The sequence below is a fragment of the Chlamydotis macqueenii genome, chromosome 2 (genome assembly GCF_036417535.1).
Source record: "Chlamydotis macqueenii isolate bChlMac1 chromosome 2, bChlMac1.mat, whole genome shotgun sequence".
Classification (NCBI taxonomy): Eukaryota; Metazoa; Chordata; class Aves; order Otidiformes; family Otididae; genus Chlamydotis; species Chlamydotis macqueenii.
The window spans coordinates 136,820,653-136,964,831 of record NC_141557.1 but is presented as its reverse complement, the minus strand read 5'-3'; the positions used below and the strand labels follow the sequence as shown (position 1 = coordinate 136,964,831).

General features: G+C 39.6%; 4 protein-coding genes across 6 annotated transcripts; 2 read left to right on the top strand and 2 right to left on the bottom strand.

Annotated features, from left to right (window-relative positions):
- The first annotated feature begins 33,968 nt into the window (after positions 1 to 33,968).
- CALB1 (calbindin 1) lies at positions 33,969 to 52,449 on the top strand. The gene is made up of 11 exons (XM_086742471.1): positions 33,969 to 34,072; positions 34,349 to 34,425; positions 39,027 to 39,101; positions 43,974 to 44,057; positions 44,146 to 44,202; positions 46,968 to 47,045; positions 49,502 to 49,557; positions 49,653 to 49,692; positions 49,783 to 49,836; positions 49,961 to 50,032; positions 50,449 to 52,449. The coding sequence occupies exons 1-11, from the start codon at positions 33,991 to 33,993 to the stop codon at positions 50,560 to 50,562; spliced, it is 789 nt and encodes a 262-aa protein (XP_086598597.1). The 5' UTR covers positions 33,969 to 33,990; the 3' UTR covers positions 50,563 to 52,449.
- A 7,120-nt stretch (positions 52,450 to 59,569) lies between these two features.
- Positions 59,570 to 75,486, bottom strand: DECR1 (2,4-dienoyl-CoA reductase 1). Its single transcript, XM_086742470.1, has 10 exons — positions 75,342 to 75,486; positions 72,000 to 72,202; positions 70,988 to 71,045; positions 70,756 to 70,842; positions 67,217 to 67,364; positions 63,934 to 64,033; positions 62,562 to 62,634; positions 60,235 to 60,381; positions 59,857 to 59,919; positions 59,570 to 59,760 (listed from the first exon to the last, which is right to left on the bottom strand). Exons 1-10 carry the CDS (start codon positions 75,414 to 75,416, stop codon positions 59,701 to 59,703), a joined length of 1,014 nt encoding a protein of 337 aa, XP_086598596.1. The 5' UTR covers positions 75,417 to 75,486; the 3' UTR covers positions 59,570 to 59,700.
- A 6,571-nt stretch (positions 75,487 to 82,057) lies between these two features.
- Positions 82,058 to 107,304, top strand: NBN (nibrin). 2 transcript variants are annotated; one of them, XM_086740999.1, is made up of 16 exons: positions 82,058 to 82,263; positions 83,680 to 83,789; positions 84,935 to 85,080; positions 86,430 to 86,589; positions 87,652 to 87,755; positions 93,375 to 93,492; positions 93,785 to 93,975; positions 95,067 to 95,167; positions 96,143 to 96,284; positions 96,745 to 97,002; positions 97,285 to 97,762; positions 99,827 to 99,898; positions 101,363 to 101,518; positions 102,553 to 102,666; positions 103,691 to 103,740; positions 107,020 to 107,304. In XM_086740999.1, exons 1-16 carry the CDS (start codon positions 82,233 to 82,235, stop codon positions 107,048 to 107,050), a joined length of 2,262 nt encoding a protein of 753 aa, XP_086597125.1. In that variant the 5' UTR covers positions 82,058 to 82,232; the 3' UTR covers positions 107,051 to 107,304. The 2 variants fall into 2 exon arrangements, with proteins under 2 accessions (XP_086597125.1, XP_086597124.1); XM_086740998.1 differs by having other exon boundaries at positions 83,680 to 83,813.
- An 8,063-nt stretch (positions 107,305 to 115,367) lies between these two features.
- On the bottom strand, positions 115,368 to 132,601 carry OSGIN2 (oxidative stress induced growth inhibitor family member 2). Of its 2 annotated transcripts, none has more exons than XM_086740995.1 (6): positions 132,376 to 132,601; positions 129,163 to 129,317; positions 124,216 to 124,352; positions 122,052 to 122,243; positions 120,590 to 120,681; positions 115,368 to 118,582 (listed from the first exon to the last, which is right to left on the bottom strand). In XM_086740995.1, exons 1-6 carry the CDS (start codon positions 132,417 to 132,419, stop codon positions 117,535 to 117,537), a joined length of 1,668 nt encoding a protein of 555 aa, XP_086597121.1. In that variant the 5' UTR covers positions 132,420 to 132,601; the 3' UTR covers positions 115,368 to 117,534. The 2 variants fall into 2 exon arrangements, with proteins under 2 accessions (XP_086597121.1, XP_086597122.1); XM_086740996.1 differs by lacking the exon at positions 132,376 to 132,601 and adding an exon at positions 131,414 to 131,640.
- Positions 132,602 to 144,179: the final 11,578 nt, after the last annotated feature.

The window sequence follows — 144,179 nt, the reverse complement described above, 5'->3', positions numbered from 1 at the left end:
GCAAGAGTGATTTCCCTTTTTTTTTTTTTTTTGGAAAGCTGCAGAGAATGATGAGGTTTCTCTGTATCATACAAAGAACTGAGCAGAAACTTTCAAATTAGCTCTAAATGAGATAGTAAAACAGTTTACCTCCTTTAGGAGATAAATCAATTAGTGCCACAAATGCATTCATAATGCTGCTGGGATTCAAGTTTATATCTTTTTAATTTGGTTTTGGATCTAGGATTTCCATTCTGTCTTTTCCTGTCACTGTAATAGCTGTGTGCCTTACCAATAATATTACATCTATCCATAATACTGCAAATAGAAAAGACAAAATCATCTCCTGTGCTTTGCAGAGGGTAGATTTAGGATGAGGCATTTAGGAACCTAGTTTTAAGTGACATTTCTAGATTTGTGTGTTAATGGCTGCCACAAGAGAACATGGAAAACCAAAGCTGAAAGTTTGCAAAGCTGGCTTCCTGTGCAGCCATTACACAGCTATGAACTCAAACATCCCAACAGGTCCCATATCCCCAAACGTGTGCCATGCTCTCAGGCAAGCTGTCTTCAAGGCAGCTCCATGTGCAGGAGGTTTTGGGGAGGCAGATCACTGCCCCAGATACCATGGACATAGCTGTTGGCTTCACTGGGAGTTGTATAGGTAGGTGCTTTTAAATTAATTGCCTGTGTGAATGACCTGCAGGCTGCTCCCAGTGCCTAGTGAAGACAGAGATACAGTTTCCAGACTTAAGACTCTATTCCCACACAATATAGGTTCATGGAAAATAAAAGAGGAACCCACTGGAAGTAAACACCTTGGTTCAGGAAATAGCTGAGTCTCAAATTTCAGAAAGCTGAAGAGATCTTGGAAGACATATGACAAGTCTTTCCCTTCTGTATACTTTTCCCAGCATCAGTTATCATCAGAGAAGAATGATGGGTTACATACATCTCCAGTGTGACTCAAATTTTGGTATTGTCTGCAGATTTCTTTTCCAAATACAAGGTGGAGGAACCTAGAGTCTGGTAGTGATCAGACCTGGGTTTTGGCAGCTTTATCCTAGCTGGTATCTGGAGAGTAGTCTATAAGAATATTATCTGTATGTCTTTTACAGATGGGTAGTAAAGGATAGGGTGGTGCCTAAAGTAGCTGCATATGAGATGTTCAGTAAATACAAAATACAGAGGTGGAGTTAAGCAATTAGAAGTCATCAAAGACTGATGCTTAATGATCCAAGCTCCCTGCTGTCCATGGCTGTCATCCCTGGACCTCCTGCACCATTCACGAAGAGATCCAGTTGCCACAACACACTGGTCTAACATGGGTGTCCCAACTGCCCCTCTTCATAGACTTCATAAAACTCAGAGTCTGTCAGCTTGGAGAGTGAAGATTAATTGTTCATCATTTTCTTGAACTTGGATGCCTCTTAAATGAGTAAGCTGAATGAAACCATGTCAGTTTTCTAGCTAGCAATTTTACCCAGATACATTTATCTATCTTTGTAGTCTCTCCTGAAGTCCTACCATATCTATTTTAAGTATCTTCATCCCATATACATCATATAAGAGAAAATTTAAGGGCTATAGTGAAGGTTAAAGGCATTTAGGTACTAAGAGTATCCTGCCAAGAGAAGCTGGTAAGAACCCAAGAGACATTGATCTTTTTATACATTGAGTCTCTTGCAAATTCAGTTTATTGACTTAACAATTGATGCAGTATGCAATAGGGATTTTCCTGTTACAAGTTTTATTTAGAACTGGCAGATTCCAGCAAAGCCTATTTTGGCTTAATTCTGTTTATACTGATGTAACATTGAAAAATCTGTTGAGATGCTCAGTTGATCTCTGTGTTCCATAATAGCTTCATTTCACACTGGAGTTTGATGGTAGTAACACCAAATCTCATCCAGATAAGAACCTTTACAGAAAGAGGGTGTGGGTTTGCATTCAAACCTTAGGGCTTGGTCTATAACACAGAGAAATATTTATAACCTTGCAAGTTTGGGATGTAACCAGACCCACACTATTTCTGTACCTGGAGGACCAGACTTCACCATAGTACTGCGGTGTGGTTGCTTCTAGCACGTTTGTTGTAAACACAGAACCCAAAACCAAACTTACTGCATGAAGGCAAGCATCTGAGACATGGAGTACAGTTGTTAAAGACTCATCTCTAGTGGTGAGTGAAATGCTTCAGTTGGGGCTTATGCAAAAAAGATAATTTGTGCATATCCTATTGAAGTTCTTTAACAGGACTGAAGGTGAAGACACACTGCATTTCCACAAATCATGTAGAATTCTGCAAGAGTTTTGAATGCTTTATATGCTCCTGATCAGCTTTGAGCTCTGCAGGTTGAAATAAAGCAAAGAACAGAGGATAAAAACACACAACAGAAGAATTAGTCTTGCTACTGTGCTTGTTTATTGTTTGGAGAAAGAATTTGAAAAGATAATCACATTCCTCTTAGCCGTGAATGACTCACTTTTTGTCAAAGAACAGCAGTTTTGAGCCATTTTCAACAGCTGATGTCAGCTTTATCTTGATAAATCAGGAAGCATGAAGAGACATAAATTCAAGCTCTCCAGTGAGCAACACCAGGCAAAGAATGTCACCCACATCTCCCAGCTCTGTCATACTCTGTAATAATACGCAAATGTGGGCGATAACAGTGTTTGTATATGAAGTGAAAGAGATGGATTTTAGGCTGCTTTAAAGGAAATGCTTTCATCACTGACTTCTGCTAGAGTCACTAATATTGATTGAGGAAGGGACTTGGACTATGTGAACATGGGATTAACAGTGACTTGTAGGAATAACTTCCTAAGAAAAGTGACACTTTTTCTTTTTCTCTTTGCAATGATTTAGGGTTGCCCAATGTTTGGTGTTGTATCACTTAGATGTAGTTTACCGGTCTGGCAGAGTTATTCAGAGCACAAAGTTGAGATACTTTGTGGAAATGGCCAAGTGGCCAAAGTTTTTAACTTAAGCTAAGCCTACACTGAAGGACAAAGGTGACCTTCAGTAAATACCCTCTCCACAGAGGGGGACACAGGGCACTAGATTTTCTTCTGGTAAGAGGCCCCTGACACCAAGCACAGCAGCAACCAGGGTGCATGAGGACCTGAATCAGAGCAGGTACTTGCTCCCTCAGTCACTGGCAAGAGGCAGACCCCATTTCAGGGCAATGCAGACTATGTGACATCCAGCTCAGTGACAGCCTGGACTGCCATGAACAACGCAGTTGCTTTGTTTTGACCTTCCTGATTGCTGTCTGTCCTGACTGTCTAGGGAGCTCCATGACTACATATGGAGCCCCGCTGCTGCATGGCCATGGTAAGCTCTCCAATTCCTACTAAACACTTATATTAAACAGCTGTAGAGGGCAGCCTGAATCCAGCTCCCATTTCTCTTCATTGCATAAAGAAACCAGGTCTGGCGGTGCTGAATATCAGGCACTCTGCCCTTGAATCCAAATACCACATGGACACCTAAGTCTTCAATACATCTCAGTAAAGCTCCTAATCTACCTCTTCTGGAAAGCCCTGGGCTAACTGTGGATCCCACAGATAAGTGGATCACTGCTGCTATGGTAGTCTGGTCTCTAGTTCTTTCTGGCTTGGGTCTTTCTATTGAAACTGCCAACAAAAGAACTAATTATAACTTCAGACATTTCTGTGCTGAGACACTCTCCATCAGGAAAGAAATGGGGAGTGTTTAACACTGCTTTCCAGACAACTTCTAGGAGATAGAAATGTCTGATTGTGGCCAATCTGGGTCAGGCTTAATTCATTTAATCTAAAAGAAAAGCATTCACAGTCCTAATTACAAGGCTCAGACTACATGAAAATCCGGTCCATTTTACACCAGCAGGATTGTCTGGAGCCTTACAAAAGTGCAAAGAAGGGAGAAAGGTTTGAAGATCAAGGTAAAAGCAGAGGTCACATGTACAAAGAAATACAGGAGGGATATAATCTAAAAAAACCTCACCAACATAATTCTCTTCAGTTTTTTATATTTTCAATAACTCTTATTCATTTATTAAAGCTGAAAATACATTGAAAAGCTATTCTTCCTATATGAGGAGAGAAATACAAGATTAGAGGCAATTATGATTATCTCCTCTTTCCTTATCTCCAGGAAAACATTGGATTTACCATACTGTATGTATCAGTTCTTGTTTATAAGAGAGATTTCACGCTGTCCATATCGTCATTTTATCAGGGTCAATAAGGGCATGAGCCAATTTGATTTGCTGTCCTCCTTGGACAGGTTTTGCTCTCCAGGTCCAACAGCACAGTCCTTGCTGTCTACAAGCTTCAACTTCCCCTAAATGAGTTCAGCTGCACAGCAGTTTTGTGAGACAGAAAATCATCCCATACAGACTTGGAAAACTCTACTTGAAATCTCAGGATTTCAGGCTGGAAGTCTTAAAATTATTTAAACTCAAAAGACAGAGGAAATCCTTTGCTTTAACCTTCACCCAAAAGCATTCACCATACTCTAGGCAACTTACTTCATCCTTTTTGGTAAGTAAACAGGTTAGAAAGCAAGACCCACAGATATAGTATCCGAAGAGCTCCTTGAAGAAGATGCATTATGTTGGTAAAGAATAGGACCTCAAAATAATTCCCTCCTTGACATTCCTACTTCGGAAAAAAAAAACAAAACAACATCGCACATAGCACTCGGGGATCAGAATCAAAGATTTTCTCATATTAAATAAAATTGTAATGTAATGCCTCTCCTCCACCCTTCCCAAATTCCATGATTCTGGTGATGGTGCTAAGATAAACTTTGGATATTACTCTATGCCTGCAGTTTACATAACTGCTCTGTAAATACTGCAGCTGTTTTTTCCCCTGAAAAGAGACATCAGGGTAGGGAAACAAAATGCAAACACATCAGTTCCCTGTACATAAACCTTTAAAACTTTCTTAGTGGTGCAGTGGGAAACTTCGTGTTAGAAGGTGAGATGGAAGTCAATCTTAGCTGTGAAGATTGAAAGGAATCAGGGAGTTACCTTTTCCAACAGCTGCTGGACTCCCCAAATCCTACATCAAGAAGGGAGCATAAATAACTTGGTACTCAACCTTCCTATCTCATTGTGTTGATTTACTTTCAGGAACTAACAATTATTTTACACTGGGTGAATGCATGCACCTTGTGGAAGGTTATAGTATTTCACTCACAAGTCCCTTAATCAGACATTGCATTCCTCAGCGTATTGCCTCACCCTGCCTCCCATCCTGATTGTATGTGAAAAAAAATGTGAAAAAATGCTTGAGAAAAAAAGCTGGAGCCAGAAATAAAGGGAGTTTAAGTTTGTATTTTTTCCCATTGATACTGTGTCTAAACCAGACATCCCTTTTAGCATAAGATCCCTGCTGAAAAGAGAGGCAAGAAAGTGGGCAAGGGGTAGAGATCTAGTTACACCAGTCAGATGCATAAATTCATGTTCTGTGCTTCTAGACACATGTAATTTGTTGAATCGGCTCTTATTCTATTATTCCAAAATTGTCTCAATCACCTTGTGATTTATCTCTTAATAAGAAGAATTTAGAAAGTCATGTATCATTTACACTCTGTGATTGTACATGAGATCCTAAACATAACTCCCACTGCAGGCATAATTTCCAGTCACCTCCAATCCTTCTCTTTCTTCCCTTGGTACTGCCTGCCCATGATACACCTTGGTTTATCTACGTCAGTGTCTGTATTCTGAACATTTGACCCCTTTGCAATGCCACGCTAACTTTCTAAACTTTCAGAAAGAGCTTCAGTACTCAGCCAGCTCCAGTGCAAGAGGCTTAGATGAGATGCTACTTGATTTCTTTAAGTATGTATTATGATAAAATAACTTTATGAAAGCCTCATCCAGGCAATGCTCCCAGCAAGCAGGTGCTGAAACTTCATGCTGAAATTGATGTTCGCCCCCTTTTCCGGAAGAACTTCATGCTACAGAGATTTCTCTTCTATCTAGCTCCACTATACCATACCCTTCTTCCAGGAAACACCTGACTGCTTCTTCAGCAGGGTTCGCTGAGAAAATGAACTCAGGGAGTGCGTCTTCCCATGTGAGGGGAAGAAGGGTCAAAGCTAGGGTCTGGCTATGTTGCTTAACACCTTGCGTTTGGCATGCTGCCCAGGATCAAGGTCTACCTGTACTAATAACAGTGTGGAAAACTCCTGAAGAGGAGGGTAGCCTCCCACGCACTCCTCGATCTCTGTGGGTCACACAGATGACCCAACAGATGGGCTGATCAGGCAGACCTGATGGAAAATGAGGTAATGTAAAACAAACAAGTTATGGCATGCTTGCTGATTCAGCAAAGCCAGATGTTCCTGCACCTTCATCCCCTTTCTGCCCTCCTACTCACCCCCTCTGATATCAGCCTTTGCCTTTTTTCTGCCCTAAAGGAATCCTTCCACTTTCCTCTTATGTTCTGGATCACAGCCCCCATGTTTCACCTTCATGTGCCCTCTGGCCAGCTGAGTTTAACACCCATAAAGCCCTCTACAAAACCATTACCAGTGATAAACTCAGTGCTTCAAGCACTCTTCCCAAAATCAAACCACTATTTCTTTGGCAATAGGAACACAGTTTATTACACTAGGAGCAGAGCACCCGTCACTTAAAGCTTTGCCACTCATCCTCTCATAGAGACTGAGGGATACCTCACCCTCCAGCCAGCTACATTTACACTAGCGTTGTACATTTTCTCCATTACTGAACAGCCTGTGGCCATGACGCTAAACTTCCTTAGCCTCCAAGACAAATTGTGCATTGGCAACAGTACCTAGCTTGCACTAGCCCCCACATTGCTTGGGAATTGTATGGAAGAGCGCCAGCTAGCCTGGGCTGCGCTGGGGACAGTTTTAACAGTATGGCATAGTAGATAATAAAATTTTACTCTCCGGTGACGTTCTCTGGCACTGTTTGACAGTGAAGACATCCCAGGGAGCCCTGTTAGCCTCTGGCTGATGGAGGAACCATTCCTTACAGGTCCATGGAGAGGATGTGTGGCTGGAGTGTGACTCTTCTAGCTGTAGAACTGGGAATTCTTCCTTTTGTGGTCAAACTCTTCCTACTTTCCTGTCTCTCTCCTCCAAGGGACTGTCTATGTGGAGAGGAAATCTGGATTCAAACAGCTAGATTCGAAAACTTTTCAATCATAATTATCCATCAGAACAGGAGGAATATTTGTCCTGTTACTTCATGTCTGCTGCTGAGCAATTCTTCTCCATGGTCCCATGAGGAGTTCATGAATGTAAGAATGAAGAAAGAAAGGTGATTCTTGCAAGGAAGCCAGCTGCACATTCATACAGTGAAGGTATGTGTTTCCCTGCTAATGTTCCCATACAAATGGGCCATGTCAGACTTACACGGTGAATTTGAAAAGGTGTATATTTCAAACCATGAGTTCACTGCCTTGCCAGAAGTTTGATTAAAAAAAAAACTCATGCACTGCTCCCTCCCACTACACACTTGTGGGGTTCTCATGCCTGTAAATATCTGTTTCTATTAACCTGTCACAAAGACGACAATTCATCACACCATCCCACAGTCAGGCAGCAGAAAATTCTGCAGAGCTGAAGATGCAAGACTCTCAATCCTCCAAGAAACTGTTCATATTTTGAAGTGAATTTAAGACTCATTAAAAAATGGTGGAGACGATCAGCATCTTGCACTTAACCTCTGAAGATGAACATCAGGGTCAGTTCCCTGTATAGACAGACCCACCAATTCCTGTCAACCCTGGTGCAGAAAGAGCCACCTCTGAGCTAAGAGGTTTGGTTACAGCTCTGGGACCCAGCTGAGGATGTCAGATTTGGGGCCAGCTATGGACTTGGAGTTTGTAATCATAGAACATAGAATAGTCTGGGTTGGAAGGGACCTTTAAAGGTCATCGAGTCCAACCCCTCTGCAAGGAGCAGGGACAGCTTCAACCAGATCAGGTTGCTCAGAGCCCCATCCAACCAGGCCTTGAATGTATCCAGGGGGGGGACATCTGCCGTCTCTCTGGGCAGCCTGTTCCAGTGTTTCGCTTCTGTGAAATGTTCATCTCCATTCACATGGAAATTAACATCTCACAGAAGCCAAAATCCAAGCATCATCTTGTGCCAGTTTTAAGAATTTCAAACAAGAACTGGGTGTGAACCACTCATTGAGGGACAAAAGGTTTACTATATACATATCTATATGTTTCAAGGGGAATAAAAATGTAGGTTGATTCTGCTTGTCTGACCTCCATCCCTCTCCTGCCTCCCTTGAATTTCTCACATGGTGGTTTTGAAGAAGAAAATTGTTGTCAGTCCTTAGAGGACTGCACCAGCTTGTACAAGGCAGACATACAGTTTTCCGGAGCACTACACTTGCTCCAGCTCCTTCTCTGCAACAAAATTGCTAATGGACTCACTGCTTATCCAGTTACAGAGCTCCAGAAGGAAAGCTGGGGAGGTGTTTACGACTCCAAAGGCTCATAAAGGAGAATGGTAAAATTATTCCTGCTGACTGCGCAGCAGGGAATTGAGAATACAACTAGCTCTAATACTACTGTCCAGACAATACATGCTTCCAAGTTAAAGAGCAAACTACCTAATTGCAGCAATACACACGTCCAAGATAAAGTATAATATCCCTTACAGAGGATTTTCCGGTGCCTTGTGCACTCAGCAATAAGCAATTTGCATGTGGTCATAATTTGCTGTATTGCCTTTTTAAGCAGTATGTCGGTGTTTTAACAGCTTTTGCTCTACTTCATGATGTTTTCTTTACTGTCCTAATTCTACCTTTTTTTTTTTGAGGGGTGAAGAGGTCTTATGCTTCTTAAAGTCCCTAAATTTTTAACTTTTCTGATATCAGATCAAGCTTGAGACATGAACTTCTGAATGCCACTTCCCTGCCTGAGGGTTTTGCAGATCAGCTGAGATAACCATAGCAGTCATTTTGCTTGTAAAATACAGGAGCCCATTTCTCATATTGAGCAATATTCCTGACTTAGACTGCTTATGTTTTCTTGAAGGAAGACAAAAACAGTAGTAGAGTGGAAGTGAAAACCACTCCCATTGTACAATACTTCTAAAGACTGGAGATCATTATTTTAAAATCATGTCGAATTGATTAACGTTTCGTACCAATGCAGCTGCTGCAATGTGAAAAAAAAATCACCATATTTTTCAAACTTTTCTGGAGGTAAACAAAATTAATCACATTCTGAGGCAGCAAATTTTATTTAATGCTCTAAACTGACTAACACATATTTGTCACACCTCAAGATCGGCACTAAACAGGATTCAGTAGGATACCCAGGAGTCTTTGACTGGCATTTTGCTCATAATCAGTTCCTTGCAATTAAGAAAACATCCTACTCCTACAAAGAAGGTAAAAATCCAGTTGTTCTGTCCATCGTATCATTTGTGTCCATTAAGTAGTCCTTCAAACTGTTCCTCATGGAAGAGGTGATTCTGTACAGCATTTTGCCACTCTTTGGTCCTTTAATAGCCCAGACGGTAGCTAGGAGCATGGGAGTACTTCTGTTGGGGAGGGAGTGAAAAGAGATGCTTATCATTTTCCTTAAATCTTTTTCTTCTTTTTTTTTTTAAATATATCCAGTAGCTTTGCAGTCAGCACTGAGATCTTCCACTTTGATGTTGCATTAATGTTTCCAAGGTCATGCTGACAATGAGTTCAGTGGCCAGAGGATATGTATCTGCATGACTACTTCCATTGAAGGAAAACTGTTTGCAGTGTGATTAACGAACTGTAGTGTATTGTACATGTATGCATTGTGTATATCTATATATATTGATTTAAAGAACCACTCCTGCTGCACATGGCATCTGAAACAGAGCTCAGGGTCTTCATACTCAGCACTCGGCCAGCTGAAGGAATAGCTCTTCGTCCAGAGCAGAGAGGTGACGCACATGAAACCTCCCGAAAAGACCCATTTACACAATGTTAGCTATCAAATGAGGAGATATGAATAAAGGATTTTTGCGTTTCTCAGAGCCTTTTTAAGAGCATTCGGGACTCTGGACTAACTGCCTCAGTTTCCGCCAATAACTTGGGTAAAACCTCCAAGCCCCAAACTCCAGGTCATACAAGAGTACCTCAAGGGCTCCCCTCAGCATGGCTTTGTCTTGTATCAAAGTTTCTCATTCATCAGCAATATGCCTCAACATTTTTGCTCTAGGAAAATCATGTATTTTCATGGATTCAGGATGTATAAAAGATTTGGGGTTTCTTCTGATATCACAGAAGGGTGTTTGGATATGGTAAATTAACTTCTCTTTCTAGTCCTCTGTTGCCTGATAAAGCCTGGGGTAAAAATACATAATATACGCTGCTGACACTTGACAGCTGTCACTGATCATTGAATCATTTCCCGGTTTCACTTGAAGTTATGTGTAAAGGATGAACCAAACCCAGCTGTTACTGAATTACTTGCAAGTAAAAAGAAAATCTGTGAGGTAGTGATTGACACAATAGCAGATGTAAAGGTTGCAGTGTACTTCTTACCTGCCTTTTTTATCTCAGCCTTTGAGATGATTCTCCTCATTCAGCAAAGAATAATGCAAAAGTTACAAAGGACTGGAAAAGATCTCCTGGCCACTGAGTCCTGCCCCCTTCAGGCATTGTGCCACATGAACTCTTTTCTGCCCTGCTGAGATCTGCACCTGTTCTACTATACTGCAGTCAGACGTCAGGCACCATCTCACAGAGCCACCGTCTCTCCCTCACAATACGGTAAATGCCAGGTTTAAAGTTCCTGAGGACAGAAAGACAATTTCCCAGTAGACTAAGAAATTACAGGAGCATTACGCATAAGCTACTCAAAAGCAACAATTCATCACGCTGATAAAGAAACCCAGCACATTTATTTATCCTCAAAAGAAAAGTGGCAAATATTAGGTCAAACATAAAGAGGATCTGCAGGAAGGAGTAAGTGTATTAATGAGGCCAGTGACAGCCTGATACCCAGAGCAGGAGAAAACGAGGGGAGGCGGCAGCACCGTTGGAAGGAAGGATTATATTTCCTTATCTGAATAAGATGGTGAATTCGATGTGCATCTCCTTACTGGAGAAACTGCAGAAGACCACTGTGCTGGATCTGCTGTCCTCTGGAATAGCACCAGCTGGTCTGGACCTAAAAGAGCTCTTCCACCTGACTTCTGCCAAGTGTCCTACTCCAAGTGTGCAGTCAAAACACATGTAGGCTCCAACCATCGCAGGTAGGCAATGGAAAATTTTGACTCTCCATTCAAATTTCAGAGGAAATTTGTTTGCAGATCTGCTCAGCCAAATGTGTCAAAAGTCTTCTGAGGTTTCTGATAATTAAACCTATGCACTGAAAATGACCTGGAGATGTTCATAGACGTGCAGTTAAAGCAAGGCCTTTCACACAGTTTCGAGGGGGCTGGGGGCTGCTCAGGGCTGGGGGTGTTGTGGGCTCCCCACTGCAGTAGCGTGGCAGGGAGACGGGGAGAAGAGTAGCCGAGGCAACCCCAGCCCCAGGCATTGGGCACCTCCCTGGGGACAAGGATGGCCACAGGATAATATGTCCTCCAGAGACATTCAGGAAGTTACCACAAGACCAAAGGGGTTTGTGGTCTCAGCCTTCACCGTCCCCACACAGCAGGAAATCCTTTGGATGAGAGGAGATGAGGTGGAAAGCATCACTCGGTGAACTCTACTAGCAAGTCCTGCTTTCTCAGCATCTTCACACAGCTGAACCACTAAGGAGCAGCAGCCAGATCAGAAAAGCTCCCTGAGGACCCGAGACAGGCAAAGAGACCTTCACAGAGCTGCTCTTTGCAGAGCTAAGCTGAGGAGAGGATGGGGTGGAGTGATGCAAGATACTCAGCAGTGAAGAGGAAGGATGCTAAATGGCTTAATTACAACATCATTTCCTCTCAACTCGCAGATGCTATCAATATTTGTGCATGTGTGATATGCTTCTCTAGTTCCCTCCAATTATGTCCATTTTTTATGCCTTAATAAACAGATTTCCTACAACCAGAGGGACCTAGCAGGGGGCTGATCTGCCTGCACAGGGCACCGCTCCGCAAGTCGAGGCTGGACCTTGCTCAGTCACTTGTGAAGAGCAGTCCTAGATACACTGAACCTGACCCTTTTAGCTGCTATTAATTACCTGGCAATGAGCTTACAATTGTCTTGGTATATTTACCTTGGCCAAGTTTGTTTCCGGACACCCCTGTAAGCTCTGGTAATTGAGTATTCAAAAAAGTATCGAAGACACTAAGTGATTCTGCTGTGGAGCTGCTCCAATCCTTTTTCTCTGCTTTTAGACCAGCAGTAGCAAAACTAAGATTTGTTACAAAGGTAGTAGGAGTTTTAGCAGCCAATCTTACCAAATCCTTTAAGGAACGACAGAGTGGCAAAACATGATTGAATGGCCCAATTATTCTCAGCATAGTATCATCAATTGGCAATATAGAAGGCAAATGCTATAAGTTCCTCATGTAAGAAAATCATTCAGTCCTCTGGCATGAATACTCACATTTTAGAGATGACCAGAATTATGATGTAGGCATCTCTTTTACCATCTCTGCAGTGTAGATACCAATTCACAAAGCTTTTTCTTGCAAAATAACAGTGGCAAAAAAAAAAGCGCAATTTTGAAACTAGCCCTTGGTCTAGGAGAAATTTGACTTTTGGATATAAATAGCAGCAACACCTGCCTAACCTAAATGCTCATTTTACTTTAAACTAGTTTAATTTAAGCAATAGAAGTTACACTTACTTTTAATGGGCAGCAGCTGTTCATTAAATTTATAATGACATTTAGATACCCTGGTGATAGACATTCAGAAATATCATATACATAGAGACAGAAATTCATTAGTAGCATTACTGAGATGGCTTGGAAGTGAAATGAACTTGAAAAGAGATACTTGTTTCAGCTCCATTGGCAGTTTGAAAACCCATTCTGTTTTCTAAGGCATATAAGTGCCCTGCAGAGTGGTACTAACCAGAGACCATCTTACAGAAAGTCTGAAGAATTTTCCTTGCAAAGAAGGACACACATTCTTAGGATTTTTCTACTAAATGATCATGGTACTACTACCACTGAAATTATATTGATTTCACTTTCAATTAAATACAGCTATACAGAGATATACAAATATAGTATAGAGATGTATATTATTTCCACAAAGGAAGTAGTGGGTGCATTGCAGTTCACGCACACAACAGTAGATGCATGGCAGAGGAGCTCTTCATTTCTAACGGGCCCTGGCTGTGTCCTTCTGATGCCAGATGGAATATATTTATCAACTTCAGTAGACAAAAGGTTTGACACACGTATTAGGGATTAACACAGAAAATAATTACAGAACTCTAGTAACAGAATAGCCTTATTCTTTTATTATTATGAATCCTACATTCAGTCTCTTGGCCCATTAATTGCAGAGTAATATCCATCTACAGTTTCTTCACTTGGGTGTTTTCCTTACATCAAATCCACTTCTCTTTTCTAAACGAAGTATTACTGGAATCCACCTGTACTGTCTGGACCATCTGCACATATAAGTAACACACTTCACAGCCTGGAGAACTCAACATGGTCAGGGCTAAAAATGTTATTTCTGCTTGCATGTCACCAGCATTAATAAGGTAGCCAGGGTCTACCAACGTTGCTGAGTTAAGAACCCCACTGCATTTCAAGTACTCTGCAGTGATGCCTTTGCAACCTTTTCTACTTCAGTGAGATTGCTAGATGTTATCCTTTGCATTTCATTAAGCAAGTCTGTTGATTAAATGAAGAAAAGGACTAGAACATGATTGGATTAGAAGAAAACATGTAAAGTGACACACACAAGAATGAGCAGCAGCTTTGCTAGCTTGGTTCAGCAAGGGTAGAAGCAATACACTGCCATTCCCTTTAACAGATACGGTGCTGGTGATGCAGCCTACATCTGCATGATCTAATAGCATGGATCAGTAGCATGAAAGAGTCTGAGAATCCAACATCCAGCACCCATCCCAGAACAGCTCTAGTCCAGTCCCATGGACTGAATACCGGTTTGTGGCTGCAGTGCATTAGCTCTGCTACCAGAGAGCATTTCCCACTTTAGTTTCAAGCACAAGGAAACCAGTGCATGTCTTCAAAAACTGCTCCATAATGGGAACCAAAGCACAGTAAGTGTGAGTAGGGAAATTTGCTTCAAAACACACTTCTGACCCAAAATAAAGCATTAAAGTAGATAAAACCATATAAAGCAGATTTGTTATGCATAGAAGAGAAGCTTCACACTGGAACTGCTCAGAGGACTGCATTTGAATAGCTCTGATGAATTAGAAGCATCACACCCTCACACAGTTCCCTCTGTGCATCTCTCATTTTTCTCTGTTGAATAAGTCCTAGTGTGGCAGGAAACTCATTAGCAAATTCTTTGCTGAAAGTAATGCTTATGTAAGTTGAAGACAAGCATATTATCAGAAGAATGTTTTGATTGATTTGCTGTTCATTAACTGTACACCTTGGTGACTGTATAGACAACCATAAAAAATTATACACAGCTGTATTTTTTGAGAATCTAGTGTTCTAACAAATGTTCAGTATTCGTTTACATCAGATCCTCAGTTTCTGCAGCACACACATGGAGGATCACAGGAGGACTGGCGATCTGAGGTCCCAGAGGGCTTCTTCCAAGAAAGCTATCATTGTGGAGCCATAAAAAGTCTTCCTGCTGTTAAAACATGGCCAGGGTTCTTTGTCGTGTATCCCATGAATCAAATCTAGAGAATATATACCAGCTCTTCCACAGAGAACTTACGATAATTACTGTTTCCAGGAGGTCAACTGGGGAGTTTACTATGATGCACCTTAATCTGGATCATGCTTGCTTAGCATCCAATATCACTACAAATTCAAAACTTTGACCCTACTCCCTTTAATGGCACACATCTTTTGGTGACTTTTGTCAGAATACCTAGCTAGTTTGACTACTAAACTGGAGAAATCTTTATTTTCACCAGATTAATGGATGGGGCTTATTGCAAGAAAAGAAGCAGCAGCTGAGTAGCTTTGCATTTTTTCTCAGGGAAGAGTTTAAACAAGTGATTTCTTTCTGTACTGTACCTGCATGCTACTCCATTTTAAGGGTATTGTGATGATGAAGACATCATCAATGTTCTGACTACATATACGAGCTACAGGTGCTGTATCACTCACAGTAAAAATAGCTGCACTAGTAACAACGCTGTGCCAAGCTGGTAATAGGTAGTTACATTTGGCTAACACCACCTACTAGAGTATTCTTCGTGTATTGTCCTAAGAATGACCTTTTCATTCATTTATTGTTTCTAAGGGGAAAATGAAAGAGTCCCTGTGTACTGTATGTGTTTCTAGATTTCTAAAGAGCTTTCTGATACTTAGGAAAAGAGCACTTCTACAAATACAAGTGGGCACATTCTCATTTTCTCTTCAGTTTGCCACCTGCTTAATTTTGCAGTAGGCTTGCACAGAATACGATGTTCTTTTCACTTGGTTTCAGCTCAGCCTGGTCTGCTCAAAAACCTGCTCACAAGTTTCACTCAGCGGCTGAACAAAGATTGACCGGGGTGACTTGCCAGTTAATAATGGCAAGATTAAAAGAAAATGGCTCTTCCTCCCAGAGATCTCCTCATTTTGCCAGTCTAGAACATCAGGTAAGTGGGAGGTGCAGTGGTCTGCTATCACTGCTTGTATTCCTGTTTCTGCTGGAGCAGAGAGGGTGGTGAGTACTGACCAGCAAAAAGACATCAGAAACACAGCGTGGTGTTAAGAGCTCCTGCTCATTAAGGGGAACAAAAAGACATATTTCAGGGTAACAGCACAACATCTGCCAAAAATCTGCACAGAGCAGTTATAAACACAAATGAGTACTCTGTGCGCACACGCAGGTAATGGCAAACTTCAATCAAATAACTTGAGTAGGTAGCTTTCCAATACCTCCCTGGCTTTCATCTTGAGGCACAATGATGTGCACAAATCAAGTAGCTCAATAGCATTACCCTATGGAAATGTGTCCCCAGAGTCCAATGTTCCCTTTTCCTTCTCCAGTACCCCCGGAATGACTCCTGTTAAAACCACAGCTTGTTACAGAGATAAAAAGAGCTTGAGGAGTCTTGTCCTTCAATCTTCACCAATTAAGAAGGAAGAAATCTGAAGGCATGATGCACGGAGAAACTCAACAGGAAACTCTTGGAGCTCTGTAAAACATTTCTTCCTACCTTGCTGTTAAATCAAATTAAATATTTGTTTCAGCTCTTTCTCTATATATAGACAAGATTTTAATATCCTCAGTTTTGAACTGTGGTAATCAATACTAACGGGGGTTAGATACACAAAGGATCTTAGACAGCTGCCCTCCAGCCCTCTGATTTACGGCCCCAGGGAGGGAGCCTGCCTGACTTATGCAGGCTGGAAATAGTGCAGCATTTCTGAAAGAGCTACGCAAAAACTGGTACTCCAGGGGAAAGCCACCTCCGTTAGCAAGGTGGAGAAGCCCTGGAAAAAGTGTCTTAAGAGTCTCACTTAACAGTGTCTATTGTGACTGTTAGCCCAAAATCTTTTCCCATACAGGTGAGCCCTGAGGTCTGCAGGGAAATGGAAGTGGCCTTTCAGGCATTGACGTTGTACCAGGCAATCTTCTTCTGACTCTAGGTGTTACATTGGGCACAGAGTACTGCCGAGCTGGTGCCACAATATTCCTGAATCTTGCTCTGAGTTTGTTTCTCTCCTGAACTGATTATGAAACCGGCCTTTCATTCAAAGCTCTGATGGGGATCTGCTTCCCCTGTTGATGTCTGCAGCTATTTGAGATGTAGGGATCTGCAGTTAGCTCCTGCTTTTTTCCTAATGGGGTTCAACTCTGAGCATGAGAGGGCTCTGTCTATGCATCTATAGGCTCCTTTGTGGGCTGCAAAAAAGGCATCTCCTCCCTGCCGTGAAAGCCATTCATTTCTGCATGGAAGAGAGGGACAAATACCTTGTCTGGTTAGTGGTTGAGGATGCTCATCTGAGAGAAAAGACACCTGAGTGCTACTGACTATGTGGTTTATATCAAGTAATTTCCAATAAAAGACTAGCATAGGTAATCTGAGGAGTATATTTTTATAACTGTTTAGGAATTAAAATAAGTTGCCGAAAGGGTTTCACATTTAGTAGCTACTGCAAATGAAACCATTTTGTCTCAGCAGGGCCATGTCAGTGCGGCACTCCACACTGGCTGCTGTAGCTTGCCTGGCTTCCGCGGCCCCAGCCAGAGCAGCAGAAATGGTTCAGGTTTCTCCATATGGCGCTGAACTGTGCAGCACTGACACGTCCATTACTTCTGCATAAAGGGGACTTCCTCTGAAGAGTTTTGTTTCCCACCTCAGCCGTCTCACTGACACTAATAAAGTCCTGCCAGCTGACATCCTATGCCCTTACAATTAAAAGTAGGTCTGCTTCAGCAGGACCGGGACCCAAATGCAGAGTCTTTTTCTTCTAAGCAAATACTACAGGAATAGTCAGGAGCTTTTTGACTCTGCAGCCTGCAGTCAGAAAAGTAACTCCATTACTTTAAATGCATAAAATAATTTCCAGAAGAATGTAGTGCAGTTTTCCAGCAGTCTCAAGAACGATTAGGGAGCACACAGTTTTGAAAACAGCCCAATGCGTTTTCAAATCAGGTTTCTTGTAGACTTCAATAATATAGCCAGACTTAGTACGTCATGGAAAAACAAGACAGACTTTAGCAAAAAAAAAGCCTTGTCATCCCTTCCAATTTTCCCACTACATTTCTTTATTCCATTTAAAAGAGATTGACCTTTTTTCTTTTCTATTAGTCTTCTATTCTTACCATATTGCACAACTGAAAGATCTGACATCCTTAGCTTCTAAGGTATTCATTTTCACCAAACTACTCTGAGGAAGAAAATTCATGAGTGGGAAACTGAAGCGCCAGGGCTCCGAAGAGCTCCCAGACCCATTCAAGGAGTCAGTTCAGCGAGCACTGAGCCCAGACCTCCTAAGTTTAACAGCAGGACCTCAGTCATTCAATCATCCTTCCTTTCAATAACACCATTTTACCTGTCCAGAGATCACTTTCACAGGATAAAACTTTTTAATCATAAAAATAATTATATTCAGTATATGTTAATTCATAACAAGAAACCAGAATATTTTTACTGAATTATATTCATTCTGTATCAGACATTTAATACCACAGCTATGACTCCTTATTCCATAAAACAGGTGTATATTCATTTGAACAAATGCAAATAAGGACCATTGATTCCTTTAACCTCTTTAATTCATTAGTCAGGCAGATTAGTTTTTTAGATAAAGTCAAAGGGAAAAAATACACCCAAGGTGAATTTTGAAACAACTGTGTCAAATTGAAACTGATCCTGGAGCGATCCTTATCTCCAAACTACGGGATATTTGTTGCATTGAACGTCAGAAGGATAAAATCAGTCTAAAGTCTCATGTTAGCGATTGGCAGCCACTTAAGAGCACTGCACCTGAGAACAGGCTTTACTTTATTGACCATAAAAGTAAACAATGTGTCTTATCATTCTACTACTTAGGCAGCAAAATAATTTGAGATGGTAAATGTATAAGTTTTCCAGTCTATAAGTACACAATTTTTAATGGGTTAGTACTTTACTTAAAAACAGTCCTCAGCACAGACCTTGTAAAACCCAGCCTTTGCACCAGTAAATATTCTGGCCATGTATTCTGACCTTTGCTTCCAGAATTGTGAGCTGGCCAAAAGGCAGGGACACGAGGTTCTTACAATCCCAGCCAAAATTTTCAAAGTGCTCGGTCTGACGAGGACCACCCCAGGCCCAAGGTCTTTATCACACAGCCCCTAAAGGCTGGCTCTTTGGCACCATGATGGGACACTTCAAAGCATTTCTTCTCGGAATATGTATGGCTCCTTTTACAATATAAAGAAGACTTTTGAAGGGGCCCTTCCAACCCTAACCATTCTATGATTCTATGATTCTGTGAAATAAGCCTGCAAAATTTGGCAAGGATTGTTGTAACACAAAGAGAGCCAGACACCTGATTCCAGAAAAAGGGAAGCTCCCACACCCTGGTCTTTACCCACTAACTTGTGTGAAGTATTCACTGGGGTGTGGGAGCTGTGATTACATCCTCCTGCTCTGTCCACAAGGATTTGAATCCATGGTGCCTCACACTTTTCAGAGGAGGAAAGCTCTCACTTTTAGGTTATCACATATTCTTGTAGGGGGAGAAGGAAGAAGAAAGTCTACTTGCAATTTTTCCTCTTGGAGCCACTGATTTTATATATGATGATTAAACATTAATTGGCCAGAAGATAAGCATTACTCTCTAGATGCTCCTTTGGGCAAGGGGACACCTGTGTTTTGGTCCTGCCTTCTGTTACTACCTGAACAGCAGTGGAGCAGAGACAGAAAAGCAGGTCTCTCTTATCCTGCTCCCTCCTCCTGCTCAGGTGAGTGCCCAGCCGCTGCAAAGATGCTCCTTTGCTGCTTCGCTCCTTCTCTCTGGCCAAAGGAACACGCAGCTACACAATGCAGTGTCAAACGACTGTAAGGGGAAGACAGAGGAGACTCCTAGGCTGCGGTACCCCACCACCTGCTGCTAGAGCACTCACCCCTGCAACGGAGTACATGGGTAGAAAGGAGAGGGCGAACCGGCTCTGACTGCTTTTGGTGATGCAGGAAGAGCACAGAGAGAGGTATAAAACCTGAAGTAAGTTAGCTGCTCTAGCAAGGTCCACAGCAATGGGAGTTCACTGGAGTCCAGAGCAACTGGAGTTCTTCTGGGAATTGTTCTCCTCTCCCCACTAAAGAAAGAGAGATTTGAGGGAGATGGAAATAAGGGAGAGCAGCATCTGGGGCTGTGCTAGCAGGTTTCCTGAGCCTGAGACAAGCAGCCCTGGGATCTGAGATCTGGCATGCAGCAGAAGGGCTGACAGCCTGAGGAGAAGCAGGCTCAGGGCAGAGGACCTGTATGCCTCAACTTGATGGTTGACTTATGGTCCACCCTACACATGAAGAAAAACATTGCTTTTCTTCCTTGAGTATTTAGCCCTAAACCACCCATGAAAATGGTAAAATATTCCTTGAAAAATTTACCTATGCTCTTTCTAATCTCAAACATGAGTCATAGACCCAAGTGACTTCTAGCTTCGTTGGTTATGTAGAAGAAATGAAAGACAATAGATTCTGGTGGATAACAAAAATTTGTCACATCAATGGCATATCTGGATGTCACCTCACAAGCCCTGGCAACAAGGTTATGAGAAGCCAGAACCAGCATGGAAAGAGCTCTAGTGTCCTTCACCAGATGCAGAGCACCAGCAAGAAGCTCACTGAAAAAAATAGCAAATTAATTTAACCCTGTATTAAGCACATATACTGGAATTATTTCTATCTACTATGTAAATAATGAACTTTATGTCATGTATCATAGAAGACTGATTAATCCTTTCCTCCATTTTAAATTATCCAAGTGTACTAAGTATGAAATACTGTCTTGGACTGCTTTAAGAGATACCTTTGGAAACACTGGGACAAATAAGCACACCACGACCATCCATACAAATGTGTTTCAGCCCTTACTCAAAACCCTCTGGAGAAAACATGATTCTTTCCTACCAGGTCAGAGTCTTGCCCTGCAAGAAACATTTGTGCTGACACATGTGAAACAAATTTCTGGCTTTCTAAGCTCTGTTAACCCACCAATTTTGTAGGCATAATTTACCACAGGTGCCAAAATCTTGAATACTGATTCTACAGGTCTTGAATTAGTAAATGCCAGGAAATTACAAATAATAGCAGCTAACATAGAAGTGATTCTCACTTATCTCTATTTCTGAATTCCCTTCCTTTATTAGATTATTATCTTTGCTCTGCAGAAGCAGTGCTTCCCTCTCAAATCCACTCTTTTTTTTAGCATAAGTGCATATAAGAAACTGGCCAACCCATTTACAAGCGGGTTACTTACTAATCCAACAGCAAGTGTGGACTACCACGCAATAAACAAATTCAAGTTTCAAGCCATTAACACAAATATACAGCTTTAAGTCAGAGATCTCCTGGCACTGCTCATCACAACAAAGAGGCGGCAATAAGGTGGCTTTTCTTCCTCCCTGATCTGGGTGTTCACCATTTTCCCAGCCTTTTCTACTTCTCCTAGTGGCATTAGAGCTGCTGAAGAGTTTGTCTAATTACTGAGAGTCGTTTACTCACCTAACCCACCCACCTTGGCCCACAGAGGTGCCATGGCCGTTATCAAACTGACTCTTCTCAGCCCGTGGATCTCCCCGAGCTGGGGATCATCCAGCAGCCAGTTAAGCTGGTTTTAGGGCTGCTTTGTGTGGATGATGCAGACCCAAGCTGGGGGAGAGTTAGGGCCGTGGTATCTGGGACTCCTTCCAGCAGTGTGAGATTTCTTGGGCATGGCGACCTGGTACTGGCAACAAGGTGCCTTACTGAGGCAAGGCTGCGGGAGCTGGTCAAACCAGGGTATTTTCTACTAAAAGCTTAAGGGACCTCTCTCTTTATCCTCTTCCTAATTAAGAGCTTAGGCAGAAAAAACCAGGGATTTATTAATTTTCTTCTTTTCTAACAGTCACAGAAACTGACATATTTCAAGGTTTTTGTTGCTTTTTTGTTTTTATAAACTCAAAAAAAAAAATCTAAGGCCTCCTTCCAAATCTAGAATTTTCTGAATCATATACAAATGTTTGCTTAGAAAAGGACCTGAGTCCAAAGTGGGATGAAAACAAAAACAGGAAAAGCTGATAATGGTGACTGTAGCAGAGGTACCTCTCCCCAGCTAGCACTCCCTGACAGCTGAGAGCATTGCATGAGCAGTGATGTAACTCACATTCTTATGAACGCCACGTACTTAAAGGCATTAGAAAGACTTCAGCATTGTCAGGGAGAGCTGCTAAAATGATTGCACCAAATTCCTTTTCACGGTTCCAAATACTTTTATTTGCCAATGTAAAATGCTTGTAAGTGACCGCTCCCTAACTGCTTTGTCTCTGCTTTAAAGCAATTGACTGTGTAAAAACCTTGAATGCTAACAAGGAAAGGAATAAGAAATTTTACCTGGTGAGGATAACACCTTCTAACAAAAATAGAAACCTATATTTAGGTTTTGTTACTTCATGCCTGGTTAATCTGGAGAGCATGTCCGGGAGAGCAACTGGTGTTAACCAGTCCGACAGTGTGATGCCCGCAGCAATGCAAACTTCTTAATCTTAAGTTTAAAATAGATCTTCACCAGTAATTAAAGTTAACTATATCTGATCCAGCTAGTATTACCTTAGACTATTCGCTTCACTTCATGTACTCTCTTTTGGGGCTGGGAAGATTTGACCCTAATTTGATACAATTTTTTAAACATTAAGTAGTCTGCATTGAATTGTAGAGACAGGGAATTTGTAGACTTTCCAAACTAATAGCTTGAGCTCAGTGGAGTTAAATGAAATATCAAACACCTAAATTCGAACACCCTTCAGGCCCCGTTATGTGCATGTTTTAGTGGCCCTTGCAGTTGAAATCATAAATTAGCTATGGCCCCTGTCAAAAAAATGTTTCATTCCACTTAGGAGGTTTAGGAAGAAGTCCACCTTCTTCTAGCTTGAGTTACAGTACACACCATAAAAGGTCCTAAAACTGATGATGATGGTAATCTTTTCTGCCTGCAGGGAAAAGCCTTCATGAAGTGATAGTGAATATCAGCAGTTTCCATTGCTTTAATAGGATTTGTGTGCACTTGAGTTTTGGAAAGTCTTACAGTATACTCACAGGTGCCTAGATATAGACTTCAGAGCCTGATATGAAACCCTAAATTGGAGTGTATCAGGCAATCTGGCAAAGCAATACACATTATTCTTTCGACAGACTTTCCTACTCCTAGGTGAAAGAAAGACCCATGTGAAAAACTGAGCTGCTAAGTGTCACATTTTTACCTGTTTTCTAGTATTTGTTAATAATTTTGGTTCAAAGCACAAAAAATCACATTGGGCATTCATTCAGCTTACATTATTAATAAATTTACCCAACCTCAAGAGACCTTCAAAGATTTCCATATCACAACATCAGGACTCAGAAGCCCAGAACTTTTCCTCTCTAAGAAGTTTCAAACACCAAAGAAATGAGGTTTTTAGTTCGCCTGAATTGAGGCAGAAAATGTAGCTCATCCAGAATCAGTCTTAAGATATTTCCTTAATGTTTATTATTGTTTATTATATAAACAAGTTTGGCCCCCCTTTCTATAAATAAACTTTTACAAATGAAGCTCCACACTCTTTAGTTTTTCTCATGATAGAAGACATGCTCTCAGGAGCATCCCTCCTCTCTGAGATGGGAAGATGCAAACATCACTTGGTCCTTTCAGCTCCTGCTAACAGCAGCCCAGCCAGATCCTCCCCAGCAGAAGACACAAGTGGCCATGTTCACAGCTTGCCACACACACACACACCAGGTGGTATGGGTGTGCAACACCAGCAAGCAGACCAGTTTGATCAAATGAATCCATCATTCTGCCTCCCAAAAGCATGTGTTTCCTTTTCCACATACATACTTTTGCAACCGTTTGACAGGGGAAGGATGAATAAGATCCCAGGAGCTAAAGGCCTAGGTCCATTACAGCCATATTAGTTAATATAAAAGGCTCTTTCTCAAGATTTGAAGACCTTCATACAACATTCAAGACTGCCTGCAGACCCCTCCCAGACTGAAGTAGCTCTTCCCTATGCTCTGCACTAAGTCTAAGTGCAAAAATCCTACTTAAACTTAGGCTATCTGCTCCCCCAAGGGGGTTACCTCTGGTGGGATTTCCTGGGCCATGTCTTCCACATGCAAGTCCCAGATACTTTCTGGTTGTCAACATTTTAGGAGCATGCTGTTGCTGTGTGCTTGTGCCTTCTCGTCTTTTAAATACATGGAAAGAGGAGATCATGCATCATCATTACTGGTGATCTCCCCTTGAAGAAGCCACCATTAAGAAAGCTTCCGCTGACTTTGTTGCCTAAAGAATCCAGCCTGCCCACTATGCCATCCTGTGAAATCAAAGCCTCCTCCCACTTTCTTTAATGGTATCTGCTTTGTACATTAGTTTTAAGAACAGATGACCTTGAAGATTTATGGGTACCATATGGAAAGAATATATGAGTCCTGTGTAAGAAACTCGAGAAGTCCTTTGTACTACGGCTTTTATACCAACATGCAAAGCACCAACAAGGCAGACATACACATGTTAATTGTCGCTCTGAGTTAAAAGAAGCCACGCCCTGTCATTCAGGGAAGAAATGCAGCTTGCAATATTTGATAATACCTCTTCAGGTTACTTGAAGCAATAATTACAAAAGATTAAAGATTAATCCTGCTCCATAAACTTGGCTTGTCAGTGGAAAATATACAGTGAAGAAGACTGTTGTAAATCTTCAGAAAAGTGCTGGAAAGGCTTGCTGAAGTTAGAAACTTTTCTCAAAGATGAAGACTCTAAGTGTTTCAAAATCTTAAGAGCAGTCCTGCAAAACATAATTCCTAATTTCTCCACTTCTCTGTACCCTAAGTAATACTACAGAGGAGAGGGGAAGAGTCAGCCCAAAAGGCATTTAGGATATTCTTGAAATGTGCAATTTTGAAGGGAAAATCTGAATGAGACTGCTCTGAAGTATGTGGTGTGCCCACAGAGCAAGTTTTTGGTTAGCCAAGCATAAGCTCCAGAGGGCAACTGCAGGCCTTGCATGAAGCTCAGTGCCAGCACAGACATTTACTTTCTGGCATGTCTGTCCTTCAGTCTGCAGAGTGACTTCAAGAGGAGTTCCTGAACCTCTGGCTGTCCCAGAATGGGAGTAGTTTGTCTTTGTACATATGGCTGAAGAAATTCACCCCCACACAAGTGGAGGGAGAAGGCTGATCTCTTCCTGGGGCCTCCTTCAGGTCTAACATGGATTTGGCCAGATTGCAGCGCTGCTGACGTTAAGCTCACATTTTACTATTTCTCAGTCAGTTTATTCAGTTCTTTGTGGCTTTCTGGGAGATTTTCCTCTGCACATTCTGGCCACAGATTCACATATTGTTTCAGGGTGCAGAGGACCTCATTTTGAGGGGACAGTTTTCATCAGCCTTCCCTGCTTCTCCATGGCACAAAGCCAAGTTCTTCCTTGCCCTCCTCCAGGTTGTGGAAGGAACATGATGAGAAGCAGAGGGACCAACATGTCAAAATAGCCATTCTGAAACAGAGCGACTGAACACAGCCAACGAGGCATGGCTGAAAAGTTGTGGGAAACCTCTGCCTATTATTCTCATTCCCAGCAGATCTGGGGTAGGTTCACTGCAGACAAACTGGCACCTGGGAGCCAGCCCAGGCACCTGAAATACGTGGTATTTCCATGCTCCAGGTGAAGAGCCCTACTGCACCTAATGGTGGGTCATGAGGAAAACCTGTCCAAAAATCCTTCTGGTGGGACTGTAGAAGACAAGAGGCTTTCTGGGAGTGTCCCTATGCTTCTTGCACAAACGGGTGAGGGATGAGAAACCTAGAGCTGAGGTCAGTGTTGTGTTGCAATGAGGTGAGGGTGAGAGAAAAACACCTGGGCAAGTAAGTTTGTGCCCTGACAGGACAGAGGTCATCTGAAGTATTCATGACATGTTTTTCCTGAATGGTTGAGTGCAAAACCTGATCAGTTGGTATGTCTGCAACATGTGCTTTTTCATGTCATTGTTTTGCTTAGTTTGTAGCTATTTAAGTACAGGATGAACTTTTCCTGATTTCTGTTGCTTACATCTAGTCAAACTAGCAGCCCCCTGGGTAGCCACATCAAGTCCTTAGTTAAGGAGAGAAAGCAAGCTCCCCAAAATCTTTTTCATGGCAGGTACTAAATACTCTCAGTCATGGATAAGAAATAACGCAGCAGGTTGGACAGCTCAGCCCTTGCATTTCTGCTCCCTCCCACAGCACCAGTATTGCACGAGGCACGGTGAGAACAGCCCTGTAATCCAGGTCGACCTCAATCAAGATGTAACAAAGAACTTTGTGAGTTTGGAAAGAGGGCTGTGAGGCTAAAGTTGTAAACTGATAACAGGTTGAACACATTGCACTGTTGTGTCGTGAAAGCCTAACGTTTAGCTTCTGTTTGCTTTAACTCACTAACATTTTCCATTCTCTGGCTGTTGTAAATGTCACTTCTTTCCATGATCACGAGGCCAGGCCCTGATCTTTGCTCAGAAAAGGGTCCAGCTCTTGTATCAAAACTGCTCATCACAATTTTACTGCAAACCTTGGACAATTTTCATAAGTGGTTATGTTATGAATTGTTGGAAGGAAAGCTTCTAATCTTGAACACTAGTGCTGGCAGGTAGGATGGATTGAACTTTGCAATAAAACAAAATAAATGCTTTTTAATGTATCATTTACAAGCTTCCAAGAAGCCACTGTGCCTATCAGATGCTGAAATCATTTCCAGGAGCTACTTAGAGGTAGCTGTCAATTCTCTTCAGAAGTTACATGCCTTGGAGAATTAATAAAAAGATTCCTTACTAAATTTCTCTTTTCTGATCTTGAACTCATCTGCAAAGAAAATTATTTAATTTTTTAAAGAACATTAAACTTCTTTTTTATATAGATCAGAGGGATGGAAAATACTGTTAGCAAGTTTGCCTTCCCAATGTAATGTTCTATTTTCTTGATAAAATCACATATTTTTTTTTAATCTATGGATAAGAAAGGAGATAAGCTGATGGAAATGTGACAAGTAAAAAAATAAATAGAACAATGCATCACTCTATGTAAAAAGAGCTCATATCATTTGGGAGATAAATAACATATGGAAGAGTTATTCTCCCTTTGATATGCAAGACTACCAGCCGCTGATCTTCAGTGAGAAGCTGAATAAGGAACTGAATAACTTGCAAAAGAATGGACCTTACAGCTGAAATACAGTTGTTGGCATTTTGCACGGAAAAAGTAAATAGAGTTTCATGCCTGCTTCCGTAGACTTCCAGTCGCAGTCACCATTGATCACAGAGATTTCTGTTCACACCAAGAACTCACATTGCTGTACAGCAGCATGCGGTGACTGAGTTCTCTATTACACGGGCACTTACGTCATTTTTGCTGAGCTAGTTTTGAGTTCAGCAGAGTTGAAAGATGAACTTGTTCACCGTATAATATTGTTTGCTTTATTTATTGTTTTTTCCATATTACACTTTGAGACTCTCACCATGTAATTTTACAGCTTTGAAGCTGTATGGGTTGACCTATAACTGTAATAAAAGAATTTGGAATGAGATAACACAAGTTTTTCCATTATTTACAAAAGGTTGAGGCTACTTATTAAACACCTTCATATTCCGTAACTTTGCTAAAAGGAATACTTCTTCAAGCAGCCTTTATGCTACAGTAGACCCTTGCAGCACACAGATTGGACAGGATAGGGCTGTGCTCTGAGCTCAAACAAGAAAAACTTCCAGTTTAAATTTTTAATTCAACCTTTCTGAAGAACACTGTATTTCCTAGTTACAAATTAACAGTATGTTTTCACCCTGCGTAACTCCTCTAGGACACAGGTTGTGTTTCTGGTGATTCAGGCTCTTCTTAAAGAGGATTAGTTTCAGTTAAGGGGAAGTATGGAGAAGACAGGGGAGCATTTTGCTTCCATTCTGTTCACAGGGGATTGACCCGTAGTACTGCTTCACTTGGATCCCATCACATCTAACATGCTCCTAAACTGCACCCCCAAGTTTTGGTGACACAGTCAGCTTTTTTTCTCCAAGCAGAAAATGCCCCATGGATGTTCCTGGGCTGCAGAGCAGGCATGCCACAGGGTGCACCCTGCAGCCCTGGTCCCCTACTCACTCATACCTGTGGGTGTATTCTGGAGTTTCCCTTCAGCTGCCAGCTCAAGTTTTCCTTTCCAAAAAAAAAAACAAAGTCAGTGCTCAGGAAGTGAGGACTCTGGGAAGAGGAGCCACTGACACACTGACACGCGCCCGCGCTCCTCCTATTGTGGAGCTAACACTCAGCCAAAGCATGTGTAAGCCAGCCACAGTCTGAGTGGGTAGGGTAAAGCAAAAGTGTCCTAAATACTCAAAAAGAGCTCTAAAATCCTCTGAAGAAACAGACAATCCTCCTAAATCAGGATGCTAAATTTCCAGCAGTCTCCCACTAAGCTGTCTCACAAGATGGGTCTCTGAAAGCTTCAGTGACCAACCACCACCACCACCAGTAGCACTAGCAACCCAGTTAACTGCTTACTAGACTATTAAACAGTGCTGAATTTGCTTGGAATTACATGCAAATATACATTATCCAAACAACAAAAAGATAATAAAAACCTGCTCATATAGCAACATAAGCCACTAAAAATCCCAGTGAAATTCACTGTAAATGAAGAAAAGGACAAACACTAGTTTTTATAAACATTGGATCAGACTCTCAGGGAAAGCACTGGGTCCAGCCAGCTGCAGACCATCCCCACTCAGTCCACACCATGCAGAGAGCTCAAGGCAACAGCCAAGATTTCCTCATGCCAGAAGTAGCTTCTGCAGTAACATTAACTTCACAGTGCCTCACACCCCACGAACGCGAAGGTATTACGGGATCACGGCAGGTAGGCGAGAGGAGATGCTTTCTCCTGGCATGAGTTAGGACATCCCCAAGCTATTTTCTCCTGGTATGTCATCCCGGAGACTCTTCTAAATCTCATAGCTAGGCAGATATTTGCCTGCAAACTACAAGAAAAACCACCGTTAAGCATTATCTTGGAAAAGATGGAGCTAAATACAAGAATGCTGCATGGTTTCACTTTCTGTTTTCTTGTTTTCCTAATTGGTCTATAGCATTGCAGAACATCAAACAGATCCCGTCGACCTCAGGTACTATTCCTGGTGGCAGTGATATATCAACACCCCAGTACAGCCTTTCATCTGTCTGTAGCACTAACATGTTGTTGGATTCCTTCAAACAAAAAAAAAGTGATTCCCCCACACCTGGAGCTACAGACTGTCACACTCCCTGCTCTTGGAAATTGCTGGGCCTGAGGGAGGTGCAAGGCCAGCGCCACCCCCGAAGCCTGGGCTGGGCATCCGTGTGGTCCTTGAAGGAAGGGAGCTTGAACGTGAAGAATGAAATGCTTTGATGGATTCAAGGATCTTACAGGGTAGGAAGACATGGAAAAACAAGGTTGCAAGGACTTTGGGCCTTCCAATACCAAGGAATCTGTTGTTGAGCATTGCCTTGTCATCAGCACACTGCTCCTTGGAAAGCTACGGACGAGACTGTAAGGGTATAAAATAGGTAAAAAGGCGATTAATTAGGCCATGGCTTCACTTGTCAGAAGATTAAGGCTTGGGATGTGCTGTAATCTGAATTTACAAGTGGCTCACCAATTTGCAGCTTATATTAAAATACATTTCATGCCGTTAAAATTATTTTGGACAATTCTTTCTGGTGCATGAAAAGTGTATTTCTATGTAATGCCATCTTTGAAAAAAAGTGAAGGCCCACGTAAATCACTATTTACATAATGTATTTCCTGTGCAAATAGTGGTTTACCATAATGACTACATAAGTCTAGGACAGCTTAAGATAGAGCATGCACTTCAATGCTGCGTTTTCTTTTTCATTTTTAAAGAATATGGAATGAAATGAGATAAGGAAAAAATAAGCAATAAATTATTCTGTCGTATTATCCAAATATTTCGAAAAGACATATTCCTCCACCACGGCCAGCCATGCTTGCTGGCAGTTGCACACAACTTGAAGCTGCCTCCTAGAGCCCAGGGCTACCTCTGCAAATTCTGCCACAGCCCAAACCAGGTACTAACGCTGTTCCTGTTTTTAAAACCTTATACCCCTTCCAGTTATGATGTTTCTCAGATACATGTTTTAATGTAGGAGTGTATAAAAGTGTAAGACAGACTTTTTCCATGTAATACAATGATTAAAAGGTTATAATTAAAATCTAGGGAATTGCTTATTTCAAAATGCTTCTTACTGGTTCTCTACAGGAAGGCAGGACCGTAGCGAGGAATAACAGCCAAGGATCAGAATTTCCTTCTACATCTTTCAAGACTGACTGTGCTGCAAATAATCACTAAGCGTCAAATGGGAAAGAAGAAGTTGGTAAGTCAGGCCACACCTCAGGATCAGACATGAATTTGTCCTTTCAGTAGAGAGGTGACACAATGATCCCTGCCTTTGACATATCTTCTGATGGTGGACCGAGACTAACTGAGTAAATAACTTCTATTGTCTCTGTAGACCATTTGTGTTGTTCATGTTTCTCATTTTAAAGTTCTTACATTTGAGTCCCATTTGGTCTCTGCTCATCAAAATCCAAGTTTGTAATGCTTTAGAAGATGTTTTGATGCTTTCTGGATGAGAATTACTTATCTTGTTATTTCTTGCTTTTATTTGGGGGATATTTTAGGTTAGATTGCTATTGTAACTGGCTTATTCGATTTCCACACGTCTTGAGAAACCCTTGGGATATTACAGCTAGACATGCTTCAGAGGGTGAAGACAGAAGTCCGGTAGTTAGAACTAGGAAGTCTCAGAAAACCCACGTACAAAAAAATTACTAATGAAAAGCATTTGAAGAAAAGCTATGAACAACAAGTGTTTTCAAATAAAATCATAGTCACTTAGATTCTGGGTCAAGTTCCCAGCTGGCTTCTGTGTAGCATTTCTGACTTCTGCCAGACATGGATCTAGCTCATTATTTGTAAGGAGAACTTCAAGTAGCTCTAGTTAAAATGAATGACAAGGTTTAGGCTTCCCAGTGAAGTAATTCATTAATCAATGGGTATATATGCATATCACCATACACATAATTTCTGAAAATATGAAGAACTTTGTCCTTGAATAAAACCCTCTAGAGTCACTGGAAAAATTTGCATGGACTTCATTGGGTTATGGATCACATCCTGTATATATCTGCATTTTAAAATCTTTTCCAGTGCTTCCTCTTTCAATGGAAATTAATAGCTTCTTGGAATCGAAAGGACCAGTTTCTGATTTAGTTTTGCATAAGAAGCAGAGTCCAATGGGATTAAATATGAATTGTGGCTTGGTAATTCATTAATCATGAAAATATGGTGTGCAGTTAGTTATATAAGTGATTATTTTTGCATGGAAATATCTGCTACTTTTATGCCCATGCAGGATCACTTCAACTGCAGCAATGGGAACATACAAACCCATTCACCTCGATATACTGTTTTACAAAGAATGCACAAAGATACATAAATGCTCTGTAGACAATACTGATTTTGTAAATGTTAGCATAATGAGAGGTCAGCGTGTTCAAGTATCTTGCCTGCACATGATTATACCTGTTCCTGGGGGGGAGAAGCAGCATATTTTTAAAGTTTCTGAGAGACTTTTTTCAAACCCTCCTAGCCACATATGACCTATGTAAAATACTTTATTCTGAGAACTTTTGAAAATGTAAACATTACAGCTCCTGTTCATTTAAAAGTCTGAGCAGCCAGATAAGCAAGGTTGGGCTGGCCCCAAACAATGTTGAATTCTTCTCTCCCATTCAGGTGCAGACTTCTGGGTCAGGGAAAAGTAACAAGCACAGGATTTGGTGTGCCATTAGAAAATGATACGCAGCAAGGAGCAAATCAACATAAGATGCAAGTCTGCTGGACTGTTGAAACAGGTTCAGTGCTCAGTTTCCATTCATGCAGGCTTGCTGGAAGCTGAAATTCTGCACTGAACGGAGTAATTCAATATGCTTGGCAAATATAAGAAGTTGCCTCCCTGGCACAGATCTTTTCTATCTAAAAATGATGGAAATACCAGTTCCACTTTTGTCTCTTTCCAGTGCCCTTGCGTCACTGGCACCTTGTTGTCTTTTACAAGTACAAAAGATAATCCCAGACTCAAGTTCCTGTGCTTCCACTTGTCAAGGCCAGAGCTCTGCCATGTCCTTGCTCCTGGTAAAAAATACCCCATGAATCCTCTCTTTTATTGTCATCTTTGCTACTTTTTGGAAATGCATTAGTTTCAGATTTTTATTTTCAAAACAAGATGTAGGCAGATTACAGAAGTCTCAGGATCTCGTTACCACTGAAGTCTAATACTGTGAGAAAGCTGTGCCTGAAAAACAGTTTCTAGATGGGAAACTGACCCAGCCATGATTTTTTTTTACATGGCGAAACACAAAAGCTGGTTGTCAGGAAATATTTAAAATTTCTTCAATCCTTTTACAAGTATATAGTGGTATTTGTGGCTGCAGAACTATTCTGAACATTTTTCACTAATACTTATTTTGACCTGAAGGGATTAATCATCAGATTCTTTTGGTTTTCACCTTAGCTACTGCTTTGTTCAGCAGCTCACAGAACACAGACCGATGTGATGTATCTCCTGAAGAACTCACAGTCAAACAGCAGCAACAGAACGAGAGAAAGCTGCACATAACAGGTGGAGAAACAGGAGAATGGAAAGATGGAGGGAATCAAGTATAAGGTCTCATGATTACTTAATCGCTATGCCCACATCTTCTTCCATAATGCATACAAGATTTCAGCCACCCAATCTACTGAAATCCCTCCCAGGACAAGTCAGCCTTTAACTAAGCATCCACCTCTCATCCTGCTGGGTTATCCATCTCCCTTGGCATTTTGCTGTCTTCTGTTCTGCATTATCCCATCGGTTTTTTATCCTCATGCTATATGTAAGTCTTAACATACTATTGTCCTACCGTTGTTCATGTCAATCACTTAACACATGGAGATTCCCGGATTTCCCAGCTGTTCTCATCCCCCATCCTTACTATACTACCTACTGTATTTGGCAATGTTCTGTCAGCTGATCACCTTGGCCATCAAGCCATGCTAACTCAACGTAGCATCTGAGGGATATCGTGAGAAGGAAAAAGGCAGTTTCAGTGCTTCAGAGTACCCAGGTAACCCTAATGACTAAAGTGAGTTATCCCAAAAGGGACTTATTATTACCAGTACAACACCACGTTACCCTGTGACAAAAGGAGGATCTTTGGTAAGCTGCTGTATCCCCACCCACCAACCCACTGCTATAGGAGAGCAAGTCTCCAAAGCTGGTCTACCAAAAAACATTCTTGCCCAGTCAGAAGTGACTGTGGTAGTGTCCCTGACACCTCCGTACTGGGAAAGAAAAAAAAAGCTTACTAAGGAAATCTTTCATATTTACCTGTTGAGGTGAAATTACCTGCTAGGGCAGTATGTTTAAATTTACCATGCCTGTTCCCATGCTATCTCCATATGGATATCTCACTATCCCGTGACATCTCCGTGGGAATGTCGATTTAAAGGGTTCCAGCACTTTGAAGATTAAGTCTGTGTGGAGCTATGTGTAGGTCTGGTTTGGAGATGGAGCAGTAAAAAATGGCGTAACCAAAACTGGTTCCTTGCACCCGACATGGTGTCCCATATGGCTTTTTTTTTTGTACCAGGACTCCCTGCAGTGCTATCAGCCATGCTCTGACATCCAGGAGTTATTCCCAGATGGAAACCCGATGGCTACACGGGGAGGCTGTGCTCGCCCTCTGTCCCCCACGTCTCATGGGCATGCTCTCCCACAGCGAGGGACCCGCAGTAACTCCTAGGTCACCAAGTGCTGCTCCCTCAGCTCGGGGGCCGGCACCAGCAGACCCCTCACTCCGACCCACGCTTAAGGGCGCCCGTCCGCGGAGCTCTCTGCCCCTGCGGGCCGGGCCGGCAGCTGCCAGGCTGCCGCCGACGGGAGACCCTGGCCCCCCTCCCGCCCTGCGCAGGGCGGGGAGGCCGTGCCGGGGCCCGCGGAGAGGGAGGGCAGCGCTGGGGGGAGTGGCCCGGCCGGGACGGCCCCATAAATAGCCCTCGGCGGGGCGGCGGCGGGAGGAGCCGTCGGAACCGTCGCCGCCGCCGTTGCCGTCGTCGCGCCGGCCGCGGGCAGAATCAGGACCGCGGACAGCGCCCCCCCCGCCCCCGGCTCCAAACCCGCCGCGCCCCCCGCACCCCCCGCGCCATGACGGCGGAGGCCCACCTGCAGGGCGTGGAGATCTCGGCCGCCCAGTTCTTCGAGATCTGGCACCACTACGACTCCGACGGTGACTCTTTCCCCCCTCCTCCCCACCCCCGGGGCGGCGGGGGCGTGGGGGGCTGAAGGGGAGTGGGACAGACCCGCGGGAGGCTGGGTCGGGGTGGGGGGGGAATCCCACCGCTCCCCGCCCTGGAGCTGTCGAGGGTTAGGGTCGGTGCCGGGGGAGGCGAGGAGCCCCCAGTCGTGGGGGGAGCAGACGGGCCGGAGACGTCCTTGCCAGTGCTGAGGAGCAGAGAGAGTTTGGAGGGAGCGGTGGCTGCAACCGTAACTCTTTCTGTTGTAGGCAATGGGTACATGGATGGGAAGGAGCTACAAAACTTCATCCAGGAGCTGCAGCAGGCGCGGAAGAAGGCAGGCTTGGTAGGTTTAACGTTTCGCCCCTCTTTTCCATCTTCTCCGGGAAAAAGGAGTTTTCCTGAGCAAACTCCGGTGCCCCGGTTCCTTCTGTTCCCTGTTGCTGTCAGACGGTTGATGCACTCGGCTCACCAGGCAAAGGGAGGTAGCTTGGTTTAGAAATCAGTGGGTTGCAAATGAAATAAATAATCTGCTTTGGAAAGGTGAGGCTGGGGTCCGTCTCCCTGGAGAGCAGATCCTGCTCACATCTTGGCAGGCTATGAGCTGGTGCTTCTTACAGTGCGTAAAAAGAAAAGTAAAGAAATGCATGTATGTTATCTTTTGGTCTTGGATGGGACCTTATCCCATTGCAATTAATCTTACCGGAGCCAGATATGTACTGATACTAAAAAAAACCAAACAAACAAACAAAAAAACCACCACCAAAAAAAAAACCCCTCACCTCAAGTTAGTTGGATTCTTGTTTTAATTTCTTACCTAATGGGCAGCACAGGCTGAAATGCATTTCTGCCCCTTGGTGGTCAGCAAATAGATCTGCAGATGACTGCTAACCACTTCTTGCCCTGCACTGGTTTTATATGCCAGGACTATGAGTACCAAATCCCAGTAGTTTAAATTGTTCAGAGAGACAGCAAAGGTTTTGACAATGCTGTCAAAACAATCCTGTGCATGAGTTAATAAAGCACTAATTATAAATTTCCCCCAAACTAAACCCACATGGGAAAAAAAAACAGAGAAAGACAGGAAAAAAAAAGAAAGAAATTCCATGTAAGGATCTGAGTTAAAATAGAAGTGAACCTTTTTAAGACATAAATTGCCTGTAAAATAATTGGTTTCTAACACAGGCCACCTAGCATCAGACTCAAATACATAACTTAATGAAATCAGTTTAAATCCATCTATGCTAAAAGACTTCTGAAGTAACAGAAAATAAAATTACAATTTATCTGGATGGCATGTGTGCATGGGAGAAGTGGATTTAATACCTCACGTAAGAATACCTCCAAACTGAGCAATAGCTTTCCAGTTACTAACTTTGCTTTAAAAGTTGCTGTGTAATTTAGAAGTAAATGAAAAAAAAAACCCAACCCAATATGCATCTTACTTTATTTTGTGTATCTTCTTATTAATTGTATGAGTGTAAACTTCATGCATCTGAAAATCTGTCTCCCAGTAATGCCTCTAATGTTACTGCACTCCATGTACCAGTTAATTCTTCTTACAGCCATTTGTGTAGCCACTAATTTTCATGAGTGTGAGTTTAAACTAAAACTAAAATACCAACCAACTCAAAAAAAAACCAGAAAATTTGGAAAAGGATGTGGTTTTTAGAGAGAAAAAGTCTATTATTTTTTTCCACTGGAAAGATTAAACACAACTTGATTACCTTTCAAGTATTGCAACACAACAAATCTCTCTTCTGTACTGAAGTGCAGGAAACTTAAATATGTCTATTAGAAAGAAAATATTAAAGCCTGTGTATATTTAGTAATGATGGCATTCTTAACAGAAATGCTGATCTATTATTCAGTAGTTTAAAAATTCATTAGAAGCTCAAGGAAAAATATATTTATCATTTTAAGATCAGATTCTTTTCTCTCTCCAAGCAGGTGTGCCTCCCTTCAGAGCCTGCTCAGAGTAACACAGAAAAGCCTCACAGGATTATTCTTATCTGCTATAAATTTCATAATTATGAATTTTTTAAAATAACCTCTGCCTGTATCTCAGACTATATTTTAAAAATGCTCAGGTGTTTAATTAAGTTTTCCTTGCCCATTTCTCTGATTCAAACCTGTTCTTTGAAGTGTGCTGCTGAAAAGAGCAGTCCGCAGTAGCAACTTCAAATGTGGTACCTGGTCTATTGGCTCTGCCTTTGGTAGATGCTACCTTCATCGCAGGAGTCTTTTTCTGGAGTATGGATATATGTCATCTTAGGTTTCAAATCTAAGCTGATTCTTGGATTTGAAGGCTCATTTGCCAAACAAGCATCTCATTAGTTCGTGTCTTGTCTCACGGGATACTAATTCAGTAGCTTCGAATTTCTATTCTTTTGCCAGAAGGGACACATTGAGAAAGTAGTGTAGGTTATATGTCATTTCCTTGGCTGTCCTTCCTTTAACACCCCAAAGCTTCTTTGTCATCATTAACTTCTGCATTTCAGGTCACTCTCCTGCTCACTATTTTTGAAATATTCAATTATGCATTCTTCATAGCTGGGTTTTACATCAGTCATGCCATATGCATTGAAGAATCACACTGATTCTGTCATTGAATAGGATGGTTTAACATTTCCCAGTATTCTGCCCAACTACAGAACGGTTCTAATTATGTTCTAATTCTAATCCTTTTATTAATCCACTCAGTAAGCCCATACTTTTGCAGTTTCTTTTTCTCAAACAGAGCAGTAGCACGCAGCCTGATTCATGCTGGCCCCGAAGGCTGGGTGTGTACTTGCAGGTTTTAGGGCTCAGGGTTTTCTTTGGTAATGCTACTTCTTTGTGCTTCATGCACTATGGTACATAGTGAATTGATCTGAAATCGTTCAAGCACCTTGAAAGAAATACCTCTCTTTTAAAGATAAAAGCTATGTAAGTGTATAAGCATAGCTTCCATTTATCGTGCCCCACATTTATGCGATACCTTCTCTATTTAAGTATGCCAGGTGCCAAAAGAAACTGTGGGGTATGAGTGACTAACGCAGAGGCTGATAAAGGGTCGACAGGTGGATCTCGGCTGGGTTATTCCACATCTGTTTCTCACTTCCTCTGCATATATAGGCAATGACAATATTGCTGGATGGAAATAAGTTATTTAATAGATATGTGTGAATGCAGTCACGTAAGTGTTTCTGTAGTGCCATCTATCCTTACATTTTCAAATCATAGTGAAAAAAAACTATATTTTTCTACAGCTCCACGTGGTTGGATAAGTGTCTTTTAAGTTTTAAAGGGGGAGACTGAGGTGTGAAGGGCTAGTTTCTTAATTTCAAACATTGAGCACTGTGTCTGTGTCAAGTTTAGGACTAGACTTGGTTAAATTTAGGAAAGTTTTTTTTGATGAAAACATTTATTTGAGTAACATCACTCAAATAACTCATCAAGCAGCTCAAGAGCAGCTGAAGTGAACACCAATTTAAAAAAAACACCTTTCTGAATAATATACTAGAGGACGAGCATCCTCTTTTGTTTAACCTGTAATCGGCTGTGCCTCCTTCAATGGCTGGACACTGTCTGGCACTGCAGAGCTGCTATGAGGAAGATTATTAAAATATTTAACCAGGACTAATTAAAATCCAGGTGTCTAAATTCTCCGTTCTATCTGCTAAGCAAATTTGTCCCCACTTTGGGATCATTAGATGAAAGGTGACATTGAAGTGCATTGTATTAATAACCACATCTCTAATTAAAGCCATGGCAAATTACTAACCTGCCATGGATGACTTTGACAGAAATAGGATACTAGGCCATGATTGTATCAGCTACAAGGAACTGACATTTTAGTTCGCTTTGGCAGCTGAAATTTGGAACAAACTACAATGGACTTTGTACAGCTGAGATTCCCTGTGTCTCCACTAAGAGAATCACTTAGGCCCTATGTGATCAGATCTACTATAGCAACTAAAACTTTAATTTCCAAAGACTGCTGTTTCTTAATCTATAACTATAGAATTGTCCATTATTTTTATATAACCCTGATTCTTGCTGCTTGGTTTTACTAGCTCACACCTATAAGAAATACACAAAAAGTTAGAAGTTCAGTCAGTATTGGAGGTTGATGGCAGCTCATATCAAGTAAGGCAAGTCAAGTTGAAGTGTGAAATAAAACATTTCTATATTCACCCCAAGGCTGGCACCTTTGCTGTAGCCTAGAGGGAGGATAGCCTTTAGAGAACAGTTGGATAGCAGGGACCATAATTTATATGAAGAACAATTACGCTGACTTTACTCTGTCGGATTTAAAGTACTGCTCAAAGTTTTCTCCCTCCTAAAATAGCCTCTCTACATTTCAGCAGTGACATTTTGACTCTGTTTTTATTATAAGCAAATACTAAACAATGAAAAATATTATATCATGATGAGTTCTTTCAGGGCTAAAATAGCATCCATTGTTCAGGAAAAGTCAAGTCAAAGATGTGGAAAGGCTCTTTTGGTGTTCAGATGTATTATACTGAAATGTTCCTTATTTTGAAAGATTTTGTACTGCCTGCAAGTTACTAATTTAAAAATGAAAACTGAGAAAATTGACTAGTAATTGCGTATGAACTTCACTGTCATCTTCTTAAACAAAGGGGCTGTTATACACATCTTCCAACACATCTGTCTTTATAATTTTTTCATTCTGTAAACTAAAATAGGAGTTCTAAGTATTTAGATGCCAATCATTCACACTGACTATAATATAATTCCTTAGGAAGTAAAAGTTATCACAGTGACATTACTCATGATTAAAAAATACTCAGTTTCATTTAAACTTGAGGAATCTAGCTACAGTAAGTGTGAGTATTTCATTAAATGTAGTATGTTATTTGGCAAATAATAGAAAATTCAAGTAAGTTTACATGTTTTTCTGTATCTTAAAGTAATCATTCTGTCATCGTAATTTTGTAGGATTTAACACCTGAAATGAAAGCTTTTGTGGACCAATATGGGAAGACTGCTGATGGAAAAATAGGAATAGTTGAGGTAAGATGGTTACTTTATAAAAAAAAGACTGACATGTTTATTTGTAGAAAATACATTTAGCACAGAACAATGAGAACATAATATGTAAATATTTTCAATTACACAGAAAATTTCTTCCTCTGTCTTAATATCTTTAGTATTTTTTTCACTAGTGAATTTTTTTCATTAACAAAAAATAAGATATTCCTTACCCCTCTCCAGACACTTCACTACACTTCATTTAACTTTGCATGCTTTATTCCGTACAAATAAGCATCAACAGCAATTTAGTTTCCCTGCAAAACAGACAAGAGCTTTATTTTAGAAACTGAAATTGTGAAAAGTAATGTGATTTATTTCTACCTACGATTTTGAACTAATGGTCTGTCACCACTCCTGTAGTGAAGATAACAGACAAGTGAACGCAATTGGGCAATCATTGTATGGAGTCTATTCTAAAAAAAATACATATATGGTAAGAGATGTTGAATTTAAAAAAATTAATAGTATTGTGATCCAGCTTGTGAAAGATAGGATTTCTTATGAATTCCTTTCTTGAACTTTAACAGAACTTCAGGCAGAAAATTCCCCTATTCCTTACTACCATGTTCTGAAGAGGTCAGAGATAACCAACCCCTTCTACACATACAGTTGCTCAACAGTTGTTTAATTCAGATAGCTTGCTAGGAAGAGGGGAACCATTGTGTTTTCCTCACTTTCATCGTACAGTGCTGCAAGTCAAAAAGGAGAGTTCGCTGAGTTATAGCCTGAGAAGTCACTTTTTCAAGCCTAAATATACGACTCATTTATGTCACTCTGAGTGCAATGAGACTGCAGTTTTATTATTAAATGCTATTATATATTTTTTTTTCTGATAATAAGAAATCTGACCTAGAGAGCTAATTAAGAAACAGCTGGAAATAAGCCAGGCCTGCAAAATTCCTACAGTAACCAACTTTGGGTCAGTATATAATTTTGATATAGAGGACTGAATAGAATCTGTAAAAGTCAATAGGAAGTATAATTGGTGATATAACAGATTGTTTCAGGGTATCTTTTCTCCTCTGTCATGTGTCTGAATTGCATATACCTGTTTAAATGCATATGTAATTATGATGAAATTACCATGGAAAATATGAACAGTTTGTTTCACTTGCACCTATAACTGATTTTTTTAAAAATGCATCTTTTGACAATACTTAGCATTGATCAAATAGTTCTGCATCTAAAAAGAATTAAGTTTTTATTTGGACTAACAAATTGTTTGGTTTTGGAATAACAAATGCTTATTCATTTGGTATTGAAGAATCCTATTTAATTTAGTATTTTTGAACATGTATAACAGTAAGCATTGTATGCAAGAAGAATGTGTAGACAGTGCCTGAAAAAGACTGTGTTTCTTTACTTAGGAAAGATAACTGAAAGTTTTGCCATTCAAATTCTAATTTTGATTCTGCAATTGACTTGATGGGTAAAGATGAGCAAATCTGGTAAGGCCCAATACTGTGCGGTGCGGTGATCACCACCCCATGGAAGCAATAGTGACAGTACTCAGGTCAGTGACTGAAGGGACTTTCTCCCTTAATGTAGCAGTTTCCTAACCCAATAGCTATATTTTATTTCACTGACATCAGCATGAAGCTTGATTTGGAAAGTGCTGATGGGACTCAGATGAAATGTGTTGTACGTGCAGAGCAGTACGGCACTAAAGTTGATATTTGGACTTGATTCTTCTTCCTTATAAATAAAAATGTCCAGCAATTCCAGACTGCTACATTTACTTGGTACATCAAATAGTTTTTTTTTTAAAAAAAAAAAAAGTGTACGAATGTTGTTTAAAAAGAAATTATGTAAATCCATTCGGACTCCCAGCCATCATAATGAATACCCCAGCACCTGATAGTAAATGTCCTAGCAAATAATGAGTTTTCAGGAAAGGTCTGTTGACTGAGATAAAGAGGAGGCCTGAATGGCTTCGCAGAGGAAGGAGTGGATTTTGAGCTCAGATTAATTGTTGATTCTGTGTTTGCAAGCACACTGCAGTCAGTTCACTAGCTTTTATCCAGTGCCCTCCGGCTAAAGGAAGAGCCTGTCTTGTCCACTTGCTTTTCTTTCACCTTTTGTACTCATTCAGACCAATGCTTTCACCAAAAGGTGGATGTGAAACCCAAGGTTTCGAAAGTCACAACTGTGGTAATTCCACATTCATATTATTTGAAGCTTACTGCTGCCATAAAAATAACTACTTATTAGCCTAAAATATTCTTTGTACTCTGTGTTGATTTTGTTTACTGGCAGTGGGGCCTACAGTGGCAGCTTCTGTAAGAAACTGCTGCAAGTTTCCCCTTTGTCCAGTGGACTCATCTGGGCCTAGGGCAGATCCGCCATTTTCTATTATAGGATTTTTAAAAGCTAATTCACTGTATTAGGTGAAATAAATTTTAAATAGCATTAAATATAAACTGAATTTACCTAGAGAATGATTTCTAGAAAATAGTTCAGATATTGCTTTGAGTACTGAGAGTATTTTTCCTGCTAGGTAACCTGCAAAGACTCAGCCTGCAGCTGAGCAGAGAGGAATCAAGCCAGTCTCAGGCTTTGTGGTTATTTACTCTGTTACTCAGAATGCAGAAATCACTGACATTCTCCACAAAAGCAGCAGAGCTCACAGAAATGCTCACTAAACTGCTATTGCTGCCATACGTGAACTTGTAGTGGTCTGCACTCTCATTCAAACACAAAGACATTGTCATTAGGAACAGCACCAGGTTTCCATCTTTCCCCGCTGTAGTGGTGTAACTGAGACTGGGAAGTCGAGCCAGTTTCCATACGATCTCCTCATCCCTGAGTAATGTAGAGTTTCCACCAAAAGCAATTTAATGCTATTGTTTGATGCATGAGCTTGGAGAACTGGACTTCCCTTTAGCTATATTGTTTCTATTACGAAAACACAAAAAATACTGGTTTTGGCAGAAGCCTGAGCTCACGCTGGATATTGAGCTACTACATCTTTGTAACCTAAAAGCTTGTGTTTTCCCCTGAGACTTACAAAGGGTGAGAGGTATAGCTTAAAATAAGGTAATTTTCTTCCAGAGGTAATATATTCTGTACCTCAGATACAGTTTGGTACTGTTTGTAAGCTGTTAATGGTTCTTTGGAAAGTTACTATTTTACCTTTACCCTTGCCCCTTGTACTATTTTACGGTGCCCAAAATTCACTTTAGTTAGCTATAGAGGTCCCACAAATGACAGCTTATTTATAATTTCCACACATGTAAACCCTTCTTCGTTGTCATAATCAGTCCCTTCCCCCAAACTCTGCTTATTATTATAATCAGTTTTCCCATTCAGCATTTGTTGTTGAGTCAGAATGTTGATTTAGTCTAAAAATCAAAGCTTCCCTGTCATCAGAGAAATAAAGAAATTTTTCCATAAATCAGTACCAACACATTTAGTTCCTGTGTACATATGAACAAGTACGTACTCACACATGTATATGCTATTTATAATGGAGCAGGTTTTGAAAGCTGCTGATAAAAACACATGGTTTAAGTTGATTGGGTTTGGTGTTCAGCCATTTAGCAAAAGCACTCAGGACTCTCTGATGGGTCTGACAGTCTGTCATCAGCTGCTCCATTTCTGTAAGGAGAGTGCTCTGATGTCTCTTTTCGGTTGTACCAACAAGAATACAAGTGATTCCTTGCACAGATAATTTTAGAGAAATGAGAGATCTGTCTCCGTACCCTTGTTGTGCCTGTGGGGTGAGAGGGAGAGCTGAACTCAGCTACGGCACCACTGAAACCCAATAAAAAAGCCTGAGCAGTTAGGCAATAGTACTGAAATAGACAGAGCAAGGGATTTGAGGCTGTGAAATTAATGCAGAAAAACAAAAATTTGAATAAAAATTTTAAGATGGGGCTCCAGGAAGTCTGCAGATGTCATTTTTCATCAAAGAATGCAGCTAAGAAAGATTTGTCTATTTTGTCTTCCTAGTAAGCACAGCTGGTCTATTCTTCAAGTAAAAAGTTTTCTTTAATCAAAACACATTTCATACATTCTGGGGACAGAAAAAAAATATTGGGCTTTTGTTAAAAACAAATCATGATTCTACATTAAATTATACAGCATACTCTCTATCTCCTACATTTGTCACTTGCCAAAATTGAGTTATAGTAAATGAACATTTTCAATAATCAGTACAATAATGTCTGATTTTTTAAAAGCCTTTTGCAGCTCAGAGGCATTGGAAGAACCACCCCTGATTTTGCAGGGCTAAAAGCCCTTTTGATTTCTTTCTGGTATTTATAGCTCTTCTTGAACACATCTCTGTGCCTGACAAATGATCACTGGTTGCCATTCCCTTACCCTCCCCGCTTTCTTTTTTCCTCCTGGCTTTTACGTATATTTTTCTATCTACCTTACACATGTGTTCTTCATGTCAGTATACCTCTCTCCTCTTCCTCAGTATCTGTGAGTAGTCTGTTTTCCTCATTTTCTTAATTCATGGTCCTTCACACTTACCCTCTAAACATCCTTGCATTATGCTTTTCCTTCATGCCAGTTCCAAGGTTTTCACCACAGATCCTCAGTCTGCATGGATGAAATTTTTCCCTTCTTTCCCCAGCTACCCCTTTGGTAAAGTGCTGTCTCACTCCCTTCTCTCAGACCTCAGTTCTGTCTGACCTTGATGAATATGGCAAAGCTGCAAGCCAGAAGCCTTTCAGAGGCATCTTCCAAACATTTCTGTAATATGATGAAGCTTCCCATGGAGCCACAATAGGGCAGTATCAGCACAAATTTCTTACTCTATAAAAAAAAATTATCATGATCTTTTACAGGCTCAGCTAGCCTAATGAAGAATCAAAATTTAATCTTTCTTAAATTCTGTTACAGCTTGCTCAGATATTACCAACTGAAGAGAATTTCCTGTTGTTCTTCAGGTGCCAGCAGCTAAAGTCAAGTGAAGACTTCATGCAGGTACAGTATGAAAAGTTGCCTTTTCTAAAATCATACAGGACCTCCTTGCCATAAATACATCATTAAAGTATTCACATTCTAATTGCAGACATGGAGAAAATATGACAGTGACCACAGTGGCTTCATTGATTCTGAGGAACTTAAGGTAAACCAATACCTATGAGTGTGCACATGAGAACAGACATTGGATTACAGCCTGTGCTGCTATTCTCTTTCTTCAGATACCACCCATGCATGTTTTTGCATTTCAAACATGACTGAAAAGCAATATGATGAGCTGATGTTTTTATCGCCAGTACATTATTTAAAGTACAGCTCTAATCTGATCAATGTTTTTTAAAGTGTGTTTTAATTCAGATCAATGTTTGTCTCAAGTGATTCTAGGTAGCAAGTACTCCAGCTTAGAAGAAAGATTAAGAAAGCAAAATAGTCCTCTGAAAGCTATGTTGTTCTTTTTTTTGGTATATTAGGGATGAGAGCTGTTTTGCTGATTTTTTTCCTAAGGGCATCACTACCATTAATCACTATGCTGCTGGACAGATGATGGTTTCTCAAGTACGATGTAACCCTATAGTTTCCACTGCAATACTATTATGCTAACACAACTGGAATTGTGTTGCCCCTGCTTGGTTAACTTGATGGGATTTTGGTATCAGCACAAATGAGAGCAGAATTGAGGTTATTCCATTAGCCATCTCAGCCTTGCAGAGTTAACAAACCTTAGAACTGGAGTCATTAACAGAAATTTGTAGATGCTGAATCAGTGTCACAGAATCAGAGTGGTTGGAAGCTCATCTGGTCCAACCCTTGTGCTCAAGCAGGGCCACCTAGGCCTGGTTGCCCAGGACCGTGTCCAGACGGTTTCTGAATACCTTCAAGAATGAAGACTCCACAACCTTTCTGGGTGACCTGCACCAGTGCTCAGTCACTCTCATGGGAAGAAGTGTTTCCTGGTGTTCAGAGGGAACCTCCTATTTCAGTTTGTGCCTGTTGCCTCTGGTCCTGTCACTGGGTATCAGCCTCACTCTGTCCTCTTTGCATCCTACCTTGAAATATTTATATACATTGATGAGGTTCCCCTGAGCCTTCTCTTCTGTAGGCTGAATGGTCCCAGCTCTCTCAACCCTTCCTCATAGGAGAGATGTTCATATAGACTCTTTGAGTAGAAAGGTGCTATTTTCCACAGATCAATTGCACTTGATACATCACATTTTTAACTTTTCCCTTCCTCTTTGAGTTTGGTATCTGTGTGACGTTTGCCAAGAATCCTACCTGAAGGTAACCCTCAGGCAGATGAGCCCGTTCTTCTGCTGGCTGGTTGCAGCAGGTTGGTGTATCCAAATTTGGTACGATCAGGAGGAGGCCACACATGTAGCACTTGAGCGCTGTTAGATGATGCCTTAAGGACTGTTGCTGGCTGCTATAACTTCAAATATACTTTAAAAGGCAGGGTTGATCGAGGACCAGCTGAAGAATTAAGACATTTTAACTGGATCGCTAATAGTACCAGCTCTCTTGTGCTGTGAGACTTTGTCCGCCTCAGAGAAATAGGCCATTTTAACATTTTGAAAATAAGACATAAATGTCCAGTTTTATTTTTAGATGAGTATTTCTTGACATGCCCAAACATTTTAAGTATTTGCTATGTGAGGAGTACACCCACTTACAACTTTGTAAGAGAAATTTAAGCTGGAAATCAGGAAAACATTCTAACAATAGTAACAGCAATGGAATACATTGTCTAAGGGGGTGGCAGACTCTCCATCACTGCCTGTATTTAGGGAAGGTTTGGCAATAGCTTAGATCATACAATAACTCAGGAAGTTTAGATACAGGTGGTGGAGATGGACTGAACAGCCTTTCAATGCCCTTTCCAGTTCTATTTTTCATCAAATCACACAAAACTAAACATGTCTCTATAACGTCCACTTACAACATTTCAGTCATGTTCTTTTTATAGAAGCTACCAGGAAGCCCTTCCAGCACAGAGGGGGCCAGATTGGAAGAACTATAGCGGGTGTTACTCATATGACTATTGATATGGTTGCATTCAAGTTCAAGAATGTCGTCTATGTACAAATAGATTTTCTTATGAGCTACCCCATTTTCTAAATTGAATTGTGGCTCAAAATTCCACAAAGATAATGACACTCCAACTGATGACAGTAATTGAGTACTTCAGTGAGCACTGACAAGCATACAGACACGTCAGGTCTTGTGATGTCCTTGCTAATTTGATACTTTCTTTTTTAATGTCACAGATCTAGTACAGAAATTTAAACCACTGAATGGGTGGAAACAATACTATTTTTTAAAGTAAAAATGGCTGGTGTTTAAAGTCATGTGATACTATGTCAATTCTTATTAAAAAAAAATCCAGTGAAACTGGCTGCACACATTTAAAATACAAGGTAGGAAGGAACAACATAGGTTAACATTCACTTCTAGCACCAGGTGCTGCCATAGGCAAGGAGACAGCTTGATTAATCATTGATCTTTTCTGTAAAATTGTTCCTATGTTGCAAGAAGTGATTAGGCATCCAAGTTTTCAAGGAGACTCAAGGTTAATTAGTTTAGTTTACTGATAGAGCTGATTAGGAAGCAGTATACTTGAAAGCCAAACTATTTTTTCCAAATTCACAATACAGCAAATGGCATACAATGTAGAAAGTTTTATGAGTCACTTTTTCCAAATAAAACTGTGCAGAATACTTGAATTGATCAAAAGAAACTGTTGTATTCTTAGCTGTTAATTACTACTTCTTTTCATACTTACTTGGAACTTCAGCAGTAAATACTAAAGTGGGAGTCAAACAGTATTTCCCATTACTGTCATCTAAAGTTAGCAAGTCAAGCATTTTATACAGTAGATTAAAAAATCATCTATTACTCTTCTATTTATTTTAACAGAGCTTCTTGAAAGATTTATTACAGAAAGCAAATAAGCAGATTGAAGACTCGAAGCTAACAGAATACACAGAAATAATGGTAAGATTATTTACAGGCATATTTCATCAAGACTGGATTAATCCAAACTCTGTTTATCTTTAGCCACTGGAAGGCTCCAAATGAGTTAGAGCCCCACGAGGTCCTTATTAGGCTAAATATGCCATTGCAACAGAGAGACAATGGTGGCATCCAGCACTGCAAGTGCTTCTGCAGCTGCAGAGCTCTGATGGGCAGTTTCATTGCTGCTTAAAAAAGAAAGTTCAAGAATTTTGAACCTTCTTGGGATTTACATAATATTAGACCATACCATAGTATTTTCCTCCATTATGCTTCCTTGTGCCATTAGTTGTAAAACTGAAGTCTTCACAGCTCATGAGAGAAAAATTGTACCTCTTGTAAGATTAATTATATTGCTATGTGTAGATTAAGTCAATTTGGAGGTACTTTCTATGTTTGACCTTCTTACAGTGCTGTGGTGTCCGTCTCCTGTCTTAAAAGCCATCACTGCATGGTGAGGTCTTACTAGATTTACAAACATCTCACCCTTTCCTTCTTCCTCCCTTCAAGAAGGAGAAACTGATGTTTTAGATAAACATTAGAACAAAATTGTCAATTCTCTGGCCTTAAATCAGCCTGTCCTTGGAGCACTCTGTCTGCCCCACTGCTGTGGTGCTCCATGGTAAGGACCAGTATTGGCATCTGAGTGGACTGTTCAAGAAACAAAAAAACTCAGAATTCTTGTCTTCAGGAAATGCATAACACTACTTTTTTTGTTTGTTTGTTTTACCAGCTTAGTTTTATCCTAAAATATCTTTAGAAATCAGAAGTGTGCTAGATAAACACATTAGCCCTCAGACTGACCTGAGAATGGCTCATCAAAACTTCTGTTTTTACTGGCAAAAGTCTTCTGGTTTGTTGTACCAGTACAAACCATTTACCTAGAATTGTCATTATTTATTCAGTGGTGTAGCTAACTCATATCCCTTTCATTCAGGGACCTTTTTGACCTTCATCTTAGTGTGCTCTAAGTTCTGGCCTCTGCAGAGAGACACAATGACAAAGAATTAACAGCAATAAGAAAGAAATTATAAGGCCAGCTCTCCCATCATCTCCTCAGAAAGTAGAAATGAAGACTAATGGAAAACATACAGTCCTGAGCAGCTGCAGGAAGGCACAGCCAGTCACTAACAACCCATCAAAATACAAAATATGTTGACTTCACAGCTACCATTGCTTACCTCCCCGAAATGCAAATCTCCTGTCACAGGAAATGCATGCAAGGCAGATGCTTTTATACAAGGAAAGGAAGTATTAAAAGGAACCAGGGTGTTATGTAGAAATAAATGTTTATAAAATTGGTTTCTTTTCTGGTCTCCTTTGCCATTTATTGTGTATTAACCAGGAGAAATTTGATCTGTTTTTATGGCATTAATTCTGTCTTTAAAAGGATATACACTTATCCCAGGACAGGATGCCACTTTCCTTGTATCTAAAAATTACATCTGAAATTACTGTGATTGAAAGGGATGGGATGGAGTGTGGGTGGCGGTGTTTTCAGTACAATGTCTAACAACGTTTTGTACAGTTTGATGCTTTTGTGAGCAAAGGCAAAATAATACTTGAAAGTAGAAAAGCTGAACTATACAGACATAAAAACTGGGAGAGGAAGTCTCACGTAGGTGTAATATCTCCATCTACTTCTAATGATAAATATAAGCTGTTTGTCCCACTCAGGCAGCAGGAGCTCATGCTTTCAAGGGCTCAAAGGAAAATACTTTAATACAACAGGATGATTAAAAATTATTAGAAATAGTATTCACTTATTTTGTGAAAACACATTAATATATTTATTTCTATAATTTGATTATAATTATTCAGAGACATTTAATTTACTGTTTTCATACCGCCAAAAAATGTGATCATCTACAGCATCTGTTCACTCTTTTCTTGAAATATATCACAGAAACAGGATGTGATCTTTACTTAAATATTTAGATCTAGCAGCCAATTGAATGAAGTGTCTGTTATTTTCTGTCTAAGGAATTGAATGTTTTGGATTCTATTGAATTTTACCCGACTGTTTTTTCACCTTTATGAAAAGAGAATAATGATGCTAATATCAGACCATGACATGAAGTCAAAAGTAAAATGTTATCATGTCAACACTCTTCTCATGTATAAATAATTACACATGTGTTTGTCATATGGGACATTCATCACTGTAGGCAGGTTAAGACTTACCTTACAGTAGTTAATCAGAATTGTTCATCTGGTTTCTTATCAGGCTTTTGCAGTAGAATTAATTACTATAAATTACTTCTTCTGTCCTTTAAATAAATGTATTACACAGCAAATGTTACATATTAAAACCTGGGGCCATCATTTCAGCATGAAATAAAGGATAAATTTCATTGAATTTAAGTTTTCCAAAGAAATGTTTTCTTCATTATGTTGATTAATTTTTATTAGTAATGTAAAGTCATATCTTTTTTCAGCTCAGGATGTTTGATGCAAACAATGATGGAAAGTTGGAGCTTACTGAACTGGCCAGGTATGTCTTCTGTCTCTTTTCACAACAAATATCATGTATTGATTGCTCTTATGGAAACAGTTAAATATCCTGACCTTTGTTTTTTCTCTCCAAAGACTACTCCCTGTACAGGAAAATTTTCTTATTAAATTTCAGGTATGAATATTCACATTCTTAAGGTAACCTGTTAATCATCACACATAACTGGTGTCATTAATGGATTTTTTTTTCCCTTTGGGCATTTAGGGTGTCAAAATGTGTGCAAAAGAATTCAATAAAGCCTTTGAGATGTATGATCAAGTAAGTCTTCAAAAAACCTTTTTATTAATAATGTGGTTTGATGGCACTTAATTTGTGGAAAACTAGCCATAACCTCTGAAATTAAAAAAAAATATTTAAAATTATCTTTAATGTTATTTTTCAGGATGGCAATGGCTATATAGATGAAAATGAACTTGATGCACTACTGAAGGATCTCTGTGAAAAGAACAAAAAGGTAATCCTAGAGGGGTTTTTTTCCCCTTAGAGATCAGATTTAATTTGGATTTTAAGGACACTTTACTCCACCCAATTAAGATAAATATAGAGCTTCTAGGTCATAATTCCTGAAGTTAAAGTAAAACTAAAAAAGTTGGCAGAAGTCATAGCAGTTTAAGTCCTGAACTAGGGGAGCTGTGATTACAGAGCGGCACTCAAAAGCTTGCTTCTGAGATGTCAGCTATCAGCAATCTAACACGTGGCTATAATATGGATAACATACAAACACATAAACAACATCTGCAATGTGTTACTATTGGACAGGCTGAGAATAGCACTTTTTATTTTTTTTTTCTCATTTTCTGCCGTTGGAAGCAAACTTGTTCATGCTGGTAACTAAACAGGATTATAAAGCATTATCTGTTCTTTAAATAGGAATTAGACATTAACAACCTTGCGACATACAAGAAAAGCATCATGGCCTTGTCTGATGGAGGAAAGCTTTACCGAGCAGAACTGGCTCTTATTCTCTGTGCTGAGGAAAACTAGAACTCTTCTCTCATGTCCACTTAACTAGTGATGTACTCTATCTACACAATAACTGTGCACTATAAGAGAGTAGGCTGTATTTTTAAACTGCATATAGAAAATTAGCCAGGATGTGTGGCACATTCCTTTCAGTTTGTTTCTATACTGTTTGTAATGTACAGTTTTTGTAACAATAAGATTGATAAAGAGAATGTCTATGTTTGGGCCAGTCTGTATATTCAAAAAGAAACTAAAATATGTTGGGGTTGGTTTTGGTTTTTTTTTGCTTTCATAAACACAGCTTGAAAAAAAATTAAACCTGCTGGCATTGCTGTGGTCATCATATCCTTTGACACTTGCAACATTTCTTGTTGAACTACATAACAAAAAGGTCTACAGATACCTTTCCCCATTACAACTACATGGAGGCTTTTTAATGCAAAACATGAATTCAGATTAAATATTATCCAGGTCTGAAATAGGAAAGAGATGTTGGCATGTCTGATTTACAAAATTTAACAAGGCACTAAGAAAAATCTTCAGTTGTCAAACCACCCACTTACAGGTCTGTGCTCTCTGCAGTTTTTCAATTACTCTTCTCATTACAAACTCATAGCACATAGACAAAGCATTTATGTGGGATAGATCTCCACACAGTAGTTGACAAAAATATAGTGTTTTCAATAGAGCTGTTTAACTTTACTGAATTTAAACATAGGCACTTCTGAAATAAATGCCTTTAATCTGTCTTGGAATCCTGGCTGAATGACAGGTAGTATAGTTAATACACAGATTACCATATGATATTGTAAGTGTACCTTTCATGACTATTGCTGTGTCAGAGAATATGACAATCCATTTTCTAAACTATTTTCACATTTTGCAGGTTATAATTATTCTAGTAAATTGCTGTTTTTACATCATATTCTGTGTAATCTATAATTAAATTTAATATCCTAAGATTGTTGGTGTCTAATTTGTCTATCTCCTAGATTCATTTTCTGTACCATGTAAAGGACAAAACAATTATTTAAAAAAAAATGTGCCTCCTTGGATCTTACACTGAATTGCTAATCTATAATAATAGTATTAAAATTAACACTAAATGAAGCAAAAGATCTAGTACAGATTTTATATCCATTTAGTAATTTAGTTTACATGGTGGGCTCTGCTTTTTATTATGCTAGAGAGGTATTTTTAAAATGAGAACTATAATATGGAAACAGCCCTGTCTTCTTGTGTCTTTTATTTTTTTTGCCTGGCTCCTTTTTTACCTTACACCAGTTTTATGCCAGACAACTCCATGAATGCCCAGGCCATTGTTCCCACCAGGTACTGATGCAGGAAGGAAGCTGGGCTGCGTCTTAAAGCCAGTAAACCTACGTTGCCTCTGTGTACAAGTGTTTCAGAAGTAATTCCAGGTTAGCAGATTAGTGATACACAACTTCTCAAATGCATCTCTGTGTCTTATTTAACAAGCAGAAGCAAATGCATTTTATTTGAAACGTCTCTCAAACAATGAGGCTCAGGTCCTTCAAGATTAAGTCACTGAACCCCCACTGAAATGAATCCTTGAACTCCTCCGGTGAAGTCAAGCAACTAAATAACATTTCAGGAATGGTCTAATAGCCTTCTGAGTCTAATGGCCTTCTCCAGCCTGAGTCTTGGAAAGTTAAGACGTAGATGGTGCAGGATGGGGCCTTGCTGAAAAAAGCCACACAAAAGTTAAAGTAAGATCAAGCTAGCTTGTTCTCAGCTTTACTCCCACTCCATGCACAGGGACTGAACTTCTCACCGGCTTGTTCTCTTTTTTCTATGCAATGTGAAATACAGTTGTATATGTTAAGTGAACGAACAGTGAATCTGCCTATCAGTACAATAAAAGATTGATATTGTTCGTACTGTGCACTTGAAACCCTGGATTTTGCCTTATTTTAACATTTTGAAAGAGCAAAGGAAAAGAAAAAAAGCCCAAAACTTGTATGTAAAAACATGATGTGACTGTTTGCCAAAATCATTACAGTGGAAGATAAAGCGTTTAAAGTGTTTTGACAAAAAGTCATCACAGAAACTGGAGTCTGTCCTCCTGAACATAAGTAGAGGTACCTGTCGCAGGTCTGTTCTGGAGTCGCCCTTCTCCTGCTGCTGCTGCCCAGCAGCTGGCTCTGCTGCGGAGCACGACACAGAAAGCTGGTCTGGATGCCCCAAAAGCAGAATGTCTCCTGCAGTAATTTCTCATAAAGAAAACTTGGATTAAAAGACAGTAATTTTAAAAACCTTGTTCTAGCAAGGGTGTCTTCTCTGTCAGTGCAAAGCAAAGTGTAGCAAATACGGGTAAGTCAAAACTGCCGTAAAAACTCCAGGGCAGAACTCTTAAAAATGTCAGGGTTGGGGCAGAATGAGGCTTGGGACAATGAAAGAGATGATGACAGGGAAGACTGCAAGCTGCTTTCTTCTGGTAGACTTTTGGTGACCAAAAAAGAAAAAAAAAGATTGAAAGTAAAATAGTAGCATGCACAAAAATTAATCAAATGAGGGAGTGCGGGTAGGCTGTATTCCTGCTGAACAGAGAAACTGGCCAACAGGTAGGTACAAGGGGATCGATTTTACTGAAGTTGTTAACCATTTCACTATTTTAAAATATATATTTTCTTCAAATAAATACTCAAAACACTGGAGCTAGTAAATACTCAAATACAGTCCTACAAATTGCAAACAAGTATTCTGTGCAAAACTTCAGCCCGTTCTGGTGTAAATGCATACAGATGAAAACTTACCACAGTACTTGCTATTCAAATTAAGAAGGTGATTTTCTATTAATTTTAAAACACAAAGCAGCAAACTTTTACTAGTGCTCAAAGAAAAAAAAAAATCCAGTAACTATTATGCCCTCTAAAAATCTCTGTGTTTGCTGACAGATGTAAACCTTAACAGTACCAGGCGAGGCAGAGTGCCTCCTCATCCAAGCCACTAAGACTGTCCATCTAGCAGCTGTGATACAAACCAGTGTCCGTTATGGAGGTTATCATGCTAATTTTCACTAATGATTTAATTAGGACTGAACACGGTCCTTGAAGCGAGGGATTTGGCTTTTGTTCACTGCTGCACTGTTCTATCCTGAACATTTCATGCACAGTATCATAGCACCAGCTTAACCCCCCGTTTACAACTTAGTTATGCATCTTTGAAAAGATTACCCACACAAGATTGCAAAATTTCTAGACAGACAGAATAGACATTTCTATCCTGTCAAATACAGATCAGGATGCTGGCAGCCAGCAGCGCTTTTACATAAGATGAACCTCATCTCACAAAAGATGCACATGCTGCTGCTGAACTCCACTTAAATGAGGATTAAGTCTTTGTTTCATTAGACGACATTGGCTTTTTCTGATTAATTTCCATTTGGCATCTTGTGCATTTATACTAAGCTGTCATCATAATCATGGTTCTAATCGCTGGTTGCACAGGCATACTGAAATCCACACCTACTGTGTCTACAGGGAGGCTCAGAATCCGTATGTAGGCACCCAAATATATGTGGCCTGATTTTCCTGAAGTGCTGAGCACCTCCAAATCCCTCTGAAATCAATGGAAGTTGTTCGGCACTAATTAAAAGCAGGCCAATGCACCAAGATCCCAAAGATCATTTTATTTTACTGCATATTAAATTATAACATGAAATACTGGGGCTTTTACCTCGGTTAAAGTGGAATAACATGTTTAGCAGCTACAACACAAGAAGCTCCATGGAGTTAGAGGAAGTTACAAATTTCCTTGCTCTTCAGTGCCTTTACTTACATGTGATCAGCATGTGAATAAAAGGAAAGATAAATAAGCAGTTCACATGCCAATGGACTTAGAAGCCAGTACAGACAGGTAAGAACCTATAGCGCTCTTAAATAGTGTCTTGTGCTTGTAAATTGGTAAAAAATAGCAATATTCTCAACAGTAATGAAATATTAAAGAGGAGGGAATTCCCAGAAATAGAAGAATCAAGGATTGACAGGAGTTCTAGTATCATAGCAAAAAGGTAATACAATTAATTAATAATTTATTATTATTATATAATGAATAATTTTAATAACTTGTTTATAAGCATCTACTATAATATCACTTTTACAGCACAGAATTAATCTAAGTAATAGTAATAGTCAGGTTCAAAGACAGTAAATCATCAACTGATATAAAAAGGATAATTTCAGGATTTAATCAAGCAAACAAGATATACTGTTCAGTTGAAAACAGAGACTGAATCCTCCTTTGCGAGTGTCTCTCAGCCGAGTTCATGGAAGTGTTAACATCTTTGACTGATGAGTCACGCAAAAGTCATTTTAAAAAAAGGAATTCAGATTCCAGTAAAAGTTTTCCATGTAATCCATGAGAATGAATCTGCCTCTGCAACCATACTGACTCCATGCATGATCTCTGATATATACCATAACCTTTTTTTCTGACTCGTCCCACCACTTTATTATCCCTCCAACTTCATCTCTGTAAAATTATAATGCCACAAAGCAATAAACTTTTCATACTCCTTTACTTTGAGGCTCACTGGCAAGTTGAGGTAGGGTCAGGAATGTAACAGCCTCAGAGCAAATATGTCAGCATAAGACTGTGTAGAATGGGGATCCAATCTGCTACCATTTTTGCTATGTTTTGAATAATGTAACATTAACAACTGTGCTTTATGTCAGTGATATACAAATGTGATGGTCTGCGCAATAAAAAACTGCAGAGCATGCTTATGGATTGGGCACCTCTTAAGATTTAGGGTATTTTATGCCTCTTTCAGGACAGTGTCATCCTTGTGGGCATTTAGGAACAGGTTCTTTTGGAATTTCCAAGCCAAGCCAGATACCACCTAGGTTAAGCGGTCACTATAAGGCTACTTTCTCTTGTCCTTTTTCTGTGGTTCAGATGTCATGCATTGTTTTTTTAGTATCAAACAATTAAATTGCATTTAGGTAAAACATAAACTTGAGATGCTCAAGATTCACCTCTTCACAGTAACATTCCTCTCCTGTCTCTAACAAGTCTAATGCCTCCTTTAGCAAAGGAAAATAATCCAAGCCAGACTGACTATTCCATTCTCCTGCAGAAGTGGACAGCTAAATCAGAGTTATGTTTTTTGACATAACTAAGTCTATATATTAGGAAATATTGTATAAACTATTCAGTAACATTTAACTCTTTAAAAAACACTATATGCTGTTTCTAAAATCTGCATCAACACACTGTATATACATCATGTCAAGACAGAATGTTCAGAATCTAAAAGCAACTAACCTGCAGTTTGAAATGGATGTCATTGGTGTAAGTAAGATAAAATAGACTCTATTCTTATTATAGATGCTCATTAAAATTTAAAATGTGCTTTCTGGTTCTATCACTGAATAACATGTTTTAAAAATGTTTTGTTGCAACTATACAATTAATAATTCATTTAGCTATGGATAGTAAACAGGTAGAAGAAGACACTTCGGAAGCAACACCTGTTTCTGCAAGTGATAAATGTTCCATTATTGAATAAAGACCCAGTATCTATGTACAAGACAGGTTTTCAGAGGCCTCCCTTCAGTACTCTGACCTTACCAAGTAAAGCGAAAAAAACACGACCTTGAAGGACATCTTCCAGTAAGTCTGATGGTTCAGTCCCCGAAAGGTTCATTATGAATTAGAGTTCCTCCTAGATGCAAAGTTGGCCTGAAACTCTCCGATGAGTAGGGCAATTAAGGAAAGACCAGGATTTTGTCATTTTTTAATTTTAGGTCAAGAAGGACTGCTGATTTTAAACTGCAAAAGCACTTGAAATGCTTTAAGTACTTTTGCACAGGAACTCATTGCCTTTTACTGTGGAAGAGCAACTTTTCTGAACTGAGCTCCAAACAGTTTACTTCTAAACAAAGGACATAACACAGACAAAGTAACATTATAGAGGTAGTTGAGCCAAAGAATAGTGGGTCTGTGTGTTTAAAGCCACATAATGGATTTCTGGAATTTACTGTCAGTAGGCATTACATCGAAACACTGCAGCACCTATTGCTGAAATATTTGGACGAAAATAATTGCAGTAGAGCTACGCTTATCCTCCTTTTCTCCTCTGTCCTTCCTTCTCCATCTTACATTTCCCCTGTCAAAAAAAAAGTCTCTGTTTTCTGTATCTAAAAAGTACATTAACTAGCACATAGGATTAAACAAAAAGCAAGCAAGATTCAGAAAAAAAACGAGTACTGTTACTAGTATTTTACATGTAGGGAACAGAGATGGACTAAGAACACGTGGCAGCCAGCAGCGCTTCCTAGCCCCCAGACTCAAAGCCAATTACAGACTTGACCCTAACTTATTCTGAGACTAGGCATGGTAATGTGCTTCTTTTCTTGATCTTTTCCCCCTGTACCCCACCTGGGACGTATGTTTTGTGAGCTAAAAGAATGTGTCAGTCTCCTTGCTTCAGATGACCAGTGCCTGAGGGAATGCTGCAAAGTGCACTTGCTCTGCTGTTCAGATGCAAGAGAAATAACTTAAGGTCACACAAAGTGACCAACAGGGGGGTTGGACGAGATGACCTTTAAAGGTCCTTTCCAACCCAAACCATTCTATGATTCTATGAAAGTCTGTGACAATATTGGAGACTACTTATCTTCAATCTCAGTTCAGTACTTCAGCCACATGACAAACTTTCCTGTAGCAAAAGTCATACGCACCCATGGATGCAAGAGACCAGTGGGACCTTATTTGTATTGACAGCCAGAAGATACTCTACAGAATACCGTAAAGAAATACTTGACCATACAACAGTTCATAAACGTACCTTTGAATTGTTTTTCTGAAAAACTTTTTTTTCCAAGTGTCAAAGCCTTATATGCAACTGTGTTCCATACAAAGAGAAAACTTAATTATATACAAAGGATGATGAGCAAAGAACAGTATATATGGGCCTAACTTCTCAATTAAGTCACTAATTGGGGAATAGAGACAGATATCATAGAATGGTTTGAGTTGGAAGGGGCCTTCAAAGGTCATCTAGTCCAAGCCCTGCAAGGAGCAGGGACAGCTTCAACTAGATCAGGTTGCTCAGAGCCTCATCCAACCTGGCCTTGAATGTTTTCAGGGATGGGGCATCCACCACCTCTCTGGGCAACCTGTTCCAGTGTTCTACAACCCTCCTTGTAAAAAATTTCTTCCTAGTATCTCATCTAAATCTACCTCCCTCTTTTTTGAAACTGTTACCCCCAGTCCTGTCACAACAGGCCCTATTGAAGAGTCTCTCCCCAGCTTTCCTGTAGGCCCCCTTTAGGTATTGGAAGGCTGCTATAAGGTCTCCTCCGCAGCCTCCTCTTCTCCAGGCTGAACAGCTCCAACTCTCTCAGCCTGTCCTCATAGGAGAAGTGCTCCAGCCCTCTTACCATCTTCGTGGCCTCCTCTGGACCCTCTCCAACAGGTCTATGTCCTTCTTATGTTGTGGACTCCAGAACTGGATGCAGTACTCCAGGTGAGGTGTCACCAGAGCAAAGGAGCAGAATCACCCCCCTCGACCTGCTGGCCACGCTCCTCCTAATGCAGCCCAGGATGTGGTTATGTTAGAATTTGATCTTGACATTACACCTACCAAAAGCCAAGGTGCTATAAAAAAAGTGCTACATTATATTCATGAGACACCTTGAAGGCTGCTATGATAAACACATTTGCTTTTTTTTTTATTATCAGTGGCATAGGTGTTATTCAATCCCGCACAGGACCACCACTCTCAGGAGAAAGCTAGCATACAGAAGCCTGCACTAATAATAGTCCACTCTTTCTGCAGAACACATATTAGCTTGCTTCATCTCTGTATTAAGGCAAACAAATTATTTCAAAGTCAGAAGCTGGCATACGTACATATGTCCTGAAGTGTGCGTAAGGTGCTATCAGCACTTGAAGGAAGACATCCTTGAATTGCTTCTCTATTTCTGACTCTTGAATCACTTCATCAATTTCAAAGTACATACAGCTATGTCCATGCTTGTACGCGTGGACAATCTGGAGCCTGGGTTAATTTTTAAAAAGGCATGGATTCCAGGCTCTAAAGGCTACAGCCTGTTAAGTTATTTGCAGAATTCCATCCACTGTTTGAAGCAGGATGGACAAACAAATCACAACCCCCTCATCTGGAAAATATAGTAATACTAAAAGAAAGACAGTAATAAATACTGTTTGGTTTGGTTTCTTAAATCACCTGCTTATAACTACATTGACTCATTTTATTTGGGGTGGATAAACTGACTAGATTCAGAGGTAATGCCATCTTAAAGCTCCTTTATTACCAGTCTTTGAATGTAAATAAAACCTAAGGGATTTCTGTAAATCTCAACCAATGAGGTTTCAATACTTTCAGCCCCAATTTACTGATGTCCTTTACTAGTCTTAGGTAAACGGTTTTTTATGGAAAGACTCTACTAGTTACAGACACATTAACAGCAAATGATTTTTATTTTCTCATTTTCAAGAACATTGACTTAATCATGGCAAAGAGCTAGCTCCTTAGAAAGGCATTACTGGTCTTTAAATGCCATTTTTAAAGTTCAGCATAAGATAATTAACAGACTGAAAATGTCAGCAAAAGATGAGACCAAGATGGTTACGTATTTCAAGATTTTGTAAGTAACCATAGGAGTTGCATCCTATCTCAGTGTATGCAGCCCTGCTGATAATTTGAAACTTTGGCATTTGCAAGTTCAGGACTTATTACCGAGGTGTTAAGATTAGGACTTAATTTCACAGTTTTTCCTCAGATTAGCAATTACTTTGATAGTCCTGAAATGCTGTTGGGATTACAGTATTAAGAGACACTTACATATATCTGGAAAACAAAAATACCCTCTAACATTTTTTTTTTTTTTTAAAAAAAAAGCTAATTGTAGACCATGGCATGGCTACATAAGACATAATCTAAGATACAATAAAATTCCGTAGAATAACTGTTGTTCACTTTAGGTAACAGATTGGACTGTAGATGGGAAAAATATACATGCTATACTCATAATACGACAATTTCAAAATATTTTGTTGAAATTAGCATTCAAAAGATTTCGAAGGCTATTTCTCAATTGGTTATTTCTAAATATTCATGGAAAAGTATGGTTCATTTCCAAAAATCTCCACCATACAGTTACGTCTTCAAGAGCCTTTTGTTTTTCTAATCATTGCTTCCATTATATCCCACTGCTCTTTGGTAACCTATAAAAGAAAAGAACATTTTATTAGAATTCCATATAATACTTACATATCCAAGTATTTGTCTGAATGTAAAATAGCAAGCAAGGAATTTAATACCTTCTTCAAATCATTGAATTCTCCTGCCATAGAAACATACTCTCCACCATCCATTCTAATAACCTAGAAAAAGCATAAGCAGTGTATTTAATAATAGCGGGTTTTCTGTAGCATTCCCTTGTTATGCACTGTGAAAGTAATTTTTATTGATTTGGATCAGAAACACACATGCTCAAAATAATGTAATTCAGTAATTTTTAAGAGTTCTTTTTAAAGGTACTAACTATCATGCATTACAATTAAAAGGGTAATAATGCTTGTAAAGAATTTCAAAGTAGTAGGTTTTATTTCATTTCTAAAATTAGGGCTTTAAAAAATATCAGCAAAACTCAGACCATCGTCAGGTTAATTGTATAAACAAGATCAATTAAAACTTACTGCTCCATTAACCCAACTTGCATAGTCACTGCAGAAATAGGCAGCAAGATTTGCAATTTCTTCTATAGTTCCCAGGCGGCCACAGGGAATCCTCCCAATCATGTCCTTCTCAAATGCCCCTGTTGGGTCCATGCGGCTAAAAGCACCCTGAGAATGGAGAGAATCATTTGGGAAAAATAAATGTTATAACTGTATTAGAAATTAAAATCCAACACATAAACACTATGGAAATGAACATTTGTGAGTAAACTACATACTCCATCTTGGTCAGTAGGATAAGAAAGAAGTAGGAAGCAGAAAACACAACTTATCCCTGTTGTACTGACAGGCACCTACTGAGGGTGATAAGCTGGAATTTAACATGTTTCGGATAGTCACCCACTATCTACCTATGAAAACAAAAGGGATTAATAATCTTTGTTTCCCAAACATTCTTAATAAACATTTGAGGAAATAAGCAAGACTCAAAATTGCTCCATAGACAGGATAGAGGAACAAGGAGAGAAAAAGAACAGGTAAGTGACAGAAAAACTATTTATGTCACAGAGTAAGAAAAATGGAAAAGAACAGGAAAAAAAATCAAGTTTGGTTAAATTGCACCATTGGCTAGAACTCAATTAAGTCACTAGAAGTTTTAGTCTTTGAATAGCTTAAAATGGCATGGGAAACAGAAGAGGGTTTTTGTTCTTCCTGGCTCCTCCACAAGGAAACAACCTCCTCAGGCAAAATGAGAAATGCGTTAGTAACATTTATGTTAAGTTACAAGAGTTAAAGTACACTGCAGTTTATGTAATTATGGCTGTACTCACACCATTTAAGTCTTTTATTGACATGTTTTTAAATGCTAGTTTATAAGCTTACTGGTACTGCACTTGTACACTTTTTCCTTTTCCTATCATGACTTATAAGAGCGGTTTTTAAATACATGGAATTAGTCCCTAATGCAGAAAGCCAGATTTTGTGATGTGAAGCTGGTCTGCCTTTTTATGTTTTTAGGGAAATTTGATCTTGCAACTAGTACGACAAATGTAGTACTTTATTAAAAACACATAGTATCTCAAGTGGGACATATGTTATTAGTTTAAATCAGAAACAGGAGATAGAAATATTGACATCTAAAGCAGTTAACTTGCAACAAAATTATGAGAATCTATAAAATCAAAGTGATTTTGCCAAGTGATACAGTGGATGCCAAAAGTTATACGGACTCAAAAAGGAACAGGACAAACTAACGGAAGAAAAAAATCCATCAAGATGATTACAATATGAAGAGATATCAACTGTATCAAAATCCCTGGGCCATAGTCTGTCAGAGGCTGAAGATACAAAGAAGAAATGACATTAGATGTTTTTCTTCCACTCTTGCCTAAAAATCCACCAGACAGAAGGCCTGGAGGACTTTTGGTCTGATCCTCTAATGTTGTTTCAACATTCTTAAAACTCTGCTGATACTGCCACTTATCTATCTTTACAGTCAGAAAAGGTAAAACTGAGTTGTCCAGTATAGCACCTAACACTGGCAAGACAAGAAAGGGAAAAGAAGAAAAAAAAAAAAAAAAACAAACCAGAAAAAAAGAAGCAACCCTGCACACCCCACACCCCCCCCCAAAACAACAGCAAAAACAATCGTGAAACATTTTACAGTTAGTAGTAATACCATTACTAGCTGTTACTGGTCATAATTTTAATGTTTTGATTAAATGGGAAATGGATCCTCCTCTGTCCTCCCCCAAGACTGCCTTCTTTTTCCTTCCTCTTCCAGCTGGTCTGGATTACTTCTTTCAAACTCTCCAGTCCTCCTTTTTACTCATATGAAAGCTTCACATTTCCTTGCTGACTTCATTTTTCTCTTTCTTGTTTTGTGATTTTCAACAAAACCAGTAAGATTCTGTTATTATATACCTAACACAGGTTCTGAAATTTTGGAATTGATGAGATGTTTTGTTTAAAAATCAGGAGTTCAGGCAGAAATAGGCACTTGTACTCCAAGTGTAAGAATTCACTTCACTTCACAAACTAGGTATGTACAGTTGATAAGAATCAACATCAAATATTTTTAGAAATAATTTACTGAAACAGTAAAAAAAGGTTTCATTTATATTAGTGTACTAGAAGGGGCAGTGGCAAGTTTCAGAAGTTCAATAAATTTTATTTTAAATTATTTTTAATAATTATTGAGAGGTAGTGTGTTCAGTATTCCAGAACAGTCTTGACTACCAAGGAAATCATACTTGAATTTAACAGTTACAGAAAAGGGTAGATTATCTTAAAGTTAAGCCTGTACCACAAAGCATATTCAAGGCTGTGTTTCACTTCATGCTATGTACCTTTGTTTTTATTGGACCTGGTTGAATCACATTGAATCTCATGCCGTATTTACCCCATTCAGCTGCAAGAGACCTAAAAATTCATTAACAGAATGCATCAATATTTTAAAAATGCTATTCAGCCAAAAAAAAAAAATTTAAAACTGAATTAAATGTGTAAATACTAGAATTTTCCTGAAATAGACATTTCTACTTTTATTTCAGAGAAGGTAAAAAAAAAATCATATTCACAAATAGAGGAATATTGATTTAATAGATGCATCATAAAGCAACATTAAAGAACAATTATTTCTCCCTTGCAAATCAAACAGATTATTTTGGCACCTAAACTCCTTGGCAAACAACTGTTAGACCACCATCTTTCTCTGGTAATTTAGACTATCCCAACAGGTATACACTTCTAACATTTTCATTGTAGCTCTCACATGAGATGTTTTGAAATAACACAAAACAGAAGTTACATTCTAAAATGGGACCAGCAGAATAACTTTGCTTTATGGCAACATTTTCTCTACATAAGCAATATTTCAGATAGATCATCTCCTACAGTGAATGCATTAGCTGGGTCATAAAGTCTCTGAAAAGCACACAATTCAGTTACAGCTCTATAGAACAGAAATCAAGACCATCACTCATTCCCTCATCTTTTTCTGGATAAAGAATTCTAGTTAGTAAAAGGCTGCCAAACTATTAAATTCCTTGTGCTGAAGTGCAGAGGAGGATCTACTTGCTATGAAGGACTGCTCTTTAGTTAATAATCACAGAAATCCTTTTGCTTGCTGAACAACAGGGATACATCAGATGATAGTGTTCTGAATTAAGTGCAAACCTTAATTTAAAATAGTGACAGGAAATACATTTCTTTATGAAACTAGGTAAGTGAAGCAACAGTATACTCCACCCAAATACAAGCACACCTCTTCCTGAGACAAAAGAAAGTGGAAGGCACTATAGACCTCAAGCAGTTCCCCTAATAACTGTCTTTAAGTGCAGGTTCGCCTATAAGAATGCATGAGAATCCAATTATCGAAACCCTGTAATCGAAACTTTAGAACTTGCTATTGCCAAAAGAAATACTTCCACTTGTCTTTATCTCATCCTTGCAATAAAAATCATCCACTTGTCCTTGTAATAAAAATAATCTCAATAATAGCAGTTATACGTTCTTCTGTAAGAAGTATACTCAGTATACTTTATGGCAACATTAAAGTATACTCAGTATACTATTTTCTTGCTAGGATACTGGAGGCTGGAAGGTTCTCTTATGATACAATGGAGCAGGAGGACTATACCAACTAGGTCCATTTTTACAGACCAATTACCCATCTCAAGGATGGGAAAAGCAGAACATATATTTTGCTATATTACTCACTTGCTCATTGCTTCTACGCCAGCTTTGGCAGAGGCGCTCGGCACCACAAATCCTGAACCACTCTCTGCATAAATTGTTGTAATAGCCAGGAACGCTGCTCCTGGAAGTTGCAAAAACATTTTAAAAAAACCCACAACAAACAAACAAAAAATGCATGAAGATCAAACTCTGAACTTAAAGGTAAAAAGCAACCTCAGTGGTACAGAAGTTTGCAGCTCAAGTGTTATGAATGCCATTTCAATCTGGGTTGTAAAAAGATACTTTAAAAATCTAGTCTGGGAAGCTTTGCTTTCAAGCTTTTAAATTTCAGTTCTGTCTTTTCCATTGATGTTATGAGTTGTTCCATCTGAGTGTAAATAGGTATTAAGTAGACTCCAAAGGTCTAAACTCTCAGACTTCTACTGATAATGAATCTACCTGTGCAAATCAGTCTAACCAGAGTGAAAGTCCGAGATCTTACAGTCTCTTTTTAGAAGTTGCCCTAGCATAGTAGTGACTAACCAGGTGATTGGTTTGCCCTAATTTCATCAACTCTTGCCTGAAAAAAAATTAAAAAAAAATAAAAAATCACCATTAACAATTAGGTTAGGCATAATCTTAAAATTACACAGTTTAGGGCTTGAGTTAAAGTTTCTGCAGAAATAAAAAAAAAGAGGTTTTTAAGAAATTTTGAGAAGCTTTTTCTGCAATGGAGTTTATGTCAAAGTTAACCTGCATAACTTTTTCCAATTATTATCACAACAAACTGTATTGTAAAAAGACCACTTTCACTTATATGTTACATTTTATAATAGATTTAGCAAAAACATTATGAAAAATAATGGAAACTGCAATTGTTTATTTAATCCTTCTTTTACAGAAGCCTGAAAATTCTAATTGTCTGATCAATGACTAGCATGAACTTACTGTAACTGGGAAATGGAGGACAAGGTACGACGTTCACTACTTACGCCACAGTAACTAAAATAACTGTTCTACTTACTGTATTTTAAAAATAATTTCATTAGAATAGCTACCCAAGGGATATTTCTAAAACAATAGAACGTATGTGATGATGAACTAGACACTCAGTTAAAAAATGACAGTAACGTTACACAAGAGAAACTAAAGAGAACCATAAACAAGCTCTGACAGAAATGCTAGCAGATGTCCAGAAACCATGGACCCTATTTATTTAAAAAGTAGTCTACAGTGAAAGACTTTGAAAAGAAAAAGCAACACAAGCAAAAAAACCCAGAACAACTTTGAAGTTTGCTAGACTTGACTGTTAAATATACATTTTGCAGAATTAAACCATATAATTTTTTAAATACAGATTAAATAGAGGTGAGTGGGGTGAACCTAATACAGAGGCAAGAATGACTGAAAAATTTACAGCTCTGAAGTTTAAAGTACACTTCAGTTCACACACATTTTTTGTATCTAAAGCTGATATTCATAAAATGGGCAATATCTAACCAACTATCTCCTCTCATTTTGTAAAATAGTGCATCAATAAATAACGCACTAGCAAATTGCAAATCCCTTTGAAATACCAACAGTAGAAATGTAGAATCCGAAAGCAGAGCACTTTTATTATTTACTAAACTAGGTTTATTGTAGGTCACACTGCAGACCTAAAGGATGCGCCAGTGTTCTAGTAACAGTCAGACAGATAGTCCGCACGCACTGTTCTAAAATATTTGCATTGTGTAGCATCTTCATCACTTCAGAAACAAGGGTCTCTGTTCAAACTTAAAAAAAAAAACGAGCAAGTAAAAAGAAAACGAAGGTAGAGAATGAGAGGACAAACAAGCATGCTTGATTTACTTCCAAAAACATTATTAAAGAAAGCCTTAAATAGAAGTCTTACATACAGATGTGATCAGCTAGAAAGAAGGCATGAAAATAACAGCAAACGAAATTAATGTGTTTTGGAAGCTTACAAGTGAAAGGAAGAAAGACAATGTGAAGGTGAATGACACTGAGATTTTGCCAAATTTGAAGGTGAAAGCAAGGAAAGCAGTTATTCATTCAACAGCAGCACAGATAAAGGCACTTTTAAAGTCATGTTTCACATTACTATAGGGAGACATTATATGCACCTGGAAGGCCATAAAGTGAACTATTACAGCAGTTTGCTCTAATGATATAGTAAGTCAGAGCTGGGAATAGGTCTATAATGTGGGAATATTAGCACTAGAATGGTGGAAATGAATTTTTCACGCACTGCTAAAATATATATGGGAAATACCTGCCAACTGACCAAAACTGTTACAGACCTACTGAAACAACTTTAACTTCATACTGTTATAATTAAATAGGATAAATCCACTGCGCACTTTCTGGACAGATGTTTTAAGAAAGTCAACTAATTTAGGAGTTAGAGAAATTAGAGAAATACAGTGCAAATACAAAATAATTATTTCAACACAGTGGCTGTACCTAGAAAACAGGATTCAGAAGTGAATGCACATGCAAAACCGTAATATACCACACTGCTTTTAAATGCCATTTGAGATTATATAATTCTCATCAAAAACTAAGCTCAATGTTTTTCAATCCATAACTAGAAGAGAATGTAAAGTGAAAGTAGCTCTTGTATATAATTTATGAAATAACATAGAAGGGCATACGTTATCTTTCCCTTAAAGGCAATAATCTGGTTAAGTAAATCTTTGGCTAAATAGTATATCAAAGAACTATCACACCTTTACAGTAAGGCCAAAATACTGGATTAAACTCCTAGGTAGTCTAGAACTAAGAATTATACCTAGGAAAATAAAACTGAATATTGAATTCAATTTTTAATTTCTTTTTCAAACAACTGCAAAGGTAACATTCTCTAGTGCTATTAGTCAAATACCACAGCTGTTAATTTTATTTATTTATCCTGACTTGCTATTCATTTAAATAAATGCCACATGTCCAGCTGCTCAATGAAACCAACATAGATACAGAAGACTCAAAAGAAGTAACAGCATATGTTTTAAAACTTTAAAAAAGCTTTAATTTTTAAATTTTAGCAACGTTTTGCAGCTAGTACAAGCACTGCAATCAGATTTTTATATTCAACCTCATAGCTTCTGAGTCCAATTTTAATGGCAGATTCTACAATTAAGGAATTGCTAGCCAGTTGTATTGTGTGATATTTAAGTACAGAGTTTCTTTCTAGAAAAGATGTAGAGTGTTAAAAACTGTGTTTCTCTTCAAACTCTCAAAACTGGCTAGAATAATAGTAAGGCAAGGAAAGCAAGTAATACTATTATGTCACAATGCTTAGTTACCATTTATTTTAAAATACCTTTTTGTGCTTTAATGAGCTCCTTTCCAATTTCCAGAGTTACAAAAGCAGTACCATTAAGAACAATATCAGTTATCGTTTTCCATGCATTAGCAGAAAGTCGTTCAAAAGGGGAAATAAAGTTTCCAGCTGCATTGTTTATCACAACCTGAAAAACACGAAGAAAAAATTAAGAGATAGCTAAAAATAACTCTTCCTGAGAGAAAAGCAAAGAATTTACAAGGAACTTCTTAGTGTTTCCAGGTAGAAAAGTAAAAATATCCTCATCAAATGAGGTACAGTGAGCGGGGGAGGGGGGAGAAAGAGAGAGAAAATAATCCATCAGAAACATTAACATCTGCAGCATAGATATGTATCAGTAACAGAAAATGAGCTGTATTTCCAAACTGCTGTAGCTACTAGACTAGTACTGAGGAACTGCAAACGTAGAAGGTGACTTAAGTTGTTATTCTCCACAGTGTCTCAACTGCACCCTAATAGAAAATGTGTTCTCACCAAGTTCCAAGATCACATATCATATTTAATGTAATGGATGCACAGGAATAAAGGCAAAAGGGGTTCAGGTAAACTGATGACTAAAGTCTGGATTAGCCGACTGTTGTGTAACAGGAAGTCTAATCAGTCATGACAAAGAAAATATTAGGATTTAGTGAACTGCAAGCAACTACTACAAAACTTTTTTCAATCATAGAATCACATGGTTGGATGGGACCTATAAGATCATCTAGTCCAACCGTCTTCCCACTACCATTGCTGCCACAGCTACTAAACCATATCCTGTAGCTTCTCATCAAGCCGCCTCTTGAACACTGCCAGGGACAGCGACTCCACCACCTCCCTGGGCAGGCCATTCCAGTGCCTGACCACTCTTTGGGAGAAAAAGTTTTTCCTCACGTCCAATCTAAACCTCCTCTGGTACAACTTGTGGCCATTTCCTCGGGTCCTGCTTGTTGCCTGGGAGAAGAGGCCAAATCCCTGTTCATCACAACCTGCCTTCAGGAAGCTATAGAGTGCAATGAGATCTCCCCTGAGCCTCCTCTTCTCCAGACTAAACAATCTCAACTCTCTCAGCTGCTCCTCATAAGACTTGTGCTCCAGACCCCTCACCAGCTTTGTTGCCCTTCTCTGGACACGTTCCAGGGCTTCAATATCTTTCTTGTAGTGAGGGGCCCAAAACTGAACACAATACTCGAGGTGTGGCCTCACCAGCGCTGAATACAGGGGGATGATTACCTCCCTGCTCCTGCTGGCCACACTATTTCTAATGCAGGCCAGGATGCCGTTGGCCCTCTTGGCCACCTGGGCACACTGTTGGCTCATGTTCAGCTGAGCATCAACCAACACCCCCAGGTCCCTTTCCTCTTCACAGTCCTCCAGCCACTCAGCTCTGAGCCTATAGCGCTGCATGGGGTTATTGTGGCCAAAATGCAGGACCCGACACTTGGCCTTGCTGAACCTCATCCCATTCAGCTCAGCCCAGCGATCCAGCCTATCCAGATCCCTCTGAAGGGCCTCCCTACCCTCAGGGAGATCAACACCACCACCCAACTTGGTGTCATCTGCAAACTTACTGAGGGTACACTCAATCCCTCGTCTAGGTCATCAATAAAGATATTGAACAAGATGGGCCCAAGTACCGACCCCTGGGGGACACCACTTGTAACAGGCTGCCAGCTGAACTTGACTCCATTAACTACTACCCGCTGGGCACGGCTCCCTAGCCAGTTCTTTATCCAAAGAAGGCTATACCTACCCAGTCCAAGGGTAGCCAGTTTCCCTAGGAGAATACTGTGAGAGACCGTGTCAAAGGCTTTGCTGAAGTCCAGGTAGACCACATCAACAGCCTTTCCCTCATCCACCAGTCTGGTCACCCAGTTGTAAAAGGAAATGAGGTTGGTCAAGCATGACCTGCCTTTCGTGAACCCGTGCTGGCTGGGCCTGATCCTCTGGATGCCACTCATATGCCGAGTGATCTCACCCAAGATGATTTGCTCCATAACTTTCCCGGGTACTGAGGTCAGGCTGACAGGCCTGTAGTTCCCCGGATCCTCCTTACGGCCCTTCTTGTAGATGGGAGTCACATCGGCAAGCCTCCAGTCCTCCGGGACCTCCCCAGATAACCAGGACCGCTGGTAGATGGCCGAGAGCGGCTCGGCAATCACCCCCACCAACTCCCTTAGCACCCTAGGATGGAGCCCGTCCGGTCCCATGGACTTGTGGCAGTCCAGATGGAGGAGGAGCTCTCTAACTGTCTCCACCTGTACCACAGGGGGTGTATTCGGCCTGGCATCCCAGACTTCCAGATTAGGGCATAAAGTGCCCTGAGGATAACTGATCTGCCTATTAAAGGCAGAAGTAAAGAAGGCGTTGAGGACCTCAGCCTTCTCCTTATCCTCAGTGGTCAATCAGATGCATCTCTGTCACTTGTTGCCTTTCTACAAAGAATAATGAGTGAGAAGATACTTTCAGTGTATCATTTGCTTAGCCTTTCAAGCTAGCAAATTATATACATATTTTTTAGGGGACTAAGCCTCACATAAGCAGTTTTTAAACCAAAACTTAGGTGGTCAGCTCTTGTGTATTTAATACTACTAATGTGCGGAAGCAATACAATGGTGTATTCCTTATGGAATGGCACCCAGATTCATTTTATAGCACTCTTATAGCATACAGGTGTGAGAAATTGTTTCTCCACTTCTCAGCACAATTAGAATTCAGTAGGTTCTCTTTCACATCTATATGATGATGAGCTACTGGTGAATGCAAAGTGTCTATGATACACAAATTACAGTTTTAGATCTATGGTAAACAGATTTAAATCCCGTTGGCTATCCTTTACACCGATGCTAACATCCTCACCACACTTTGTATCAGCTAGCAGAATCCAAGTTGTTTATCTTACAACTAAATCAGGGTTTGGTGCCTATCGCTGTTCAGACTCCATGAGACCACTCTTCTCAAAGCAACAGCCTGATATTAAGGGCTCTGCGTTTTGTGCCAAACTATTAAAAAATAGATGCTTAGCTTGACTGAATTTTTTTTCTTGATTTTATGATAACTTAGTTTTCCGGTTGGAACCTTCTTTGTGTATTTTAATAAGCTAAGTAACAACCAAAGAAGTCATTTATGATTACTTTCATTTCTAATTTGTGAGATTCTGTTAATAAGAAACAGGTGTAATTCAGTACCAACACAGGTAAGTCACCTTTTCAGAAGGATTTAAGGGCAATATTCTGTTCAATTAATTAATTCAAAGAATCCCATCATAATTGTCCTACTGTTTACAAAGAAAAGCTTAGTCCTTAGAGTAAGGACAATAGCATTTTGCCTATTTGACCACTAAGGATCTTAAGAACCACAGCAACAGAGGAACTACTGTAACAGTGAATGTTAGCTTTATCTTGAAATACTGCCACTTTTTGCCTAGTGTCTCTTTAGATTCCATCAACTTTCTATCATAGTCATTTTCTTCATACCTACTCTGCAGAGTATTTTCAGTAATGAAGACTGAAGTTCTCTCCTTTCACTAGAACACTTACATCAGGATGTCCTGCCACTTTGATTACTTCGGCAACAGCGTTCTTAACTGAAACTGGATCTCTCACATCACACTGGATGGCATGAACCTATATGACAATGGAAAGGCAACTGTAAGACTTCAGAACTATGTAATTTGTAAATTAAACAACACCACAGAAGCACATAAATGCATAAAATTCCCATAACCATTTAAAATGTAACTAACATATTCGTAATTCTGTAAAGGTCTACCTTATTCCCTGTTTTAGAAGAAATTTCTTCTGCTGTTCCTTTCAAAACATCGAGCTTCCTAGAAATAAGTACACAACAACACTAAATTTCAATTAAACGTAACTTCAATGGAGACTAATAAAATCTGATTTTTTTTCTGAGCAAATATAAGCTAAAATGTAAAATAAATGTGTGTACATGTGCATGTTGCTGATTTTCATGAAGACTGACCTTTAAAATAAAAGCTATGTTTAGTCACTAACTTTCTGAAATAAAACTTTAAATCTAAGTAATTTCTGGTTAGTGCTACTTCAAAGCAACTCAGAAATGACTACAGTAAGAGACTATCTCAAGCTAATAAAATGTGATAAGCTAGAAAAAATATTTTCATTCTGAGTACATAATAATAACAAACAGTTTTAGATACTACTCTACTAGCATTTCAGAAGGGACATGCATATTCAGACTAAATATCTAAACCACTGTTTAGATGAATGTCACAACACTTTAATTAAAAATTAGATTTTTTTCTAGTCTTTACTGTAGTGCTACTTATGAGAACTGTAGAAAGATCATCTTCCTTAAGGGAAAAATCAGGGCTGGTTTTAAAATCATAAGAATTAAGAGAAATGACTTTAATTCTTTATTGCAATTCAAATCTGTATCAAGAACACCTGCAGTAATACATTAAAAATGTTTAATAATAGCCATTTCAATTTTTTGCTCTCTTTTAGACTTTAGTTGAATTTATGCCTAATATTCTGGGTTGTTTATTTTGCTGCCACATTTCACGGCAATGCACTTAGTTGATTTCTTCCTACTGCTGGTTACACCACTAGACACTTGTAGATGGATCTGCAAGTTTCTAGTGTTTACAATATAACACTGTAATTTAAAAGTGTACTGAAACAGAGTAAATAGAATAAATTTATCCAGTTTATGAAAAAGAAAGCAAGACTCATTATGAAGAAGAAAACATCCATCCAGCATTCAGTATTACATTAAAGCTTTAAACATCTTCATTAATATTTACCGGCTTGCTATAACACATGTGGCACCCAAACTGGACAAAGTTGTTGTCATCCCTTTGCCAATCCCAGTACCTCCACCAGTTATGAAGGCCACTTTCCCTTGAAAGGTATTTGTTGGCAACATCGCTTTCTGAAGAGGTGGAAAGAATGCAGCTTGTGGGGCATTGCTGCTTTGATGCAGCACGTTTGGTCCACAGCTGAAAAACTGAAAGAAAAAAAAAAAAGAAAAGGTTGGGTTTTTTTTTCTCATTTCTGTATATAGGACTGTTACACAAGACTATATTTTCTTATGACAGTGGAGGTAACAACCACAACTGCCTTACTACAAACTGAATGGAAGAATTATTAGATTGTACTATACTAAAACACACATAATTGCTGATACCAGACTAGGAAAGCAGCTGAGCTATTTTTAGACGTCTCATTCCAATTAGCGAGCTACTGAGAAAATATTTTAATCATGATTTTTGTTACTTTGAAAGTCAGTTATTCTTATGTCTGTCACTTTTACTAAAGTGTGTGGAAAACCATTACCAACTCATTACAGACTCCCAGCAGGATGTGGGTGTGAGAGTCATATAGGTACTGCACTTCATGCATAAAGAGTTCAGCCCTAACAGACATATGTGATTTTGAGATTACATATGTATCTATTTGTAAACTCAAAAGCTTCAGTAGTAGCTTCAAAGCTCTGATCCTTTACTACTGTAGTAAATGAAACATTCTTCTTTACTGGATAATAGGGCAGAATCAAACTCCATGAGACCTGTTCCAATCATTACTGGAGCTGCTAAGGAAATCAATGCCATCTCCCAGGCAAAATTGTGCAATGTTACACTCTGTCCCAGCAGAAATACCATTTACAAGAAAATTAGCCCTCAATGAGCTGGTCCTTGCAAAAAGACACATAGTTAGTACACGTTTAGAAACATACATGAAAAAAGAAGAAAATTCAGTATTACATCCAGTGATCCACCTTAATAAGAAAACATCTCACTAATGCAATGAGAAATTCGTAATGTCACCAAGAAAGTCACAGCAAAAAAAAGCAAAGAGGATATTTCTAGCCTCCTAAAACACTAAACTACCTCAAGTTCTAAACTAAATACTGAACTAAATGCTTTGGGACAGCAGCATTACAGGAATCATTCAGAAATTCCCCAATTATTTGCAATACAAAAGTTACCTTAACCTGAAGCTGCAAACAGTTCTGACAAAACTAGACTCTTTTTATTTTTTATATGCAAAAAATAAGGAGATAATGTTATATTTATTTTCTCTAATACTAGAGATTCTTTAATGTGATTATTCGAATACAAAAAATTCTAGTATAATTTTAGGAAAAAAGAATGAATGGTTATTCTTGTGTGCTGTTATTAACAAAAACATGCAATTGTTCAATAGGTTGACACAAATAAAGGTTATTTTAAAATAGTAAAAATATAACAACTTACTGTTCTATTTACTAAATGACATTTTCCACACTAAAATTAAGAAATAGTATTTTTACTGGTAGCTGAATGATCTGTACGTGCCACAGCTACAATGGACAGGGATGTGGGTTGCACAAAGCTTTAAGTTGGCCTGAGAAAGTCTGCATGTGAACCTTGCTGTTTGATAACACATTTGCATATGAGCAACAGATGAAAACAGAGAGAATAATCACAGAATTACATTGCCAATTTAATGGAGCTCATGTTCCAGACAAATGATGAAACAAAAACTAAGAGTGAAGAAAAGCTGTGGGCACTATGAAGAACAAAATTAGCAAAATAAAGCTAAAACTAAAGCTAGAAACATCACAAAAGTAAAGCAGTGCAGCAAGTCAGCATTTATATTAAATGTGTATTTTAGAGATTATTTCTGGAACTTGGACTCTTCAGCTATGTGCAATGGCTTCTCACAAAGAAGAAAAAAAAATAAACTAAATGTGGTTCTAAGAAACACAGGCAGACCAAATAGAAAACCCAAACAATGTCACAACATTTTTCTCAAATAACAAAATTCTACAGATCAGTTCTGCCACTATATGTCTGTAAAATATGTATTTCTTTTTAAATTCTCCCAACGAAAATAAAATTTTTCATATTTTCACAGAGTAACAGAATACTATTAAGCCTCCAGAAAATGAGAGTATGAAGATTCTCTTTCGAGTCTTTCATGGTAGTTCCCTACTCATCTCATCTCTCTTCAGGTATGCAGGGATAGAGAAGGGCTCCTTCTGGGGAACCTCAGCTCATGGTAGACACTGCAAATTGAGACAGCATTTGGATTCTTTTTTTCCCCCAGTAAAATGAGATAACTGGAGATAATCCCTACTCAGTATTAAGTCTTCCTGATCAGGTGCTCTGTTAGTGAAGGATACAGCCTGCTCTTGCTCACCACTACAGAAACCGTGCAAAGCAGCTTTCCTCCTGCTTGGGGGAGGAAGATGAGGGAGCAGGCCACAGCAGGGACAGGCAGGAAGACTGCACCAAGACTAATGAAGTACTGTAACGATATCAAGCAGTCAGTAAAGTTGGTATAAATCAGAAATCTTTTAACGAGACTGCTATCATCTCATTACCAACTTGCACAAAGGGCTTCCATAACAGGATCAAGCCAATTTAATCATTCCACTGTTTAAGGTCAAGGTTTGAAGTTAAACTTCAGGTATAAATACAGATATAAAGGAGCCAGGAAACAGCTTTAAGAAAAAAAAAAAATCAAAACATGAACAAATCAAAAAACAACTCTCACCCAGAGGGTGGAAGCGAATAATGAAATTACTGCAGAAGGCCCCCTCAAAAACACAGAAGCAGTCACTGCTAAGAACCACCGTGCCCGGGCAGAACTAACTAGAAATACTCTCCAGCAATACCGACACAAATCAGCCATGTCGCTGCTTGGACGGCAACATTCCAACCACTTCACCTAAATCGTACTGCGGGACTTTGCTACTGGGACCAAAGGGCAACACCGACGCCTCCGCGGCCCGTGCTGAAATGTCTGCCATTGCAAGGGCAACAGCGAGGCGGCGGGGCAGGGGGCCGCGTCCCGGGGGATGCACAGGCCGCGCCCCTGCCAGGACTCCGTGACAGAGAGGGGCGCGGAGGGGGCCCGGGGGTGTCCCAGCAGCCAAAGCTCCACTCAAGCCTGGGCTGCTCCGCTAGATCGCTTCGGGGACTGCGAGACGGCTTTCCCCGCGGCTTCTCGTCAGCGCCGGCCGCGGAGATCCGCCGTGCCCTCCGACGGGAGCAGAGCGCCCGGACAGCCCCGGGAGAGCCGGAGGTGGAGGTCGCGAAGCACCCCTGAGGCGCCAGCCGGCTGCCCTCGGCCCCACCAGAGCAAGGGGAGCGCCTTACCCGCCCAGGGCCAGAGAAGCAGACCGCGGCACCGCCACGGAGGCCGCGCCGCCCCAGCCGCAGCGCCGTCGCCATCTTTCCCTGCCCAGCAATCTGCGCCGGTGGGCGCCGGCCTGTGTGCCTGCTCCGCGGCCGAGGCCAGCGCCCGCCCCTGGGCGGGAAGCCGACTGGCCGCTGGGCCTCCCCGCTGAGCCCGGGCAGGCCCCGCTGCTGCCGCTGCTGTCTGGGCTACTGCAGGTGGGAAAACAGCGAGGCCGTCACTGCAGCGCAGACCCCGGCGCCCCGGCAGCCTCAGGGGCTCAGCCCCGCCGGCTGCCCCTGCCCCAGGGTCGCCTCGCCCGGCCACTGCCACCGTCCCGGGGCTTCCAGTTCCAATGGCGAGGGACAGGTTGTGCTTGGCTTAGTTTATATGCCTCACTGGGTTGTTTGTTGGATTTGTTTTTGTTTTGTTTTTTTTTTTAATTGCAAATGATTAACTTAATTTGAAGGACGCTAAATAGGATTTTTTTTTTTTTTTTGCTTTGTGGGATAAAAAATCAGGATCTGACCTGCACTCTGTACCCTTAGCACAGTTCCTCTCAAGCTGTCTTGCCAGTAGTTGGTATGTGTCTTTGGTGGAGAGGGGTTGTTTAACACAGAGAAAAGGGTGGCATGGCAATCTGCTAATCGGGATTCTGAAATGGGGTGGGTAACGCTGCCTAATTTGGGGCGATGTTGTGCTGGTCACAGTCACAAATTGTGCCCTGACAGCAGCAGCACAGGGGCCACATGCTGGCTCCACTGCACGCACCAGTGCCTTTCACCTTGTTGACTGCTGTGAAATGAGGTTTACCAGAATCACAGAACCATTCCTAAATTCCTCGTTTCAAGTTCAGCAGTGTCAATGGAGTTCAGAAAAGTCTGAGCAGTCTGTGAACAATAAACTATGTTAATACACAGGCAATTATATTGAGATAACAAGACGTTACATAGAATCATATAATAGTTTGTGTTGGAAGGGACCTTTAAAGGTCATCTAGCCCAACACCCCTGCAAGGAGCAGGGACATCTTCAGCTACATAAGATTGCTCAGGGCCCTGTCCAACCTGGCCTTGAACATTTCCAGGGATGGGGCATCCACCGCCTCTCTGGGCAATCTTTTCCAGTGCCTCACCACCCCCAGTGTAAAAAATTTCTTCATTATGTCTAGGTTGAATCTACTTCCTTCTAGTTTAAAACCATTACCCCTTGTCTTAATCACAACAGGGCCTGCTGAAAAGTTTCTGCTCCTTTCTTACAAACCCCCTTTAGGTATTGGAAGGCTGCTATAAGGTCTCCTCTGGAGCCTTCTCTTCTCCAGACTGAACAGCCCCAACTCTCTCAGCCTGTCCTCACAGGAGAGGTGCTCCAGCCCTCTGATCATCTTTGTAGCCCTCCTCCTCTGGACTAGGAGCCCATGAGCAGGGTGTCAAATTCCAGAGGTGGATAATCCTATCAGCCAGCAGTTGGAAAGCAAATTTCTTCCTACTGGGCAATTGGCTTCCTTCTCAAGTAATGAATATTGGTAATTTTTTGCCCTTTATCTTTGCATCACAGCAAAAGCTTTTGGGGGTATGTCCACAGTTAGTTAAGTTTTACCATCAGAAAAAAAACATGGAATTGAAATGGAGTAGGGGAACTCAGGAAAACATTTTTTTTAATAAGAAAAGATTAATTTAATCATAGACTGATAGAATGGTTTAGGATGGAAGGGACCTTAAAGATCATCTTGTTCCAACGCCACTGCAAGAAGGAGGAACACCTTGCACTAGACCAGGTTGCTCAAAGCCCCATCCAACCTGGCCTTGAACACTTCCAGGGATGGGGCATCCACAACTTTTCTGGGCAACCTGTTCCAGTGTGTCACCACCCTCACAGTAAGGAATGTCTTCCTTATGTCTAATCTAAACCCACCCTCTTCCAGTTTAAAGCCATTACTCCTTGTCCTATCACTACATGACCTTGTCAAAAGTCCCTTTCCAGCTTTCCTGTAGGCCCCCTTTACATACTGGAAGGCTGCTGTAAGGTCTCCTCCAGAGCCTTCTCTTCTCCAGGCTGAACAGCCCCAGCTCTCTCAGCCTGTCCTCATAGGAGAGGTGCTCCAGCCCTCTGATCGTCTTTATGGCCCTCCTCTGGACCTGCTCCAACAGGTCCATGTTCTTCTTCTGTTGGGGGCTCCAGAGCTGGTCACAGTACTCCAGGTGGGGTCTCCAGAGGGGGAGAATCACTTCCCTTGACCTGCTGGCCACGCTCCTCTTGATGCAGCCCAGGATGCAATTGGCTTTCTGGGCTGCAAGGGCGCATTGCTGGCTCATGTTGAGCTTCCTGTCCACCAGCACTCCCAAGTCCTTCTCCTCAGGGCTGCTCTCAATCCATTCTCCTCCCAGCCTGTATTTGTGCCTGGGATTGCTTTGACCTGTTGACGCAGAAGTCACGGACACTGCACAACGACCAATATGATCAAGCAAATGCCACTTTATTGCCCAAATAGCTTGGTTTATATAGATTTTTAGTTCCTGTTCATGTGCAAGCCATCTATGGATTGGTTAGCATGTACTGTCCACGTACCTAAAGCAATAATTTGATTGGTTAAGCACTTCTGACCACGCGAACGGTTCCCTCTGCCTATATCCTGCTTTTAGTCACGTACTTCTCACTTTGTCCATTGTGCTCGGGTCCTGTTTGCTTCGATACATTTACCCATATTCTCATCCGCATTACTCTCTTGGATAAGTTTGCTTACATTGATACATTTGCTCATATTCCCATCCACTACATGGATGGACTGCTGCCTGCAGAGGCCTCTGGCTCCCAGATTAAACAGTCCCATTGTGTCTGGATTGTTCACTGTGTGCCCATTGCTTTTCAAATATCCCACATTGACCCATGTGCAGGACCTTGCACTCGGCCTTGTTGAACTTCATGAGGTTTGCATGGGCTCACCTCCAGCCTGTCAAGGTCCCTCTGGATGGCATCTCTTCCCTCCAGCGTGTCGACGGCACCACACAGCTTGGTGTCTTCGGTGAACGTGATGAGGGTGCACTCTATCCCACTGTCCATGTCACTGGCAAAGATGTTGAACAGCGCCGGTCCCAATACCGACCCCTGAAGGCCAGTCATCACTGATCTCCACTTGGACATTGAGCCGTTAAAACATACAGAAATGTAAATTTGAGCTGTCAATCAGAAATATTGTTTCTGTAGAATTAGAATCTGTTTAATCTCCATGTGTATGACTTTAAGTATCTTTTGTCATTAAATGTTCACTTAGTAACCTTTTTATATTTTCCTTCCTACGCTTCTCCTACGATAAATGATCCCACTCTCCTTAATCTCTTTTCTTTAAAGTTTTCTTCATCTTTGGTTGTTTTTTTAGTCCCCCATAATTTTGCAATTTCAGTTTTGAGCTAGGCTGACTAGAAATGTACAGCGTATCCTAAATGAGACTATTTCTCAGCTTCACATAACTATACTTAAATATTCTCTGTATCATTGTCATTATTCCGTCTTATTTTTCCTATTGGCTTGACTTTTGTGATCACATCCTCATAAGTTAAATCATCATCATAAGAAACTGTATAAATCCTGTAAATCCCATTACAATGTTTATACTTTCCATTTCCTTGCATTTATCTAATTTTATTTTCTGTTACTGTGTTTTCCCATTAATTTATCTTCTAGACGTCCTGAGTTCTTGCTGTCTCTCTGATCCTGATTGAACTGTCTGTCCTCTAATATTTGTTGATTTTTTACTTGTTCCTTTTTTTCAGTTCATAAATAAATGATTCAGCAGAGTTCCAAACTCAGAGACTATGATAGCAGAGAGCGCCATTTCAGATATTCATATAGACTACAGGCTTAACTTGCATATGAATGGTGAAATAGTTCCACTGTTGACTAACCCCTGTGAAACAATATCTAAACTGAATATTGAGGTGATCTATCGTTAAACTTTTGCCCTTCACAGAAATGTAGGTCTGTGTTATGTCCATGTCAATATTTTATCCATTATGTCCATGGTGATATTTTAGTTTTTTTTTTTCTTTGTAGCCTTTTGTGTCAAAAATCTCTTGGACTATTTTTAAACTCTATCATCAGGTGCTATGCATTTCTTTCAACAAGGTAGTTTGAGTGGCAGAAACAGCATAGCCACGCAGGTTTACAAGGACTCAGGTTTCTGCTGAGTTCTATGTCATGCCACTTGCAGTAACCCTTGAAAGTCTAAATTATGCCTAACAGCTCTTATATATTCATTACCTCTGAGGCATTTCTGTAAGAGATTATTGAGACATTAATGATCTTTGCAGAAGACGAGTGCTAGTTAGAAGCTTTCAGATCATGCTTTTCTAGGTGTTACAGTTTTTAATTACTTTTTCCCCTACAGATATGAGATAGAAAGTCGTATAATTTCCCATCGGCAAGTCTTTGTGATCAACACAGGTAAATCAAATCAGTCTCCCCTCTGTACCTGGCAAGATCGTGGAGCAGATTCTCCTGGAAACCATGCTAAGGCACAAGGAAAAGAAGGAGGTGATTGGTGAACAGCTAACATGGCTTCACTAAGAACAAACTGTGCCTGACCAATTTGGTGGCCTTCTACAATGTCATTACAGTGTTGGTGGATAAGGGAAGAGAACTGATGTCATCTACCTCCACTTGTGCAAAGCATTTGACACCATCCCACATGACATCCTTGTCTCTAAACTGGAGAGACATGGATATGATGGATGGACCACTCGGTGGATAAGGAATTGGCTGGATGGCCACACTCAAAGAGTTGTGGTCAATGGCTCAATGTCCAAGTGGAGATCAGTGAGGCCTGGTGTTCCTCAGGGGTTGGTATTGGGATCAGCCCTGTTTAACATCTTTGTTGGTGACATGGACAGTGGGATAGAGTGCAACCTCAGCAAGTTCGCTGACGACACCAAGCTGTGGTCGATCCACTGGAGGGGAGGGATGACATCCAGAGTGACCCTGACAGGCTGGAGAGGTGCAAACCTCATGAAGTTCAACAAGGCCAAGTGCAAGGTCCTGGACATAGGTCGGGGCAATCCTAAGCACAAATACAGGCTGGGAGGAGAATGGGTCAAAAGTAGCCCTGAGGAGAAGGACTTGAGAGTGCTGGTAGATGAGAAGCTCAGCATGAGCCAGCAATGTGTGCCTGCCTGTGTCAACCACATCCTGGGCTGCATCAAAAGAAGCATGTCCAGAAGGTTGAGGGAGGTGATTCTGCTCCTCTGCTCTCGTGAGACCCCACCTAGAGTACTGCGTCCAGCTTTGGAGCCCCCAACAGAAGAAAGAAGTGGACCTGTTGGAGCAGGTCCAGAGGAGGGGCCACGAAGACGATCAGAGGGCTGGAGCACCTCTCCTATGAGGACAGGCTGAGAGAGCTGGGGCTGTTCAGCCTGGAGAAGAGAAGGAGAGCTTATAGCGGCCTTCCAGTATGTAAAGGGGGCCTACAGGAAAGCTGGAAAGGGACTTTTGACAAGGTCATGTAGTGATAGGACAAGGAGTAATGGCTTTAAACTGGAAGAGGGTGGGTTTAGATTAGACATAAGGAAGAAATTCTTTACTGTGAGGGTGGTGACACACTGGAACAGGTTGCCCAGAAAAGTTGTGGATGCCCCATCCCTGGAAGTGTTCAAGGCCAGGTTGGATGGGGCTTTGAGCAACCTGGTCTAGTGCAAGGTGTTCCTCCTTCTTGCAGTGGCGTTGGAACAAGATGATCTTTAAGGTCCCTTCCATCCTAAACCATTCTATCAGTCTATGATTAAATTAATCTTTTCTTATTAAAAAAAAGTTTTCCTGAATTCCCCTACTCCATTTCAATACCACGGTTTTTTTCTGATGGTAAAACTTAACTAACTGTGGACATACCCCCCAAAAGCTTTTGCTGTGATGCAAAGATAAAGGGCAAAAAATTACTTGAGAGCAAGGGCAATTCATTACTTGAGAAGGAAGCCAATTGCCCAGTAGGAAGAAATTTGCTTTCCAACTGCTGGCTGATAGGATTATCCACCTCGGGAATTTGACACCCTGCTCGTGGCCTGCATACCACGAGGAGAAATGGGTATTTTGAGCCACATCTCAAACTTGTGTGACTGGAGTCACGCACGTTTGGCTTCACCCTACCTGTCCTCTGCCGTTCCTTTCCAGAACATTCAGGTTATCAGAGCAGCAAGTCTTTGGTAACCTGCTGAATGGCCTTCAAACTCACAGGCATTTTTTCTCTTACTTAAAATTCTAGTGAGTTTATTTATTCTTTTTATCCAAAAGTTGCTTTCAGTTAAGAGATTAACCTCCGTAGTATTTCCTGTTCCACATTTGGTTAGACGTGTTGGCAAAATATGAAGGGCAGGACAGAGGGACACAACTATCATGGGGAGGAGGGGGCTCCTCAGGCCTGACAGGCCCAGCCCCACCTCACCTGCGCCCTCCCCCCCCCCCCCCGGCACCTTGCCCTAAAAGCTCTGCCTCAGCGCCGTCTGCCGCTTCAGGCCCGGCCTAAACTGTCACGGGGCCGGCGGCACCGGTACCACCCGATGGCCTGAAACCGGGCCCGGGGGCCGCGGGCAGGGCGCAGGGGAGGCCCCAGGTGGGGCTGGGGAGAGACCAGGGCCCGCCCCTCTCCCCCGCGCATGCGCGCCGCGCCCTGGCCGTGCGCCGGCGGCAGCCGGCCCGCTCCATTCGTTTTCCTTTCCCTTTCCCTCCTGGTACGGCCTGGGCCCGGGTCTGGCTTGCAGGGACGCGGCGGCCCCGGAAGCAAGCGAGGGATTTTCTCTTCCCTTCCTTCTCGGTCTCGCCGCTGGCTCGCCGTGGGGCGTTGGGCGAAGCTGCCCCCTCCCGCTGAGGTGCCATTTTCCCCCCTCCAGGATGTGGAAGCTGGTGCCCGCGGCGGGAAAAGGTGAGGGAGTGCCAGGCCCCGCGGCGCGCCGGGCCTGGGCACCGCAACATCCTGGGCCCTGCGGGACCCCGGCCGTGCCCCGCCCGAGCTTGCGCATGCGCGGAGCCCCTGGGGCGGGAGCCGGCGGCTGGCCTGGGGCTCGCGTTCCGAGGGGGCCCGAGGGGCCAGAGCCCGCCGGCCTGGCCGGTACCTTGGGATGGCGAGGCGGGCCGGCCCACGCAGCCGGCGTTTCGGCTTCCACTGGGGTCTCCAGCCGGGCTTGCTTCTCCCTGCCCCCTAGGCGTGTTTCAGAAAACGTGTTTAAATGTTATGTTGGTGTTTCAAGGAGCAAGTGTTGAATTTAAGACATCACTTTGTTTCTTGGACGCAGTTTTTTGAAACTGAATTGCCACTGTACCTTTCTTCATCAGTTTCCTGATCCGTAGGAGCTTGGATATATTGTTAACTTTAATGATACGTGTCATATAACAAATTTCTTCTTGACTTGAGTGTTTTCTCTTCTGTATGAAGAGCAATCCTATCACAACTGCATCTGCTCTTTGTTTCCTGATTCACTGTGAATGAATTTTTGGGTGTTTGGTTTATCTCTTAGTGGCATCAGCACCTAATCCTATGGAAATGAACTGAGTTATCTATTACTGTCTGGAAAACTCCCGAGCAAGAGCCAAAACACTGGTATTGTTGTTGTATGCAGGATGATTGTTTTTGCGCAGTTCATATTTGGAAAGTTACTTGCCGGGGGCTGATAACTAGAATTTAATCTGTAATTATTCATTCATCTTCATCAAGAAACATTTTTGGTTCTGTTGAGCAATAAGTAACACACACCTTTTGGATGTAGTCTGGCCGTTCACTGAAAAGCTACCATGTTGTCTAGCTGACAGATACCACGAATGAGCTAAAGCATGGGTCAGAGACTGAACTTACTAAGTATTGGTTTGATTTACGTTGCAGATCTTTTCACATTCATTAGGAGAACATTTTCCTCTGAACCTCATAAGAAGTTATGTAAATAAATTATATACCCTTAAAATTTCTGTTTTGGAAAAGATATCTTACATCATAGTATTTTTTTTTCCTTCTGTATTTAACACTTAGTCTTCAAGAAGTAATAAAAAAGAAAAGTTGAGAAGCAAAGTATTAGTAAAAATACATTATCTTTGAAAAAAAGTGTGCTGCAACTTTTGTGACTTTTGTTTGTCATAAAATGTGTCTTTTTAGAATGGGCAAAGCAAGGGAGAGGGAAATAAAGAGGTTTTGTCTGTAAAATAAATGCATAATTCTAGTCAGTCTAACAAGTGCATGACAAAGTTGAGTTTCACATACACAAAGCACTAAGGAAACATTCCCAAGTTTGTGGTGTATTTTGGAGTTTTTTTGTAAATTGACATTTTTCTGTCTTTTCTTTATTTTCAGGAGAGACATACCGGCTTTTAAGTGGTACAGAATATGTTGTTGGACGCAAAAACTGTGCAATTCTAATTCAGGATGATCAGTCCATCAGTCGAAGTCATGCGGTTCTGACAGTAGGTCATTCTGAAACAACCCCTGTGAGTAGCCAGCATTTTACTGCATTATCAGTAAACTATGTGGATAGTTCAGTCTGCCGTGGCCATACATGCTCTCATTTTGATCTCACTGGTGTTTTATGAAGGGAGAACCATTACTCACCTGTCTTTTCTTAATCTTGACTGACTTTTTTTTCCTCACAGTTGCTTTCCTGTGTTGGAGAAATTTTACTGGTCCAAGCTCCCATTTGAGCATTCTATTTATCCCAGAGTGAAGAGTCACTAGGAATTTGTATTAAAATAATCATAGCAGGAAAACCGTGCAATTAAATGTCATTACATAGACGCGTTTTAGGTCTTGGTTCTGGAAAGTGCTTCAGTTCTCTTACTGCAGGTTTAGTTCTTGTTTCATTCCACATCATTAATTCTGTATTTCCTTAGGGGCTTGGGAATAAAAATGTCCCAAGGAGAATTAGCAAGCAGCAATTTATTATCACTTATGTGTTGCAGTGTTCATAGACATGTTGAAGCCAGTCAGCAGGAATTTCATTTATGTAACTGCATATAGAATTTGAAATGAAATAGATATGATTTATTTGTTCTTTTAATACTGCAAATAGTGTATAAATATGTAGCAAAATTTCATAAAAACCAGGCTTGACGGTGTTTTCATTGGCTTGTGAATCATTTGGGAAATATGACAGTGTCTAAACTCTTCTCAAGACATAGTGGTGTCATCATGCCCTGCAGCTTCTAAGACTAGCAGTGCTTGTGGAAGGAAGTGAGGGAAAGTGACTTGGGCACCTACACCAGGGCTGAATTGTAGGTAGAAGCATCAATAATAGATCTTGAGGCCTTCCTAAATCTCACTAGCAGAGGCTTTGGGCTAGTGAATGATTGCCTCGCACAGCTTTCAAAAAGACTGAGTGTAAGAAGCACAGAAGTTCTGAAGGTAAAAGTATGTTTGTCTTCTCTCATTCTTTCACAGTGAAAACCAGAAGATGAATAATTACATGTAGCCAGCCTCATTGTCTAAAGTCTTTATTTGGGGTGGTATTTTTATCTTATTTATCTACTGCTTTGACCCGTAACTGTAGTAACCTCTTCCTGATAAAACCATCTGATTCTGGTAACTATAATGGCTTATTTATGTTTATTTTCAGAGCCAGTCTCTCTCAGTCCCTATATTAACAGTAACAGATACATCAAAGTATGGTACCTTTGTTAATGGGTCAAAACTCAATGGCACTTCAGTGTCTTTGCAGTCTGGTGACAGGATCAACTTTGGAGTCTTTGAGAGCAAGTTTAGGTGAGTGCTTTGATTATAAATACCAAGTAGAAAATTGCAGGTTTTGAAAAGAGTGGTTTTGCACATCATACAACTTGTCGAGCGATACAGGTATGATGAGTTTTTAGAAGGCAAAGGAGATGAGTAATTTTGCCTGTGTTCCATACCTACTTCTGCAATAGTTTTCCATTATGTAGTTTTATAATATAATTTATTTTGACACCCAGAGATTAAAATTGTTCATAGTAAAGTATTGGCATTTAAAGAGATGATGTGTCATGTACAGTGAGTGTTTTCAGGCTGTCTTAGGCCTGTAAAATCCTAAAACTTAAATGGCTCTAGAGAAGAGAGGAAACTTTAGGGTAGGGTGGACACTTGTCTGAGCCCTTGTTAGCTGTTGGTAATGTAATAAGAGAAGAGCTGAGGTAGCTGGAGGATGCTCTGTGCAGCACTAGCCATTGATTACTTGTTGCTGTGATGTATGCCTGCATTCTCTTTAGTGAACGCAACTGGCTAATTTTTCAAATTTAACATGGTAGTGCTGTCTGTTTTCAATACATGAAGCACTCCTTGAAGTAAAGTGGCAGGTAAATACAACAAATTCTAATGACCGTTAAAATCAACATTAAAGCAACCAGAGGTTGGCTTTGTTCCTTAAAATTTGACTGTTTTGTCACTGCTGCTGGTATTATTTGATAGAAAAAACCAGCATTCTCCTAATAAATAATTTATTGCAATACTTTTGATGTTTTAGGTAAACATACCTGAAATGTACAGGAATCATGCTGTGAGACAGATACATTGTGACTACTGGACCAGAAAGATTATTTAAATGTTTTGCAGCTTTATGGACTAAACCAAATAAGATAATGGAATTTCATATGCTGTAATTCCATATGGAAGATCCTAAAATACATAGGCTTATGGTCAAGGGTAATGGCAGTGTTAGGAGAAAAAGTTACTTGACCTTGTATTCTACAAGACTTACATTTTTAAAATACTCATCTGCTTGCGGACTGTTCTGTTGAGAATACTTTTGCCTTTGGAAGCACACGCTCAATTTCTTTTGATACTCCCTAACATTGCACTATTCTTAGAGGAGCTAATTCTGTGTGATGTCTGTGAAAGACCCAGAAGTCCTTAGAAGTATTTCAGGTATCAAGTCATAATGTTGTTACTTTTTCAGAATAAAAAACAGTATTTACTTTCTTCAGGAAATTCTAACGCACAATCATTGATCTAGGTTGGTTTTTTTTTGGCTCCCCCCAACAATTTCCCTGAGACACAAACAAGATAGTTAAGTCAGTTCTGTTTATCATAATGATTGGCTGAAATAACTAAAGCAATTCTCTTTTACTTGTTCTTTTCAGAGTAGAGTATGAACCTTTAGTTGTCTGCTCTTCATGTTTAGATGTTGCTCAGAAAACTGCTTTAAATCAAGCCATCCAGCAGCTTGGAGGCCTTGTAGTGAATGAATGGACAAAAGAGTGTACTCACCTTGTAATGGTATCAGTAAAAGTTACTGTTAAGGTATGTTGGGCTTTTGCGTATTGGTGGCTACAAAGCAATAAAGTCAACTCTTCCAAGTTGAGAAAGGGATGTATGTTAATGGGAGGTTGGAGGCTGGGTGGAGAACAGATTGAGAGCAGCCCTGAGGAGAAGGCCTTGGAGGTACTGGTGGACAAGAAGCTCAACATTAGCCAGCAATGTGAGCTTGCAGGCCAGAAAGCCAGTTGCATTCTGGGCTCCATCAAAAAAAGCATGGCCAGCAGGCTGAGGGAGGTGATTCTGCCCCTCTGCTCTGGTGAGACCTCACTTGGAGTACTGTGGCCAGCTCTGGAGCCCCCAACACAAGAAGAACATGGACCTGTTGGAGAAGGTCCAGAGGAGGGCCACAAAGATAATCAGAGGGCTGGAGCACCTCTCCTATGAGGACAGGCTGAGAGAGTTGGGGCTGTTCAGCCTGGAGAAGAGAAGGCTCCGGGAGAGACCTTATAACAGCCTTCCAGTACCTAAAGGGGGCTTATAAGAAAGATGGGAAGAAACGCTTTAGCAGGCCTTGTTGTGATAGGACGAGGGGTAATGGTTTTAAAATAGAAGAAGATAGATTTAGGCTAGATATAAAGAAAAAAAATTTTGCGATGAGGGTGATGGAACGCTGGCACAGGTTGTCCAGAGAGGTGGTAGATGCCCCATCCCTGAAAACATTCAAGGCCAGGTTGGACAGGGCTCTGAGCAACCTGATGTAGTTGAAGATGTTCCTGCCACTTGCAGAGGGGTTGGACTCGATGACCTTTAAAGGTCCCTTCCCAATCCTAACTATTCTATGATTCTATAATATGAAAAAGCCAGTCTTGAAGACTGTTACTGATTTTTTTATTAGTTGCCTTGTACGTTTTCATAACTTTAATCAAGACAGCAATTAAAAGCTAGGAGCAAAACTATCCTGTTTTTCAGTAGCAAAATTCAATATTGTCCTATTTGTTTGTTTGACATTTTCCACATCTAAGATCTTTAAAACCTCGTGTCAGTTGAATCATATTCTAGATGAACTTTTTACATATAGTAAATAGGTATTTTCTGTCTTTTCAGACTATATGTGCTTTGATTTGTGGTCGGCCAATTATAAAACCAGAGTTTTTTGTTGAATTAATCAAAGCTGTCCTGTCTAGGCAACAGTTGCCAAATCATGAAAGGTAAGTATCATGTTTTCGGTGTCACAGAATTAAATTTATGGGAGCTAGATTATCAAATAACTACACATTTATCTATCTGCTTATATTTGACAGAAGATGTAAATTACAGTAACTTTATTTGTGGAAAAATGCTTAATATGACACACATTTTAATATTCAGGCAATTTTCTTGCTCTCATCCCTAGAGTTATAAAATGAGCTCTTGGATTTGACTGTATGCTTAGTGATTCTACTAGCTCTAAATAGGAACTTTTTTGTTGATATGTTTGAAGCAACATTTAAACTTTTTTGAGAGTTGATACATTAAAATAAAATTATGTTTCTATAAAATAAATTACATCAAACATATTTCATTATGTAGACATATTCTCCCAGTATGCAGTTAGCCTACGGAGTTGACTGTAAACTTTGGTCAAAACAGAATTGGCCTGACCATTGAATTCCCTGAAGTAGCAGGGTTTTTAACTATCTGTTAAGAAATGAAATGAGAGTAATGTGCATTGATCTTCACTATATAATTGTTTTCATGTTTTAAATTAACTTGAGAAGTGAACTCTTACTTTGGAATAATTAAGTACTGTAGAATAGCTCTTTCAGTTATTTTGTTCATGTAGAAAAGTGTAAATTAATCCCATTATTGTAAGAGAGAATTTCATCTGAGCCTGTATTACTATTTTTACCTTGAAAAGGGAGACAGTTGTGTTTTGTTTGGGTGTTTTTTTGAATGAACACATGATTTATGAAGGTGAGAAATTTCCATTGTGTATTTTTAAAGGTGAACTGCATGGATACTTCTGTTTTTATTGCTTGTACTCTTTGTATGCTTTGGAAGATATTGTGAAATTAAATACATAATGAATGGAAATTGTAAGAATAATTGGCATTTGAAAAAATTACATATTGAGCATTTAATGTCAGTTATCAGGGAGAAAAAATCGTGAAATTACTTTAAATACATTCAAGACATTATGATTTTTCTGGATGTATTGTTTTAACCAGGTGGATGCTGGACACCAGACATTTGAGTTGTGGGAAGTAAGTGGTGAAGAAGTCACTTTGTTACTTTTACATACATGCATTATTTGTTAGGACACAGCAGTTTGTTTTCTTTGATGGGTCTAATGATCACCATTGGTAAAATAGTTTGAAGAATGGGGGCAAAAAGGGCAGCTAAACAAACCTCAATGGTGCACACACGGTAAAGGAAGCAAAATTAGAGAGGATTCACAGTAAGCTGAGTGCTAAAGTGCTAAAATATATTTCGCAGAATGCAACAGTGCCTGGTTAGAACAATACAGGTGTCAATCTGGAGCAATTGGTAGCAAATACTCCTTCATTTCTAGATGTTATTTTGCATTTGCAGGGGTTTATGTAATACATCAAATCAGTCATCTGTGAGTGGTTTAAAGCTCATTTGGTCTTCAGTTTCAGAAGAAAGGGGGAAACCTCATGAATTGTAACTCTTCTTTCTACTTCTACATTGTTTTATAAGGACACGAGAAAACTACAAGTATTTAGAGTCCTCTTTGAAATATTGGTCATAATGTTTTCTTGTGGATTCCTTTTTTTTTAGTACAGGTAGCACAAGCCATCAAAGCTAGCGATTGATTGTGCAAGCTGAAATTTGCTTGGTCTAATGTTACCTAGCTGTAAGGCTGCTGTTACTGTTTGTTACACTAACAAACTGACAGTGGTTTGGGCTCTTGAAACCAAGGGGCATGTTGTCCATTCGTTTAATAGAGAAGTGACGGTATAATTGAGCTGTTAAGTGCTCCCTAAAATAGAATCAGATTGATGTATTTCCCTTTTTTTAACATTTTTGTGAACTATTGAGACCCTCAGAGGAATTGAGTTCACTAAATGTGATTGACAGTAGCAGTATATCCATTATTTAACTTTCACAGAGAGAGTTCTGCATCAAGCTAAATGAGACAGCTGGTGTAATACTCAGATCTATATTTACAATAATTACAGTATCTTAAATAGGTGATATTTTTAAGATGAAGCTTGTGGGAAGATGTTGAAAATTTACTTAGCAATTGTTTGCATTCAATTTCCAAAAATGCTTTTAACTTTCACAGGGAATCTGCATTGTGCTGACATGAGCTGGTGTATCTGCAAGATGCTAAACAACTTGGATATGAAATAAGTTTTGATATGAAATAAGAAAGGCATATTGATGTGGTAATACAGGATGACACTGTTAATTAAATCTTGATTGCTGCTCTAGATCTGATCCAGGAAAAAAAAAATATTAGGGGAATAAAATGTTAAAGTTAAAAAAAATTAAAACTTCTTTTTGTGTATACTAAGACTTCAGAATTGGAGACTTCCAGTTCACATAATGAATGTGGCTTCTTACTTGAGGCTTTTTATGAAGTATATTACCCCAGTCCTCTGGTGCTCTCTGATAACCTGTGCAAGGAGGAAAAATAACTGAAGATTTCACAAATAGCTGCGTAAGTGCAGCCCTATATGAAATAATGTGTTTTATTAGAGCAGTCCAGTCTAAATGCTGCAGGGCTTTGAAAAAGTAGGAAAGTAATTGAGCCTTTAACAGAAACTCATCAAGAATCAAAATCCATTTATTGAAAGATTCAAAATTGTAGAGGATCTTTCTTGGATAATGGTGTTACTGTTCAAAGCTTATGGGGAGAGAGTACAAGGAGCGCTTCAGGATCATAAGATGGAAAAACACTATGTTGCGTTTGAGCTTACGTCAGGATTGGCTAAGTGTTTCAAAGGAAAAAAAACAAAGATTTCTTTGAGGAGAAAATGATCAGTTGAAGGTTCCTGCTGAAATAAAAAAACAGAGATTTGAAATGTATTTCTAGAGAAACTGTAGTCCAGTTCTGAAGTAATGGAAACTACCGTTTCTCTCCTTTTACTCATCTTTTGGTTTTTAAACATGACTTTCTCCGTAGTATTTATCTTAGGTTAATAAATGTCTCTGTGAGGCTCAGTATCAGAAGTCTTCTGGCTTGGTAACTAACATCTGAGTTGCCCTCTTTCTTAAAACTAGTAGAATTTGTCATATCTATTTCAACTTTAATGGAACAATAGTTTTGTCAACAGACTTGGACAGGTTGCTGAAACTAACCAGCATAAAACCATTGGGTTTCAAAAAATGAGTATCTGATAAATTTCCATTGTGTACATAAAGCTTCAGGACCTGATTGTAATGAACACAAAAGAACAAAGATTATTTTAAATTAACTGTAACTATATAGTACATCTTAGTCTATCATAATTGAATTATGTATTTGTATGCAGTAGAAAAGATACGTGCTTATTTTTCTGTTCAGCTGTAATTATGTGAATATTCACAGTGTCTGAAGAGTGTTTATATCTTTACAGATGGTGAAATTACCTAGAAGTGAATGTATTCTTTTTGGAAACTTAGGTGTTTCAGCATTTCGTGGAGTTTGTTTCTTGCTTAGAATCTGCTAATCTTTGCATAAATTAGGAAACAGATAATTAAAAAACATATTCATGTGTAAGTGTGTGCGTGTATATATATATATATGTAATTTATTTGGCTGCTAAACCAGATTTTGGGAGTGTGTTTCACGCTATTTTTTTTCGTGCATAGTAGTATGAGAAGGATGTATAATCATCAGTCAAAATAAAGATAAGTAGTTCTTTGTTCAGCTAGAGTACATACATAAGCTGCTGTTTAGGTACAAACTTTGTATAGCACAGTTGAAGTCAACTTTTAGTTTCCCTCCTTTCTAGCCTGTGCCTTCACCTTGCTTGGTCAGAACTGCTGTAGTAGTGAATATGTGGCTCAAAGATCTTGTAAATACTGTTTTGAAGTTGTCAGTTAGATGCTTGTCTTCACTCCAGAGGATTTTTATGATGTGGGCATGCTCTCATTAACTAGAGTTGACATCACAGGCCGTGACGAAAATTAGAGCTTCAGGATAGAGTTTAATTACCGCCTAATCTGTTCCCCTGCTGAACTCCTGGTGACTTTTCTTGTATTGGACAAAACAATTGAGAATCTGTGAGGTGAATCAGTTCTCTATCCTACTAGCAAGAAAAGTGTACTTACTTGCTGTCATGTAGTATGGTGGCACACAGTTTCTTGATCCAGTAGAAGAGAAGGAGGGATGGCTGTCCCCACCTGAAGGGCAGAGGAAGCAAGATGGCTAGTTTTGTGTGGAGTTTTACTGTTACCTGGAATAAGGGCAAAATGAAATTGCAGTCTCATTTGTCAATATTGTTAGTGGAAAATGTAGATAAGTGTACAGCAGATGGTTAAAGTGGATAGGTTGAATACATTTCGAAAAATGTTGTCCTCTTCGTTGCTGAAGTAGAGTCTTGGTGTCATAGTTCAGCCCTGATTGGGACCAGACTAGGCAGTCTCTCTCTCTCGCTCCCCCCACCCTCCGAGAGAATAGGGGGAGATGATATAAGAAAAACGGCTCAAGGTTTGAGATAAGGACAGGGAGAAATCCTTAAAGTTACCGTCACGGGCAAAACAGACTCAACTTGAGGAAAGCTATTTATTTATTTATTTCTAAAACTAGCAGGAGAATGAGACAGGGAACAACATAACCTCCCCCCACCCCTCTCTCTTCCCGGGCTTAACATTATCTCTACTACCTTCCCCCCTCCCGAGCGGCACAGGGGGGAAGAGGGAATGGGGGTTGCGGTCAGTTCATCACGCGTTGTTTTACGCCGCTGCTTCATCGTCGGGGGAAGAACTCCTCGCATTCCTCCTCTGCTCCAGCGTGGGGTCCCTCCCACGGGCCACAGTCCTTCATGAAACTGCTCTGGCATGGGTCATCTCTTCCATGGGGTGCAGTCCCTCCAGAACAGCTGCCCTAGCAGCTCCACGGGCCACAGCTGCCTTCAGGCCTCCACCTGCTCTGGCATGGGGTCCTCCATGGGCTGCAGGTGGATCTCTGCCCCTCCATGGACCTCCATGGGCTGCAGGGGGACAACCTGCTCCACCATGGTTATCACCACAGGCTGCAGGGGAATCTTGGCCAGGAGCCGCATTACTCCTCCCCCTCCTTCTTCGCTGACCTTGGCGTCTGCAGCCGTTCCTCACAACAGGCTGGCAGTTGCCTCTCATCTCCTTTCCACTTCTTGCAGCCAGGCTGGGCCAAGTCGGGCCCAGTCAGCTGCCCGGCGGGAGGCCAGACGGTGAGGCCTGCGCCTCCCCCACTCTGCCGCTGCTCAGCTGCTTCACATCTTCTCTTTTTTCTTTTTTTTCCTGTTTTCCCCTTCTTAAATATGTTATTACACAGGCGTTATCATGGGACATTCTGCTACCAATCAGCTCGGCCTTGGTCAGCAGCGGGTCCGCCCTAGGCCTGGCTGAGTCCACTGAACAAAGGGGAACAACTTCTAGCAGTTTCCTACAGAAGCTGCCACCTTAGGCCTTCCCGTCACTGAACAAAACCAGAACACTTGGTCTTAGCTTAGATGTTGAGAAATTAGAGGGTCTGTTTCTTCTTAACAATCTCTTGAAAAAATATTTGTATAGATAGTTTTAACAGAGCAATGCAGTATTTTAACTTCAGATCCTTACTCTAAAACAGAAAGAACCATGAGTCAGTACAGATACGTAAATCTGAATTTTGTAACTTTAATTTTTTGTTTTTGCAGTTTTTATCCTCCAATTGATGAGCCTTCCATTGGAACTGGAAAACTGGATTTATCTGAACATCATGAAAGGAAAAAAATATTCAGTGGAAAAACATTTGTATTTCTAACTGCCAAGCAGGTAATCAGGCTTTATATTACAAAAATGTTGCAGGGGTAGCTAAGCAGAGATCCTGTTATCTGTGAATTTGCACTGATTCTGGGTTCATCAGGAAAGAATAATTTCTGTGTTTGTATTCTTACAATACAATGGCCTAAGCAAGATGAAATAACAAGGGGAGAAGCAGAACACATCTGCCTTAGTGCATCAGTGATAAGCCTTATGCTGATAGTTTATTATGCTGACACTTGTAAACTGACTGTATTTTAAGATTTTTAAATTTTTTTATTTTTTATTTGCATTCTCTTTTTAGCACAAGAAACTGGGTCCAGCAGTTGTTCTTGGAGGAGGGGAAGCAAAATTGATGATGGAGGGAAGAAAAGAAACATCTTTACTGGTTTCTCCTGGAGTTTGTGTTGTTGATGTGGGGCTGACAAACTCCCAGATCCCAGGATCTGACTCCATGAGAAACTGGACTGATTCCATTCTGACTGTCTTGCAAAGGTGCAGCGTTGTTCTCTTGTACGGTGCTATGGTAGTTTCTGAACTTCTGCAGAGAATGAATCGTGATGTTTAGATAGATATTTAAGCAATAGGTTCCTTATAAAGCGGGTATTTTCTTCATTGCTTTGAGTATTTAGCATACTAACTAAAATTTCTTGAAGCGGGAGAGAAAAGACTTGGCAGTTCTGTGAGGATCTGATTGAGTTTTCCTCCTCCTCCCTGCCCCCTCCATGAGGATACAATTCTACAAAAATTAATTGTAATGAAGCTGCTTTGAAATTGCAGATGGCAAGTGGTTTTTCTTCTACTATTTTAAATAAAGTTTAATATATTCTAAGAACGGAAAGTAGATCATCTATAATTTTTTCAATAGATATCTATTTATTTAATAGAAAACATGTGAGATGGCACCTCGAGGTCATGTGGTTCATTGCCATCTAATTATTTGCATACAGTGTTTCTGAAGAGCAGCTACTGTTTAATAAAAATCAGGTTTTGTTTTGATTATGAGTTTTTTTTTGCTTGAAAGGGCAGACTGGATATTTCTAGAGATGTTAGGATTTTCATGATGCTATCTTATTAAAACAGTGAAAGAAAACAAAATCCCAGCCCTTAACCTAATACCTAAACCTAGTTCCTCTGAATTTTCCTGCTACATAGAGAAAACTGTAATCAAGCTCTTCTCATGGCTGTAGTACAGAAGAGGGATGTGCGTGCCTAACTGACTTTTGTAAGAAGTACTCAGATCTTTCAAGTCACTTTTCCATTCACGCATGTTTTTGAATCAGAGGTAGAGCACAACTGGTTAAATGCCCAGAAATCAGATAGAGGGAGATGCATTGGCCGGGTTACTGGGACTAGACAATGGCTATAGCAACAGGAAATGTGGAAGTTCATACTTCCATAATGATGGATAATTATGCTGACTTACTGTGCTGTGAAAAATTGTAGCGTAGACTGATGTTTTTTTGAAAGGAGGAATGGAACATTTTGTACTTTGTCATATCTGTACCCATTTGCCTATTCATCTTTGAATCTGTATTGAGAAATGTTTTTTTTTTTTTGTCTTTACTATATTTGTATATTAACAGCAAGGGTCTCAGGGCTATTCCCGAGGCCGAAATTGGATTGGCAGTTATCTTCATGTCTACGGAAAAATACTGCAACCCTCAAAAGCAGCCTGGTAACAAAGGTAATGGGAAGAAGGGTAGTAATAAATTAGCATTAAAGACGCAGTATTTCTTTTTGTACAGGGGCATCAATAGCTAATGTTCAAGTTCTTTTGTTTTGTCTTGCAAGACCGCTAAAATAGAATGACCCAATATGAAAAATGTATACCAATCTGAAGAGGTAATTGTTTTTTAGTGGTCTTGCAATAAACTGCATTGAAAATTGTCTAAGATGTAAATAAAGAAGTAGCAGATCTAAAATTAGCGTAAAAAGCAGAGACATAGTACATTGCTCTTTAAAGGAAAGATAAGAAGCACAATGAGACGTGTTTAATTAGTAAATGTTAGTATCCTTTGACTTGGAGAATACATAAGTATATGAAGGCAAGGACGAGTGAAAGAGCTGACAATATAAAAGATGTTGTATATACTGCTCTTTCTGTTTTACAGAGAAATAATGTGAGTAACTAAAGAGAAGGCAGCAGATGATAGTTTTAACACTGCCTATGGAAATTATGAGAAGTTGACTATAGAAGACATTTATTCTAAGGTGGTTTTTTTTAGCAAATATTGGTTCTGTGTTAATAGAAATAATCTCTAATATAATAATATGTTAGAGACCACGATAAAACAGTAGATGTAGATTTTTTGTGCTATGATTTACATAAAATATATATTACAAGATTTATTAATTATATTATGTCCACATTAATATATGATTTCCCATTATGTTGCTGCTTTTTTTTTTTTTTAAGCAAAATTCCAGTACTTAATTCAGTGGAATATTTAACTAAAACTGAATCCCAGAATATGGTCTTTTAGAACTGTTTCTTTCAGTTTTTAAAATTAATGTATCTGCTTAATTTTTTAAATTAAAATTGCATTAAGACTGTTTTACAAAAATATCACTTGATCAGTTACTGATGTGTGATAATACATGCAAAGAAACACAGATTTCATATTAACCTTTTAATTTTTCTCTTGTGTTGGTCTTGCAGCTGTAACTAAAAGTACTCCTGCATCGGCTGTTGTAGGGCAAGCCGTTTCTCAGAGTTTGGCTGTGGATGAAACCATAATGCCAGCTGCTGCAGATAACAGTACTCTATATGTAGCTGATACAGAACTAGAAGAGCAGACATGGTAAAGTATTCCTGGAAATAGTTTCTAAGCTAATACTTGCAAATAAAGTAATCTTGTGGCAGAGGAGCTGTATCATTGCCATGGACAAAGATATACAGTGTGTGAAATGGCACTTATTAAATTTCTGTCCCTTGTCTATGGTGAGATAACTTCTACTTTTGAGTGGTAGATAACAGAAAATATCACATAGGACTTCTAACTCTTTCAGATGTAGATAACTGAAATGTAGATACTGCACATCTGATTTGACTGTCTTAATAATTAAAAATCTTCAAGCCATTTCACAATTATAACAATATATTTATTATAATGGATTTTACAATTTGTTTCTAGCACACCTATATTGTTTGTAGGTATGTTCAAAATACAGGTATAACTTTTTTTAAAAGTGGTATTTGCAGTATATCTCTGTAGTAACTTATTGTGTGTTCAGTTAATGTTTTTTTTCTCTCTAATATAGTATGGAGATAGATTACACTCCCCAGATGGACAGAAGAGGGAAAATGGCTTTCCGGGATATAACCGCTGTAAAGAAAAACCCTAGTGGCAGTGTAAATGCAGGAACATCAGTATCTAGAGTGAACAGAACATCTGAGTTCAGTCAAAAAAGTCATCCTGTCTCACCTTCTAAAATTTCAGAAGCTGGTAAACCTAGTGAGTGCGCTTCACGGCACCAGTCTACCTCAATTACCGATTACTTCCAGGTAGCTAGAAAAAGGTATGTCAAAATGTTCTTGGCATTACTTCCCTTATTGTTATGGTGGTGCTGTTTCTGGGAAAAAAATTTAACTCAAGGGATGTACATTTAATTCAAAACATACTTTAAAATGTAATTTTTAGATCATCTTCCTAGAATGGCAAGCTTTTCCTCAAGGGTAATTAGGTTCAGATTTCACAATGCACACTAAAACCCCAGAAAGCTGTTATGTTCCAGGTGCAATTAGTCATATTCAAAAATGCTTTTGTAATTTATTTCTTCTGTAATTCCTTTCTGGATAAGGGAAAGAGCAGCTGAAGAAGGAGAAGAAACATCTGTATCCAAACTAGCAAAACTGGAGGAGAGGTCATCGCTTGTTTCAAAGCACGCTGAACCCACAGCTTCCTCAGTGCAGAACAGTGAAGCAGATCAGCATCAAAAGAATAACAACAGTCTGGACCCAAACCCAAGTTTTGCATTAGAAGACAAAGGTGTAAAGCATATGAGGGAAAGTGGCAAACTAGCAAGTGATAAAACGGACACTAAAATGACTTCTAGTGAAAACCACGCACCAAAGAAGAGAAAGGAGTTAGATGATTTATCTGAAGATGTAGAGACACTGGAAATTGTATTTGGAAGCAGAGACCTAGACTGGGAAGATAATATGGCAGATCATGACCGGGAAGCTCAAGGAAATATACGAAAAAAACTATGTTTGGAAGCCAAAGGAAGCAAGATTCAAGAAGTAAAAGTAAAGCAGAGAGAGGAGAAAAAAATATTGGTAAGTTATATTCTCATGTGCCTAATCTTGAAATTTACAACTGAGTTAGAAGAATGCAGATAGCTTCTTTAAGGATGAGGCTGCCTGCATACAGGAAGTGGCTTTGTAAAGTTTGTTTGCTTAAACCTCTCAAATCCCTCTAAACTAAAACTAAAATGATGTATCCATTACATGTGAACGTTGCAGTGTTACACCTGTCTAAATGTCTTTTCCATTCTTCAGGACATTGTTCCTTTGTGAGTTGAAAGCTGCTTGCGTTCTGAAAATTTTGATCTCTTTTTCCCTGAAGTAGGGACAACAGCAGAATGTATCCCTGGTTCAAGAAAAACTTCTCATATTGTATGTTATTGTCTTAATTATAATGTTGATATTTAAACTAAAATAATAGTTGTATTACCTTTATGTAATGAATTTTCTGAAGAAACTTGTAATTGACCTCTTCTGTTGAATACCACAGTGGAGTCCAACATCTTTCATGTCAGAATGTCTAGCTGTCACGTGAAAAATTAAAATTCCTGAGGCAATTCAAAACACCAATGCCCTCTTAAAAAAACAACAACAAAACAAAAAAAACCCACAAAAAATGCAAATAAAAATACAGTATGTGATGAGTTTTCTTTATTATTTCTCTGGTTTTGTTTTTAAGAATTAAGGCAATTTTCTAAGAAAAATGAAGAAAATTATGGATTTTGAGTTAACAGTAGCCACTTCATTGGAGAAAAAAAAAAAAAACCACAAAAGCAGGTTTGTAGAGGAAAATGTTGAGAGTTCTGGCAAAGTAGACTATTAACAATACAGAGGGGAGTAAGAGAGAAGGAGTAGGGTTAATTTTTGTTTATTTAAAAAATATACATATTAAAGCTTACTCTCCAGTCAATTCTTATACAGTGTAGGCAGTGTTTAAATGCTGTAATAATTACGTTTGAATGTATGATTGAATAACTGGAACTTGTAAGATACCTTGGTTCACAAGAGAATTAGGAATTGTCTGTGCATCCTTAGTTCAAAACAGCATAACACTCTTCTCTTGATACTTTACTGGAGCTTACTTCTGGCAAAGTGTGAATTCTGAACTTTGTTATAATGCTGTATTTCTGTGTATTAGGCAAATTTTAAAATACAAGTAGGTCTTATAATTGTAGAGAATCTTTGTTTCTTGTTCTTTATGCTGTCAGAGAGAAGGTACTTTCTATCAGGTCTGCCCACACTTGAGAGACTAAAATGGCTGCTTTTGAATTTTGTTATGGCCTAGGAAGTTTTTCTAGTCTTAACTTCTTGTCAGGATCATGAAGGAAAACAAATTCTTATATATAAAGAAACTATTATTTTATCAGATGTACACGTAAAGATTTTTGCTGACAAAAAGTCTTCTAGTAGTTTAATTAATAATGACCTATTTTATTCATGTAAATTATATTTCCAGTGGAATAGGAAGGAGATTTCATTATAAAGCTCCACAGGCATATTTATGTTCCCTTTTTTTTTATTAAGTATACTTGCACCTTGTGTATCTAGCAAGAACGAGAATGCAATTGACTCAAAATCTGCAGGGTGCATAAAGCTGATCTGATTTTTTTTTTCAACTGCTGAAAATAATTTATGAAATGCAGATCCGTTTTTAAACTATGGGAGGAAAGCAACCTGCAGAATACTTGCCTGTCCTAGTAATGAAATGTCCGTTGTGCACACAGCTACACTTAACATATGAAATTGAAAATGCTACTTTTTATATTCGAAAGCTTTTACAGTGTTTTCCAGAACCTTGCAGGACTTTGAAGACTATCCACATGGAAAAGCCAGCTACTGGTATAAGGGGAAAAAAAAAAAGTGAGAAAATAATGGTGATTTTTTAAAATGGAAGCAAAACCCAACAATTGTTATATTATACATAAAATCATGTCTTGTATCATTGTATTTAAAAATACAATGCAGTTTCTTTTCTGTCTAAATATTTATATTGATTTGAAAATGCTTATTCTACTGTAAAGAGCAGAAAATATTTTTATGTTATTAAATTTGCACTTAATTTCAATATTACATTTTAAATAATTTTTAATCAAATAGGAGGAAGAGGAACATGAATCAGTTCTAACTTCAGAAATGAAAAATGAAATCAAGCAAGAGTCTCCAGTCTTGGTAAGAAACCCGTTCATTGTAAGTTTGAACAGAAAACTTTGAGAAGCATTAAGAAAATGCATCAAAACTTTGCTTTTAAGAACAGAGTATTTGTGGGTACTATTTCAGAGTAAAGGAGGTCCTGAAGATTGTACTCCTTAAAATAATAATGTATAAATTTGAATAGTTATTCCAACTTTCTGACTGAAAAGACAGAGAACTGTAGTTCATCTACAGGCTTTTGTAATGGCATTTGGATGGATACTTAAAATGACTGAAACTACAGAAACCCAATGTAATTGTATTAATCTTTCAATGTGGTTAATACTTGTACTGATGTTTTTGTTAGCTTACTGCTTACAGACCAGACAAGAATATAACCTTCTTGTCTGCTCTGAGGAGATTGCAATTAGAATGGAAGAGATGGACCATTGAGAAAATAGATGTAACATACACTGATTAACAGTAAATAGCATGCTGACTTTGTTATAGGTGCAATGAACAAAGGAAGGAGGGGAGAATTGGTAGGAATGGCAGTGAGGCAGAGGAAAAGGAGGTGAGGCTAAATGAAACTGAAATGGGAAGATTCTGAAGAGATAAAGGAGAGGGTAGCCAGTGAACAAGATGCAGGATAAAACCTTTTCACATGCATACAGAAAACAGTGCAAGAAGGGGGAATGTTGTGTCGGTATACAAAAGGCAGGGTCAGCTCGGATTAAGGGACTTCTGGTTTATGCTTTACTATAAAACAACTCTGCTGCATCTGGGCTGGAGCTGTCCATGAAGGTAGTTAACATTACTTGTGAATTTGTCCTGCACCCAGGCTTCCTTTTTAATCCATCTGAGTCTAGGCCCAGGCAGCAAAGTGTGCATACAAACTTGCTGATATACGAGCGTTTTCATGTACAAGAAGAAGTTGCCTCATTGATCCGATCCAGCTTACAGCCCTAAAGTTGGCCTAAATGGTAAATCTGTGGGCTAGAATTGAGATGAAGATGTTCTGCTTTGTCTTCCTTGGAGTTTACTGGAGTTTCCATTAGAGTAAGCATACTTGATTAAATTAGTTCAGGTAAGAGGCAAGGTGAAGGGGAGGAGAGAAGTAATTCTTGGATATTAGCTAAATTGAAAAAGGTTTGGGGGTTTTTTTGGGTTTTTTTTTTTTTTGGTTTTTTTTTTTTACTTGAAGTTTTAACTTGAAGTAAAATTCTAGTGACTTGTACACTGACTAATGATCCTGTCTTTTCAACAGATGTAAATATGGTAAATAAATTTACTGAGCTCCCAGCTCTATAGGTAGTAAATAAAGAGACCAAGAAGTACATCCATCTTCTTGACTTCTAGCACTGCTACTGCTTCCCCTCGCCCTTTTGTAATCCTAGCCTTTGCTTCAGCTGTGCTCATGATAATTTCTCTCTCTGAAGTTTATACTGTTAGATATGCTGTATGTCTGTTTGAAGTGTTCCTTCATTTTTCTTCCCACATAAGAACCACAACAAAGTTCAAGATGACTCCAGCAATCTTCCTAGCAGACTTCTGTTGACTGAGTTTAGATCGCTGGTTGTCAGCCATCCAAGACAGAACAATCAACTTACTGGAAATACCAGCTATGGGGGAAAGAAAAATTTCAAAATATTCAAAAAGGTTAGTGTGTATTTGAAATGGTCACAAGATGGCACTGTTTAAAAATACTAAAAAGTATTGCCTTAAGATTGTAGAAATATGTTACGGAAGTTTGTTGGTTTTTTGTTTGTTTGTTTGTTTGTTTGTTTTTTTTTAAAAATGATAGTAGCTAGAGAAAGAAACAATTTAAATACTGTATTATACTGTTAACAAGTATTTTGCTACCTGACTGAAGAAGTACCAGGCTGACAGACTTACCTCATTCTAGATTATTTGGATACTTGTACTCTCTATTCTAAGCTGTTACTTGGAATAAGTCAATAAATGATGCCTACCATAACTTCCAGTTGTACCTCCAAAAGCTAGCAATTTGACTTCCCCAAAGACCTATGTGTAAAGCATATGCTGATTCAGAATCTTGCGTTTTATCTAATAAATCTTGAGTTTCTAAATAAAATAGTAAGATTATTGCTTGCTTGGGTCCTGAAGCTAACTTCAAGAAGATTCGTAAGTGTTCAGTGTAAAAACACTACTTCAGCTCATATTAAAAACTTTAAAAATGTATATGGTGTAAGATTACTAGAAATGCATTTCAGTAAAATGTTGTGTAGAGAATGTGAGTCACATATTCCAGCTTTCTGGGAGTATGCTGTTATTTTTAGATAACGTTTTAAATTTCTGAAAGTATTTTTTTCCACCATTTTGTAATAAATGCTTATGCATTCTGATGATAAAATTGAATCTATCAATAAAAATCAGATTATAATGTTTTCAAACTCCATTTAATGTACCTCAGATTTATTTAGCATATGTAACTTGTCAGCTTTTTGTTTGTTTCTTTCTTTCTTTTGGTAAAAGGAGTTAATAGCTTTCTGTAAATGCTTTTTTCACTTCAATCTCTTTTAAATATGGTCTCTGATAAATGTTATTCAAAGAAAGACTGGCTGACTTTTTTCTGTGGTATCTGAATAGACTTTCTGAATTTTTTAAAACAGACCTTTTACTTGCAGTGTGCTTGCCTTGTATTGTAATTGTAAAAGTTTTTTATCTAACAGGTGGCTTATCCAGGGGCAGGGCAGCTTCCATACATTATTGGAGGATCAGATTTGGTTGCTCACCATGCTAAAAAGAATTCGGAGCTAGAAGACTGGTTAAGGCAAGAAATGGAGGTAAGGAATTACTACTTAAAGATGACCAAACACTACTTGATATATATAAGTGGTTGTACCAACCTGTGGTCATACTTCAGGATTTTATTTTTGAAAGAAAACCTCAGCCAATTAGCTGTCCATACATGCTCATAGGAACCTACACATGAGAAAAGTTACTGAAAGTCAGAGGTCAGTGGTATGGCTCATCTTTTTGTTGATTAGTTGAATTCATTTTACTTGCAACATTCATATAATCAGAAATAATGATTTAAAGCAAAATCAGGAAACTGAAAGACAAGGATCTTTTTTTTTCAATAAGCAAAATATGCATTATGGAAACCTGTGACTTCTAAAAATGTGACAGGAAGCTAGGAAGAACTTCTGTATGGTTAGCGGTCTTCAAATTGTTGTCCAGTACAATTCATATTCTGCTCTTGAACAGAACAGAAAATACCTGAGTAAAATCCTGTTGGAGTATACTGAAAAGAGGTAGTAAGAATAAATGTAATATTTTTTCTTTTGTAAAAATCTTGACCTTTGTATGTAAAAGTTATAAAAAGTATTATATTTTAGCATAGCAGTTCTCTAGCACTTTCATTTTCCAATAGTTTTGTTAAAAATACTTGCTGATGAGTCATACTCTGTTTCCACAGCCTGATCGAGATCCTGTTACATCAGCACTTTTTTATTATCTCCGTTTTTTTAATCCCTGGGTATAGGTAATGCTAATTAAAATTCTCTTTACACACTAATAATTGGATTCAAATTTCCCTATTTCTATAATGATGCTTAAAAACCAAAAAAACATATTTCTGACCAAAATTGATACCTTGTGCCAACTCATCCATTCCATTAGTTGATGGCAATAGCCAAACTTGGGTAGTGAAATGTATTATTTAATGTGAATATGCACTGAATGGAGTACTTCGAGGAAACTTATTTCTTTAGGAAAAACTGTGTTAGTGCAGGAATATATTATTCTTCTGTGTTGTTCATTAGCTTCATCCTTAACATCAAATGTTGAATAAACTTATTTTCTCAGGAACAGAGCCGACATGCAAGAGAAGAATCGCTTGCTGATGATCTCTTTAGGTAAGAGTTTTATGTTTGTGCTTAGAAAATGTCTTTTCTGCATGACATCTTTTTGTTTGTTTGTTTTTTGTTTTGCAAATCCCAATTTTGTAAAAGACTTATTTGACTATTATTTTCAAAATTCCCTGTATTCTCATGTATGGGATATACTCAAAATGTCTCATCAACGTCTCTTTATGCCTTAGACTTTCAATTTCATTCAGACTTGCCACAAGTTTCTAGTAAGAACATTCTTAAACAAAAGTGTTACTATTTCCCATCTCATATGCACAAGCTTGAGTGTTCACAAAGGCTGGAAGAGATTCTGGGGTCAGGCTTTCCACCATTAGTGTTTGCTAGAGCCTATTGAAGTGTTTTGATCTTACAGTTACATCAGCCATCTGAGCTCCCCAAAAAAAAGTGGTGGAGTTTGCCACTTTTTCATTCTAGCCATGGAAATTGTCCGTGTGACAAGTCACTTGAGGGAGCTAAAGCAACAGAATAGTAGTTCTGTGAAGAAGTGATTGGCAGGACTACTTTCTTTTTTTTTTTTTGATCTTTGAAGTAATGATTCCCAGAATTTTAAAACAAATTAAAAAAAAAAAAACCCTAAGTAAATCCTTCAGTATGCCCCCATGTGTCCCTTAGCTTTGAGACTTGAAGCAGTTTTCAAAACCGTTCACAATGAAAGAGCTTTACTTTTTTTTTTTTTTTTTTTTTTTTTTTTCACTTGTTAAAAAAATCCCTGAATGCTTTACCATTTTTCCAGTTTTCAGATTGAGGAGAGGAGCCATTTTTACACAAATCATTCAATGCTCTTGACAGTGTAGTACAGTCATTAATTGTCTTCATCAGTCACAGGAGTTTGAGAGATTTCTTTGATAGTTCCAGGTTCACCTTGGCTGTTTGCTATTGGTTTTTTTTTGCCATAACTCAATACATTTGCCTCTAAAATATGGTCTGTTTCAGCAGTTTTCTTTCAATAACCCTCCCTTCGGTAGTCTACCGCTTTCCCTAATCTCTCTTTCAAAAGAGAGAATCATCCTATTCAGTTTATTTCCTGTACAGTTACTTTGAACTGTAATCCTAATTTAATGATATATAATCATATTCTAATTAAAAAAAGGTTTAGGCCAAGTTTACCACTTCATCTAGTTTTTACATCTGCAGTACGGATTTTAAATATATGTCAGTTATGAAGACATTTATAAAAACATGGTGCAGCTTGATTGCTGTGCTGAAATATTAACTGATCCGAAATATCTTGATTAATTTTAGCCTTCCAAAACACTGCAGTGGAAACTTAGATAATTTGCATATATTCATGCTTAGAATTTTACCTCAACTCCAATTTATGTAGGATGGTTGTACTTAAGAAGTTCCCACAGTCAAATATTAAACCACAAAATTTAATAATGCTCAGCAGTTTGTAACCTACTTCTAATTTTCTCCTTAATCCTGAGTAAAACTACTTGGCATAATGCTAATGTTCACAGCTGCAATTTCCCGTGAAAGTTGTGTTTGAAGATGCCATTAGAAAAAGTCATTAAGTACTCCAAGGTGAAGATGAGCTGGAAAGAAAAGCTGTACTCTGAACTGCTGCTCAGTCCATACTGAGACAGAGGAGGAAGGGAAGGCATATCATTCTAGCTGCTACGAATACAGATAAATGGATTATGTTCAATAATAGCCCTTTGTATCCTTTACTCCCTGTTCCCAGCAAGGTCTTTTGTTTCTTTGTGCATTCACTCACAGTAGTGGAATCTCTGTAGTCTTTTTTTTCTGTTCCAGGCCATAGGCACTGTACAGTTTCCTTTCTCTGATAATGTTGTTTGATTTCTTTCTGTCTGGAAAATACCATCCAGGCTTCATTTAACATAGAAAATGGCTGGAGGTGAGGGGGGAAGATTACTTAAAAAGCTGTTCATGATTGTCAGTGTCAGCATCTCCATAGACAGGCAGAGACAGGGTTGAAGCTGTTGGGTGTCCTGATGGCAGATTTCCATCATGTGTCATCTCCTTCTCCTATCTGCTTATTTTTCCTCCTTCCCACTCCCCAAAATAGGATTTGGTGTCCAGCACATACTTAAATGTTAGAACTGATCTGTTACAATGCTATAGCAATAAATTCAAATAAACTCTTTGAGATTCAATGTAAGGATCTCATTTTGTATATCAATTATTTCATTATTTTCTTAGTTTATATGTGAAGAAACAAGCAACCGCTGTTCGCCTTCTCACCTGCCATGTGTTTCACTAACACCAAAAATTGTGCATTTAGGTAGAAAAATGTGTATGGTGAAAAAGGATGGTTCCACATCTCAACATGTGTAAGAGCCATTCAGACAATCTTCTGCATTATCAGCTTGCGCTGTTAATTAGCAGTTAATAATAGAATACTTCTTTGAAAGGGTACACATTTCATTTTTGCCAGAAGTCTGAGTTGTATAGCAACAACAGTGACTTCTAATACCTTTCTAGTTATGTGGTGATGTAATTTGGCTCACAAGTTGTCACATTTTCCTGTCTAAGCAAAAAAAAGTCTTGATGAATGAGAACAGAATTAGTGGAAGTAAAACTTCCTGATCATTCAGTTGTGTCCATAAGTTATTCATGCATGAATACAAAACACATCAGAATTCCAAAGAAGTGCCATAGTATTTTGGGAGATGAAGCGCAAATAGAGAGAAAGAGAAGGCCAGGCGATAGCAGTGTCAAGCAGAGGCAAACAGTAAGCATATTGCAGTAAATCAGGTCTATTCACTGTATCCAGAAAGTAGATATAAATTACTAAAAATCAATGAGAAGCTACGTAAAGGGGAAGGTAGGGCAAGGAACTACTTTACGTGGGACTAGGAAGCAGCAGAAGGGTTTTGTCTGAATGAGTTGTGGCCAGATGATGTATGTTGCTGTGAATATACAGTACCTCTTTCCTTTCTCTCCCCTTTCTTTTTTTTTTTTTTTTCTTTTTTTTTTTTTTTTTTTTTTTTTAATGAGGAACTAAATGTTGGGAGATTAAAGGCTTGGAGAAGCTTGTTCATGAATCAGATGTAAAGATTTTAAGTAGCTAGGAAGTCAGTGAAAACTTTAGTAAAGGTTATCTGTAGTTCATTCACCAGTTCTAGCTTATGCATCCTTCTGTCAAATTGTAGCAGCTGTAGTAGTCTGCAGTCCCAGAAAGGACTGAACACTGACCAGATCCTTGTTATGAATATATAACAATGCTATTTACATCACATTGTTAACTTTCAATATCATTAAGTTTTACTTATTTGTGCCAAATTGTCTTTTTTGTTCCAGATACGATCCGAACGTGAAAAGGAGAAGATAAATTGTGGCCTTGACTGTACAGTGATTCTCTAGCAAAATCTGCCTTCTGTTACTTAGGTTTGCTGATTACAGTGTGTAATATATACCTATGTATGATCATTTGAGCTATCTGTTATTGTAAGACTTGTTTTTAAGTCTTGCTTTTATTAAAGAAAAAGTTCATTTCACTGCTTAATACTTATGGGTTGCACGTTTTCAAGACCTTAATGTTATTTGCTTCAGAGTAATGCTCAGTAAAATACCATAGATACTTAAGATTTCATTTTAGGCTGTTTATTTCTAATGTTTGCTTGTCAATACTATTTTGGGGAAAGAAAGGAATTTAACATCAGGCTTTTTTCTTTTCAGAAAGGCTTTGTTAATTATTTTTGTGTGTATTGTCAGTTTTGTCTGGAGATGGAGGCTTTTGGAGACCTCATAAATAAGTTAGACCAAACTTTAAATTTGTGTCTGAGTAAACAACAAGTATTAATTTCGTTTCTTGGGATGGGGGAGAGAGAAGCAAGTGCAGTTTGCTTTTCTGCATATTTTTTTGTTTGCAAATAGAGGACAGCTGTGTTTGAAAATGGCTGTTTAAGCCCAAAAACTGCATGATAAGCACCATCAGATTGGGTCCCTCTACTTTTCTGTAGTATTAGATGAGAAATATCCTTGTACATTCCTCAGAAGTGTAAATTCTGATATAACCATTTATCATATTGTGTAATTTTTTGTTGTTGTTGTTTGTAATGAGACTAAAGTTAGAGGGGGAGAAGAAAAAATTTGGTAGTTTCCAGGAGTCATGGTGGGGGGAACACTTCCAAAATAAGACTTAAAAATGAAAACTGATTGGGGGGTGGAGGGAGTTTCCCTGGAAAATTAAAAAAAAATAAAAACTTCAAAGCTCCACATCAGGGAGTGGCAGAGAGGCCAAATGAATCCCCTTGCTGTTGGAAATAATGTCAGTTAGCCATGCCTTTACTTTTTTTAGTCACTGTAAAAAATCTGCCCTTCAAAATAATTCCATCATCTATACCAACAATGAAAGCTGCAAAGCAGCTACCCATTTTTGGGTTAGGAGCACTCATCTTAATGATCTGAGAATTTGGAATCTGAAGGATTCTCCTGGAAGTACAGTGAGAAAGGCTTTCCAAATTTTCTGCTCAGCGTGTGAAGCCATCACATACAGATGAAGATGTAGTTCTACTGCATCCTGTTCAAGAGGCAGGATGGTAGGATCTTCTTCCTTATGTGGGAAAGTAATTTAATGTAATTGAATTTAAATACTCAGTAAGAAAGCTGTTTCCTCTGCTGAGAGCTCAGAATGTCCAAGCAAGATGAGCTGAGCTGTTTCAAGCCACTCTTGTCATGTATCAGGTTTGAAGAAGAACAGCATCCTGAGATCTGTGTATGTCAAGATAGCACATATGCTGAAGTCAGCATGGTTGCATGGTCTCAGAAAATATGTGGTCTTCAAAAACAGGCTTTCCTCTGGTCTATTTTGGCATCTTCTTGATCACTTGGTCTTGATCACTGTCCAGAGTGACACAGAAAGTGCAAGGCCAGTACCTCTGAGTTCAACAATAACCATGAGAGTGTTTTGGTATTGTAACTTGTCCACCTGGAGGAGATGTACTGACTGCTGGATGTTGCACCCTTGGGTGATTTTTCTACAGTGACAATGAGAATCTCCAGGTTTTCCTGTGAAGACCCACTGGTCCAATGGGGCAGCCCTTGTACGCTGTTGAGGATGACCTTTTTGATCATTGTTACTAAATTCAAGTGAATTGCTTGGATAGCAGAGTATCAATGGACAAGATCCTTCATAAAGATTGTGTTTACAGTTGAAATTACAAGTTCTGTTTTTTACACCTTAGAAATTCTCAAAAGATACAATGTACAGGGGGCCTTCTACAAGAAAGTGAAGGCTGAGTCCTGTGCTGCTCAGCCTGCAGTTGGCTAGGGGTCAGGCAACCCTGGTGGTGTATCTGAGACTGCTCTTCTATTCAGATTATATGACTTAGGACTCTTCAAATCCAGTTCTCCAGACAATTCAACTTGGCAGCTTTGATACTTTTTTTTTTTTTTTTTTTTTTTTTGTAGTGTCCTAAGACTGATGGGCTTGCCCACCATATGACTGGGAGAGCACCCACAGACAAACACTTGGAGATTTCTTTACAGATGTCATTTGAGATGTCTTTCCTGTATCAACACTTCCAAAATAATCCTCAGATTCCTTTGCAGTCTTTCACAGGCAGCTGTGGGCTCTCAAGAGGGGAGGGCATTGTGTGGATTTCCACACTAGTGCTGAGAAAAAAAAAGTTAGGGTTACCACTTGGCTACAATAAACCCAGTGTGTATGTTCCTGTTTTGGGTCCAACTTAAGAGTGCCTAATAGGCGATAGTTTGGTTCCTAATGCAGTTGCATCTGCTGTATGGTTGATGAGAAGCTTGTAGAGGAGTGAACCTGAGCCTTCTGCTTTCTCAACATGAAGTTACACTTGCACTAAAAGAGAAGCTTAGACATCTAAACCTCTACCCCTTACCCATGGCTGAACTATAATTCCCAATTCATATAACAAATCCTATTCATAATACTGAAATTTTTCTTCCAGTTTAGCATAATTTTGTCATTATTTTCAGCTCCAGCTATTAGAGGAAACATGCTTATTGGTTTGGGCCTGAAGTAGAGAATAAAGGACACAATTACACGATCCAAATCTTGGGAGCCCCACCATCCAATAAACTACATCAGCATTTGCCTTACCGCTGGAACTATGACATTACCTTGACCTGATGTTTCTGTGTTATAAAATGTACTGCTGTGAGCTATCCCAGTAGGCAGCTGAGCCCCATGCAGGTGTTCACTTGCTCCTCTTCCCAGCAGGATGGAGGAGAGAGAATCTGAAGGGTAGAAGTGGGAAAACTTAGCGGTTGAGATTAAAAGACCGTTTTACAGGTAAAGCAAGAGCTGTGAGCACGAGCAAGGACAATTAACGTTGCATTCTGCAGTTCAGAACTTTTGCTGTGTGCTCCGTTTTCATTCTATGAGGCTTGTGCCCTGTAGTTTCAACATCTAGTTCACCAGTTTCCTGAGAGAATTTGTGTGGTGATGATTTTTCTTTAGAAGGTTAAAAAAAAGTTCAGTAACTCAGACATGACATCTGAGGTTTCTTTCATCTACCTCAAACCTCAGCCTGCAAGCATACACAGCTTTTTCGCAAAATGCTGTTCTTCACCTGAAAATAAATCTAAGCAGAAACTTATCTTCAGATCTTGTTTCTTGCCTTTTTCTGTGTAACGCAAAGTTCGTTTGAGGTTTTGTTAGGATTACTTTTAGATAGCATGCATTATCTTTCTTCACGCTGTTCACAGAAAGGAGATGCACACAATACACAAACTAAATACACTTTTTATTAGCAAGGCTTTTAAAATACAGTCTTGCATTCAGCAGCTTTGCTGAACACAGTTTAAACCAGATCGAATTACTTCCTGCACCACTTTCCTGCTATAACCCTGCAGGAAAAACATGCTTCATTTTCAGTTTAACTCACACCAGTTTCAACTGACTTCCCATCTTTCCAACATTATTTGGGAAAGCCACTGCCTTTTTTGGCAAGAGTACCAAGATATTCTCACCGTGAAGTTTTCTGTTTCTGTCCATTCACATATGTGACTATCTATCCCCTTTTCTCCTACCCTTACTCCCCATTTTCTCTCAGAATATGGGGGTTGGTGCAGCACAGCTGGCCTCTCTGGTGTCCTTGCACCAGTTCCTGGAACCAGAAAATGTGTTTGCAATTAGCTTCAGTTTCTTGCCTCCACAGACCTGCCCATCAACTTTCTCCAGTGTGCTAAGCCCTCTTCATTACCTCAGTTTCTGAGTGTCTTGAGAGGCTCTATTCCATGTGTTTTCAATCAAACATCAGTTAATAACTGATACACCAGCTCAAGTCTTTCCTATACACCTACCTCCAACCCACTCCTATTACCAGTTTGTTTTGTACAGGTGTTTTTTCAGTTCTGATTCTTGTCCTGTCTTTTTCCCCCTTCCCATGCAACTAGCCCTTCTCTTGCTCTATTCCCTTTCTTGAATCTATCTGTGGTCACATTTGGCCCCATATGGCGTTTGACTCACAGATTAGCTGCTTCTGATTGTGTTCTAGTTGTTCTGGTATCTCCTTAGAACTTAAGCCAAACGTGGCAAAACCTGAACTGTCTTCCTTACCATTATTCCTCAGTCTTCCTCTTACACTGTTTTGATAACCACCATCACCAGATTCCAGTGAGAAGGTTATAAAATGCTAGACAAAAATCAGATCTCCCTGACTAGCAACTTTCCCTGCCCTTTGCTTTAGCACTTTGCTCATACCACTCTGCTCCAGCTTTGACTATCAGTATCTCTCTCAAGCATTGGCTACAGCACTCGATCCATGCAAACCAGCACCTTTTCCCTCTTTCTGGACACCACAGCTTTCTGAATGCCTCTTCCTCCCCATAGCTGTGGGTTTTTTTTCCTCTAACTTCAGAATTCCCTACTGCTCCAAATCAAAATAATTGGCTTCTAGGTGAAACTTTTAATATTACTCCTTTAGCCTTCCATCTGTCATCAGTTTTCACGCATGAAGATAAAACAAGCTTAACATGCAAGCCTCAGATTTATCATCTAATCAAAGCTGAGGTTTTGCTTACAAGTTGCTTGTAGCTCAGGAGAATATACTTCAGCTGACAGCAGATGTTCTGTACACGTTTACATTGCTCATCTAAAACAAAAAGAGTATGACTCAAGCAGATTCCAGCAAAAGCAGAAATATTGACACACAGAATTACATTTACATAGTATCTCCAAGTCCGGGTGTATTGTGTGTGTGAACAAAGTTACAAGTAGGTTAATATAAGCCTTTATCTCATTCAGAGCTGGAATTCCACATCCAGCATACCAGACCTAACAGAAAAATGGGCAAGATCAGATCTTGGACTTTCCAGATTGTGCCTGGTAGATGTGAGGTAGCAGGATCAGTTCTTGAACAGCAATAACTCAGTGTTCACATAGAAGCTGGTCCTAGAATCCAAATTGATGAAAAATGAACCATTTCCCTCTCCTTGGAGTATCCCCTGGAACTGTATCCAATCTCTCTGATCACCTTGTCTCTAGGGTTAGACTTGTAGATAACCTTTTTTTTTTCTTTACATACCTAGTTAAAAAAGAACATTAAAATGCCAGGGTTCCCTAATATTTTGTAAATACATATTAATCTTAGTTGTTCATTTCTTTATGCTGTCATGTAAATCTACAGAGGGTGTCCAGGAAAATTAAGCTGAATTTTTGTTTATTGAAGCATCCACTGTAGGCAACGGAGGCTCATACTTGCCAGTGATCAGAATAAAGAAATGGAAGAAGACAGTGCAAATTAGGTTAACTTAGTCTCCAGAACAAGTCGTTTCTAAAGGATAGGAAAGCTGAGAATACAAAGTATACTTTTTTCCTGGTTTTGATGACTACTGATGACCACTAGGTTATAAAAGTTGGCTTAATCTGCCCTGTAAGTACAAAATTGTTAGAAAATCAGCTAGCATGCAGAGGTGTAATGTGAACTCAAGTTCAGGGTTTGTTTAAGCTGAAAAGTTCCATAGTGTCTGCAAAGACAAAACCATCCTTAAGTGCTTACCTTCACTGGAATTACTAAATTATACTGTAACAATTTTTTCCCCTATAATCTTTGTTCCTTACACCATTCATCCTTGACCTCACACTTCCTCGTGTAATTCAAGCTTCAAAAATTAGCTAAACTCAAACACCTTTAACTCTACCATATTCCCCAAAATAGTATTTTTCAGAAAAAAAAAAAAAAAAAAGAGCTGTTTGTAATGCAATATCCTAACCTCAAATTTGTACCCCTAATGTCACCAAAGCCTTCCTTTCTTTGTCAAAGAGTGTTTCGGATTCCATTGTTTCAGGTTACTATCGTTATTTCAAACATAGCATGGCCTTTCTTTCAGGTTGGGCAAGGGGGAAAAGGGGAAGTAAATGTCCAAAAAGCTCTCACATTAGTTGAGGTACTGTTCTCCCATCTTACTCTCACCTTAAAAAATAATCCAAAATGATGACAGGACAAGGTTATTGGAAGGTTCCAAAGTATTACCTAAATTAAAATGTAACAGTATAAACCTTTTAGCATTTTTTGTTCCTAACTTCTTCAAAATGAAATCATTGCTATATGGATGATAATAAAATTGAATAATCAGCTGCTTTTAAGGCATACATGTGCTACCTCTGACTGTTTAGAACTGTTTGGGAGCTAGCACTGTTAAAGCACAGGTTCCACTCTTACATGAAAGTACCTGCTTGCTTTCCCAGAAGTAGAATGTATGGGACCACAGCAACCAAGTCTCATCTCTTGGCACACCACCTTACCGATCCAGTCCTACAGCTTCTGGAGCAAATACAATTGCTTCTAGTTCATATGTAGGTGTTGCACTTCATTGGCTGTTAACTGAAGTTACACTGAAAATACATGGAAACAAGTTAAACTAATAGCTCCAGCACAGAGCTCTGAAGTTACAGCATGCGGATCTTGACACAAGAGGACGGGAGACCACCAGCCTATCAACACTGCATGGATTCACTTCAGCCCCTATATGAGGTTCATACTGCTCAGATTCTTCGCTGCTTTCCTCCCATTGTTCCTTACTGTTCATTGCTTGTTATCAGTGAGGACTCACTAGAAGTTGGCAAATGTTACACCTGTTTTTTTTCTTTCTCAAGAGCAGTTGGCCTAAAAATGGCCTTTTCTTCCCTTCAACTGGGTATACAGGTCAGGTCTACCTCAAAGTTTGGGTCTTAATTTAACTTCCTCCAGCTTTGAATACATACTCTGGATTTCTGGCTCTACCCTTCTTTTCACAGTTCTTGAGCTGTGAGAGAAAGAAGCTATAGCCACTGCCCTCTACAAAATTAGTATTTTTAATTACGCAACCATGACTATGAAATCTGTCATTAAATAAAAGGTGCCTATGCTCACCAAGCCAGAAGGAAAATACCGTATATCCCAACAATTCCCGAAGTGCTTAGGACTAGGGACCTACAGCTGTGGGATGCAGAAGAATCCAATAGTACTGCCACCACTCTCTCTGGATTACTTGCAGGAAGGATTTCTGTGTTACTTACCAGGGTAAAACTTAGCCTTACTCTTTTGTGGAAAATGTTTTAAGCAGAAATCAATCATACACTGGAAACTAAAAGAAAGACTGTGCTGTTGCCTATCCCCCCGTCAGGTGCCTTCATTAACAAGCACCTACTGTTAAATAATCACATACGAGGCAGATTGTTGGGGAAATCTACTATAACAAATCTTAGTCCCAGTTCAACAGCTGGATACTACTTAATCTTAGTAATAATTTAGCTAGGAGAAACATTCAGCATTAAGAACCAAACCCAAATGGAAGACATTTTCCCACTAGCCTATTAGAAAATACACAGTATGGATTAACATACCTTTACAAATTCTGTAAATCCAAAATAAATTCCTTTAGCTAAAAATTATATTCTTCCTGTCTGTATTTTAGTAATAAAGCTTAAGTAGTAAGCATGATGTTTAAAAGCTTATCTTTCTCACTGAAAGAGCTGAAAGAAGCAAACAGTCTCCCTTCTGGGAACTGTTATAACATACAGAAAATTCAATTTTTTTTTTTAATTTAAATCTGAGAAACAAGGTATTTCACTAAAAGACAACTATTCAGTGCCAACATCTAATCCACAATAAATGCAGTAAGAAAGATATAATGCTAGGTAAAACTATCCTAAGGCAAAGCTTGAATTTTTACATCTCTTATTCTCTCAAAATACCAAAGAGGAGAAAACCAGAAATTTCTCTCAAAATCAGAAACCCAAAAGTGAGAAAGTCCAGCTACAACTTTAAACCTAGCAATTCCTGGAAGAAACAGGATGAGTTTTTAGTAAAGCTTTTGTTGAAAAAAGTATTTTTATACTGGCTTATTAAACATGACCACTGAGAAGACTCCTCCGCCCAACTAAGGGGTCTCACATGCGATGTTTTATCTCAGAAATACTGGCAAGTTTGATAGAAGAAAAAGAAGCAGTTAAGCCTCAAGGTGCCGTAATACTGCAGTGAAAGAAACCCCTGCAGTAACAGGACAAAAATCTCTGCTGTAAATTTGTCACTGCACCACACATACCTTGTAAGTAGCTGCAGCAGCTGAGGCTAGAGATTTAGCTGTTTGAAGCTTTTTTTCCCTTTCTGCAAAATAACCATTTAAGTAAATTGCTTCCTTTGTTTTGTTGGCATTTGAGATGTTTCATACGACAAACGAAAAAGCAGTAACATGCCATGATACGTTCTATTTGGACATTTATATTGACACAAAACTGAAGGAGTTTAATCACAGCGCAGATGTATTCCCAATATATTAACTGCAATAAAGGTATATTATCAAGTATTTAGCACTTATAACACTGATTCTCAGTTAAAATTATTAGGTATCACAGGTTTAGCATGGATTTATATATACATAGTTTCTGCTAAAGAAGGCAAATTGCAGAATCTCAATTCAATTATGAAGAAAATAAGCCTAGAGTTTAGCATAATTAAAATCAGCTCAAATACCAGTATAAAAAAGTATCTTAACTAGTATTGACAACGCATGGTTAACTCTAACCATGTAGGCAATGCAGAAATTAATATAAATGTTGCTTCATTTGTGTTTATTTTTATGCTATTACGTTGTCTCTAAATTAAAATTTATTATTAGTAGTAACATCATCTCATAAATTACTTTGGTCTTCCATTGAAAATACAATCATTTTAATCCTCGCATACTTTACCTTTTCAACTTCTATATCCTAAGTCTGAGTAACTTACTCAGATGCATGAAGGCCTGCAGTAGCCACAGAACCCTGTAATTCAGTAGGCACAGAAAACAGGCATTTATTGCATATAGATATCTACAACTTGGGAAAGTTAGACAGCTGGGAAACCAGCAAGCACTAGCAGTTTCACAAAGTCTAAGCCTAATTACGGTTTTAATATCTGTTAAAATTCTAATATGGAGATGTTAATCATGCAAATACAATACCTTAAACATGACGTTCTTCAACACAAAAAAAGCCCCCCCTCTACCTCACTTAAATTAAATAACATCTATTCTATCACATTGGACCTGAATTTAAATGTTTGGTAATAAATCAGTTTAAACTAAGCGCTTTTGTCTATTGGGAGTTCTGGAAGGTAACTTTTCTAACTAGCTGTTGCTTACCTCACTATGGTGAATAACCCACAGTGTGTTTAGGTAAACTAACTACTCTAAAACCTAGCAAATGAAATGTAGGTCTTACATTACGGAGCAGAAAGGTGAAACTTCAGTTCAGAGGTAGGTACAAGTTAAATCTTTGTCTTTCAAAACATGCTTTAATATTTACAGGAGCTATGGCATGTTTGGTTTGGGTTTGGTTTTTTAATTTTTTTAGCTGGCTGTGAGATATAACTCTTTTTCAAGTTTCAAAAACTGCAGGCTAAAGTAGTTTTAGTGTTATGTGCTGCTCTAGAAAAAAAAAGAGAAATAACCAATACTTAGTCAAATGGGAGATGAGAATATCACCCACCCGCATCAGTCAAGTGATCCCATTCAGTCTTCCTGAGCTAGGAAGCAAAAAAAACCTTACATTTTCTCATGTACTTATTTTTTCAGTAGTACACTAGATATTCATTATATTGACACTGTAATAAGAGCACTTACATCAGTACTTTATTGTTTATGTTAATGAGTATTCTCAGAAAAGTACAGATCGCTGTAGGGGAACATCTCATGTTAGTCTTTCTGCACTCACCCAACTCCAGGCATAGTGTGAAAAAACACTAATGGACTGTGTCAAATCATATGTTAAAGATTAAATGGGAATGCTTATTCTTTTATTCCAATTATCAAATAGGATAATTTATAACTGTTGAGGAATACTTCTGGCTTAGAGAAATCCTTTTTATAGTAAAACAATTTTACTAAGTGCTCATTCCAAGTATTACTATGGCAAATAAATTAAATCCTTGTTTCAAGCAGGAGGCTCCAAATTTGCTTTGGGACCAAGAATCGTTTTGTAGTAAGCAAGCTTTCTGCTTTTAGAAGTTATTTTAATTTAATGGTGAGCATACTGTGTCACATTTGACACTAAAATGTAGAGCCACTCTGGTAGGCATTGCTTTTCCCAGAGGAAGTCTGCTCTTTTAGCAGAGCAAGAGATGACAGGCAGGTCAATAAAAGTTAGTCTCATTTCTGGAAGTAATTCCAGTTGAGTAGAGATCCGTTGTAATAGCAGATCAATTTTTTGTATTTTGAAAAGGTGAAGTATTGTTGTATTGGCATCCTTTACCAAGCAATACAAGCGCAGGTTACTTGTATACAACAGAAATGTGACTGCTATCAACTTTCGTTGTCAGGGAGTGTTCTGTTAGACTACGTCTGTAATTCTGTATGTGGAGGCTCCTAACGTCTCATTTATGGTACCCCATCACCTCCTCCATCCCCACTTTCAATCAATTCATGTTTCTTCTTTTGTCTTATTGCCAAGCATCGTGCAATGCCCAATGCACCTCCTTTTAAAAACCGTACAAAGTTATCTCCCACCAGAGGACCCAAAGCAAAGAGGTTAGCTTCTTTAGTGCATTCGTAAGTGTATGGATCAATCTCTATAGGATTCCCCTTGCATGTGATAGGCTGATTAGAGTGATGACCTATGCTATGTCCTTGGTCCTTTAGAAAGAAAAGATTTGGGTGAGAACCTATCAGAACTAAGGCTACAGAAAACTTCAAAATTTTCTTCAGTCCGGAGGCACTCTGAAGAACACATTTCATTTCAGGCTTGAAGGAAAGTACATTGTGTTCCGGGAAACTCGTGTAAGCAGAATGTAAATTAGAGTCCACAGTATGGGACTGAGTACACATCATATGATAGACCTTATGGTATTCAGGGTAAAGCTTTTTAGGTAACTGTTTGAAAATTAGACTTGTATCGGTAACTCTTCTACGGAACACATGGATTACTGGGATGTTGTTGTTGTAGGCACACAGTACTGCATCAGCTGCTGTAAGTCCAGCACCCACAATTAACACAGGGTCTGCCTTCCCACGCAACTTTCCTTTGCTGATAGCAGCTCCAAAGTCAGACATGGAATGAAGCACAAAAGGAAAGTCTTCTCCTTCAACCTGCAGTCGTCCAGGAGAATCAAAGGTTCCTGTGGCAAGAGCCACATTCTCTGCAAAGAGGCAGAAGGGCACATGAGAACCATCTGTTGCTCGCTGATAACCCCTGACTTCCCAGTTTCTCTTAATCAGCGATTTCTGTCCGTCTTTCACTTCCAAATGCTGTGTTGAAATATCTTCATTTAGTTCACATCTATCTTCATCATCCTTTCCTCGGTAAAGCCTGGACACTGATGTTATGTAAACATTGTCTCTGAAATTCTTTTGCAGGCCCATGACTTTAACATAGTGTTTGTAATAACAAGCTATTTCCTCTGGCATTACTCGATCACTCTTTCTATTTCTGAAACAAAATTGAATGGTTACAGTTAATATTTAGACCTTATTGGTAATTTGAATATCACATATGACATACCACAGGAGAGTCAAACTTAAGAGGACTGAATCTGCTCAGCAGAACTGATGCTGAGTTCAATATCTTTGAATACATTCAATTTGTTCTATTTGTTCTCTTGATTCCTGATACACAAAACACAGTAACTTTTTTTAAAAAATAGTTGTAAATTTTCACAATGTAAAGTGTTATGGTGATTAACAAATTAAGTGTTAACAAAACTCTGCTGTATCACAGTAGGTGTGTATGGAAGTGTTTTACAAAGCAACTGTCTACAATATGGCTAAACTTGTATTCAATTAGAATACACTTACTTAGGCTTTAAGTAATTAAATATCACAATAATTGTTAAGTTCTAATTTTGAAACTCTGGATTTTATATACTACTTCAGTCAAGTATTCTTCATTATACTTTGCAAAAGAGCTCTCCCTTGGGTACAGCTAAATTCAGTAAGGATCAAATTAAGTAGTTCCACATCAAAGGAATGAACAAAGCAAGTATGACACAGAACCTTAACGCAACTATGTCAAGAGGATTATGATGTCAAGTGTCCAATAAAAACCATTTTTGCACCGCAATCCTAATATTACATCTATGCTTTTTCTCATGTTTATTGCATTCTCGTTTATACAAAAAAAAAAGCTGAAATTTGAATTATTTTGAATAGGTGCATGAATTTTGCTGCCTCTTTAGAAGTAAGCTGTAGGAAAAAGGCAAAACAAAAAGTAGTGAAGATCAGGATTGACACTAAATTACACTTAAAAGCGTATTTACAAGAAATTGGGTTACTCTTTCTCATAGATTAACAAGATAATAGCATATGTACTTTTAAATGTTCAAGTTACTACTCTGAAAATCCTGATGAGGTATTTATTGAAGAGGATAATGCGACAGTGTGACACCTGTTCCAATGAAACTTAGGAAACTATTTTACATTACTAGACGCTTGTATTATCATCAACACTTCTAAATATGTTTGTTTAATTGTAGTATAACAGGTCAGCATTTCTGTTTTTAGTATTGTTGAAAACTATAATATAAGCAAATTAGCTTCCGATAATAAGCAGCTTATGGGATTTCAGTTAATAAGGAGGCAAGATTACTGTGGTTATCTAAGAAAGCGATTAAAGAACAAAGGTACAGTTTCTTCACTATAAGCGTCCTGAAACGCGTAACAGTCTGCCCTTAAAGACATATGCTCAAGTAATTCTACTTCTTTTGCCATATGTGGTACAAGAATAACTTCCTTCAATTTTGCTAGAACAAAGTCGGGAAAATAAAAATTTTAGAAAAAGCTTATGTAGAGTGTTCCTAGGTTCATCACCGGACACAGACCTTTATGAACTAATTGTATAACTCAAATAAAAACAGTGAGCTCGTACAAGACAGTAATTTTTCTTCTCTAAAATTTTTCCAAGAAATTTACTACTAAAAAATAACATTGGGAAATACTGAGTTATGGTCTTAAAATTAATATTCATAGATAGCAACATTTCAGATGCTGCAGCTTTGCCTGTAAAAGCAAATACTGAAATATATAGCTTCCTGAATTACGAGCAAGCTAGTGTGCACAGCAACTTAAGTTGCATCCATGCTGAAAAAGGAACTTCCAATACTTCCACAGATTTTTAATTCCTCCCTCAATCTTCCCTCAGCTCTGATCAAAACTGCTCACAGTAACTGCACTTCTTTGCAAAATGGTGCTAAAACACACCGCTGCCAGTACGTATGCTTATGATGCACTTAAAGCAATCACTCCAGCCAAGCACTGTCTGTTTTTTTCCATCAGAGTACACACAGCAGAATAATTTCCAGTGCCATCAGGCAATTTAATAAACAAATCAAGAAGCCCTCCTGTGAACAATGCAGTTTGACTGTTTTCCAGGTCTTAAAATAATGCCATCTGGATTCTTACAGTAACTACAGTTCCTACAGACATTATCCAATATCTTTACCTGCGTTTGCTAGCTGCCCACTCCTTAAAGGTGAGGCCAGGCAATTCCATCCAGTCTCCAAAACTGATTGTTAGCATGGAGCCTTCCATGGACTAGAGAGAGACAAAACAAGATGCATGACCAGATACACTCCAAATGGATGCATTTATGTAAAACACAGTGAAGTTCTTCTCATTGTTCTCAATTAGAGGAATAAAATACCAGAACATAACATAATATCAGGATGTTACAAGAAGTGCTGATGAACTACTTTCATGTTACAGTTAGATACTATTTCGAGAAGCAACCACATGATCTAATAAAGCAGAAGGTGAAGAGAGAACAAGTGAAAGGGAAACTGAAAGCAAGTTATTTAAAATACAAAAGAAGAAGAAAAAAAGTCTGAAACCGGCAGGATATTACAGAAACAGAATGGTTTGGGTTGGAAGGGACCTTTAAAGGTCATCTAGTCCAGCACCCTGCAAGGAGCAGGGACATCTCCAACCGGATCAGGTTGCTCAGGGCCCCTTCCAACCTGGCCTTGAATGTTTCCAGGGATGGGGCATCCACCACCTTTCTGGGCAACCTGTGCCAGTGATTTACCACCGTCATAATAAAAAATTTCTTCCTTGTATCTAGTCTAAATCTGCTCTCTTTTAGTTTTAAAACATTACCCCTCGTCCTATCAGAAGAGGGCCTGCTGAAGAGTTTCTCCTCATCTTTCTTATAAGCCCCCTTTAGGTACTGAAAGGCTGCTATAAGGTCTCCCCAGAGCTTTCTCTTCTCCAGGCTGAACAGCCCCAACTCTCCCAGCCTGTCCTCATAGGAAAGATGCTCCAGCCCTCTGATCATCTCTGTGGCCCTCCTCTGGACTCACACCAACAAGTCCATGTCCTTATGTTGTGGACTCCAGAACTGGACACAGTACTCCAGGTGGCATCTCACAAGAGCAGAGCAGAGGGGCAGAATCACCTCCCTCAACCTGCTGGCCACGCTTCTTTTGATGCAGCCCAGGATACGACCGGCCTTCTGGGCTTCGAGAGCACATTGCCGTCTCATGTTCAGCTTTTCATCCACCAGTACCTCCAAGTCTTTCTCGGCAGGGCTGCACTCAATCCCTTCATCCCCCAGCCTGTATTGATACTGGGGGTTGCCCCAATTGACATTAAGATTAAAGATTTTGTATAACAGCACCCAGAAACAATGCAAAGACAGGAGGAAAAAAGTCACAGAAATACTCTATAATTCATTAAAGTAAAACTAATAAAAAGCCACATAAGACAGCAGTCATGGTCACAAACCCACAACTTAAGGACAACTTTTTAAATTCTGTTTGCATCTCTCTAACACATTTGGGCTTTGTTAACTGACTAGTTGAAACTGCAATTGCCATTACTATCTAAACAACCTTAGATAGTAAGAAAAACCCCCAAACCACAAAATTATCAAGTTACCCTGGAAGTGATACGAAGTTTTTACTCACATGCCAAGCCCCACCAGGTGGTCCTTTACCAAGCACTATATGGGGAATGTAATGATGTTGTTCTAGCTTCCAGTGCAAAACCGGGGGGTAGTCATACCCAAAGTCAGCATCAGGGTGAAGCAGCGTATCAAAAAGCACTGCAACTGGGTTTGAAGAGCGTCCTTCGAGGCCTTCAGACAGGTACTCCAGATCCTATAGTATGAAATAAAGTTTAATCTGTTCATGCAGCTTTTACTGTTCATCATGCTGTTCTGACACACAGAAGTTGAATTTCAAAGGAAAAGACAATTAGATCAAGTTGCATTTTAAGCAGAGATAAGTAGAGGTTCAATCACAACACTTTTCAGAAACAACTGCCCATGATTCAGTTCTTTTCTAACTCTGAAGAATACAGTTCACTCATTTAAAAATCACATGTTAATAACACAGTAGTGCCAGGGCTGATCAGTATTTGAAATTCATTGTAAAAAAAGAAATACAGGGACAAATATTCAGAGATCACAGCAACTCAGTTACCTTTATATTTATAGATAGGGGACTGTGTTTAATAAATAATTGCTAGTATTTCTCTAGAAGCCTCATTTTGATAAAGCAAAATTGGAATCTAAGATCATTAATTTTTAAAGCTCAAGTAGAAAAAGCTCCTTTGACAGCGCTTACATAGTTCTAACACTAACTTTATTATATTTTGAAAAAACAGAGGTACTAGAAGTCTTATTTTAAAAATTGTTGAGAACAATTTCCAGAACTTGGTAAAATGTTCACATTTCAGTATCTATGAAATACCAGCCATTTTCTAAAAATTTCATGATGTACTGGCAAATATTTGAAGAGAGAATAGAGATTTGTAGAAAGAATTGACCACAAGGACAATTTTTGCTGACAAAGACAGGGCAGTTTAGCTTCCTAAACTGGGAAAATCTCAGGGCGTCAGGGAGGATGAAGTACATGAAACATCTGTAACCAAAAGCTTAGGCAACTTACTCTCCTGCCAAAAAAATAAACCTTGAGATTTAAGGTCAACATTACCTGCAAATAGGACAGCACTAAAACCAAAAAACCAACCCCAAACCCAAAGCCAAGCAACCTCTACTTCCCCACTACAAACACATATGCATGACTGTATTTCAAATAAATTAGTCACACAAGGAATACAGTTAGTGAGAGCAACGCGAGTAATCCATCAGGAGTATAGTGAGGTGAGTAGAAAAGAATTACAACATGGAAAAAAAAATGGACAATTGGGGAGAAAAATAATGGAGAAGGTTTAACTAATCAAATGAGATAGAAAAACTGGATATATACAAGGATAACAAACACAGCAGAAGAGCAATTGTGAGTGCAACACGAACACTGAAGGATGCATGCTCTTCAGAAAAGAAAGATGGGTTGCATTTATAGAGGACAAATGTCTCTAATGTTACTAAAAATGAAGTCTTAATGAGAATTGTACTATTTAGAAAGATTTTAACTTGAAGTACATATATTTGAAGTGTGTTAGCAGCATGTGTTCTTTTATGACAGTACCCAAACATCCTAGGACACGAAAGCTGGAATTTCTCCATCAGCTGCTCACTGACCAAGTGGTGATGTGGACACTTTTGGCAAGTAGCAAGAACACAACAAAGGGCAGATTGTAAAGCCAAAAGAACACCACAAACAAAAAGCTCTCAAGAACCACAAAACCACCACACGCCCCAGAATTTGATCTGACGGTCACAAGTTGATTCTATTTAAATTAACAGAATAACAAAATAAGTTATTAATGCATTAGAAATACAATTAGGTAAGTACGCTTGTTTTTCACAATGAAATTTGCAGAACTTTTTGAGTAAACAGTTCTTAAAATGCACTGCTTTTCATCTGAAGTGCCCTACATATAACTTGTCACAAGGCAGTGAAGAAGGAATACACCGCTCTTTGTTTTACAGGTAGGAAAAAGAGAGGCCAACAGACAAAGCTAGTTGTTTGAGGCTACACAGTTACTGAGCTTTACTGTGGTCTAGTTCTTTGTGGGGTGAGAATATTAAGTCTTTTTTTGTCTATGGCACTACTTGTGTAAGTCGCAAAAGCCTTTTAAACAGGATCTTTAAAGAAAGCCTACTGTTTCATAACCCAGCTTGCAGTAGGAGAAAAGCCAGGCAAGATGGCAACCAAAGCTTACTTGATCAACGATGGAAAGATGTCGAGCTTCTTCTAACTTTGTATGCAGAATGGGGTTCGGGTGTATAGCTTCAGGAGACAAATATGGCCTGTATCCAGAGAGCAGGTAAGAAAGACAAATTCCTGAAGGTCCATTTCCTATTAACGAAAGAAGTTACTGCTTTAGTAAAAATGTCATAACTTACAGTTTCTAAGTCACTAAGTAAGTAGCAACAAAATTGTATTATAGTAGTATAATGTGATGCTCTCTTGATTCAAAGCAGCTTATAAACTTTGCAGTAAAATAAAGCCTACCATAGGAACTTCCTCCAAATAAACTGACAAAAAATTAATGACTGCTTACACCATGAAATAAAATGCATATAAAGGAATGTTGTAATTGAGTATGTCAGATTCACTATTCTTCTGTGAAAATGATCTGATGGATAAGATCCAGTCTCTCTGTTAATCACAGTGACATCTGAGTATCATTGCTATGAACTTTGTGTTCCCACTTACACTGGGTACTGTAACACACAGAACAGAAAGACAACCTAGAATACATGTTCGTCAGATCTGATCATAAAAGGAAGAAAAAGAGACAAGCAGAAAGTTGAAGACTGTGCAAGTCAGATGAGAAGCTATAGACACAACTGCAATGTAAAAGCTGAGTGAAGAGAGATACGGTAGATAGATAAGTTGTAAAGTACAAGAAACTCACGTAAGACCACATTCATCATTCAGCAACAGTATCAATTCAAACATCCTTCTATATCCTTTTTGTAAAATTTTATAATTAATTTATGTGCATTATTGCAATTTTAATGCAGACTATCTTATTTTCAAATTGTTATTAAAGCTGTGAAATGGATGGGACCAAAATCATAGAATCATAGAATGGTTAGGGTTGGAAGGGACCTTCAAAGGTCATCTAGTCCAACCCCCCTGCAAAAAATGTCACCGTAAGGTAATTATTTCTATTTGTTTGACTAGGATTAAACAAAGTAGGGGACCATATTTATAACATGAAAATACAGAAGTAACGCTCATGTTGCAAAGTCTGATATTGAAAGCTAGGGAAAGCTAAAGTCTGAAAAGTACATGCTATGATACAAATTTAAATATGTGACTATGTACTGTTATTTCTACAGCTCCTCCTCCTCATTAACTGAATGAAGAGCACAGTGTTCTCCTAATGAGGCGCTAGTCAGTGTTTTGTTTTTGTTTTCATTCTAGAGTGCCACACATGATATTTACCACACACTATTCAAATTCTGGGCTAAAGATAAAGTTATTAATTTATTCATGTTTTCATAAAGCGCTCGTTGCCAGGATGTCAGCTCTTACTTCCTACTGTTTCAACTCTTGATCCCAGGAGCTCACCCTTCATTTCCTGTTGCCCATCACCTTTGCACGCAGTATTTCCATCACCTGTTTCCAATCCCACTTCTCCCTTGCTTCAGTCTTCTCCCTTTTCTGATTTCCCTAAATCCCCCATCAGTTTGGTGAGATCCTGTTCACTCCCAGTCTCTCCATAACTCAGATCTCTTTTTCCTCCTCCGCTATGCTACTACACTCATCACTTTGGTCCCCGGCGACAGCACATCCCATACTTTATTCCAGTGCTGTGCACAAAGATGGGTCACAGCCATGGGCTACAAGAAAACCATGTAGGTTCAATACAGATGAGCTCTTCAAAGGCTCACACCGCTAAGTTGTAAAAAATCTTCAATAAGCACGTTTTCTCCGAAGGCCTAGAACCTGAGCAAGTATGTGAGACTGCACAATAAGTCACTTCAAGGCTTTTACCAAATGATCTGAGCTTTGCACCAGAATATGAAGGCAAAAATAAAGGCACTGGGGTGCCTGTGTACTGTAAGGACCACAAACCACTGGAAAAAGACCATCTAGGAAAGCCGTGGATTTCCGCCACTGGGTTCTCTGAGACAGTTAAATCAGAAGTCTGTAATAAAAGGTTTAAATACTGGTAATCCTGCCTATATTACTTCCCAAACCACTTCCATTCTTATTTTTCCATTTACAAAAAATAGCATAAGTAAACTTTCAGGCGGTGAAAATGCTCCTCCTTATTCTCACACTGTTCTACTCTCCCACAAACAGAGCAGCATGAGATAGCTGGGTACGCTTAGTCCAGGAATTCAAAGCTTAAGCTGGACACAATTCTCTCCCATCACCCACTGGCCACGTGAGAGATGGATGCGAGAGGGAACATCAGCAATACATCAAAACCATCTGTAACAAAACTGTATGAAGCTGTGAAAACACTCTAATCACACCTACAGTTGACAAGCACTCCCAAGACTGAGTAAATTCTTAACTATTTTTAGAATTGTATTTTGTGCGCAGTAAAAAACTTTCTTTTTACAAGTGCATAGCTAGATTTTTTTTCCTATTGGGATGTAAAGGAAACTAGTCCACAATGGAAAGAGAAAAATGCATGCCATATCCAAGGACGCCATGCTAAAGGCTAATCCTACTGGATAAGACTAAAAAGAACCAAATGGATAACAAAAGTTGCCAAAACAAAGGCTGGCAAGGGCCAAACAAATTCCTGAGGACAGGATTATATGAAGGTGAATTACTGTCACTGAGCCCCCTAGCCACTGCCCTGGGACCATCCGAAGAGCTGCTCCAAAGCCAGCTCCTATTCTTTCAGCAGACTGAGTTCAAAGGAAAGAAATTCTCTCGTGGATACGCTCCCAAGAACACACAAGATTAAGGTGCAGTTGCAAAGTCTGCAATTAGACTTGCAATGATTTTCAAAAAAAAAAATTCTTCAGGGAAAAAGAGAAAATCTTTTTAAGTGAGAAATTTATCCCTGAGGAGTTTGTTCTTTATTTACACAATGCCTCCAATAACAGCCCTGATTGCAACCGAGAGATATTACTATTATACAAACTTCAGACATAGAATCGGTATATCCCAAAACCCCACTGCCCTGCTCATTTAAGCAGCAGTTGGTACTTTGATTGAATAGCAGCAGAAGCTTCTCCTGGTCAACAGTAAACTACACTACAATTGCCTTTACATTATGTGTCTAAATTTAAACGAAATAATCAACTTCAAACATCATAACAGCCTTGTTATTTGGATGACAATTTAAAACACTGCGTTTACACAGTAATGATCAAAACTAGTGTAGAAGATGAAAGTGTTTAGCACAGAACATCCTCTAGACTTGGAGCTCCAGCACAAAATGCTTCAATCTCAACTCATTCAAATGGAATATATCCATTTCTTCTCAATTTCTTAAAGAAGACAGGTACAGCACAGAAGTTATTTAATAATGCCCCAGTAGCTTAGTACTCTGTGCAGCACAAGCTTAGAGTCGAATCTTAAATTGTACATCATACAGGGAAGAAGTGGATGGTGACATTAAAGAAAGTGCAATATAAGTTACTGTTTCATCATTAAGTTAATGGCTTACACATGTGCCATCTTTTTCTTTCTGATTAATAAAGCATTGCAATGAGAAGAAGATGGCACTAGGAAGCTAGAAGCATGTTTAACCCCAGCTATACAGGAATCACGCAGAGAAGGTTAAACCAGTAGACAACGTGTGTGCATGCGTACATGGGTGGGATGACACCCATTTTTGTATTCTTCTACTACATCAGTAAATCATTTTAGATCCCTTCTAAGGCTCTTCTGACAACCAATGAATTAGGGGAGATTGGCTGCCAATGGAGAAGATCAGCTCATGAAGTATCTCAAAGGTATCTGTGAAAAAGCATCTGGGCAACATGTTTGTTTTTCAAGGAGAAATAGTCAAGGCAGCTGTGTTTGGTGTCAGCACACAGAAAGGAGCTCTAGACAAAATAAGTATTGAGCACAGGTATTTGCATAACGCGCATTTGCAAAACTAAACCGTGAAAACTGAGTCATTAACCATATGGCAAACCTATCCTAAGGCTGACAAAATGCCAGGGAACTGTTGCTCTTCAGCTATGATGCAGAACTCAGCAAGTGATTCGCATCTGTCACATCCACGTAAGGGTATTACGTGGCACTATTTGAAGCTATGATGAAGAGAGCTCTGAGAACAGGCACTGTACAAACACCAGTCTTTCAAAGTTGTGGAGATTTACTGTGAACACATTACATTGAAACACCATTCTCTGGAATCTCTGCTTGTTTGCAGGTACAGTTAAAGACATTTGTTTGCTGTAGTCCCAACAGATTTGGACTAGATTATTGAAAACCTCCTTTACTCCAGATCTTTTCTTTATCCTCTCATCAAGTCATGGCAGTAAGGAGCTGGTGACCAGCTGTTGCTGGAAGACCTTGTCCCAATAAAAATCATCCTGGCACTCTCAATTAAGCTGTGTACCTAAGGAGCCTGCTCCCTCTGCTATCCTGTCATTCAGCAAGATTTTACAAGTACAAGCCTTTAACTATTTAGGCAAGACTACAATTTAATGTTTTAAACTGGCTGCATTGACCTGGATTCATTTTGGAAAAGATGGGACAATATTCAGACACTAGTGATGGATGCAACAAAGAAAAAGGCAATTAATGAGAGAGGTTAGCACCTAGCCAACATACAGCACACATTTTACACTATGCTTTTTGCTTCCCATCTGACCCCATCAATTTCTACTGGTGCACCATCAACAACCTCCATGCAACCTGAATTAGACATTACATTAATCAAAACCTATGTGATCAACACAAATCAAAACAGTTCTTCTGTTAAGGCTCATGTATCTGCTGCCAAGTAACGTGTCTCATTTTGTCAAAGCCCAATTTGAATCAAAATACACTCCAATAGCTAGGCCCTTAACATAATTTTGTGGTACTGCTGTCAATCATAACTGTATTACTGTAATAAGCATCTTCACTGTAAGGATGCTAAGTATTAGTTATTTAATAATAAACCACTTCATGCAACAGGTCTATAAAGGCAATGGCAGTAACAGAGAATCTTAAAAAAGTGAAGAAAACTCACCTATTACTACTACAGGTAGAGTAAGGAGGGAGTCCCCAGGCAGAACAGTTTCTTCAATTAAAGGCATTCTTTTAATCTTCCTCCCAAGGCTGTCACCAAAATACTGGACAAAGGAATTCAGAAGCTGTCCTTCGGTTTCAGGGCTGCTGTAACTTCTAACAAGAAGGACAAATGGGAGAAAACTAAAATGAAACAGTTGAATTGTCATCAGAACAGTCTATTCAAAAATAAAGCTGCTTTTGATGCTTTACTTTAAAAGTTATGAGATAGGCAAAACTGAGACCAAAACAGATATGCTTCCTCCAATCTACAAAATTTTACTCTTCAGCACAGGTTTTCTAACAGAAGATTTTTAAAAAGTCCTCTTTCTCCTAGAAAGTCTACAGAAGGATAACAAAAAGGCACAGATGGCTCTGCAGAGATGCAGATTTCTAATTTCAGTTTATATAAAGCCAAAATACAACCAACAAGCATCATTTTGATCCCCCGCACGACAGAACTCATTCCTCATTATCTTTATCAAGAGAGGTGAGATGCACGCTGCCTCGCCAATCAACATCAAGGCCAGGCAGAGGCTGAAGGAGCAGCCAACCTACAACAGCAGCCATTCGCATCCCTTCCTACCTGCGAGCAGCACAGCGGCCTTTGCCTCAACAAGTACCTGCTCAGGTAGAAACAAGGCTGTTTAAACCTGGCAGTGATGAGAAGATGGAGAAAAGTGTGATCCCTGTATGCCCTACATACAGCCCATTTTACCACTGTTAAAAGAAAACGTTTTACAAAAGCAATTGCCATGCAGTCAGGTCAACTACTGCGCAGCAGACTGCTTTCACTCCTCATTCTTTTCCTGGGTTTCCCAGTTCTTTCTCTGCAACATCCACGTAGGTTCCTCTCGTAACTCTTCACTGTCTAAGTGTGCTTCTAGACTACGAAGACTTGTTTTATACTGTTTGCTGCTTAATTATTTAGGAGCCCTTTCTGAAGCCTTTCCAGGTTACTGAAGAAGCACACGCTACCTGTTTAGCCAGAAAGGCAGGGGCAAATTAAAAATAGCCTGTTACTGGCAGTTGTTTTATTAAGTCTTCAAAATACAGACTTAACTTCTTAATTAAAAACATTCCAACTGATCAAAACGTTTTTATCTTTACAAACACAGTTTTAATTATAAACTCAATAAATAAAAGTACTCTTATTTATTTCCTAAGAATCTGCACATCTTAACGCTATTCTAGTATTTCAGGAATTATCTCCTACACAGGACCAAAAGCCTAAGAGACTGATCCCATTCCCACAGCCTTCAAGAAGGCACGTACACTACCCGCTGCCTCAACTCGCACAACACTGAAGGTTCTGCTGTGTATTTCAAAAGCCTTTTCTCAACGGGCAAGTCTGAAGTAAACTACAGGCAGAGCCGTACAGTACCAACAGCACTGGCACACACTGTAATACGTCTCTCTGATGGTTTATTTCCTTTTTGCAAAGGCTGGGAAGCTGTTCTAAGGCTGTATTTATTTCAGAAAGCAAGTACATTATATCTGTATTTCCCGTACTACAAAAAAAAACAAATTGAAAATCACGTGCTGACGGTTTGATTACAGCTGCGCATTAGCTCTTCATGATACTGGAGATGCACAACATACAAACAGCATGAGTTAGACGAAGACAAGTAGAACGCAGAGAGAGGACATCTAACAATCATACTGCTTTTTTTCAGTTCTGCTTTTAGAGAGGCACAGGTAGACTCTATTATCTTCCAGCCTTTGTGCAAAGTCAACTACGACAACATTACCCTATGCTTTGCAAAAGACAGACTTAAAGGAAGCACACATGCTTTAGTGTGGTTTTAATGTACTTGCTGTGCTAGATGGAAGACAAAAACCAAAAAAAGAAGCATTTCAAAAAACAAAAAGAAACATTTCAAAACCTCTTTTACAGGATACATGCACAGTGCTGTTAAGCTACAAAAGAATCTTTAACAATAAAAACGTTGCTGCTGTGCAGCTTAGATAGCGTGTCACGAACTACCCAACTGGTTTGGCACGGAATCTAATTCTTTTGCATAGAAAATCTGCATAGAACGTGCAGCTTCTCAGCTATCGTGCGTATGAAACAGATGAAGGCCCGCTGTCAGGAGCATGTTCCTCCTTTGCAAGAACACCATACCACAACTCAGCAAGACCTTAAGTTAGTGGCCACCATCTTCCTAACCTCCAAATGACACCGAAAGCCACCAATCACCATAAGTTTTTACCTTGATAAAAACCCACAGTAGACAGCTTTGCAGTGGTGGAGATTTGGTAAAAATACTCTATGGGTGTAGTCCTGTGGAGATGCCAGCGGGCACAAAGACGAGTCAGTTCCAAAGGCAGTGCTTCATTTACCTTACGCTGGTCAGACCACAGAACTTAGAGACTGACATTCTGTCAAACACCTAGATTCTAAACAGGTTCATCTTTTTTCTTGGTGTTTGTTTGTTGTTTTTTTTTTTTTGCTTTTTAGTGCTTTTCAGTTAATTTTTATGTTTAACTGACGTGAAAAACCCACTAAGACAAAAAACCACGGCATGTATGTAGATGTTTTTCTCCTTCTGAAAAAGAAAATAATAATTCTTTCATAATAACTGTCTTAATTTTAAAATTTACTTTAAAAAATGTACTTAATTTATCAGAAGTTATTAAACTAAGAGGTGCCTTTTTCAGGTAGCAGTTCTGCAAGATCTTGGAATTCTTTTCTTACTTTCATCAAAAAATTAAGTAAACTGACTGTAGTGGGCGGCCAACAGAAAACTCGTTATATAAAAGGAATTTAAATTTGGTCTCCGGTTGGCAGTTTGGGAAGCCAATTTGACCGCTGTGTGTTTTGAAGTCACCGAGAGGAGCAATGCCCGCCAGGACCGGGCTCCCCGCCGGGGCAGCGCTACGGACCCCGAGGCGGAACCGAGACCGGCGGCCGCCGATGCCCGCCCAGCCCGGGCTGCGCTGCGGCGCTGCCCAAGGTCACGGCGGGGCCCCCCCGCCACCCGGGGCCGCCGCCTCCAGCCCCGCTCCGCCCGCACCCGGGCAGCGCCGCAGTCCCGGGAGCGCGGGAGGCCGGGGAGCGCGGCCGCCGTCACGCAGCGGCCCCGCCGAGGCCGCGGCACCGGGCTGGCGGCCGCGCACCGGGCCCCGCCGGTGTCCCCGTCCTCCCCGGCACCGCTCTCCCCCGCCGCCTCACCTGAAGTGACCGGCCAAGGAGCAGCGGCAGCACCACACGGGCATGGGGGGTGCCGGCGGGCTCGGGGGGCCGGCGGGGCCCAGCGATGAGGCAGCGGGGGGACACCGCGCCGCGGCTCCCGCTGCTGCTCCCGCTCCTTCTCCTTCTTCTCCTCCTTCTCCTCCGTCTCCTCCGATCGCTGCCGCCGCCGCCACACTGGGGCCCGCACGGCGCCGTCCCTCCTCCCCGCTCACATGCGGCAGCTGGTCACACGCGGGAGGAGGAGCCGCCGCCAGCACCGGCAGCGAGGGAGAGAGGGAGGGAGGGAGAGAAGGACGGGCTGGGTGAGGAGGGGCGGGGAGGGGGCCGCTTCCTCCTCCCCGCTCCACCGCGTCCCCGGGCGCTGAGGCGTGGGGGGAGAAGCGCGCCGCTCGCTGTCCCCGGGAGGATGCGGAATGCACCGCCTCCCGCCGGGGAAGGCAGGGAGGGGAGGGGAGCCGAGCCGCGGCCCGCCCCGGCACGGGGGGAGCGGGAAGGCGGCGCAGAGACAGCGTCTCGGGCCAGGGACGAGAGGGGCGGCGGCGGGAGGGGCTCCTCCGCCCACAACGCCCCCCCCTCCCCGGAGAAAGGCGCGGCCGCTCCCCGTCCACGGCCTCGTCTCCCGGCCCGCCGCCCCTCCGGCGCGGTGCCTCCGTGCACAGGCCGCGCCGCCTTCCCGCGGCCACACCTGCGGCCGGGCCGGGCCTCGCCTCGCCCGGCGGCGCGGGAAGCGGGGCTGCGGTTACCGAGGCGAATTGCGCCGGGCTGCCGTGATCGGTGACCACCCGGCCCGCAGGCTCCCCCCGGCCCTGGCCGGTTTCAGGTGTGAAATGCGCATGGGGACATTAACGGACACTGAACTACACTGAAAAGTTTGGAGGCACCGTTTGACTAATACCGACCTATTTGGGAACAATATTTCATATATATATTCTGCTGGCTGCTTTAAATTGTGTCTCATAACTATTTTGCAGGCGTGTGTGTTTGGGAGAATGGTTTCTTACCGGGCCTTCCCCTAGGGACAGGGTGGCTGAGGCCGGCAGGACCTCTGGAGATCGTCTGGCGCAGAGCTGGTTGCCCTGGACCATGACCAGTTGCATTTTCAGTCTCTTCAGGGATGGAGACTCCACAACCTCTTCGGGCAACCCGCTCAGGTGTTTGACCACCCTCACAATGAAAACGTGTTTCCTTATGTCTAAATGGAAGTTCCTGTGTTTCAGTTTGTCCCCGTTGCCTCTTGTCCTGTCCGAGGGCACCACCGAGAAGAGCCTGGCTTTTTCTTCTTCATTCCCTCTGGCCAGGTATTTATACACATGGGTAAGAATCTCCCAACCCTTATTTTCCACAAGCCGAGCAGTCTCAACTGTCTCAGCCCCTGCTCATAGTAGTCAGTCTGCCATCTGAGACACCTGTGTCTTACACTGTTTTTCTCTCTTTAAGAAGCAATAAGGAAGAATGCCAATAAAATGTGACTATTTATTAAGCAATTATAGCCTTTCACACCGAGTTAAACTTGACAGTTTGAAACGTCTTCTCTGCGAACCTGTTCCATAAATCTAAAATACCAAGACCCTACAAGGCTGTAGAGTTACTGCATCCAAAGTGGCTGCTGGGAGCCGACAGTCCAATTCACCTCTAGGTTGTTCATTCGACAGACTGTCGTGGCTTAGTCAGCAAATAATTACAGTTTAATAGCATCGATGTGGTTCCCAGTAGAAAGGATGGGTTTATATTTGTTAGCTGTGTGCACTATAAAAACCTAAGGCAAAAGAACCCGGGAGCTGAGTTGTGCCACTGAGGAAATACAGAATATTGATATACTATCTCCATTTAGAAAGGACAAAACACAAGTTAAACACATTGTTCCTCAAGTATGCCCTAATGGCTGTCTTTAGATCAGAATCAACAACCTGAAACTGCTTTTAGTTTGCTCTTTTATTGCCTCAAAAGATTTAAATGGGAACTATCCCCAAAAATATTGCCTTCAGTTCAGGAAAGTATTTGTATGTTGACCAGCTATGTTGATCATCCTTCCTGAATATTTGTACCATTTTATTAAAATTGTGTTCTCCTTCAAAATGAGTTACAGAAAAATAAAACAAACTGGAAGGCAAGGTTAAGTTGGTTTTTTTTTTAACATTTTGCTCATAGTCAGAGCTCAGCCTCTTCCCAGAGACAAAACTCCAGGTCTGCAGGACCTCTTGCTTCAAGGAAGCTAGCTATGGCCAAACAAAAGTTCTCCATGTTTCACTAGCTATTTGAAGCTAGCTATTTCAAAATGAACACATTAAGGATATTTAAGTACCACGCAGCCTTTGGTCACAACCTCCTCTATTTCTCCCCACCAGCAAATCTGGTTGCCTAGAATATAACACAGAACCTCCGCTGTAGTGGTGCTATTGTGAGCTTGTGCCCTTATCTTTGTGGACATAACCTTGAGTAGAACAGAAAAACAACCACGCCTTGTCCACGCCTACAATCAGGACATGTCTTTCCCCAGCACACTTTTACATTTAAAATTGGAAAAGTTAGACTGGACCTTGAGTTTGTGATACAATGGAGGTAGTTGGAAAAATGGTATTTTGTAAACCTAACAAATACTCATGAGGCTTCTCTGAAAATAGTATGCTCTGTAGATGGCCTGAGTTATAATTAATTACATGCTTCTCCCAGAAATAAAATTTTGCGCTCCATTGAAATTCTACATGTTATTCTGAGTTTTTAAAATGTCTTAGTTTTTTTTTTTGTTGGGGATTTATTTCAAATCCATGTGTCAGGATAAAACATATTGTCTTCAGATGTACCTCTGTCATATTGAAAAAGGATTTAACACTAAGGAAGCAACAAGTGAGAGGAGAATAAAACACACAAAGCCATAGCAAATACTTCCTCCCATGTGTGAACACTAATCAAATTTTAAAGGGATTTATATTTCCTGTTCTGTTTATTTAGAATCATAGATTCATAGAATAGTTTGGGTTGGAAGGGACCTTTAAAAGTAATCTAGTCCAACACCCCTGCAAGGAGCAGGATTTCTGTTAACAGATTCAGTCAGTTGCTGGTGGCTAGGTATATTCCAAATATTTACATTTTAAATCACATTAACCAATCAGCCAATTTAAATTTCCTCTGTTTCACTAACATTGATTATACTATTTTAGGTAATGTACTTGTGCATTTGTTCAATAAATGTTTTTTTTAATTCAGTTGAATTGTAATTTTTTTTTCTTCCACAAATATTCAGTAAATCATCTCAGGCAATGATGTTGGGAAATAGGTGAAACATAGTTTTGTGAATCACAAAGGTCTTTTCAACAAGATTTGTAGCATAATCTTTCTCCTGATCAACTGACTGATAACTGTGTTCTGTACCAGCTTGATGCTGCAGAATTCCTAAAAACCCCGTGGACACATAAGGTGGAACCATCAGAGCAGGGGATTTGTTGTCTCAAGCCATGGTACACAGCATGGAAAAAAAGGGCTTCATCTTCTTCCGCAGAAGCAGCATGGTCAGTGAATACCTGAAGAACCACAACTGCACACTGAATACAGCCTGCACGTTGTAATACAGCATGGGAAACAACGAAAGTGACTGCAACATTTTGGTAAGATTCTCGTGCCTCCACTCACTGCAATACGAGAATAAAGTACAAACTAACTCGAAAACAGACCTGCAAGGCTTCAAATGTCACTACAGGACTATGATCAACTCTAACTGGATTAATAATGCAGTATTACAGTGCTGGAACTTACCCGGGACAGATGTTTCATCAATAACAAACTTGTTAACCTGTAACATTAAATAACTCTGAAAGATGTTTGAACCTCAAGGCCCAGTAAGCGACAGTGTAGTGCAAGTTTCTTCTCAGATGAGCAAACAGAAAGTTTTCCACAAGCCCATGGCACTCAGCTTGAAGTATGAGGTGCTGAAGAAAGGCCAGGAGACATTAGGAAGTCTTGAGGTTATTTACTCTCAATACCATTAAGTAAGATGGCAACTAGGAAATGTAGCTGCAAAACAACTTTCTACCTGGCCAAGGAAAAAAAAAATGATAAAAACAGGGGAATCTCAATTGAGAAGTTCTGTTGCAGATATAACAAATCCTGCCAAAAAGTCAAGATACTTGCCAAGAGGGACAAAGAAAAGATGCTTATGGAACAAGCTTAAATGAGCAGATTTGCCAGGTTACTGGGATCTTTTAATTGCCTGTTGCACAAAAGCCTTTTAAATGGTTCTCTTCAGACATTTCAAAGTGCTAACGAAATAATACTTGCTTGGAGAATAAAGATGCAGCAATTTCTGTGTCAAAGAATTATCTTAATAGTGTAGAAGGATTGACAGGAGGGTCTTTACTGGCTTTCTGCACTTCAGAGAGAGAGATTTGCCTGAATATCTATGTAATATTCTGTGATGACAGGACATGAGATGAGTTCTGCCAATGCAAGGTCAAAACTCCCAGCCAGTGGTAAACTGCATCGCTGTGATAACATCATTAGCACATGGGAGGAACTGGTGTTTCTTAGCACCACGCTGGACTGCTTGGACAGATGGATAAAGTCAGATTGGAGAAAGCCTGAAACATCACGACGTGACAGATGGGTAGAGGTATAAAATGTTTCTGGAAAAGTGTGCACAGACGATTAACCACCTGGAATCTGCGGATGGTGCCAGTCTTCTAGACATTTAGGATCTAAATGTCTAGATCTGGTCTAAGATCCAACCCTCCATAGGAGCAGTTAGTGTGTTCTTCTGTGTATTAGTGGAAGCAAGTCAATCATGATTGTCTTTTGCAAGGTAGAGGGAGAGAATTCTAAATAGGCCTTAGATGGTGGCAAGGTGATCGGGGGTTTGTGCTACCTGACTTTAGAAGAAATAGAAGGAATAATGCTGAATCTTCTCGGAGTTGCTTGACTGTTAGGGAGTGTTCGGACATCAGTTTCCTAAGGCATTTAAAGGTATGAATACTGGCATGAAAACCTGCTGTTATAGACACTTGTAAAAATCTGCTAAATTATAAAAAAAAAAAAACCATTCCAATTAAAAATACCTGGAAGGAAGGATGAAACAAAATGTAGAGAAAGCACTTCATTGTGAAGATAACTCCAGATTTTCCAATTACAACTTTGTCAGTCTGCTTTTGCACCTCACTGAACGGCAGCTATCGCCGCCTTCTCATGGCGCTGCTGAAATGCACGGGGGGAGCTGGGGAGGAGTACTGGGTGGAGTGGGGAGAAGTGGGCCACTCCAGCCTGATAAATCACTCACAGTCAGACTCCGTGCTAATTATCATGGGAAGCTGGATGTTGTTTATTATCTTTGAGCATTCAGAGGGGTTTTTTTTTTTGTTTTGACACAGTGGGAAGTACACCTCAAGTGTGTTTGAAGGATGATATTACTGGGAAAGAGAATAGCTGACTGGGATCTAGTTACCATTACATGAGAGTGGGAAGGGGCTAGGTGCCAGAAAGGAGCATATAAATGAGCAAGCAGCTTCCAGTGCGTAAAAGACTAGTGATTACCTGACCCTACCCAGTGGTCTTCTATGATGGATTGACTACATCAGCAGAGAAGGGAAGAGCTACAGATGTCGTTTACCTGAACTTCTGTAAGGCCTTTGACACTGTCCCCTGCAACATCTAATTTGGAGAGATATGGATTTCACAGCTGGACCATTCAGTGGATGAGGATGAGGAATTGCTTGGATGGTCTTATCCAGAGAGTAGTGGTCAACAGCTTGATGTCCCAATGGAGATAAGTGATGAGCAGTGTCCATCAGGGGTCTATACTGGGACCAGTACTGTTTAATACCTTCATCAATGACATAGGCAGTGGGATCGATTGCACCCTCAGCAAGTTTGCAGATGACACCAAGCTGAGTAGTGTAGTTGACACGCCTCAGGGATGGGACGCCATCCAGAGGCACCTGGACAAGCTTGAGAAGTGGGCCCATGTGAACCTCATGAGGCTCAACAAGGCCAAGTGCAAGGTCCTGCACCTGGGTCAGGGCAATCCCCAGTATCAGTACAGACTGGGAGATGGAGAGATTGAGAGCAGCCCTGAGGAGAAGGACTTGGGGGTACTGATGGATGAAAAATTGGACATGAGCCATCAATGTGCTCTTGCAGCCCAGAAGACCAACCGCATCCTGGGCTGCATCAAAAGGAGCATGACCAGGAGGATGAGGGAGATGATTCTGCTCTTCTACTCTGCTCTTGTGAGACTCTAGCTGGACTACTGCGTCCAGCTCTGGAGCCCCCAGCATAAGAAGGACATGGACCTGTTGGAGTGAGTCCAGAGAAAGGGCCTTCTATGAGGACAGGCTGAGAGAGTTGGGGCTGTTCAGTCTGGAGAAGAGCAGGCTCCAGGGAGACCTTATTGCGGCCTTTCAGTACTTAACGGGGGCCTATAACAAATGTGAGGACAAACTTTTTAGTAGGGCCTATTGTGATAGGACAAGGGATAATGGTTTTAAACTGAAAGAGGGCAGATTTAGACTAGATATAAGGAAGATTTTTTTTTATGATGAGGATGGTAAAACACTGGAACAGGTTGCCCAGGGACGCTGTAGATGCCCCATCCCTGGCAAGTTTCAAGGTTGGATTGGACTGGGCTCTGAGCATCCTGAGCTAGTTGAAGATTTCCCTGCTTCTTGCAAAGGAGTTGGACTAGATGACCTTTAAAGGTCCCTCCAACCCAAACCATTCTATGATTCTGTGATTCTGAGTGGTAGGGCTAGAACTTACAGACTCTGGGAACTGGAGAATTTGGTGGCTTCAACAAATGTGTGGAAGTCAGCATGTTGCAAGACATGAAACAAACTTTATGACGTATCCCTGAGTAAGGCAAAAGGCATATATTCAAAATTGCCAAAGATTTGTTTGCAAGAGTAAGTACGTGTGTAGGAAGATCTGAGTGAAGACATATCCTATTGCATAGGCTGGACCTGTTCTGTAAACTTGATCAATTTAATCCCTAAGGCAACTGTTTCCACAGCAGAGCAAGTGAATCTTTTGGACAGTTTGTATTTAACTTTGAATTTGTGAACTGATCTAATGTTAGTGTACAAAATTATCCACGGTAAAGTAACAGGAGCAAGAGTAAGTGTCCAGGGAAGTAAAGATTGTGCTCTGCTCTATCTTTAATGGTGCATACATGTAACTAGCTACAGCCGTTAGTGAGTATGAGGTTTTATTTGGGGAATTTTCTCTTTCTGAGCAAAATTGTTACTTCCTCTCTAATTATAATAATGAACAGACTATAGATAAAATATGCAAATGGTAGTTTTGGAAATATGGTAGGCTGGAAATTCTATTTCCTTTTGCAGTTCTACAGTTCTCTAGTGTGACCTTTGAAGGAGCTTTTAGCTGTATCCACCTGTATGAAAACAAAAAGCATTTATGAAAAATACACTTGGAAAGTTTATGAAAATTATTCTAAGTTGCTCTTTGAAAAGACACTGTCAGTTTATAGAATCATAGAATCAGAGAATGGCTAGGGTTGGAAGGGACCTTGAAAGGTCAGCTCGTCCAACCATCCGGCAAAGAGCAGGGACATCTCCAACCAGATCAGTTTGCTCAGAGCCCCATCCAACCTGGCCTTGAATGTTTCCAGAGATGGAGTATCCACCACCTCTCTGGGTAACCTGTTCCAGTGTTCCACCACCCTCATCGCAAAATTTTTTTTTCCTGATATCTAATCTAAATCTATGTCCCTCTATTCTGAAACCATTACCCCTGGTCTTGTTTGTTGCATAATGTTGCATCTCTATTTTATTTATTTGACTGGGACCACCTGTATGTTCTAAACCTAAAATATAATAAATTATCAATTCAGGCAAATCTACCTTTGTTCTTATAAATACCACCTTCATTTGTCCTCTCTATTTTTTATGTGAGTTATTTTGCCTATATATATTTAATTTTTATTTGTAAGAGTTCTAAAATAAAACTAGGACTAGTTGGCTAAAAAAAAAATATGCATAGAAACGATTCTATGTATGGATTATCCTGCTAATACAAGCACACTGTTTCTGGTAGGCACTCAGAGAGCTCTGAATCTTGCCTAGATGTAGCTGTAACTTCAGTCGCCTTTGGTAGTAAGCACAAGATATTTACTGTCTGGAAGAAGAAAATCAGAGGCATGCCAGTGCTTACACACACAGATGAACATCTGCCCTTCCAATTCTAGGTTAATTTTGTATTGTGCTAAGGAAAAATAACAAATGACAAAATGACAAAAATGACAAAACATTCTTCACAGAGGCGTGAATTATTCAAAAACATTCTGTATCTGTTCTGAAATACAAAATGCTGCCGTGCAGGAGCAGATTCAGAAACAACAGAAAAGTGTGAAAGTGGTTGTGGATTCCTGTTCTTTGAAGCTTGGACCAGTGACTTCCTTTTAATCAATCTGCTATCAAACAGTCTTTACAACATGTTTATAGCTATGCCAAAATTGTGAACTGTGCCACTGTGCTTCTAGGCAACTGAATCATGGTGAAGCAGGGCTCTAATGATATCATCCCACGATAAATTTGCAATAGTGTTCTTCAAACAGGTATTGTACAGAACAAGTATTGTACAGAACATATATTTGCTTCTCATTTGATAGATAACTCTTAATCTCTGTATTTTTGCACAGTATGTTTTACTTTGTTCCAAGAGCAACATGATACTGAATGGCTGTTCTGTAAAAACAGATAGTCCATGAAAAAAAACCAAAATATTTAACAGATTTGACCCTCTGTATTGTAAACTGCCCTCAATGAACCAGCTGAAGCGCAGTGCTGGGGTAGTGTCTTTATGCTGATCTGTGAAGGCAACGGGATGGATGGAGTTCAGTACCTGACCTGAACAAAATGAAATCATACTTCCAGCCTGTGGCAAAATTCCTGTAACGATATCCTCCACATGCAATTAATACTTCTTGTTTATTTAAAAAGTCTTAATCTGTAAATAATTCTATCTAAGCTTAATGATAATATTAATGTTAACAACTAACAATGCTACTTTATACCATATGTAACTATACAGGTGTACATTCATTTTTGGAGAAGAAATTCTGCAATTTTTAATTAGGAAAGGCTTCAAATTACCTCAGAGTAAGAATAATCCCTGTATTAAGACTTTAAGACATAGTTTTTTATTTATAGATAAGTATTTTTTTAAAGACTGGAACTTTCCTCTCCCCAGTACTGCCAGATCTTTCTCTGTGCTCGTTATTTTACCAAAGTCCAGTTCCTGGAGACGAATTATTATATAAACTGCATCTAATCCTCTGTCCCCCCAAAATCTGGAAAATGTATCTCAACCATACTTCTGATTGCCAAAAACTTTGTCAAAAGTAATTCATCAAATATAAATTAATTTTGTAGGTCTGATTTGTAATTTCTCCATGTGTTGCTTTAATTTCTTTTAGCTGTAACGCTGTGAATCAAACAGCATTTTTATATAAATGTCGGAACGTACAGCTTGTTCCTGACAGTATCCAGCACACGCTTCAGTAGTGCACAGCTTGTTGGGGACTGAGGGTTGTTGTAGGAGATGGTGGGAAAAGAGTAACAAAATTCTGAAGATGTCAAAATTGCATTTGAACTCATCATTAATTTCATGTTTCTCAGTTCCTCTGTTATGAAACACAGATTTTTCCCAGTCACTCCTGAACCTGCCTGTTATGAATGTCAGGTAGCAGCTCTTAGGGATGGTGGCTTTATGTACCCACACTGATGTTTGAAAAGGGCGAGGAGAGGATTGTGTACAAAGCAAACTGGTCAAGGCTGGCATATATGAAGGCACAAGGGATTTGATGAATAATATAAAGAATGATAACAATGGTTTTCAAAACATGAACAAAACTCCAGGAGTTGGAACAGCTGAAATTCTTCAGTTACAATAGGCTGCAGCGTATTGTACTCCAACGTACTTTTTTTTTTGCTGTGGCTTCTGCATTCCTCTCTCCTTTAATCTATTCAAAATCCAGCTGTCACAAGCATCCTGTTGCTTTTGCTGCTTCACACATTTCTTTGAATCACACTTTTGTTGTGTTGCCCAAGTGGGAAGTGAAGGAGAGAAACATCAAAACAAGGGTGTCAAGTGGTGGAAGATGGAGCATCCAGGAATAGCCCTTAAAGGTATTTAATTAAAAAGAAAAAGAAAAGCTTCCAGTCATTGAACTGGGCAATGTAATTACTTGTAGGGTCTTAGAATCACAGTTGTTTTTTCTTTCCTGTTTTCCTATTATCTCCCACAGCTATTTACAGCATTTTATTTCTGATTACATTCTTAGGAGAGTGATGCATGCTTGTGTGTTTGGGTGGGCTCTGCCATCCTGGAGCCTTGCTTCTGATTAGGCCTTTCAACTTGTGCTGTAAACCAAATTCAGTAAGTGAGAATGAAAAAACAAAAAGATTAGTAGAAGATCAAAATATTTTGGTGAGAAGTACAGTTACTGCTGATTTGGCATTTCACTAGTCAATCTCACTTTGGTAGTAGAGACAATCAGTGCTTTTCTGATTCTGTTGCAAGATGACCAAAATGTTAGTCTCTGTTTTTATTCTGACACTCTCATTTCCTAAAGCTGACTGACAATAATTAAAAATGACAGATGTAGGGATTATTTTGCTCTGTTGCCAGTGACATGCAGCTTTGTCACAGAATAGAAGGTGCAATTGCTGAAAATTAAGGGAAGTCACTTTTCACAGTACCCAACACGCACCATATACTTATTTCAAACCTTCTGCCTTTCTTTCTGTCAGGCACCAAAGGAAACCGAGGCAATATGAAAGGTTTTATCCCTTTAAATGTTAGATTTCTAAATTTGAAGAGCACAGTACTCACAGACAGCTTGGTTGTAGCTGCACCTCTGTAGCAACAACATTTCGACCATGCTTTACAGTTGTGTATTAACAACTTCATCTTTTAAGTCAAGCTATTTTAGTTGTTGCATCTGTTAACTGCTTCGTGCCTGTAAAAGGCAGAAGACTGCAAGGATATTGGGATTTAAGTAGTGAAATAAGAGGTCTCACCAATCTGTAAAGGGAGAAGTGAGTGGAGAGCAGAGGTTGCAGGTTACAGGAGAGGGAACCAAAAGGGAGTTCACATCATCTATGCACATGTATGTGTGCTTTATCTACACATAGGTGTCCTTACAAAATGACAAAATCCAGTCCAAAAGGCAAACCAGCCAATTAACAAGTATCGCAGAAAGCTTTAGAAACAACAACAGGATTTTCTGTTGTATACCAACTGTATTCTCAAGTCTCTCGTAAGCCTGCCTAATCATAACTTTCCTCACTGTTTTGTAACTCAGTCTTTTGTTTTGTGTCCTGTCTTGTTTTTCAGATCACAAGAATGGTCTGCAGCTTGCACTTGGTTTTACATGTGTTTGAGGATAGCATGGGATTTGACTTGGGTGGTGGCTTGGCAAAATTTTTGGAAGCATTTGCCAGTAATAACTGTACTCATAGCTTGTTTGTTTTTCTAAATAAAGTATGTAGTGCACTAGATGAGCATTTTTAAGGACCAATTTGAGAAAACATGTAGCTAAAAGCACTTAAATAAATAAGTACAGACTATATGTTTTCCTGTCTGAGAATAAATGCATTATTCCACAATCCGCTGAGGTATAGTTTGTCTTTTTTTTTTTCTTTTTTTTTTTTTTTAATGTCTCTCTCTCTCTGTTTGGTTTCCTTGTACAAGGGCTAAAGGATTATTTGTCTGAATGGGTGATTATTCCTCTCTCATTACTGTAAATACAGCGGCAGTTTGCATAAGATGTGCTGCTTTTA

Bases quoted from the DNA above. Each gene is read 5' to 3' on its own strand.
- DECR1 (XM_086742470.1), bottom strand. From the start codon at position 75,416: ATGGCGACGGCGCTGCGGCTGGGGCGGCGCGGCCTCCGTGGCGGTGCC. The intron at 62,635-63,933 runs GTGAGTAATATA...ATGAATTTTTAG, and splicing joins GGCGTAGAAGCAATGAGCAA to GTCTCTTGCAGCTGAATGGG. The intron at 60,382-62,561 runs GTACATAGCATG...CTCCATTCTCAG, and splicing joins CAGGTCCAATAAAAACAAAG to GGTGCTTTTAGCCGCATGGA.
- NBN (XM_086740998.1), top strand. From the start codon at position 82,233: ATGTGGAAGCTGGTGCCCGCGGCGGGAAAAG. The intron at 97,763-99,826 runs GTAAGTTATATT...TTAATCAAATAG, and splicing joins GAGAGGAGAAAAAAATATTG to GAGGAAGAGGAACATGAATC. The intron at 103,741-107,019 runs GTAAGAGTTTTA...TTTTTGTTCCAG, and splicing joins CTTGCTGATGATCTCTTTAG to ATACGATCCGAACGTGAAAA.
- OSGIN2 (XM_086740995.1), bottom strand. From the start codon at position 132,419: ATGCCCGTGTGGTGCTGCCGCTGCTCCTTGGCCGGTCACTTCAG. The intron at 122,244-124,215 runs GTAAGCTTTGGT...TTCATACTATAG, and splicing joins ATCTTTCCATCGTTGATCAA to GATCTGGAGTACCTGTCTGA. The intron at 118,583-120,589 runs GTAAAGATATTG...ATTTTGTTTCAG, and splicing joins TGGGCAGCTAGCAAACGCAG to AAATAGAAAGAGTGATCGAG.
- CALB1 (XM_086742471.1), top strand. From the start codon at position 33,991: ATGACGGCGGAGGCCCACCTGCAGGGCGTGGAGATCTCGGCCGCCCAG. The intron at 34,073-34,348 runs GTGACTCTTTCC...TTTCTGTTGTAG, and splicing joins GCACCACTACGACTCCGACG to GCAATGGGTACATGGATGGG. The intron at 49,693-49,782 runs GTATGAATATTC...TTGGGCATTTAG, and splicing joins ATTTTCTTATTAAATTTCAG to GGTGTCAAAATGTGTGCAAA.